The sequence below is a fragment of the Haemaphysalis longicornis genome, unplaced genomic scaffold (genome assembly GCF_048455015.1).
Source record: "Haemaphysalis longicornis isolate Haplotype H1 unplaced genomic scaffold, Haemaphysalis longicornis Haplotype H1 scaffold_1, whole genome shotgun sequence".
Lineage (NCBI taxonomy): Eukaryota > Metazoa > Arthropoda > Arachnida > Ixodida > Ixodidae > Haemaphysalis > Haemaphysalis longicornis.
In genome coordinates this window covers 423,877,224-424,021,402 of record NW_027526203.1, presented here as the reverse complement: position 1 = coordinate 424,021,402, position 144,179 = coordinate 423,877,224, and the positions used below count along the sequence as shown (strand labels likewise).

General features: G+C 47.9%; 1 protein-coding gene and 1 long non-coding RNA gene across 2 annotated transcripts in view; both read left to right on the top strand.

The window, feature by feature from the left end:
• Positions 1-3,012, top strand: part of LOC144155683 (uncharacterized) — a 115,307-nt gene extending 112,295 nt beyond the window's left edge. Inside the window, exon 4 of the long non-coding RNA XR_013319607.1 lies at positions 2,917-3,012. This is a non-coding gene — a long non-coding RNA (uncharacterized LOC144155683). The remainder of the gene's footprint in view (positions 1-2,916) is intronic.
• Positions 3,013-71,610: 68,598 nt separating this feature from the next.
• On the top strand, positions 71,611-129,959 carry LOC144155677 (uncharacterized). Its single transcript, XM_077687271.1, has 6 exons — positions 71,611-71,835; positions 72,078-72,139; positions 74,058-74,531; positions 113,835-114,017; positions 125,527-125,559; positions 129,807-129,959. Exons 1-6 carry the CDS (start codon positions 71,709-71,711, stop codon positions 129,942-129,944), a joined length of 1,017 nt encoding a protein of 338 aa, XP_077543397.1. The 5' UTR covers positions 71,611-71,708; the 3' UTR covers positions 129,945-129,959.
• Positions 129,960-144,179: the final 14,220 nt, after the last annotated feature.

Here is a 144,179-nt window from a genome sequence, read left to right as displayed (position 1 = left end):
CTGTACAGTTCTCTTTATTGCGGAGCTTTGTCTTTTTGGCACTATTCCATTGTTTCCTTGACCTGCCTCTTGGTTAGATCGAATCAGCATTCTGTATTTGCTTAACGGTAATTTTACTGAAGCCATGTCTGTTCGATTTAACGGATAGATGTAGAATGAAATTTAAGGAACGTGCAACCAGCTCAACATTCAGCAGCAGTGCAATAACGTGTTCCGCTAAGCGTAAGTTTACTATTCACGTTACTAGCCCAAAAAATAACAAAAAGGCGATTACTTAAGGACGAAGACGCACGTTTGCTAGCTTCACCGCCATAATATACGAATGTGCCGCACGTAGAGTCCATTGCGATTCGAAGGTTATCGCGGGAAAGCTACTCTTTCAAATGAAGCAGACAGAACACCAGCTTTAGCAAATCTTCCATGCCAGTTTCGTTATCGTCGGTGCAGATAAAAGGCAACCAAGTCTTTCTTGATAACAACGAATGTAAAGCTTGAAATCCAAAGGGTGGCAAGTCAGTCGTGCGGGCCATTGTTGTAGCATGGAACAGCGAACAAGGGAGAGAAGAGTGCGAAATTTTGATTTTCATGGTTCCGAAACGAAACCGTAGGACGGTGGCACGCATGGCCGCTCGATGCTGTCGCGATAACCTTCAAATTGTGCTCGACTGTACTTCATAGCTGGTAAGAAAACTTACTAGTCCCTCTCCTACAGGAAAATCTAAAACACGCGAATCTTGATAGTAAACACCCAGTGTTGGCCTCCACTTCCGCCTGATGAACTTCGAAGACCATGCGCGCACTCACGAGCGCACTCATGATCACGGTCACGAGCGCGTGCCCGCATAACCGCCTGCTCTACGGAAGAACGAATCACCCGTGGCCTACCCGTAGACCGGTGAACGAGAATTTAGAACACCATCATCATTATCATCATCATTATCTAAGCTCCTTAAGGTGGGCTTTACTGTTAGCGTTCAGCATACACACATCGCGTGATAAAGTCAGTTATTTCAAGCTTCGTTTGAAAAACAACGCGCAACAAGCGTTGCCTACATATTTCCCCGTCCCATCTGTTGGTCGACCGCGCCCCCCCCCCCCCCCCCCCCGAAAAAAATTCCTGGCTACGCGCCTGCTGTATACAGTGGTCCATCATTATTTTTGTGTTATGCGGGTTCGATTCCCGGTCGCGGCGACCGCCTTTCTGATGGAGGCCAAAAGCGAAAACGCCCGTGTGTTCGAGATTTCGGCGCACGTTAAAGATCCCCAGGTGGCCAAAATTTATCCAGAGCCCTCCACTACAGCGCGCCTTGTTGCCTGTGATGCGTCGCCGCGTTAAACCGCATAATCATTATCACTCATTTTTTTAAGTGCGAATGCACTTTATAAGCGACCCCAAACCATCCACCGCCGGCGGCGGCGGCGGCGTCGGCGGCGTCCGCAGTGCTCCTCTATATTTAAAAAAGAAACAGCATCCGGCGCCAGGTTTCGATCCGAGGACTTTGCGGCCGCAGCGCGACGCGCTACCGACTAAGCCACGGAAGCCACGCTGATATCAGTGTGAGTAACGCGCCTTATATCTTTAACGCATTCAAACTACGTCGTCAGCGGCGTGCGTTGGCGACTCAGCGGCGTTATAGCGGCTTGATAACTGCGTGGTGTACACGTGATACTACAAACCCGATGGAAGAGATGGAAGAGAAGGCGGCGAGGCGGTGGGCTGCGGGGGCCGAGCGCAAGCGCCGCAAGCGGGCCTACAACCGTGCATTCGCACTTTCACATTCTCCCCCTCGGGGAAATGCGGGGGAATTTTTTGCTTGTTGAAACACATATATTTCTTACGAATGTTTGAAAGAAATAAAAAAGAGGTGGAGAAAAACATGCTTCCCAGGTGAAACCACGACTTTCAAAATACCGACCTGATGCCATACCAACTAAGCTACCGGGGGGCTGAGCTCCCCTCCACTCTCTTAGGTATTTATGTGAAAGTAATTGTATGCTACGCTTGAGGGTGGTACCCAGCGCCGCTCCGACTACTCGGTATGAAGGGGACCTTCTTTTCAGCCCCGGGCTGTGACTCAAGCGTCTACAACATCAGAAGGTGGCAACTAGCGGATAGCCCTCTTATTCTACCTATGACACCAAGAGTGCAAGCATCGAGGCTCTCGCTATGCGTCTAGCTAATCAAAATTTGGAATGAGGGGTTCGTCGGATGAACACAGAAGGAAGGCCAGCGGTCAAGAACGGCGAGGAAGGCGTAGGGGAAGTGGTGCACCCTTTTTTCTTGTTGAAACAGATCTATTTCTTGAAGATTAAAAGAAAGGAAAAAGTTACTCCATTTGTATGTACTCGCGTATAACTTGTATTTATATTTTTGCTGCCAACGCATTTGTATATGACCCTCCACCAGTTTCGGCTATTTGCCCAACGCTTTCTTCCCTATTTTTATGTACCATTTTGTCAAATAAAACAAACTCAAACTCGAAGTGAAGAAAAAACATGTTCCCCTAGGATCCGAACCCACGACCTTCAGAATACCTATCTGATTCCATGCCAACTACGCTGCCGGGAAGCCTAGTTGGTATGGCATCCTTCTGGAGGCGGCAAACACCTTCAGACAGTCGACGCTGGTGCGCAATTGCTTAGATGTGGTTGATTTTTATTCTGATATTGCCACTGGAAAAGCAGTGTGGCTGCGGTTCGGGGGCTGTCGATAGCCACTCCTGAGCTTGAAACGCGAAAGAGGCGCGTGGCCCCACTCTTGCGTCTTCTCAGACCTGTGAACAAGGTGACCCGTAATGTTTTGAGGTGCAATGTTCTTGAATAGATTTGGAGTGCTAGCAAGGCAACATGTAGAACTCGAGGAGCACCTTGAGGTAGGCTGTCGTACCGATGTTTATGCCTTTTTTTTTTTTTCAGAAGCGAGAGGCAGACACCCCTGAGCAAACCATGACAATGTCTGGATGGGAGTGGTGGGAAATGGTCCCACCGACCGGAACGATAAGCTGAGGCAAGGCAAGTACGCACAAGTTTTAACATGTAACGGGGATCTCCAGAGGAAAGAGTTTTCGTTCGGGAACAGAGCTGCTAGGTGTCCACATTTCGCGTCCTGCGCTGGCAGAAGAGGATACTCCCTCCTACCTTGTAGGTGCACTTGTTCAGGTCGTGTATAGAACCAATAAATCTTGACGTCGGGCTAGTTGGATACACATGAAACCTTAGTCAACAGCGCGGAAAACGTGAACAAAGAGAAGGCAAACAGAGACGAGCGTTGTCAGCGCTCGTGTCTGTTTGTTTTCTCTTTGTCCAAGTTTTCAGCGCTGTTTTATAGGTGTCATAGAACCAATCTCCGCATGGTTGTCTCTGACACAATTTAGCCTCATGGCTATCTCCCTCGGACTTGTTGGTGGTTGGCAGTCATTTCTTCACCACTGGGCTACAGATACTGAACGTCCCAATGTGCGAACAGTCCTTAATATCTTCATGTGCACGCTGTATTACTTCCCGGACAGTGTTACAAAGCATCTTGGGCGTCTTGGCAATATAAGAAGTATGGCGAGCTCGGCTAGGAGGCCGAACTGCAAGAATTTGAGGACTACAAGGCGCCCTCATAAGGCGGAAAATGCGAAAATCGAGTTTAAAATTTTCGCCGATAACAAAGAAAGACACAAAAAAAGTATTCGAAGAAGTTTTAAGGAGAAGTTGAGACGCGCTTGTGCTGTAAGAGCGCAGAGATTGAAACCCGCTCAGTGGGTGTATATGTATCAACCGCCTTTCGAAACAGAAGTAGGCACTTTAGCTAGGAAACTTTAATTCTAATGCGGCTGAACAATGCGTCACCCGTGACAACTTCTGCAAACAGATTCAAATATATATTTGATAAACTTTTGTTCCTTGGCGGCCCCACAGTCCTTTCAGTTCAGGATATCTATCACCGAGAGCCCATTTTCGACGTTCTCGGTATACTTTAAAAATTTACACTCGGCACCACTTCAAGAATTGTCAATTAAACCCGAATGTTAAGAGGAGGGGGGGGGTAACAATTGAGCAGTTTCCTTTTAAAGGGACCCTGCAACACTTTTTTCAACGTTTTTTTTTTTTTTTTCAAATCTTACATGCTTGCAGAACGTAGTCACCCACACACCGAGTACTTAGATTAGGGGGTCGCAAAGTACCTCAGCCAAAAATTACTCCTCTATGCTCATCAGATAAGTTGTAAACTCTCTCAAAAGATTTTTCGCTCTTTGCCGGTCTTGACGCTCTTCGACGGCTCGAATTACGTCACTAAGGCCATGTAGCACCTGTTGGCCGGTTTAACTCCGGTTTTACTTCAGTTGCAGCAATGATAGCTTTTCGATTGCAACTTAAAAAAAAAAAGTCACAAAAACAAAGCCGAAATGGAAGGCGTATCTGGTGCGACGAGCAAATCACGCAGTGCCGCTCCGTGCTGGTGATAACTATAGCTTTCGCAGAAGTTCCAGATGCGAAGGAAAGAGTGAAATCGCTTATCGAAAGTGTTGCAGGGTCCCTTTAATACGAGCTCACAGCGATGCCTAAGAAATGTGTCCAATAAGAGTGCGAACGTCGCTTCTAATCCTCAAGTAACCGCAAAAAAAGAAAATTTGAAAGGACACTGTGGTCAAAAGGGCTAAAACGGCGGCTACTCTTGTTGCTTTACCCTTCGACCGCATCAGCCAAACCATCTCGAAGCTATTTCGAGGGGCTGCCTATTGCTTGCGGCGTTAGGGCGTCCTCTGTAGCATAGCGTATGCCACTGCTTAACGGAACGCCTCCGTCTGGGCGGAGCTGTTGCACAATTTGGGCGTTACACCTGTCCTGCATGACTGGCTTACCACATTTCGCATTTTGTATTCAGTACGAGCATTTTGCAGTCTAAGCCCGTGCGGAGAGATCCTATCGGGTTACATGGCCTGTCGTCCCGTTCCCGCGCATGCCCTGCGGTACATTTGTGCGCTGATGTTGTTCCCGATTCTAAGCCATCACTCATCTGTTGTAAAAGCTTTGAGCATGGTTTGATACAAGAGGAAACCGTATTGCAGAACTTAGGTTGGAATCCCTCCAGAATAGACGCCTTTTCAGACAAATTCGAACTTACACAAATTTCCCGGCCGATGTTTTTCGGTGTTATTTTTCGATGTATTCGAAAACGCACGAACCTTATTTAGAATGTTGGACTTACACTGTGTTTAGTGGGTTTTGCGTTGAGTGCATACGGATGAGCGATGATTCCGTTTGTGTTTCTGGTCAAGAATAACCCGTGCATGTGACAATGGTGATTACATACATTTTAGGGGCCGTTTCGACGACACTGATGCTGGGCGGGGCGGGGCCTTGGCATTAAAATTTTGCGCGAATTTTTCCGATATTCACCAGAAGAGCATAAAGAAAACGCGTGTGCAGATTTGAGAAGTACCACTCTAGTGTCAATGGCCTAAGAATCTCTATTTAGACGGACTAAGGAAGAGATGACGACGCGCATACTCGATGGCAGCGGTGCTTCATCGTGTCCCAGAATAACCTTCGAACCCAAATTACCTCCATGGTTTTAAGATAAGATAAGAAGTTTATTCGTCCAAATAAAAACATACAAGTGCATATCCAGCCAGCATAAGCCCTGAGGCTTGTGTGCGAGGCTGGGCTGTCTCGGTTGAAAGCAGTTAAAAAAAAACAGATAATCAACATACAAGAAATACAACCTAGAACATAAGCATACAAGTCCAAAACCAGAGAACCAATAGTCAAAAAATACAACCTGGAACATAAGCATACAAAACAAGGAAAATGTTCTTTCTTTCAGAGAACACAACAAAAAATAGTAACTACAATCTGATCTTATACAGGAGATGACAAATTACAAAAATGAGTTTCTTTTTTTATATAACCGAATCGATTGAAACGACATTGAAGTGCCGGTGTTTATTTTCTTGCGTGGTGATGGAAAAGAGAAACCCTATCAGGGGTCCTTCATTTATCGGGTAAAACCAGATTTCGCCCGATATTTCATCACCAAACAATATTTCTAACAATCAGGTTAAACCCAAATTCTCCACGAGCATATTCTGTCCCAAAATACATCTATGCTCACAAAAATGGGGCTGTTGTTTGAAATACATATCTTCTGACAAGAGAAAATTTTATTTATTGATTAATTGATTGATTCTAGGGTTTAACGCGCCGTCGCAACGCCGGCGATGAGGCGCGCCGTATTGGAGGGCTCCGGATTAATTTTGACAGCCTGGGGATCTTTAACGTGCGCCGGAATCTCGAACACGCGGGCGTTTTTGCTTTTCGCCTCCATCAGAAAAGCGACCGCCGCGGTCGGGAATCGAACCCGCGTCCTCGTGCTCAGCAGCACAACAGCACAGCAGAGAAAATTTCACAATGGGTAAAGCTGATGAGTGCTAATTACGGCCAATCATGTTACCGCAGAATTCGTTGCAATAACTTGCCTCAAGAAGGTTAGTTTCGACTGCACGTGTTTAATAGTACTGCCAAGACACAAGCACAGGCTTCAGAGGAAGTTAACAGATGGTCTTGCCTCCGCCCGCCCACGAAGGGCCTAACGTACACTTATTTGCAAATTAGATCAGCTCTCAGTGCGGAAATAACACGGCTTGTCTGAAAGGTATGCAGAATTGGGTCAGTCCGACATCGTTGTTCGTGGGCTGTTTATCGGTGTTTTATGTACATCGCTAATTGCGGTGGTGGTGAGCAAATTGTTCTGGGTTATGAAAAGAAAACCGTAATTTTAAAAGGCGGCAATTAAAACACGATTTATTCCTAATTACTTTTAAAACAGCCTATTCCCCATATTTAAGACAACGATAACACTCTGAAACAAAGGAACAGATATGTAACGAACACTTTAGCCTGCACAAGTCAGCGTGGCCGGTGCTGAGTAACGAAAATCGGCTACTTAATTGACAACATACACAAGAGTGGTTGAGCAGTCAAGCCAGTAATGTGATCCTTTGGAGCAGAGTTTACGAGCATTCTCTGCTCGTTTGACTATTTTTCAGCCACAGCATCTCTCCGCAACTGCACGGCACTGCACTGCATTTACGTCATGGTTGACGGCGTCATCTCACAACTAGTGCGGGATTAAGGTGTGGCTTTTGGGGTCTGCAGCCCCAGGTCCCCATGTTTCAGGAGCCTGGTCGACCATTAAAAAAAGTCGCTGAGCCTGCTTGCTGCCCACGTTGCCCTAGAAAACCAAGTGCTGGGGCTGACTCCCGTGATCACTGCTTCGTTTTCCTCAGTCAGGAGGACAATCTCCTGACTGAGGAAAACGAAGCAGTGATTTTTTCGGCTCTGTGCTGGAAAAGCGTTTTTCAGGTTCCCAGGCTACGAGATCACCAACCAGCACTACGATCCATCGCCGGAACATCTCAAGCATCGTCGGTGAGCGCGCCAGTGTTCTTTTGAGGCCATGCAGTTGTCTCGCGGGACTCCGATGTGCGGTTAGGCTTAGTACACGTCCTGGCTCAGTGTACTTCGCCTAGCACGTCGTTTTCCCCTACAAATCTGGACTCTGGACAAGACCTCTTGTCGACTATAATATGGCTTCCGGGCACTCTCCTACGCTTCGCTCTACATCTCGAGGTTCGCTTGTAGCCGGCGACAGCGCTCTGCTTTCTCGCGAACAAGAATCTTTACCTGCAGTAGACAATCCCCTCGATACTCATCATCAGCTGGAGGGGGACAATTCTCCGCGGGGACATGCCTCAGCTGGTACCAGTGGCGGTGGAAGTCCTCCGGTAATTTCAACACACCTTCTGGAGGGATTATCCACAGAAAAATAGGAAGATACCTGTCTTCTATGTGACAAAGGGAAGCTACTAATTAATATTCTCAGCGACAGCAAGCACAAAGTGCCTTGTCCCTCGCGTGAAAGAATCATGGAAGTGTTTTTTGACATTCAGGCAATGTTCATGGCGCTTCGCACCAAGCTTTCTCGTGCCGAAGAAACAATTGACGAACTTCGTTCGCAACTAGCTGAGTGCCGAGGGTGTGAAGCCGCCCAACAACCTTCTACGTCGCGGTGGTCCTATGAGCACGCTGTTAGAGACCACCAGAGTGTCTTGCGTGGCTCTCAGGGTCCCGCATCATCGCTTGCTCCTCCTCAGCCCACGAAACAACGCCCACATAACCGCGTGAGCTTCGCCTCGGATCCGAATCATGTACTGCACATTACTCCATTGCTTCCTTCTGTTCATCCCGGCCCCGAAACTATCACATTGTTAAAAGTGACTTTCGGAAATGATCCATCAGGAATTCACGTCAAACAGGTGAAACTTATCCCCATCCGTTCAGGGCTCACAGTGATTTCTGCAGACCGCGCATCCATTGATAATTTGTAAAAAGCCATTGAAGGAAATGTACAATTGGAAGCTGCACTCAATGTCACCCGCCCTCCACGCCGCCTTCCCCAGTTTAAGATCAGTGGAGTTGACCCAAGCGTTGTTCCCGGCCTACTCCGCACAAACATCAATGCTCGAAATGGATTAGAGATCCCAGAGGAAGACTTCAAACACAGGAATTATTTCAAAGACCGCACGGGCAACAACGTACATATCGTGGAAGTTTCGCCTTCTGTGTGCAACACCTTGAAAAAGAAGGACCGGCTATTGGTTGGATGGACGTCATGTCCCATAAAGGAAAATTTTTACGTGGCAGCGTGCAGCCGCTGCTGTACTTACGGTCACGTAGCGGTACGATGCAATTCCGAAAGTGTATGCTGCACATACTGCGCCGAAGAGCATGCCGCTGCAGACTGTACTTTGGCTGACAAGGAAAGGGTTGTTTGCAGGCAGTGTCGCGCAGCGGGGCGTCGTTCAGATCACGTCTTCAATGCGCCTTGCTGCTACACTGTAGAATGAAGAGTCTCACGCATGCGTCAAAAAGGGCCCATCTCCCCGTGAGGGGGACTCGAGTAAATGCGTCGCATAGGGGGTGGGTGTATTGCGTTAACGTTTAGTGTTTGGGGAGTTGGTGGTAGTGAATGCGTTGTATCAGCAGCTTCTTGACGCAGTTTGAATGAGTCAAGGATATAAGGCGCGTTCATAGCCTTTTATTCTGTGTCGGTTTTGTGGCGCAGTGGGAAGAGCACCATGTACCTCGCGTTCCGCCCACAGGTAGTGAATGCGTTGTATCAGCAGCTTCTTGACGTAGTTTGAATGAGTCAAGGATATAAGGCGCGTTCGTAGCCTTTCATTCTGTGTCGGTTTTGTGGCGCAGTGTGAAGAGCACCATGTACCTCGCGTTCCGCCCAAAGGTAGTGAATGCGTTGTATCAGCAGCTTCTTGACGTAGTTTGAATGAGTCAAGGATATAAGGCGCGTTCGTAGCCTTCCATTCTGTGTCGGCTTTGTGGCGCAGTGGGTAGAGCACCATGTACCTTGCGTTCCGCCCGCAGGGTCGTGGGATCGAAATCAGGCGCCGGTAAGTATTATTTTTTATATAGTGTAGGGGGAGGGGTGCGAACCTGTTGTTGAGAGCGAAGAGGGTAGCGTGATGCGGGAGAGGAGGAGTGGGGGAGAGGGCGCACCTGGAACGGCTGTTGCGGACGCCGAGGCACGCCGACAACGCCGGGTGACATCGTGAGTTAAAGAAATGCTCTGCATTTAAAAAACCATTTATGAATGCACCCAGGCACCTTGCTCTTCCTCCGTTGTCTCTGCATAAAATAACTTTTCGTTTCCGGCTCACTGTCACAAGAATATATCAAATGACTTTCTTAAAATTTATTCAGGCAAATTTGGATCACACCCGTGCAGCTACTTCTCACCTTGTTGATTTCATCGAAGCGGAGCACATTGATGTGGCTATTGTGTCTGACCCTTACGCTCGTGGATCAACAGTGCCCGGAGTGCCGCCCAATTGGCTCTGTTTCCTTTAACTCAGCCACCCCGCGTTGTATGGTTCTCATACCTAAGCGCAGATTTGACGTATTCCCGTTGGCAGTGTCTCCATACATCGTGGCTCTCCGACTTCAGCACCAGGAGTTCACCTTGCTCCTAATAGCCGTTTACGCGGCTCCATCTGTACCTCTTGACTTTACGTTGTCCGGTATTGAAGACGTTCTTCAGCGCCACCGAGTACCGAACTTGCTGCTGGCGGGTGATTTTAATTCCAGGAATCCTCTTTGGGGTGGCACCATTCTCAACTCTCGTGGCATTCAACTTGCTCATTTCGTTCATGGGGCGCAACTCCGAATATTAAACGACCCCATGTCCATAGCCACATTTCAGAATGCATACTCAGAGTCTTGGATTGATCTTACCCTCGTTTCCAGAACAATCTGGGATGGCAACCCCTTGTGGGAAGTTCGAGACACACCAACTCTATCTGATCATAAATATGTAGTATTTGGTCCCAGAATGGTGCAATTACCGCAGAAAAAACGCTTAAGCAAGGCCGCATTCCAACATCTGGTTGAAGAATTAGCAAGTGATGACTGGATTGAAGGTTTCACTCATCAAGATATTGCTACACCAAGCTCCCCCAACTCGTCATTGGACAGATTTTACGCTAAGCTGGACTGTCTCAACAGAAAGTTTGAGCGGCTTCCGAAGCAGCACAAGGGAAACATGTGGTGGAGTGACGCCATTGCGAGAGAGGGAGATCAACCGTGCGAGTGTTGCGCCGCTGGTACCAGCAATGCCGTGAACCCTTTTTACGAGCGGATTATAAATTCCTTTACTATCGGCAACTTGCTGCGTACAGGGAAAATATTCAGCTTGCAAAAGACAAGGCTGTGCGACAGGCGTGTTCTAGAGCGTCCGGCAAGAACCTTTTTGCACCACCTTTTAATGTGGCGTTTCACCAGCTTAGAGCACCCTCTGTTTCACCTTCACTACATGTGACGGACCACACTTCGACAGCATCCACAATACAGTCGGCGGATCTGCTTATGCAGACTCACTTTCCTGTTGATGAACGTGATGATACCCTGGCCCACATGGCAATGACAACCATAGTGGCTTCAACTCCATACCCCGCGGAAGAACAAGATGATGCATTCACGCTAGAAGAACTGCAATTGGCCTCTCGAAATTTAAAAGCTAATGCAGCCTCAGGTCTCGACGGTGTCACAACTCCCATGGTTCGTCTTTTCGTTCATCATATTCCTAATTTTTTACTGTGTCTTTTCAACTCTTGTCTCGTGATTGGCCACTTCCCCCCCCCCCACTGCAAACAAGAAGCACGTGTCACCTTTCTGTCAAAACCAGGACGCTCACCCACTGGCTGCACCTTCTTCGTACCGGACAATATGCATGACATCTATGATTGGCAAGCTTTTGGAAAGAATGTTAAATGGCCGCTTATATTATTTTCTACAACGATCTCGCCTCCTTCACCCACCGCAATATGGTTTCACTACCGGTCAAAGCACAACGGCTGCCTTATTTGCTTTACGCAATCGATTGCAGCAGCATAAATACAGTGGGGGACTTTCACTCGTAATCTCACTAGACTTTACAGGCGCATTTGATAGCATCTGGCATCTCCGATTATTATATTTTTTTCCGATCTCATCATTGTCCCCGCAACATCTACCAGCTCCTGGAATCGTTTCTAAAGGGTCGCACCGTCTGCTTGGACACATTTTAAGGAAGCACTACCCATGCCACTTCAAAAGGCTCTCCTCAGGGCTCTCCTATCAGCTCACTTTTGTGGAACGCATATGTGTATGATATGCTTTGCCTGCCCATGCCTCAAGATGCATACATCCAAGCGTATGCGGATGACACCGTGATCATTATTCATGGTCGTACGCGTCTACAATTGTAGGCGACTGCTGACGTAGCCCTCTCTATGATAACTGCTTGGGCTGGAGCCGCAAAATTAAAGTTGAACCCCACTAAATGCTCCTGCCTCCTTGTCTCCAAGGGTGACCGCGGGGCTATTAGGAAACCAACCATCAAGCTCAACGGCGCAGTTATCAAGCATGTGACGGAAATGAAACTCCACTGAGTGATTTTCGACAGTCACCTCACATTCTTGGCGCACACAAACCACTTGAAATTCATAGTTGACAATATGGCAGTTTCGCTCACAAGATTTGCCCGCATGCATGCCATAGTTAGTCGATCTCATCTCCGTCAGTTACATCACCTTGTGGTCCTTCCCGCAGTCTCATACGCAGCGCCTGCATGGTGGCACATCAACCAACACCATCTACCGAAAGCCCGGGTACACTCGCTGCTATGATCTTCATTATTCGCCGTCACCGGGGCGTATACTACCACACTGACCGCCGCCCTCAAAGTCCTTGCCGATGCGCTTACGCTTCACATCCACCTAGACATCACAGTGCGCATGTTTCTATTGTTTCATCACCAGCAGCCAGTGACCTTCAACACGGCATCGTTTGATCCTTCTGATGTGGACCTGCCCATCAAGGTCGACACACACCCTGCGCGACGACGTCGTGTCTGTTACGACCGTCTAGCCAGAACGGAAGCAAACCGCAGGCTGCACTTCTCCACTGTGCATGCCTTCACAGACGGATCACACACGTCGACTGTATCAGGAGCAGCCTTTGTTATTTTGAAAGGGACAGACCATGTGTATGAGGTGAGGCGGTTCCGTCTGGTGTGTCCAACCACGTCGTTTGATGCCGAGGTGATTGCCATGCAACAACTCGTACTGTTTCTCTTGGACGACAGACCTTCCTGCCCCGTCAGTATCTATTCAGACAGTCTTTCGCTTTTATTGGCTCTCAATAACCCATTTAATCAGTCCGCTACCATTCATCGACTTAAAGAGAATATTTCCCTACTCTCAAGTGTACTGCCTGTATCTATGTACCACTTGCCAGTTCACTCTGGTGTGTGGGGGAGTGAGCCTGCGGATACTGTCGCCCGCAGTGCTGCCACAAGAGGAAAGGAGGTTCATGGAAGGTGGTCGAAGACCAGGGTGCGCTCTTTGCTGATGAAGGTCGGTCGCTTGGTATGGCAGGAGACGTGGAGTACAAACAACTGCGACACTGAATTATATCGATGGACCCCCAGTGTATTGGACCTTCCTTCCTATTTCCTGCCTTCCAAGAAGCTAGCTCACCTGATAACCGGACACGGTCGATTTCCTCATTACTTTCACCGTCTACAACTCACGCCAAACTGTCAGTGCTTCTGCGGTGCGCCTGCCACTTCGGTTGGGCACTATTTAACAGAATGCCCGAAAACGGCCAGCTACATTCAGAGACTTCGTCGGCTGTCGAGTTCACCGTTACAGCCGCCACAGCTTCGTCACCTTTTGGACAGTTCAACAGCCGTGAAGATTTTCATGAACCTCGCCGATTTTATTTCCCGATCTATGCCCGAGGTGTGACGCCTACGTGTGTTCAGTGACTTTTTTTTCGGTGTTTCTTTTATACCTTCACCACCACTTGCCGCCTATTTAGTTGAATGGGATAACACCTAGATACGTGCCACCTATGGACTGCACCTCCGCGATATTGTGTGCCCAAGGTCCTTGTGCTACTGCGTGTGACCTGGTGTAGTGTCTGTGATATGTGGATAATGCCGCCTCAGCTCTGACTCGGGCTTTCTTTGAAGTTGCTGCACACACTTGAGAGTGGAACTGCTGTGTTGTGTGATCTTTTGTGCCGAACTGACTTGAGAACGTTCTTCCTTATGCTTCGTTTTATGTTCCTTCGCGCTTAGTTATCCTTTTAAACTTTGCTTGGACGTCTTGCTGTTACGTACGTCGGGGAATTTTTTTTTAATCATCAAATTGGCTTTTTCTTAAAAATGTTTGGTTGGCTTTTCGCCCTATTTGTTTATTTTATATTGGCTTTAAACCTGCCATAGCCTAGCTGGAGCAGGTCTCGTTCCCCACATTTTCTTTTTCTTTTTTCTTCTGACGGGGAAGGGGGGGAACATGGAATTGGAATTGGAATTGGGGCTGACTCCCGTGATGGATAGGGACTACACCTTACAGCCCCACACCTTAAGGTTGGCAGCCTTTGCGTTCATTTTCACTCAATTTATTTTCTCCAGAGGTTTCTGAGAAAGCTTCCTCTACTAAAAGTTGTTGTGCATAACCTGAAGGGGCCCAGGAAGCCACTATAAGTGAACGGCCCGAGCTCGGCTCTGGTCTTTTCGGCATAAGGTGTATTGGTAGTCTTTTCGGTATATAGAAATGTTCAGTCGCATGAATAGTCGACTAATTTCTGAAGAACATTGTGAGCTGTTTATACCAAAGGGGTGTTCAATGTAATTATTTACAACTTAAGCACAGCCTTACGGCTCGGAAATTTGCGTGCCAGAAGTTCATTGCGGTGACGACCTGGTCAACCAAGTTATTGAATTAGTGGAAGCGCAGGAGATCAATATATATAGTGCACTTTTCCGTATGAAGTGGTACAGTTTTTAACAACGGAACTGTTTAAACCGACACAAATCTGTCCAGCTTAGACAGAAAACCCCGAGCTCACGTGAGCGCGTGCCTCGCGGCGACCGCCTGGCTTCTTCCAGGCTTGCGCGTGGGCTTACGCCACATGAGGAGCTCCCGCCATCGTCGTCGTCGTCACGTAGCGACCCGCCCGCTACAGGTCCGCCGCGCCGAATACGATGTCGACGAATCTGTCAAGCCATCCGTCCCTTCACAATCCACTCATGGAGGCGGCCACAGGACCAGCTGACGAAGAAGTAGAGGTCTACCGAGGCGAGGACATGCTACAAGAGGATATATGCCGTCGGAAGACGACGACGAAAGGGATGACGACTATTTTTACTGAATAAAACACTGTACATACTTTAATGACATTAGCTTCACAGTGCCGTCCAAAACGGCATTGCTCTGCTGAGTTCCGACTGCTCCCTCTCTCCTGGGATCCGCTGTCAGTGTGGGGAGAAGCTAGGTTGACCCCCAGCTCTGCTGTTTCTCCTGGCTTTCACCACTGGGTAAGCTGCGCCAATTCTTTCTTTTTTAGATGCGAAGCAACTCATGGTCGGGGCTGTGCCCCTCCCTCCCTCGTTGTCGTTGTCCGCCGTCCGCACTCTACTGCGCATGCGCGTCTCTTCAGCCCCGTCAGCGTTTGGGCTGACGTCAGCGCAGTCCACTATAAAAAGAAATAGGCGGCGCCCGGTTTCGATCCCACGACTCTCTGGCCGCAACGGGAGGTACGTGGTGCTCTTCCCACTGCGCTACAAACCGAGACGGCAGCATGTGCTACGAACGCGCCTTATGTCCTTCACTCATTCAAACTACGTCAAGAAGCTACCGATACAACGAAGGCACGCGAAGCTGAACGTCAACGGAAACGACGAACTGAAAACTAATGGGAACTTCAGTCGACCCCATAGCTGCTTCGCATACTACTCAGGGTTCCCCTCCGGGAAGATGGTGTAATTTTTTTTTGCTCTACCTGGAGTGTTGCAGTTTCCAAAAAAAGCAGTGCGAGCGGTCTGCTTAAATTTTTAGTGCAAATGACATTGTATGCGTTTTTCCGAACGTTTCAATTGCGATCAGAGTATGCCTAACTATTCATGAAACAAACTGCGAGGCTGAACAATCCTTTGGCCTCACACACATTGCTCTACATCGGCATTGACTGCAGACAATCGCCATCTTCTGTGGACTTGCCGTGGTCAGCACCTGAACCTTCAAGGCTTAACCCTTAAAAATGCTTTTTTACATTCTGTAGACGTTCTGTTGACATCCTACCAACTTTATTGCTATCCTACATACTCTTACATTCTATTGACAGTCGTCTGTAAAAAGTCTACTAAATGTATGTTGACACCCGTCTGTTGACTGTTGTATGTAGAAAGTCTACTTAATTCCCGTTGACATTTGTCTGTTGACGGTTGTATATAGAAAGTCTACCTCATTTTTGTTGACATTTGTCTGTTGACGAGCTTCTGTAGGATGACCACTAAAAGTGTTTTGACACGCTGTGTCTCAAGTTGAATTTAACGCAAACATCTTTTTCCTTCGTCCTGGAGTTCGATTTCAATTAATTCATATTGGTTTTTGCTAAATACCAGCACAGGTTCACAATATTTGGGGAAAAACTGTTTACTTGACTTTAACCAAATTACGTTACTTTGTTTGAATCAGGTTTTAAACACACACACACACACACACACACACACACAAACACACCCGCGCCCGAGCGCCTGCACGCACGCACGTACGCACACAGACACACATACTCTCTCTCTCTCACACACACACACACACACACACACACACACACACACACACACACACACACACACACACACACACACGTATCTTTCTCTCTCCCTCTCTCTCTGCATGTATCTTCACACTTGTGCAGCCCGAGAAAAAAAAAGTAGCAAAAGGGAGCAACTTTCACTGTTCGTACCTCGAGCCGCGAAGTTTCTCCCTCGGAACAACCAGTTCGTCCCTCAGCCGCACGGGTTGGTACTTCACGACCCGCTCGCTTTCACTCTTCACGGTGATCAACATGACTATTCAGCGGTTCCGAACAAGCGCCAGCCAGCGGCATCAACCACGCGCAACCGCTCGTCACTGTGTTTTGATTTGCGCAAGCTAAGTGCCATGCATGGTTGAAAGGAACGAATTATGCCAGTAAATATTTCGCGACAGACTACTGGACGTGTCTCCAACAACGGCGATAATCTAAAATCGCCTGCTATGCCCACCTAATACGGCCGGCGCAGATGTTTTGGTCGCTCTCGGCCAACCGCCAGCGGCGCCCCTCCCTCTTTGCGTACCTCCGGGAGAAACGCGTCAATCACCGGAGGCAGCCGAAACGCGGCGCGCAACCCATTCCAGATTTCCGTTTTGTTTAGTTACAGCTTGCAACAATAAAGTAAACATGAAGATATGTGCAATTGCTTACGTTCCAGTGTTTCGCGGTATTATATTTTGGAAATAATAACGCGTAGTTTTGTAAACATGCAATGAGAGGCGCGCCTCACCGCGGCATCGGCATCCCGCGGCTGGCGGGTATATATACATGAAGTGCACAGGTAACATTTGTGCGGTGTCGGTGTCCTGCTTGGAAGCGCTTGTGGTTTTTCGGATGTAGTACGTTTGTGAGCTGGGGTTGTATTGTTTGTTGTGTTTCAGAAAGTGCGCGTGTGGATGTGTGGCTCCGCAAAATGTGAACCCTCGCAGACGAGGTTCCCGAGGCCTAATCTGTTTCTGCTTTCTTTTTTTTTCATTTTTGCTCCCACTAAACGATCTTTTAAAGGGCAATAATGACGACGTTCTATTAAGCTGTATTGACACCACGGTCTAGGAATGGCCGGCTTTTCTCACTGCATCACGTTTCGAATATCCTGTCAGAAACGCTTCGGTTAGCAACAGCGATTGAGTATAAAGTCTACAAAAAACTTTCTGTAGAAAGTCTACAGAAACGTTTCAGTTCAAACACGGTGGCCAATGGTTGACAAAAAGTTGGTAGGCTGTTGCTAGGAAGTCTATAGACAGTAAGTAGACAGTCTACTCAATGTTGGTAGCTTTTGTCGACTTTTGTCAACAAACATTGAACTCAATGTTGGTAAAAATTTTTATGTTGCAGTTTCCAAAAAAAGCAGTGCGAGCGGTCTGCTTAAATTTTTAGTGCAAATGACATTGTATGCGTTTTTCCGAACGTTTCAATTGCGATCAGAGTATGCCTAACTATTCATGAAACAAACTGCGAGGCTGAACAATCCTTTGGCCTCACACACATTGCTCTACATCGGCATTGACTGCAGACAATCGCCATCTTCTGTGGACTTGCCGTGGTCAGCACCTGAACCTTCAAGGCTTAATATATATTTTTTTAAGAAAATGATCTTCTGTTCTTTAGCCTGTGCTGCGTGACGATGCAGCATTCCAAGAGAGAGAGAGAGAGAGAGAGAAAAAAAATTTTATTTGTCGAGCAGAATTTGTCATGGAATGCTGATTAAACACTACTAAGGAATTCATCGTACTAGCGAACATTAAGACAGGGACACAGCTAAAGAGAAGACGAAACACACGCTAGAACTTCAACTCAGTTTATGCCACATCAGGAAAACACCAATAAGTACATGAAAAAGGAATGGGTTATCGTAAAAACACGTAATGAAACACTATCACTATTTTGGAGAGGGAAGGGTGGTTGAGCGTGGGCGAAGGATGAAGGCTGTTTGCACGTGTCTCTTAAATTTTTGCAGTGTGATATGAACCGGCGCTGTAATGTGGCCTGTGATATGAGTGATAGTGTTTCATTACGTGCTTTTACGATAACCCATTCATTTTTCATGTATTTATTGGTGTTTTCCTGTTTATGTGGCACAAACTGAGTTGAAGTTCTAGCGTGTGTTTCGTCTTCTCTTTAGCTGTGTCCCTGTCTTAATGTTCGCTAGTACGATGAATTCCTTAGTATACAGTAACCAACTCGCCCAACTTAGCGTTTTAGTAAAGATTAAACACACCAACGTGTACGCCAGATAATAACCATTAAGTAATACTACAAATCAAGCCAGGAAATTAGTTTCCGGAACCCATAAAAATGATGTTAAAGATATCACTGAGTCTAACACGTGGGATTCGGAAATTTTAGCGCCTTAAACCAGGCTCCTTTATCATCATCGTCGCCATCATTAGGGCCCCAAGGACACAGGTAGCCCCGGGACCCGAGTTACCCAATCCGGCACTGCTCACAACCGGACGTTAAATTACCTGCTGTTACTATATAAATGACTACGCCATTTCTGGTTGCGATGTAACTGTGGGACTTTAAAGAGCCGCCACTTGCATCCAACGCACACGTTGGACTCAACGGCATTGCAGCGCCTGTGCGGTGACGTTGGAGTGAAGGGTCCCGTTCTCTATACAAACACATGGGTGACGTGACGGACAGGGCCATTTTTATCATGAACGAGTAGACACAGACACGTAGATTACATCATTTACATTACCGGCTTAATGTTAGCCTTCGCTCCATGTTCACTCTTGATATGTTCGGTCAGCCCCCTGAGGGGGTACGCTACCGGAACGGCTCTGTTCCTATCCCGTTTCTGTCATTCTTGAGCGCAACCATTGCAACGCGACAGAAACGAAGACTCATAAAGAACACACCCACGTTGCAACACTTCTGCCGGTTATGTTAGGCGTATTTATGTGCATGTAAGTGTACTCTGCGCTCAGAGGTGGTAGCCAGCGCCCGTTCAACGGTTAGGGGGGTAAGGTATTGTCTTTTTAGCCCCTATAGTTAGTAGGGCGTATACAACCTGTCAAGGGCAGACGACTGGTGGGGAACCCCCCTATGCGACCTGTAACAACCAAGAATGCCAAAATTGAGTCCTTCTCTGTGCGTGTATATATTGTCATAACTGGCAATGAAAGATTTGTTGAATTAAGGCTGAAAGGAAAGACAGCAGGCTGGAAAGCCATAGATGGCGTATGGGAGGTACTTTGAGCCTTTTTAATATAAGGTAGAAATTTTGAAATATTGGGAAAGAAAGAAATGGGAGCGCCCCTGGTGAAACTCGAGCTTACAACCTTCGGATTGCGCGTACGATGCTCGATTGACCTCCCGGGGCGACTGCGTCTACCTCCACTTTATGGTGTATTTATGTGCACTTAAGTGTAATCTATGGTTAGTAGCGATCCGGACTACCACCACTGCGCGTACACGATGCGCTTGCATCCACACTAACACGTGAATTACTGAAAGCTATCCTCTCGCCTGGCGTCACCTGGACTATAACTGTTTTTTAACTGTAGACATTACTGTTTTCTACCCGGGCTTTCGAGTGAAACCTAGCTATTTGAGTTTACCATTGCCCTTTGAACTGCATGTCATTGAACCCCACGTTTGAAACCACTGCCGTGATTTTGTATTATTTCGATGGCTTTCGATCGCGTGCCTCACCAAGACTAATATGCCTTCGTTGCGATCCGCAAGCATTTTAATGGAATTTCTTTTCTAGCCAACCGCTGCCAATTCACAATTATTTCTGGACGCCACTCATACTTTACTAAAAAGTATGTCCGGCGTTTTGCACGGTTAAGTTCGAGGCCCACTACAATTTTTATTATTTGTCACTGACCTGCCTCCTGACATTTCACCAGTAATTGCGTTACGCATCATCGCATACGCAACAACCAGGGCCAAGTTTCCTTACAAAGCAATTTTAACATAACATAAAACTACAGTTCACACTAAACTTTTTTACACCCTTTTAGCCAAAAAGGGTGTAGCATAAGTGGAAAAAGGGTGTTGGGAGGCCTTTACACCCTTTTTCTTGAGTCTCAACACCCTTTTCCTAGCTCTACAACCTTTTTGTGCGAAAAAAAGGGTGTTGATCAACTTCAACACCCTTGGTTATTTTAGGGTTTTGAAAGGGTGTGGAAAAGGTGTTCAGCTGTTCATTTAATAAGGCCATGCTTGGATGCATAATAGCACTGTGAAGAACAAGACATCCCCTCATATACTCTTTTACTCGCAGGAAATTTTCAAACGCAAAAAAAAAAAATAATTGCTCGCATGCTATTATCGCTCGTTTCCATATGCGGTGCACCTCATTCCCCAAGTTTAGCTTTGGCACGTGAAACACCAATTTGAACCTTCAAAATTAAAAAAAAGTCTGTATTCGTGTGGCGAAAAGGCTGTTTACCGAATGCAACACGCTTGGCTTAATGTAGGTTCTTGAAACGGTGTGAAATAGGTGTTCAGTTGCAAAAAAAGAACAGCGGATCGGGGGGTAGACCTAGTTTCTTCCGGTGTTGCTAAGTTTTGTTATGTTTGCTAAGCTTTGCAATATTCTTGATAAGCTAGCATTACCGCTGAGGGGTGAGGCCAAGTTTAACCGGATTTTACAAGTCTGTTCCAGTGTGTCCCCCCCCCACACACACACACTGCCAGGGGATCCAAGAAGGAAACAAGCTAGGTCGGCCCCCAGCTATGCTGTTTCTCCAGCCTTGCATCACTACTGCAAGCTGCGCCAGTTTTTTTGCCTTTTAGAATCCAAAAAGGACTAGTACCTTTGAAATGGTATAGTAAGAGGTGCGCATACGCATACGCTCCTCGAACAAGCTCGAAAGCCGACTTCACTGTTATAATACCCTATCTGCGGTGGTGCACCATTTACAGATGCCGCAGTTCTTTTTCTTTGTATTTTTTGGTAACGCCACTGAAAATAGCTCAAGCTTAAAGAGCTCCACTTGTAATAGATTATGCAAATTCATATTGCTTTAAACATCCTGGGGTACAAAACACCCACCGCTCGTATAAAACGTTCAGTCCACCCGTGTAAACAGGTACGAAAGGCCTCCGAAGTTGGAGGTCTCTTCACCTTTTTTCTTAGTTGGCGGTCTTTTCTTACACCCTTTTTTTACACCCTTTTTCTTAGTTTCGAACACCCTAATTTGTAGCTTTACGCCCTTCTGGGAAAAATGGTGTTGAAATAACGAACACCCTTTTTGAAGGATGTTGAGGTGGCGAGGAAGATTTGTTTGGTATTTAATAAAATTCTATAAGTTATTTACCACAAAAACTACGTCGTAATTAAAAAGTTCTTGCAAATCCACGTGTTGATTTGTGTATTCTCATAGTAAAATCTATACTTCCAAAATTAGCGCTAAAATATCTGTTTTTTGCGACAAGCCCACCGACTCGATTGGTGGGCTTTCCTTTGCTGGATATAAAAGCAGGAACAGCACGTGCATTACGAAGTAAGTATGGTCTCCCTGTACCACTTGCATCCCGCTGGTTTTCTTGCTCAATTCATTTGTGTTCCAACTGTAACTTGTCCGTATTGACTGTTTGTGTTGAATGCTGCGCGCTTCGCCGATTCACATTGCCACTGCGCATGCCGGATGCTCAACACCCTTTTTTATGGGTGTTAAGCATCCTCAACACCCTTTGAGATCAACACCCTTTTTTCATCCCTTCACCCTTTTTTTGCCAAAACACCTTTTAAGGGTGTTAGCCATGGGACAAAATTTTTACACCCTTTGCGGCCGAAAAGGGTGTAAAAAAGTTTAGTGTGTTCGCAATGGCTAATTGACCCAGTTTATCAAACTGATTCATGCATGCGCCTCGCGTAAACGTTGAAATCTCACCTTTACATCCTTGCTGATGTCAATTACTCTTTCTCAAGTGTAATCATACCGTTATCTTGGAGTTCCATTGGGCACTCACCTACCCTAGGCCAAGCACCTACTAAAACTTGTTGCGGAAACATCAAAAGCCATTGGCTACATAGGAAGAAACCTTTCCTTATCTCCCTCTACCATCCGCAAAATGCACCCGAGAACTTCGTTCGAACTAAACCTGAATACGCATCTGCTATTTGGAACCCTCATCATTCTTACCTAATCGACCCCATCGAAGAATTTCAAAACGGCGCCGCCCGCTTCATCAATTGTATACACGATTGGCATCACAGTGTCACCAACATCTCCCCTTCCTGGCATCGAGACACGAAACTGGTCACGTGTGCCTTTTTAACATATTGTATTGTCCCTTCTATCTCTTCCGCACTTCTCTCCTGCACACACCGCCACGTTATTCACGCCATATATTCAATTCCATGAGCATCCAACAATTGCATAACTCTACTAGCACGTCTAACAAATTATTCCTACCACGTTCCATTAAAGAATGTAACGAGATGCCAGATTATGTTGTCCGTGAGCACAACCCTGTTAAATCTATAAAAAATATTGGTAACTCACACCCCTAATGACACCTACACCTTTCCACCTGCATCCATTCCTGTTTTTTGCTTATTTGATTATTGCATCATCATAATCATCATCATCATTATCACTGTTGGACCTCTGGGTCCTCTAGCTGCGGCGCGATGCTCAGAAAGCAGAGCGACACGTCTTGAACTGGTGCGGGTTTAATGGAAACTGCTAGATAAAGCGGGCGCAAGCCGGCGCGAGCCGGCGCAGCCACGAGTGCATGCGACAGCTCGTGAGGAGCATAATAAAAACGATGATGATGAGCCTCGTCTGCTGAAAGTGGGGAAAGGAGGAAGTCACAACAATAACCATCTTCGCCCTTTCCAAAGTCCTTAAGTTTTTTTTTTGTTGTTGTTAATTTGAACTATTACATCGGTTACCCGAGGTTGTTCTCTGATCCAGGACGCTCGTTTACTGCCCAAGCGTTACTTTTAACAACATTCGTTTCAAGACTCGTTGAGCTGACCTCACTTTTATTTCCAGTTTGTTCAATGGTCCAGGACCTACTGTATTGATTGAATAAAGACACGCATACACATACACTCCTTAAATTTTATTTCTCACATAATTTTTTTAGGGATAGTTGTGATAAAACAAGAATTACAACTGTTCGCTGTAACGATACTTCTTCTGTAAGCGGGCATCTGTTGACACCAGACGGGATTTTTTTTAAACATTTATAACTTCACTACGCACCAGTTATGAAATTATGACGAGTAAATGAAACTCGGTGTAACAATAGAGTCGTCTTAGCGAACAATTTTGGTATAATTGTTTATAGATGCCTACATTAGACTGAGAGCTACAGAAAATTTTACACTGGCTCTGGAAAGAGGGCCTGGCTCTTCAACGAAGGCGTAAGATTCTTTGACGATTCGACCCGACAGACGGACGCAAGTTTGGCCAGAACCAAGCGCGAGACAGCTTCGATGTAAACAATCGCCACTGGAGTGGGGCGAGGAGTAGGCACCGCGGCACACAGCGGCGCATTCTGCCAGGGAATACCGGAAGCAGCGCCTCAGAAGCTCGGAGGAGGGGCAAATAAAGCTCTGCTTAAAAAAAATGTTGCCCCCGTTGTATTTTCCATCAGGTGACTCTGCAAGCCACGCTGAAAGAATATTGTCACCTGTTACGCCAACCAACCACACGGGGGCCCGAAACCGGAGCGACAGTTTTCTCTCTAGTTGAAACTGCCTCCGCGTTAGCTCCGTCGAACCCACGCAGTTCCCCGGGGGTCCCGTGCGGCGACGCGTCCCACAAGTTGGCAAGCACCTCCGCCTGCTTTGAGGGGGCGGTATTAGCGTATGGGTTCGCAGCTTGTCCGTAATCTTCTGGATGACTTCGCGACAGGGGAGCCCGTGGGACTGCGTGTCATCGCTGGCGTAATTACTCTCAATTCTGTATGCAGATTTTACTTTTACTCACAAACTTTACTGGCAGATCAAATAGTCGGCTTGTTCTTTACAGAAACTGCGCTCAAGCAAAGGTGAAGCGAAGGTTTCGCCGCAGTGTTAATTTCTCAAGACTGGTGCGAACAGTGAGGGGGCTATAGCAGTACTTTCCAAGCACCTCTTTTCGTTTGTTCGCAATTATATTGACTTGTTTCTATAGCGTAAGCAGCACTCGAGGCTTCAGGCCAAAATTTTTACACAAACGGAATGGTCTGCTAGTGTTGTGAAGCTTTCACCTCGTCTGCTTTCCGGTAACGAGGCACTGTAAGCTTGGTGGTCGTACATTACTTATTTTGAAAATGTATAATAAACAAGCAGCTCCTGGAGGTTGCATAAGCGGTTACAAATTTTTCAGCGTGTACAGAAATGTCTGATGTCCAGAACTTATTTTTTAACCGACAGTTCTTCTGCATGGGTCTGTCAAAGCAAGTTTTGTTACGGAAATTATAACAAAAAGTTTCTGCGTCTTCGCAGCCGCCCCTTTGCATAGGGGCGATTTTCCTGCGCAAGCCGGGTGAACTTCCCAAGCGTTGTAGTCCCACACAAGGACCGAGCGCCAGGCCGAGGAGTCGCTTGTACCGATTTTACCGGTAGGTGCCCGGCGCCACCAAGGCACACGAATGCACATGGTGTTTTCCACAGCCACGGGGGACACTAAATTCGCAACCACCTGTGGCAGGACATGCCGTCATACTCTTTCACCCCGGCAATGCGGCAACGGGGCATGATGGCCGGGGGCCCCGCCAGATGGACAAGGTTCAGGGGCCCTTCGCAAGGGTAAAGGCAGCCTTTTAGGCTTGGATTCCCCTTTCAAGGGTCCGCCCTCGACCAGGGACGCCTGTACCATTAAAGAAACCTGTGGGTGCCCGGTGGTACGCGGATTGGAACCCGGTACCTCCTGCATACGAGGCGTGTGTTGTACCTCTGAGCCATCGCTGCGGTCAAAAGTTACGACCCAATCCAATGGGGTATTTCCTGACGAAGTCGGGCAACTTCCCAAGCACTGGATCCCCTGTTCAGGGGGTACCAACTTCTATACTGGTTGGTGCCCAGCAGTTCCGAAGTACCTACCACTTTCTTGTAACCAATGATACGGTCCGGTGTGGTATTACGATTTTCAGGAACCCCCGCATGGTAGGCGCCTGTTCCCATTTTTCAATCTGGTGGGTGGCGAGCGGCTGAAGTCGCGGAGAAGCAGCCTCCCACGTATGCCGCAGTGGTAGGGCGGGTCTAAGCCATGTATCCCCTGCTGATACAATTATCTTTTTTGATTACCTTTTTACATTTTATTTATTTTAAATCCATACATCCATTTTTAATGTATTTAATTTACCCGTTATACCTCAGTGGAACGGGAAGGGTTTAAGTTCTTGAGCCCGTTTTAATAAAGTACAGGGGGCGCTTGTGCCCTTTGGACTGGTGGGTGCCCAGCGTTTCCTGACCCCGCGCGAAGGGGTTCGAGGGACCTCCCACGTCGCTTCCCACGGCTGCTTGTGGTCAAGCTCCAAGCGTTTATACCCACGACCCAGGCGTCCAGATGTTCCAGGGTCGCTTGTACCCTTTAAAGAAACCGGTGGGTATCCGGCGGCCCAGGATTCGAACCTGGTCGAGTACGGAACCTTGAAAGGGGAATTCACGTCTGGAAAGCTGCCTTTACCTTTGCGAGGGGCCCCTGAACCTTGTCCATCTGGTGGGGCACAGGCCACCATGCCGCGTTGCGCCATTGCCGGGGGTGAAAGAGTATGGCGGCATGTCCTGCAACAGGCAGTTGAGCGTCCACCGCGGTTGTGGAAGGCACCATGTGCATTTGGGTGCCTTGGTGGCGCCGGACACCTACCGGTAAAATAGGTACAAGCGACTCCCCGCGGCCTGGCGCTCGGCTCTTGTGTGGGACTACAACGCTTGGGCAGTTCACCAGGCTTCCACGGGAAATCGCCCCTATGGAAAGGGGCGGCTGCAAAACGCAGGAAACTTTTTTTTGTTCTTATGTGTTCTGTTCTTATGTTCTAATGTGTTCTTAGCGCGCGTTTGTTCCCTGACCCACTCCGCTCTCTTCTTGTCCCTTAATGTTACACCTATCATCTTCCGTTCCATTGCTCGCTGAGTCGTCCTCAATTTAAGATTAAGGAAATGCAAGGGATCAAAGCACCTGGCGAGGATAAGATAACACCAGACCTTTTGAATGATGGCGGGCAAATTGTTCTAGAAGAACTGGCAAACCTGTACACGCAATGCCTAATGACCGCAATGGTACCGGAATCTTGGAAGAACGCAAACATCATCCTAATCCATAAGAAAGGCGACATGAAGCACTTGAAAAACTACAGGCCGATCAGCTTACTGTCAGTCGTCTACAAGGTACTCACCAAGGTAATCGCTAACAAAATTCCTGCCACCTTAGATTTCAGTCAATCTAATGAACAAGCAGGGTTTCGTAAAGGCTATTCAACAATGGCCCATATTCGCATGATCAATCAGGTGATAGAGAAATGCGTGGAGTATAATCAACCCCTATATATAGCCTTGGTACATATGATAGTATAAAATATATGAGAGAATGACTAAAGAATCGCCTCAAAATTAGTTAGAGTGAACACGTACATGCGTTCCGAACCGACATCGGTTTATATGTTGCTTAATTGATGATGATATTTGTTTGTTTTCTGGCGCAAGGGCAACGAAGGCCAAAGAGCACCAACACAATGGTTGTGTCGTTTCTGATGTAAGATTTTAAGTAAAATAGAAATGTGATAGGTTACTGCGGGGTGTATAGAGCCCCTTATTTAAAAACAAACTCTGGAGTGAGCCAGATGATTATGACGTTAGAGTAAAGAATGAATGTTCAATGAAAGGTACACCACTGAGGGGCTTTGTTAACATATGTGGTATCAGGTGCCTTTAAAAATACAATGCCTCCAAGGTAAGCAAAGAGACGTTTACTAGAAATGACGAGTTTATCTCCTAGAAACAATGATGGATGAAGTGGAATCATTTGAGTGTACAGTTCCCGGAAATGCTTCTTTCTCGCACTGTGGAAGTGCGGACATTCAACGAGAGCATGCATGACTGACAGACGATGTCCACAACTGTTGCATCGTGGCGGTGTGGCTCCATTTAAAAGATGAGAATGAGTGACGTATGTATGACCTATAGGGACCGGGCGGCCGTTGTATGGCACCACCGTCGTTTCAGCGAACAGCGCCGCCCGTGGCGAACCGCTCGTCAGTGGAATGCCGGAGGCGGTCAGCGCAGCGTAGTTGTGCATGGCTTTCTGTCGTTTTTCTGCGGTGCGGCTTGCAAAGCGAACGTAACCCCACGTGCATTTTTCAGATCGGTAAATCTTGAGTGTGGATGTGACGTTTACAAGGTATGCCATGTGTGCTATTTACGCCCATACTCAGTATTTACAAATAGCAGACGACGCTCAATGCGCCAAGCTGGTAGTCAAGCTGGAAGTGAAAGTTCGTTGCTTCATGCAATTTTTTCATGCCTGCATGCAGTTTTGCGAATCGAGGAGTATATTTCCGCTAAATGTTTCCACAAAGCCGGTGTGTGCAACCGATCTAGGAATGCTGCGGCGAAGGCCTTTGGCAGTTGATGACGAAACGGCGCCGACGTCGTGCACAAGCGAAAGACAAAGTTGGAGGGTGTCTTCGAAGATTTACCTCAAAACAGAAATTGTGACGCATGGCGCTTCCGTATCTTCATTACCTACGGCTGAAACGTGCTTAATTTCACAGAAATGCTCTTACTACAGTCATCGGGAATCGTTGATTGAATAAATACCGCATGATAGTAGAATGTTATTGCTTGTCGCGGAGAAGCATTGCTTTACAAGAATTGCAATGGTTTCTGGCTAGTTGGTAAATGATTTTTCAAAAACCAATTCCTGCGTGACTGAAGGACGCAAGACAGGAGGGTGCCCGAAACCTGTACTCAGCTTCACAACTGTATGCTGCGGTCGGTTTACAAGCTGCCACCTACGCTTGAAAAATCATGCACACCTCCGTCTAACGACGATGATGGTTTATCGCAAAGCTATATCCTATGGGTTTCCTTGGTTGCCTTCTGGATTTAAACTTTGACTAGTTAAGCGTCGAATTTGACCACCACGCAGTTTGGTCTTTTGATCGTAGCGTCTTTTACTTTGACCATTTCCCATTCGATTTCGCACGAAAAAAGCTTTGTGTTCAACCATCATAATCATTAGATGGAGGGCTAGATGATTTTGCTGTTTAATTTTGAACTTCCATGCCCCTCTCCAAATCTAAACTTTTTCCAGCGGGTCGGAAATGTGCCTGCGGCGGAGGACTCGGGCCCATGCACCCATATTTGAGGCAACTAATCGCGCGTTTTTGGTGTCTTCACCAGGCATTACACGATTTTTTGGGTACTCTGTAAAGAATACTTAAGCATTAAAAAACACCGGCTGACGTTAACACTGCCACATTTTTTAACTATCGGTGCCAGCCTTTATTCTACGCAGGGGGTAAAACGGGAAGGGGAGGAGGGATGGTTTTTAGCTTGGGCTGTTGAGTTGGTGTATAACTTTGGCTCTTGATAAAATGACCACCAGAAACATGGGTTTTCAACTTCGGCTTTCAGGCTCCCATGCTGTCACAGTGTCGCTGACCAAAACCGAAGGTACAAAGCTCACGGTTACAGAAAGTGTAAACTATCGCAACATTTATACGGCTACACGGTAATCCATCTCGTATGCAGGTGCCTTTCTATTTAAAGCACACGTATCGATGTATCCCAGCGCTAAGGCTGGCGTGGAAACCGTAGTCATTGAAATCAGTGAAGATAATTGAAAGTGGTAGAAATGAATTCTAATATTGCTAATAGTTTTATTCCTACTCCGATAGCGCGGAGCCAAGCGCAGAGCGCTGCAAAAAGCGCTCGTGTCAATGTAACCCTTCCCCAACCTTACAAGCATCCAATAAGTTTGCGTAGCCGTTAGTGTATTTAAGAAGAAAATAATACTAATAACAGTAGTTTTATTCGTACTCAGAACGGGTGGAGCCAAGCGCAGATCGCTGCAAAAAGCGCTCATGCCATTGCAGCCGATACCCAACTTTAGACGCGTCCGACAAGTTTACGTACTCATTACTGCATCTAAGAACCCAACACATCTGTTTAGACTTCGTTTAATCTCATATGTCTGCTCACAACGCCACCAAAACATGCAAATCACCGAAGCAAACACGAAAAAAACAACGGGAGGCTGTGTAGTCCAATGCACCGGCTCATTCCACTGACGAGGGGAGCGCCGAGTGGTGGCGCTACCCGTCCAGCTGCCCGGTCCCTATACGTAGTCTGCACATGTACACTTCTGTTTTTCTGTGATGTTTTTCTGTGTAGTAGCTGCCAATTTGGGGTTTTATAGTGTGGAGTTTGTTTTCTGTCTGTGTGTCCCAGTGTTGCTGCCAGCGTTTTCGTAGTGCCTTACGGATGAGCGGTTTTATGTCAAGATAGGACAGCTGAGGGACATCGATTTAACAGAGGAGTGCTGCTGCGGCAGCGCTGTGGTCAGCGAGCTCATTGCCAGGAATTCCAAAGTGTCCAGGCACCCAGCACACTATTATGGTCTGTTTTAAAGCATACGCTGACATTATTTCTTTAATGGCCTTGTTCAATATCGCCTTTCTACTTTTTTTTTGCCTGAGCGTAACGCTGTTACAACACTTCAGGAGTCTGTGAATATAATGGATTGTTGTGTTTTCGTTTGTGCTATGTGTTCCAGAGTTATTAAAATAGCATGTGCATCTGCCGTAAATATATTTGTGTTTCTGTTTAGTGTTCTTGTGTTGGAAAAGTGGGGACCATGTGCCGCACATGCCACTGCAGTGGAAGACTTTGAGGCATCCGTATAAAAAGCAATGTATGGGTACTTGTATTGTAAGTGTAGAAAGTGTTGCAAAATGAGTTCCTTCGGTGCGTGTCTTTTGTCAATTTCCTTAAAAGACACGTCACAGATGACAGGGAGCAGATTCCAAGGTGCAATAAACTTAGTGATGTTTGTTTTGTAGGTGTCGGTCAGGGTGACACCAAGGTCCTCTGCTTCTGCTTTTACTCGCAGAGAAAAAGGTAGAGGGAGTGCCCGACGGCTCAAAAACAACCTTTCAGATGATGTGTTTTGAATAATAGCGTTGAACGGATGATTCCTCATCGACGTCGCTCTCACGCAGTACAAAAGCGCCATGTATGTGCGTTGGTGCTCTAAGCACCACTGGTCAGTTTCAACATACAGGCTTTCTATAGGCTTGTCTGGAAAGCCCCAGACGCAAGGCGGGGCCTTAAATGCAACACTGGGTCGAGCATGTTTAGAGCTGCTTTCGAGGCAGAACCATACACCACTATGTCGTAGTCTATGCGCGATCGCACTAAACTATTCAAAAAACGGAGCAAGCATGTCTTATCTGCACCATATGATTGGTTGGACAGTGTTTTAATAATGTTCATAGTTTTAGTGCACTTAAGTTTGAGTTGTTTAAGGTGGGGGATAAATGTGAGCCTTTTGTGCAGCAGAATACCCAGAAACTTGTGTTCATTTTTGACGGGAATCACTACATTATTAATACGGACTTCAGGGTCAGGCCGGACTCCACGCTTCCGAGAAAACAGTACTCATGTGCTCTTTTCAGGATTAGTCTTAAAACCATTTTCATCGGCCCACTTTTCAAGTTTATTAGCCCTAAGTTGTAACTGCCTCTCACAGATTGAGGGATTACAAGACTTATAGCTGATTTGAATATCATCAACGTACACTGAGTAGAAAATTGCGGGTGGCAGTGCCTTTCGGAGTGAGTTCATTTTGACAATGAAAAGTATACAACTCAGTACTCCACCCTGCGGGACTCCGTTTTCTTGAATGTGTATTCTAGAAACTGATTCTCCGACCCTTACGCGAAAAGTTCGCTCAGACAGGTAGCTTTATATAGTATTGAGCATATTTCCAGATACACCGTAAGCTTTGAGGTTACGCAGGATGCCATAACGCCATGCAGTATCGTACGCCTTCTCCAAGTCGAAGAAAATGGACATACAGTGCTGCCCGTGGACAAAAGCATCTTTAACGTACGATTCCAATGCCCCAAGCTGGTTGGTTGTAGATCTTCCTGAACGGAAACCTGCCTGGCAGCTATCTAGAATACCGTGGCATTCTAAAAAGTACATGAGCGTTCTATTGACTATCTTCTCGAACAGTTTACCTAAACAACTGGTAAGTGCTATTGGCCGATAGCTAGAAGGAGAAGAGGCATCTTTCCCATGTTTAAGCAGTGGCACCACAATTGCCTCTTTCCGAGCCCGTGGAAGATGTCCTGCACTCAATATCTTGTTAAACAAATAAAAGAGTGTTTCGAGGGTGTCTGCGTGAAGGTTTTGAATCATTGTGTTTGTGATTTGGTCTGCACCTCGTGCTGATGTCTTACAAGTCGCCAAGGCAACTTTAAGCTCGCGGATAGAAAATGGACAGTTGTAAGAGTCTTGTGACGATTTCTTGATGTCCCTAATGGATTTGCGCTCACCAGATGTTTTGTACCTCATAAATCTGTCTGTGTAATGTGAAGAGCTTGATATAAGTTCAAAGTGTTTCGCTACTGTGTTTGCATGGTCTTCTATGTGTTACCAGTGGTGCTAACAAGGAACCTTCTTATTCGGTTCCACACCTTGCTTGCGTCGGTTAAAGAGTTAATAGAACCCACAAAAGCTCTCCAGCTGTTGATTTTGGCTTCTCGGCGAATACACCTTCCAACTGTCTTGGCACGCTTGACCGCAATAAGATTCTGTGCCGCTGGGTACCTTCGGAGGTTACCCCAAGCCTTGTTTTGTGCTCTGCGTGCGTTTCGACATTCCTCATTCCACCAGGGCCTTCTGGGACTTTGAGGAGTACCGGAGGTTTGAGGGATTGAACTCTTGGCAGCCTCTATAATGTGGGCGGTAACAATTCTACAAGCTTCATCGATCTGTAAGTGTTTTATAAATGTGTAGGAGAGCTGTGACCTTTGCTTAAAAGCCACCCAGTTTGCACGGGTATCTTTAAACCTTTTATGGTAAATGGAACTGTCAGAGAGTGTATCTAGACACTTAAGAGTGACAGGGAAGTGGTCACTTCCATAAGGGTTGGAGTCCACATTCCACTCGAACGAAGGAAAAAGAAAGGATGAACCTATCGCTAAATCGATGTGTGAGTAGGTGTTATGGGCTGTGATGTACTATGTTGGTTTCTTTTTATTAAATATACAGGCACCAGATGACAGTAAGAATATTTCAATTAAACGGCCCCGGCGATCTTCGCGTTCAGATCCCCACAGTTTACTGTGGGCATTAAAGTCGCCCACCAGTAGGAATGGGTCCGGTAGCTGGTTAATTAGGGATTCAAAGTCTGGACTACAAAGGCGAAAATCAAGAGGAATATATATTGAAGCTATTCTTATTAACCTGTCGGTGATTATTACACGTACAGCAACCACTTCGAGTGTTGTGGTCGAAGGAACAAATTGACAGGGAATAGACTTGTATAACTATAGCTACACCACCAGAGGAGTGAGAACAGTCGTCCCTATCTTTCCTAAACACATAATAGCTCTTCAGAAAGTTTGTTTGGTTTGATTGTAAGTGTGTTTCCTGAAGACATAAGATGTTTGATTGGTTTTTATGAAGAATTTCGTATATGTCATCCAAGTTTTTCATTAAGCCCCTGCAGTTCCATTGTGTAATGCATTGTACTACCATAAGTGTTTAAAGAAAGAGTGCAGCGTGTATCTGTGTGTTGCAGACGGGTGGTGTTATCTATGTTACTGAGCCTGCGTTAGGGCCAGTGATGCGCGGAGCTGGTTTTTTCCCGCGGCCGATGTTGCCACGCTGCTCGTTTCGCTGAACAGCTGACCGAACTGGCGTGGGTGTTACATCCATCTCTTCATCCTACGGCAAAGGAGTAAATGCAGGATCTCCCTCCTTTTGCCGTGGACATCGGGGAGCGCCACTCGTGTTTGCCGTGCGGGCCAATGGCGGCTGTAGCGGTGTTGTGCGCGTAGATGTGGATGCAAAACTCCCCACCTCGCTGCCCACTGTGCCCAAGGGCGACAACGCAGCAGGAACGGAAAGCAAGCCGTCTCCACCTACGGTGTCCGTTGCCACCTCAGCCGCAGTGGAATCCACAGGCTGTGGTACAACACTTTGGGCAGCAGAATCCAGCCCAGTGGGGGGCGGGGTGGGACCAGGTCAGCGTTGCTGCACTGGGTCGCCACCGAAACCTGACGCCGCCCCACCCCCCGGTGAGCAGCGTCAGCGTAACTTCGTGAGGGAAGCATCGAATGTCTTTTCCGAGCTTCTCGGTAAGACAGGTTGTGGGTCACTTTGAGGTTTATGATTTCTTTCACATTTTTGAATTGTTTGCAAGAACGGGAGTACGCGGCGTGGGGTGCTTCATAGTTAACACAGTGAAATTGTGTTGCATTACACTCATCTGTCTGGTGGTCGTGCTTCGAGCATTTTGCACATGTTTTGCCCTCGACAGTTGTTGATACTGTGCCCGTACCTTTGACATTTGAAGCAACGTCGCTGGTTTGGGATGTACGCCCTTATCTGACAGTGGAGAAACCCGGCTTTGACAGATTCGGGGAGCGTACTACGATCAAAAGTCAAGATGATATGTTTGGTTTTGATCTCATTTCCGTCGCGCCTCATTGTGATATGTCCAATATAAGTCACTCCTTGCTCACGCAAGCCATCAAGAATATCTGCCTCAGTTTCATTTATGAGTTCAGTTTCCGAGAGCACACCTTGGCAGCTGTTGAGGGTTCGGTGAGGTCTTACAGTGATCTGTAAGTCACCTATGCTTGTCTGTTTTAGAAGGTTAGCAGATTGTTCCTTAGTTCTGACCTCAATAAGCATGTCACCAGATGCAAGTTTCTTTGCGTCATATGTTCTTTTCAACTATACCTTCAATGAACGTGGCAATCAGGAACACAGATTTCGAAGTTATTGGGGTGGCTTTGTCAGCAGTCTGCATGACTAGGAAGCGAGGAAAGTTGTCAGGGTTGTTGAAAACGAGGTTGGGTAGGGGTTTAAAGATTGCTTCGGTGCGGGCCCTTTTCGGGGCCCGATCATTTGGAAGAAAGGGTTTAGATAATACCATGCGCCATAGTATAAAGCAGGGGATGGGGGTACTTTCTTCTTTGACTTTACCCTGATGGTCAAAGAGGTCCCGCAGCTCCCAGCCTGATAGACAGACAAGGAGCCCATCGGCCGGAGCTTGACCAGGGCTCCGACGGCCACCGTTCACGGCTTCTAACCCTTCATCTTTCAACTTCTCGCCACGGTAGGTAACAGCTTAAGTATGGGGGGCTCGGGGTACGCGGTGTCGCCACTCACCGTCACCAAGATTACTCAAGGCGCCCCGTGCGGGGATGTTGCTTAATTGGCCGCTCGTTCACGCCAATGTAGAGCTTAGTAGTGTTGCGGTGACGCCATGCACGCGCTTACACAGGCAGTTGTAGTATTCCATTCTGTTATTATGATCGTCTTTAAACATTTATAACCGTAACAAAAAAATTACGCCCACCTCCCCTCGCGGGAACCCTGGTGTGATGCTGAAGGGGGTTCCATTGGCGTCGCATCAAGCAATCGTCGGGTACGGCAAGAGAGCAAGCGCAAGCGCAAGCGCGGACGACCGTCGACTGAGAGACCGGCCGGAGCACGGCACTCCGCTTCTATGCGTAGCGCGCCCGAAGGAGAGGAGACCGCGGAGAGAGAGAGTACTGCACATGCGCAGAGTGCGCAGCCTCGCGCAGCGCGACCGCAGATGTTGGGAGACAGTGTTCGCTATCGGGGAGAGGAGAGGAGGCGAGCGGAGGAGAGACGCAGCTCTGCGGACGCGGACGACGGACGCACGCAGCACAGGGCCGACGGCAAGAGATGCTCCTCTCAGCGTCGTATCTAAAGGCAGCCGAAGGGTTCTACGGTACATTTCCCCCTACCTTTCCCTCGCTCCCCCCCTTACTTTCCAAGAAACTCCTACGCGACCGTGTGTTTATCAACTACTAGACAAGTACACCGTAACAGATATTACGAGCAGTCTCGGAAGAGGTAGTTTTGACACCGTGCGTGCCTGCCTCATTGTTCGACTGTGCATATGATTGCACGAATCAATTATTCCACCCTGGCTTTTTCTCCTGATGGCCTGGAGCCCCTTTTCTCCCTATAAAGGCTGTTCGTTCATTTTTTACATGCTCAGTGCTGCCACTTGCGAAATGTGGAGTGGTTGCCGGCCGCGGCTCTATCTCCCCCCCCCCCCCAAGTGTACCTTGTGTCATGTGTAAGTGGATGGAAGGAAAATATGTTTACGCTGTAAAAAGACATACAAATTTTACAAAATACACACAACAGTATTTCGTCCTCTGAAAGTACAACTGCCTTTTTATGCATACAAAGAACGAGTCCAAGACTGAACAAATCGTGCGTATGACCAGAGTCCTTGCATTGACGCTTGATATAGCAGTTCCCCAGTTAAACCAAAAAGTTTTGTTTTGGATTGGCGATTACGGTTCGCAAACCATGCTACTTAGAAGGCAGAAAAAAATAAGAAAAAAGCAACACGCTCCCGGGGATTTGAACGCGCGACTTCGATTGAGCAGGCTGGAGGCTTTGTCCGCTGCGCCGCAAAAGAGCTTTTTTTTTTTTTTCCTTGCGCCACGAAGGAGCTGGAGATTGCGCGGAAATAACCTGTATTAAAGCACTGCACGGGCCCGAGCTTACCCGAAAGCCCGGGCCCGGCGGGCAACCCGAAGCCGATTATCAGCAGGCCTGGGCCGGGCCTGTGCTCAATGCCTAGGGCCCGGCACGGGCTCGGGCTCGACGCCGTCGGCCCGGGCCGGGCTCGGGCTTGAATTCATGGGCCCGGCAGTTAACAGCTTCCGACGTGAAGCATTGTTTTAAAAACGTGTTTTGCTATGTCTGATACTCACTATACTGTAATTTTAATGGCATTTCATGTACTGTATCAAGATTTTATATTTTTAGGTATAACATACCAAATATACTGTTACAAGGAATTCCTTAGCGTGGAAGGGAATAATTCAGACTACCTGGAACTCTGCAGCATTGTCTATGTATATGCCTGTTTTATATGTCGCGCCCATCCAAATGCGGCTGCCATGACCGATAATTAAACCCGCATGCTAGAGAAACATTACAGCCGGGCAACCACTGCAGGTAAAATATTTCAATGCGCGCACGTGCTCCTGGATTCAAACGCGGAGCAAGCAAATTCAGCAATTCCAATTTGTGGGCGAGACAACAACGTGAAGTTGCCAAGAATCTGGTCGTCAAAGATGTTGGTTTCTCGTATGTAAGGATGCGAGCTATGTTTACGCCAATGTCACGTGAACTGCAGACTGTGTAATACTCGTGCTACACGAGCGTTTCGAATATATGAACGGAATGTCATTTGCCACACGACGTTTTTCAGAGGCATCTGCATGGTTGAAATGCCGTTTCAGTCAAAAGATCACGACAACCGACCTATGAGAATCTCAAAGGCCTTTAAAACGCGAATGGTTGTACCCTCGCACGTGGTTTCTGCATGCCGTATTTACAAAATTATATATTTACGAGTAAAACTTGGTTTTGAAAGAGCTCGTTCTTAATCACTTTTCTTTTATTTTTGTCAACTATCATTTGGTCTACGATTACAAAGTAGCTTGGCACTCCCAAAGCCGGCGGTGCAAGAAAGTGCCTACGTTGTGCGTGTCTTGGTCGTGCGTGTAGGTTATAATCAATTTTATCACGAATAATTGTGTCTTTTGGCCCATTTTAACTCTAAAACAAAACTTTCCGTGATTATACGGGAACGGAATTTGGCAGCAGTGTTAACACCAAAACATGGCGGGTGAACGCGAAAACTCAACTGCCTTCGAGAACCATCGTGTAGATCGGCGCAGCTTCTTTGAGTTCGAATGGCATTTGAAATTTACAAGGCCACTTGACTCAAATGTCCGTTCAAACACTCGGGTAGCACAGGTGTAAGTTAAGGTACGTGTACCTCTTAACCCCCTTTTTTTTGCATTTCAGTTCATGACGTGCTTGTACAAACTAGATGCTCCGTCTGGTTGCCGGCTAAGAAGGCACTCTACCAAATACACTCTAAGAAAAAAGATAGTCAGTACTGACTCATTTTACAGAGGCATTGGCTTGCTACAGAATTGACTACCTTTGGACTCTTATGGGGAGGGTCATCAGACTCTCTTTCAAACAGAGCCCTGGGACTCTTAGGGAGGGAGTCGTGACGAAGAGTCAAAAGTGAGTCTGCAGGACTCCTGAAAATTAGTCACAGTGACTTTGAAATAGTAAACAAAAAGAGTCTGCTTGACTACGTTATGGCCCAGCAATGAGAGTCGTCCTGACTCTGTTTGGAAAAGAGTCTTGTGACTCTGTTAGACCGAGTCAAAAAAAGGCTATGCAGGACTCTGTAAGGGAAGTCACCTCGACTCCTAATTTTCAAACGAAAAGAGTCTTCATGACTACTTTGCGACTAGTAAAAGTAGTCACACAGACTCTCCGTTTGGCTAGAGAGAGCCCGCTTGGCTACATTGGCTACTCCATTACCCCAGCCAAGTCGCCCTGACCTGCTGAACGGGAATCCCGCGACCCCTGAGATAGAGCATGCAGGACTCTGCAGCACCGTCACCGACACTGAAAATCTGCAAAGAAAAAGTCCAGTCGATTATTTTCCGACTCGAGCAAACAGAATCGCTTCAGAGTCGATAGGATAAAAAAATACCATACAGATACTATTACGACCCTATAAGGACAGCCATGCATACATGCAAGAAACATCAATGCAAAGTACCAAAACAACCATTTTATTGAAATAAAGCCTACAACCGTTTTAAATTATGCATTGGCTCAATGACTAGATAAAAAATTGATACAAAATAAAAATCACGAGTATTTGTCTTAGACAACATACAATGGACTATAAGAAACGTGAGAAATAGAAGATTCAAAATTATCACCTTAACATTTGTGTCTCACATAACAAAAACTTGTTACATTGAACGGGACAAGCAACACTGAGTTCACATATACAAAACACAACCCTACAACAGTGATCAGCCATCAGCTGGTTGCTCAATAACTTTACAAAATGATAAGTGAATATGAAAACACAAATTTTCTTAAAACCACATTTATAGAAAAAAATGTTACAAGAAATAAAAATCACGAGTTTGTTTTAGACAACATATACATGACTAGAAGAAACGTGAAAAATACAAGATTCAAAATTATTACCTTAGACAACATTCGTGTCTCAAATAACAAATTGTAACATTGAACGGGACAAGCAACACATGAGCTCACATATACAAAACACAACCCTACAACAGTAATCAGCCAACAGCTGCTGGCTCAACTTCACAAAATGTTAAGTGAATATGAAAACACAAATTTTCTTAAAACCACATTATAACAAATATTTGAAAATGTCACTTTAGACAACTGAAGTGAAAAAATTCTAGAACAATACAACTGGCAAATTGAAAACAGGACAATAAAATACACAAAACAGAGTTCGGGAGTGTTATTGCTTAATAAAATTGTAATCTTGAACACATTCATATTTCATGCATACAGCTAGGTTCGGCTTTATGATAAGACCACTTTGACCACTCATACGCAATGCAAATGAACATTAAAAAAAAGGGTGTTAAAGAATTAATAATTGATGATTGTTATAATTTTCCTGAGAATATTTTGTTCATTTTAGAACACAGAAATTTACTCGGAGGCTATACGTTGCAACACCCACCACTTGATCTGCTGGCACTGGACAATGTATTTATTCCCTCGCTGCGCCTGCACGAGCTCTCAAGTTAGTGACTACCTTTGTCGCCGGCATTAAGGTGCTCAAGCATGCGCCCTTTCGCACCACCATCAGTTCCTCCAAAACTGTAAAGGTCTGCTTTGCAGACTTCACGTACTGCAGGTTGTATGCCCAGTACATGGCACATACAAGAGCGATTCCTGACGTGAAGTCAGACGTTAACGGATACATGTTCGCACACCACCTTAATTGAGTCGGACCACAGTGGGCTGCTCCCCGTGTACAGCAGAGTCGTTTGCGAGTATGCAGTATCTGGGTCCTGTAAAAAAAAGACAAATAATGCTGAAATTTAGTTGTTGTAAAAAAAGTTCTTTATGTGGACAGCCATCAATATATATAAATTATTACTCTGACTGTCTTTACTATGCCACGTGGACTGAAACTAAAATACCTGCGATGATAAGTTACAGGGAAAGCTCAGTTATAGTACACCCCCCGGTTATGCGAACACCCGCTTCTTATGATTAATCATTGGGGTCGCAGCAACCTGCCTTTAGAACCTACACATTAAATACGCCGGTTGTATAACGCACAAGTACACGCAGCTAGCTTCATGTGATGCATGACTCGCAACCTGACACCCCTATAGCGGTTCCGAGGTGCAACCCCTACACCAAATATGAATACTCAAGGTCGGGTCTAGTCAGCCGGTTTTACTTTCGCCTGGACGAAACTGTACAAATTTTACGCCGGCTTCGTCTGGACGGAACGCTAAGCTCTCAGTTGTAATCCGTCTGGGAAGGATAACTCATAGCGCCCTGTTCCGTCTGGACGGAACTTTAGCACTTGTATATCGTTCCGTCTCGACGGAACGCTAGCCACAGCCTTTCCTTTAACATTGCGCTATCTCCCGGCTTGTCTCTTTGTGCCACCACTTTTTTTCTACTCGTTTCTTTACTACCCCAGTATGCTCAAGGCATTATTTCAAGTAATCGCGACTGCAGCCGCTCGTGCCTGTTTTTCTGTTAGTTCACAATCGGTGAAGGGTGCTCAGAGCCACAAGGTCAATTTTTATTTTTCTGGATGAGCACAACAAACAAATGCTTCAAATGCCACTCACGCTTGGTGATAACATCAAAATAACCGAAGAGACCGAAAAAACGCTGAGCTACCGCCGACCCTTCCGTCTACATTCGTTGCTTCTTTGTTCACGAATAACAGCAGGCAGTTCCATTTAGCAAATGTGCTGCTTCACCCATTGCATTTGCATTCTCGCACTTTTGCTATGTTCAGCTTTATCCCATGGCACACAGCTAACACAGCAAAACGTTTTTGGAGCGCAGATATTGTGGAAGTAAATTTTTTTTTTTTTTCAGGAATATGTGCTTAGGTCACGCACTCACAAATTACATGAGGAAGTTACACAGTAAATACCATGTTGCGCCGAACCATTTACAAAGCGCTGTTGTCTGTCGATTTTCGACTTCTCATGTCTGTATCTAGTCTGTGCTACTTCAAGATGTTAAAATCACTAGCAACTACCCCACTGTGGATCTTCCCAAATCTTGACTTCGCTGGCTGATATCTTAAACACACTGGTTCCTTCCCAGGGTCTGGAGCTCCCCTTAAGGCTTCTCTTTATGGTAAGTTACAAAATTGAGGTTATCAAGAAACCGAAATTTTGAGGGCACTTCACATTTAGGAAAGCAAAAAAGTACATGGTCAGGGCTATTTCGCTACCGGTGGTCAAAGTAACCATAAACGTTAAGCCTAAACACGTCAGCCAGCCTTTCTAAAGAGCAACAATTTTTTCCCAGTTGCTCTCTCTTGCATATACAGCATTTCATTTAGTTTAAGATTGGGTACACCCTAATATTTTTAATGCCGAGGGCAACTCAAGCCAAGAAGCCTTTGCCAATGTTGCCATCTAATTCGCAAACTAAGCTCACTGTTCTCACCAGTATCGTGAAGATGTCATCCTCTCTTTCCTTCACCAAATGGGGCAACCAAACGGTAGCGCTGACACCTTTTGCATCTGTAAAGAGAACAAACTAAAGTTGTACAGCCGAACCCAACTGATGGAAACCATTTGCATCGATTTATCCAGTATGTCGAACTCCTTCCGGTAACAGTATAGTTGCAGTGGAAAATATAGCAAAAATTACGTCTATATCGAATAAAAATACAAGCGAAACCCGCTATATCGAACGGCAAATGACGCAGGAATGCGCCCCTCCCCCCCAAGTTGGCTTTTCCTCAAGGTGAAAGAGAAATACCGCCGGCACATTTATCTCGGCCGCTCATCATCAGTTGGCGGCTCCTTCCCTCCTTCTCGCTCTCCCTTCCTATCGTAACGCACCTGCGCCGTCTAAGGCGAGTTGTTGCACCCCCATGCAAAAAAATGATCGTGGGCTGTCCACCAGGTTTTTTTCCGTTCTTTGAGTTTGTACTGCTCGCGCTTTTTAGGCTTTTTTTCCGAAGTGTAGCTGTGGTGGCTAGCGCTAGAAACGTTTATTTGACGGCTCAGCTAGCTCGAAGCGGCCGAATTTGCATTTCGCCGTGAAGTTGGCAATTATAAATCAAGTCAAAAGCGGTGTGGAGCTATAGTACTACAAAGGAATTGTCATCTAGTGCAAGATAACGCTGAGTATACTTAGGTATAGCCGGACATGGCGTGCACACAAATTTCCTTGCCTGCTTCCTTGTGCCTGATGTCCACGTACGTGTGCTCGTTAAGGAGTATATTCCCCGCTTTTTGCTCACGAATGTGGCCTTGCAAACGCTCCTGCGCCACCCTAACGCATAATAATAGTTCACTCCAAAGCCCACACAAAGCTAATATACCTTTCGTTAGACCGGCGGCCTATGAACGAAACGCTTACGGTGCGCAAGCTGCAGCAGGATGGTGCGCAATTTCATTTTTATACAAAAAAAAAAAAAAGACATCTACGCGTTGCTGGAGCAGGCGAGACCAGGCTTGCGAGCAAAACATAGAAATGGTCTAGTAACCAGCACAGTCTCTGCGCAAGAATCAGCCACAGAAGTAGCATTAAAAGCGTTCTGCGCACCGCCTATATTCCTCTAGCACCAGCCACTGTAAGCTTACCGACACGGTATTCAGACATCATACCCTGAAAAAGCTGAAAAATAAAAAAAACTCCCCCCACCTCCCCGAAGGGGATCGTGCGGAAATGCGAATGCATTGGGTGCACCGATGAGTGCGCTGCGGCAAGCAGTAACGGAGAGAGGCGTGCGCTCCACTGCATTTATATACATTTTCCGGGCGCAGCGAGCGGAGAGAGGGTACGCGGAGAGGAGAGAGAGACCCGCGCAACACGCCCGCCCCGCGCGCGAGCTCTCGCTCCCGCCGAGCTCCGCAATGCGAGCGCCCTCACACGCCCGAGCGCGCTCCTCCTCTCCCCTTGCCCTCCGCTACTCCCGCCCGAGCTACCACCTGCTCCGGTTGCTAGGCGCGCCACAGCTGTTGCTAGGGGCGAGGAGGAGCGCGGAGAGATAACACCTGCGGGCGCACGCCGACGGAGCACGACAACCCCCGACTAAGAAATGCATTCGCCCGCCGCGCCGAGACGACGACGACGAAGACAGAACTACGAGGCGCGCGCTCACGTGCGCTCGCGCTGGAGGAATGCAGGCGCACGCCGACGGAGCACGACAACCCCCGACTAAGAAATGCATTCGCATTTAAAACCGCATTTCACTGTGCCTCGCCGTACCATTTAACCACAAAGCTACGCCAGCTTCCTCGAGGTCCGTGTGTACGGGATTTCGGCGCACGTTAAGGATCCCCAGGTGGTCAAAATTATTCCGGAACCCTCCACTACAGCGTTCCTCATTGCCTGCGTTGCGTCGGTGCGTTAAACCCTTCAATCAATCGAGCTTCCTCGAGGTACCCGGCGTTTCCTTTGGTTGATGGCCACTGAAATGGAACAGTTGATACACTTTCAACCGTTATCAAAAGGAACTTATTTAACACTAGTTTACCTTCGCAAACATTATAGTGAGAGTGAGGGCTGGGGGAGGGGAGGAGGGCAGGCCCATTAGTGCTAGTAAAATCTGCGGAGCGGGCAGTACTGAGCATGGTTTGGGCGCGAACCAGGTGTCCATCGTTATTTGCTCAAGTTACTGCACCCTACATGCAAAGCTATGTCGGCAATGTGACGCCAGCACACAGGGGGAGCAGGCACTCGTGTGAGCCGAGCACACAGTGGCCGTAGATACCATACTATCTCGCGCCGGATCACTAACAATTGTTGTCAGCGCTCTTGCGGCATGGCGACAAAGCAAACATGCGAGCGAGCAGACAGCAACATATCGCAGTGGGACACGCAGCCTCGCTCCCGATATCTCAACAACGCATGTCCGTGCGTTTTCCTCGGCCGCTGCCAGGTGACGGCACCGGGATCTTCGGCTGTGCGCTCCGCGGTTCGTATTTGAATTGTCCATGACTGTACGCGCAAAATTATATTCTACCAATACATACGCGTCCCGCATTTGTACTAGAGTGAACTAGAATAGGGGAGTGGCCCGAGCGGGCGGAGACGGCGTTGCTTTCGGCGTGCCGCGCGCCGTCGACCACCGCTAGGGTGGCTAGTGGCGCTGGTGCACGATCTCGCAGCCGGTCAGCCGCGCCGGGCGCCCGCGCTGTCGCCGCAGCCCTCGATCAGACCGGACGAAACGTAGAACTTGGAAGGCGGTGGGTGCACGTGCGTTCGGTTGAATTGGTGCGGAGGTTCTGACGTGTTTTTCAAAACAGTGAGAGAGTGTATTTCGTCAAGGACCAGCATGTGAGGAAGACGGCGAAAAGAAGGACTGATGCGCACTGTTTTGCCCAGGCTGTCACGCCGGCTATCAGGGCGCTCTAAAGGCGTCTTTGATTGCCGCCCCAAGAGACGAAAAGGTTCGAAAAAAGTGGAAGCGCAATGCGCCGGCTGGAGAGAGAGAGACAAAACTTTTTTTATCGAGCTCTTAGGTGGGGTGGTTCCTCATTTCAGGTAACCATGTGTCGTCCCGGCTCGACTGGCCATCTCGACCAGAAGAAGTTGATCTTGAGGGAGGGAGCTGGACAGCAGTATCGCCCACTGCTCAGGAGTAGGGGAAGGAAAAGGAGGTGGGAGGTCTGGGTTCTTGGCGCACTCCCATATTATGTGCCATAGAGTGCCTGGTTGAGTACAGAATTTACATTGTCCGTCGAATTGTGTGGGAAATGACAGATGCATCCTGACTGGATGGGGAAACGTATTCGTCACTATTAGGACAAGCCCCTCACAGAATCGTCGGCTGCAGTGTGCGAGCTCCACTTTGTGTACACGCCGTTCTGCACAGGTTTGTGCTAAACATGGAGAACGCGTTCACTGAATGCTTCGGTCTTCTTGATGAGCTTCATTGGGATAGCATCCTTTACATTTTAAGTGCGAATGCACTTTATAAGCGACCCTGAATTCCGTTGACCGCCGTCCGTCCACATAGCAACAGCTGCGGGTGCGCGCGCTCCTCGTCTTCCTTGGCAACGGGGGGAGATGGCACATACCCACGTGGGGGATTGGCCAGGAATCTCCTCGTCTTCCTTGGCAACGGGGGGAGATGGGCGCGCGCTGCCTGGCCGCTGACATGGCACATACCCACGTGGGGGATTGGCCAGGAATCGGGCGTGAGAAGGGCTAATGCACCCGCTTAAAGGAGTACTGACACGAAATTTCAAAGCTGAGATCCGCTCTAGCAATCAAGTACAACGACAACACAAATAGGTGTCTGTGCATGGCACATACCCACGTGGGGGATTGGCCAGGAATCGGGCGTGAGAAGGGCTAATGCACCCGCTTAAAGGAGTACTGACACGAAATTTCAAAGCTGAGATCCGCTCTAGCAATCAAGTACAACGACAACACAAATAGGTGTCTGTGAATAAATGCATCTTTCTTTCATTGTAGTTGTGTGTGTGTGTGTGATCTCTCTTTCGCGAACATTACCGAACCGCGCAAATTCAACTCGTGCATTCGCACTTTCACATTCTTCCCCTCGGGGAAATGCGGGGAAATTTTTGTTGAGTGTGGCGAAGGCTAAGCAGCCGTGTGAACTTGGGTGCAGTGATCATTGTAAGGCTGTTGCGGCAGAGGTGCGTTTTACCTCACGACCCGCATTTACTTCTACTTCAAAATCATCAGCAGAAGCAATGCAAAAAACGGCATCTGCAAAGTATGCTAAACTAGGTAAATGCCCGTAGTACTGGACCAAATTGCGAAAGAAACTGTGACAGCGCACTGAAACGTAATCTGTTCCATCTCGTTCACTGTATGTATATTATAAAAATTACAATCGGGTTTAAAAAAGGTGAAGCTGGGCCATTAGCTGTACACAACTTTGCTTAACATGTAGCATTGCATGTAAGTGTAACATCAGTTAGGTAGTTCTTTTTTTTCTAGTAATTATAACAAGAAACAACTACAAAATAATTTGCCTTTCGCCATGATAGCACCTCTGATCTCTGAAAAATCGTAAAGACACCATACCATGGCATATTGGCAAGCAAGCGGAAGTTAGTTTCGTTTTTGTGCTATGCGGCGCGTCTAAACTTCCTTTTTAGGAGATTGTGGGGGGGGTCAACGTGCTTATTTGCGCACATGCGCCGAATAAATACTACACCAGAGTTGACTGCAACACCTCGGCTAAAAAATTTGTCGCTCTTAAATGCTTCTATACGAGCAATGACGTGTTTTTAGAACCGCGATGCTCTGCCCTGTGCAGGGCCTAACGGTCCATGCTGAACACCTGCCAGTTCGCGAAAAGTAAGTAATTATCGTTCGTCAGGCAGCATTCGGCGTGTTGCGGAGAACACAGGTGGCAGTTCATTGACATTCAGAAGCGCCCGTGCCCGATATAAAGCTCGAGGTGAATCAAAATCGCGGATAGCGGAACTAAGGTGCCTGCAACCAGAACGGACCACCACATCGAGGCCACAGTTCTTGTGCTCGACCTGGAGCAGGAGTAAGTAAAGCAAAAATCAGGTTTGGTCATTTAGAATCTTGCTTAGCTTCTGAATGCCTTTGAAAACCGAAAGAGAACGCGAGAACATAACAGTGCAAGGCCAGACGCGCAGTCTCACTGCGCCAGACCAGCTGCGAAAGGGCGCAGTCGCGCCACCTCGCGGTGTCGACGCCAACCGGAGTGGCTCGGCGCCGCCGCTCGGGACACTCCCTTATTCTAGTTCACTCTATTTGTACGAAGTGACTGCTGCTTGGCGCCGAAATAAGCCGCTGTCGAACACCTACTCGTTTCTTTTCATGTTGACATTTCGCCCCTCTGTCAGCCTGAGCCAAATTCATCAAAGCGCACTCAGCATTCCGTGTTCAGGGTCAAATAAAAGCGCCAGAGGAAGTAAAACAAACTTTCACTGCGCCTTGGCCGTGGAGCGGCCATCGTGTTCAAGGTCGGCGTTTCGTCGGCGGCGAGCCATCGGCGGCTGCTCGCGCCAACGGTCATGCTGCCCTGTTCGCATACTGAGGCCGTCGAAAAACCTGCCACTCACGCAGAAATGAGGTTGGACGTTTCTGCCACGACTGTCCGCATAGTATTCAAGCAGCATATCTTACACAATTGAGCGTTATTCGCAGAGTGCACGAAGTTTTTTCACGAGGGAAAATCTCTCGCCGCGGTGAATACTTCACTTACCTCTATGAGATGCAGTTGCTGTGTTGCCGCAGCTCCGTCCGTATATCTTCCCTTATCATGGACGCTGTCCTCACATGGAGCACGGCAAAAGCACTGTAAAATTGTCGCGACACTGACCAGCGAGACCACGTAGTTACGAAAACCGCCCTAACGGCCACAACACAAAGAACGCCTCTCCGGCGGAGCGCGCAGGCAGTTCAAAAACTTCCACTCCGGCTGCTCGCCTGCTCGCGGGAAACGCCTGACGTCACACCTGCGCCGACCAATAAGAGCGGCATCTCTTTTTTGTTTTGTTTTCTATGCTCATCGACTCAGTTCCCCTCTCCCGCAAAGTTGCGCCCCGTACCGAGTCGAAAAAGAGTCGCCAAAATTATGACTCTGATCGGTGACTCCGTTTTGACTCACCAAGCGTAAAAGGTAGTCGCGGCGCCGGGAACTCTCTTTTGACCACCTTTTTTCTTAGAGTGTATCCTAAACAAATTTTCTTCAGCGTTTAATCCCGGGCCTGGTCACACACATGCGGGCCCTCCCTAGGCTTAAAAATAAATTACTGGGCCGGGCTGAGCCCGGTCCAGGCTCACTTAAAGTACCCCGGGCCCGCCCGGGCCCGGGTAAGGTGTTAAGGGCCCGGGTCCGGCTCAGGCTTCATGAAGCCGGCTCGGGCCGGGCCGAGATCTTAAAATAAGGCCCGTGCAGGGCTCTAACCTGCATACTACACTGAGAGTCCCCACCCTTTGTTTCACATCAATGTTTTCTACCTAATTTTAAGGATTCCTGGCTGGTCCACTGGACATTTCTTGAATAACGGTTGTGCAGTAGGAGGTTCCATAAAGCCTCCGCCATAGCTGAACTCCAGCAACAGCACTGCTTCAGCTGCGGCTTCGATTTCACCCAGCGGGAATAGCGCTCGCCGTGCTTTTGTTTTACGCTTTACGCTAAAAACTTTGGTCGATATTGATTCCTTATTACCCAATAAACCTTCTGTAACTCCTCTTATCCTTTTAACTGAGCTCATATTTTCTAGTCGCACTTAAATGCAGTTTGCAGCTCCGGGAAAAGAACTGTCGCCAAATCGAACGGCCGAAGCCTCGTAAGCCGAAATACGGATCGCATGTCGTATGAACTTCATGGACCTTACTATGTTTATTACACTCAAGGGAAAAAACAGAGCCTTATTCAGTACGGCACGAATGTTGCCGTGGCGCAGTTCTCGGTCGATTTCCGATCCCCGTTCGACCAATCGTCATTGTCGGCGTCTTCGGTCAGCGAGCTAGTCACACCAAGCAGACTTTCGATCGGCCGACGTGTTCGTGTCGCCGTCGTTGTCGTGTGGCAAGGCGATCTGCTGCATCGAAAGTCGGCGTCGGCGCCTTGTCATCGTCGTGTCGGTCCAGCCAACGCGCCTTAACGAGAAGCGCGGTAATAGAGTAAAAAAATATAAATATGGACGAACACGATAGCGTTATGCGTGCTGAAGGGAGATCTAATTAACCAAAGGCGCCACCACGACCCGCCGACGCTGAGCAGACAACGATTCTCTTCGCCGGAAGTAAGAGAAAAATTCACCCAATTGCAAGATTTCTGCTTGGTTACGCACATGTAAGAATCCATGACGTAAATGCGGGAAGATGGCGGAGGGTTGAGAACGCGGCAACGAACTTGGCAACGAAATTGTAAGCTTTCCGTTGAACGTAGAAATGTTACACTTGGCACCGATGACGTTGAACACCCAACCTAACGACTGCGCTAGTTCATTTAGTGTGCTCAGAACGCCTTTCAGGACCCTTTAAAATGATCCTTTAAAAACGCACAAAAAGCACGCCAAAATGGCTCCAAGCAGTTACAGCCGACGCAGTAAAATAACGATTCTTCACTGTCACCGTGATCCGCTCCTAATGAATGGCTGCGAAATTAAATGAAATAAAAATATATTAATAAAGCTGCCATTCATTCCGAAGTAAAAAGCTCGAGTGGAACACTACATAAAGGCGACCCCTCCTGAAATTTTCGCTCTTCAAGAAACGGGTACCGAACAACCTACCTTGCGTGGCTACGAAACATATACGAGTGACTGCAATCGCAGAACGGCGGTGTTGTTAATAGAAACTGCACGGCTCAAGAGCATTTGGTCGCCTCATCTATCACCCGTACCTTCATCGAAATCATCCCGGTGGAGCCTGGCCAGCCGAGCTTATTCATATTATTAACATATACAGCCCACAGAACCAGACCCTTAGAAAGGTCAACCCACCTCTGACTGCGGCTATGAAAAAGACAGGCCTAAACCTCCCAATGTTCCTTCTTCAACGCGCCTCACCACTCCTGGGGCTATTTACAGGCAACCAAGAAAGGAACGGCGATACTGCAAGCAACACAAAATTTCCAGAGTGTGCTTTGCAACGACTTAACCTATCTTACGAGACTGGGAACAAGTGTATCAAAAGGAACCATTCCAGAGCTCATATTTGTACGAAATGTCCCCCAATTCGGTTGGCAGTGGCTACCAGACAGTCTTGGGAGGGTCCACTTTATCGTCACCTTGACACTGGCTCACGGCACCCTACGCCGCGGTCTAGGACAAGCCAAGCTCACAGATTTTCCTGCGTTCCGTCAAGATCGAATTGACTCACCATGCACCTGCAGAAGAAAATCTTGAACTCTGGTCAGCAAAGGTAGAGGAACTGTACAACGACACACCAAGACCATAGCTTCAACTACTGCAACTAATCAAACGGTGGAAAACCTGAAAAAAAAACACCGAAAATTAGAACTAGAAATAGCTTGAATCACTAAAGAGGCACCGGAGTATCCCCTAACACTCAGGCATGCGAAATCAAAATGGGAGAACATTTTGCAGTTAACTTAAAGAACGCGGAACAAAGAACGACATCTATTAGGCTCAAAACCAACCAAAACCATGACGCTACAACAGATCCAACGTTTGGTGCATAACCATCCAAACCGACCGGGCCAATTATTGGAAACTATACAAAAGAAACTATTCAGCAAAGAACACTGGCAACAAAATCGTCCTAACAAGGCGAACCCAACGCAAGTATGGCCGCTCCTTTTACCATCCAAGAGCTACAGGCACTTGCACGTCCGACCCGTAACACAACGCCAGGCAAGGACATAATTACTGATAAACTACTACGAAACCCAAAGGAAGTCCATCCATAAAAAGTCCATCCTGGCACTTTTGAACAAACATTTGCACGCCGGTACCGCCGCAAAGGAAGCACGCCGACATAGCGCTAAAGCTTAAACCTCACAAACGAGTTGGCATTGAATACCTTCGACCAATCTCGCTTACGTCATGCCTTGAAAAGCTGTTTGAACATCTGGTGAACCGAAGAGTGACAGAACATCTTAAAGATAATAACCTCTACCCCCTACTATGTTCGGTTTCCGTTCCCATCTGCCTGCCCAGGGCGTATTGCTACAGCTAAAAGGAGAAGTTACAGACAACCTCAGCAAAACCACCCCTATAGTACCATTCTGGCTCTGGAAATTCAAGGAGCCTTTGACAACGTCACTCACGAAGCGATGGATGCTCCAAGGACTACGAGACACCAACTGCGGAGAAACGACGCACAACTTCGTACGTTCCTGTCAGGCCGTACCGCTAAAATTCGGCTGGGTCTAATACAAACTGACACATTCTCAGCACTCTCAAAAGGCACGCTTTTAGGCTTCGTTATTTACCCCATACTATGTAATATTGCTCTCCTTTAACTGTCTTTCAAGCTCCCAACCTGGAACTACATAACGCATTTTATGCCGACGATCTTACAATCTGGACGAACGCGGGATCAGCAGGGGAGCAGTAGGGCAGGCTTCAACAGGCCATAAACTGCGTGGCGGAGTACATACACTGTAAAAAAATTCCATCAATTGGTGGGAAAATCTGAACGGAACATGCCTCGTTTTGGGGCGTTGAATGGAAATTTATCGTATTTCTTCACAGCGGGAAATGTTCCATAATATTCCGTCACTTCACAGAAAAAAATGTACGGAAGATGTCCTGTTCAGCAGTATTGCAGGGAAATTTCCCATTTTGTCCATAACGGGAAATGTTCCGTGAAATTCCGTCAGTTCATGGGAAAAAAGTGTACGGAATTCGTCCCGTTTGGCAGTGTTGCGGGGAAATTGCTCGTTGCGGGGAAATTGCTCGTACGCAACAGCTTGAAAATGGCGGTTGCTTTTGCCGCGAAATAGGGCAAACATTTCGCCGCCCTTCGGCGCCGCGAAATGTCCGGGAATAGACCTTTCCGGAAAGTTGCGCGCGCCCCCAACCGGCGGCCGCAAAGCAGCCTGGGAACTGTGAGCGCCGCAGCAGCCGCCGCCGCCGCCGGTGGTGCGCGGCTGCAGCTCTACCGTGCCAAATCGTGCCGTGCGTGACAGCGCCTGTGGATGCAGCATTTGGTGACGGTGCAGCTTCGGCGTTTAACATTGTGCGATGCATGCAGAACATCTGCTATCCTGGACAGCTGTTCTGATGACTGGCTTCTTTTTTCAAACTTCAGCATTGTTACCACAGCCCGCATTTCTTCAACAAACTGCTGCATTTTGGGGAATTTCATGCCCATCGATTCATGCTGCACTATGTCTGTATCTGTTTCAAGTACTGTTGCCTAAGAGGTGGCAAGTCTGATAGTACAATCCTGAGCTCTTTTGCTGTTTTAGGCTGTGTAAATATGAAAATAGAAATGTTTATTTCTAATAGAAATAGAAATGTTTATTTCTGGGCGGCTAGTATGGTATCATTACAAGAAAAGACGCGTACACTTTTATTACGCTAGCAAAACTAGCCAATACCGACTAAAAGGTAAAGCTCTTCAGAGGACGCTAATAAAAAAACACGCATAGTTGACATTTTGCTTACTGATTGATTGAGAAGTGGTTCATGTGTGAATTTGTTCAGGTAGCAACTAATTTTCCACATCTGGTTTGGCTTGTCAGCCATCGCATTTGGGGAAACGTACCACAGTATTCTCAAGTTCTTCACTTCTCGAATAATTCGCTCAACGAGTATACTCAGGTTGGCGATCTGCCGCGTGCGTGTTTCCTCCGCTACTGTCAGTTGACGCCGACCGTTTAACATGGGGGGTCTGTTCAATTTAACGCCAAGTTCACGGAGCTCGTCTTCGATCAAGAATCCTGGGTCAGCTGTGACGAGCTGTCTCCTTTGTTTTCGTGCACACAGGAAGTACACCACACCTTAAAAGTGGGAAATAAAAATTCCGCAATGAGCGACCGAAAAGAAATAGTCGAAATGCTGAACTCACAACAGCGAAACCCCATTCCTCCAATGCCGAAGGAAATGGGCTGCAGGCTGTCGCTGTCGTTGGAGAAACCGCATCGTTGCCTGCTGGAGCGAAAGTATTGCTTTATCGCCCTGTTACTCCCTTTGAGCTATAAGTCATTACAAAACGGGCGTTAATTACTCTGAGCTGACAGGAGTATCTCGACAGTGCTGCCTACTACTAGTTCGTCTTGGATGCCTGGAAGCGGGATGGGCGCTTAGGAGGGCGGCGTTTCGGTCACTTCGCGTCAGCTAGGAAACAAAACATATAAAAAGCATAATTGACGTTATAATGCTGGGCTTACTTGTCTTTACCGGAGGACACCTCTCTGAGAAGACCCGGTGTGGAAAAATGGTCGCATACGGTCCATGTAACATTTGCGTCTGCTCGCGTTGAAATGGGCTCCACATATGATGCTCGGACGGCTCCCACAAAGCGAATCGGCCTTCACGACCCTGGCAATTTATCTGGTGAACCCATTTTTAAGTTTCTTGTCCTTCGGAAACTTGTGCAATGAAACATGCCGATCTCGTAGCGTATTGTTGTCCCAACCGAGCACACAGCACTCCCCGCGGGCTGCCGGAAGCAAGAGCTGGTTATTCGTATTTTTCTCGGGGAGCTCAAGTGTCACATTTGTTTTCTATTTCCTCGTGTTGAAGAATTTCTCGTTTCCCGCGGGCAGCCAGAAGCGCGAAGACGCTTTTCAACTGGCAGCAGCTGGTTGCACTCTGCAAGCTAGCAGACGACGTTGCTAGCACACGACAAAATGCTCTCATGCGGTGCAGGCAGTGTTAGAAGGATGCGGAGTTTATTTTTTAGTTTGGGTTCTATGGTTTAAAGATGCTTTAATTGATGCGAAACATAACTTTGCAAGCACAGCATTTCACTCTATTTCAACTTTGTCCTTTGACGGGCTCGCTCCGCGCTCGCGGCGCGCCGCCCCGTCGCCGCTCTCACCGCCCGCGCACGCAGTTCCCATGACGCCTTGCGCGAGCCCGCTAGGGGAAGGAGCGGCGCTGCAGTTTCTGGAAAGGTCTATTCGCAGCAGCTACAGTTTCGCATGACGTGTGGTTTAAAGCATGTTTTTTAAAAAAATAATACTTTCGACTGTTTCGAAGTCGGCGATCACGGAGCATACAAATGACATGCAGTATTTTGCTTTTATATATGGCAATCAAATAAAAATTATTTGTTTTGCGTAACCTCAACTTAAGAGTGCAGTACAAGTCTTTTCATAACAAAGAGAATCCAATGCATAGCATTTGTCCACACTCCTCCTAGTAAGATGCTAGGTCACATGATCGAACTCAAAAGAAAAATAACAAAGAAAAGTGACTATTTTGTTTATTACAGCCGTGATTGAAGTCGGGCTTGACGAATTAGTGAATCGGCGACATCGGTGCGCTCCGCGGTTATCAGGCGTAGCTCTTCGCTGCTCTTAGGTGTCATACAAGCGATGGTCGCGGCCGTCTTTTTCTGTGATCACGCCATAAACTTGTAACATAACAGCAGACGATAGCGTGGCGGCGGTGGCGGCGGGTAAGATGATAACGAAACAAAGCTTGCATTGAAGCAGAGAGCCCAAATATGTTACTAAAAGCGATTGAAAGAAATAAATAGATACGGTAAAAAAATTGTTTGATGTTTTTCAGCTTAAAGGGGCACTGACACAAAATTTTGAAGGCGAGATAATTTCGGAGGTAGATTGGTGTGAACACATATCCATCATCTGCAAAATATCAGCGGCGATTACAGCCTAGAAGATATTTAAAGTCAATTTTAAAGTGTGCGAAACGCAACCGAGCAGCCAGCAGAGGACCACGCGCAATCATCCCACGGATATTTTGTAAATAAACAACATCCAAACACGTCACGAGTTTGTGTTTGCCGCTTCCGCACTGCCGGCGTTTTTCGCAGGCTCGCCCGGCTCGCCGCTGCAATCGGGGGGCCGGAGGTATAGCCGGTGGGCGGAGCTTCTGCTCTCGAGAACGAACATGAGAACGAACGACCGGATCGTTGGCGGCGGAGGCGCTATGATTTCGTCAGCTCATCGGGCAGCTGGCCGCGACCAAAGTTCTACAGTGATTCCAGGCACTCTGTTTCTATTACTTCGTATTTACATTGGACGCGAAAACGCGCCGGAGACACGAAAAGCCCACTCAGCGAGGTCGCTGTGCAGACGGCAGCCACGGCCGCGAAGTGGCCCAGGCCGGCGCAGGTAGCTCGAGTGATAGCTTGTTACCGCTGCACGAAATTGTACCCAAGTGGCAGCTTATGAGAAAGGAGTTAATGATGCGATGGCGGGTTGCATTAAAAATTGTCATCTGCACCGCTTACGAGAGCGGCAATCGAAAAATTGGCCGCGTATCTGCTCCTTTCGTTGCAAATGTCGTCAAAAGACGATAGTCTTTGTAGACATTTTCCAAGGAAATGCCCCCCTTTGCTTTCCCGCTCACCTCTCATCCTGTTCCTGTACCGTCGCGCTCATCCCAAGGTAAACACACTAAAGGTTTGCGCAAGGCGATTGTAATTTACCGCGTTCCACTGCTACAGGCCGGGTTCCTCGATGCCAGCGCTGCAGTACGGCGGAGACGCGCGTGAATGGAGGCGGCCGAATACCAGGTTTATAGAACCGCGTGGCCGTGCTCCACGTGCGTTCCAAGCAGAACGTGGAACCTAGCTAGTGGAACCTTTCGTTGCTGTGGCCGTGTGATTTTTCATATGCCGCCAGGAGGCGGCGGTTTTCTGCAGTAGATATAGAATATCATTTGTTATCGAAAAACCAAGCATCCATCAATTTTTTAATAAAGGAACACTGTAAATATCCCTTGTGTACTAATTTCCTGTCTTATATTTGCGTAATGTCTTGTTCTTGTTCAACAAAGTTGACAGTATGAACATATAAACCGGGCTTAGACGTTTACATTTGGCGGTGAGTATATAAGACTGTTGCGCAATATAAATTTTACTTTGGACGGGTGGCTGAATCTAGTTACAGACATACAGACGGACAGACAGACAGACATACAGACAGACCAAAATTTCTGGGTTTAAGTAGCCCAAGAAAGACTATCGTCTTTAATATCCGCCGCAGTGCTAAGCCGAACACATCTGTAGGCGGACTTGTAGGCAGACCGGCCGGCTGCTCCCAGCGCGCGTCTTGCCACCCACTGTCTCGCGCGTCGTTCTTTAGCCGCGGTAGCATTTGCACTCTCAGCGCCTGCATCACGTCCACTGTCGCTTTTTAATTAAGCGGCTCACGAGATTAGTACGTGGGGGCATTCGCAGAAACTGCCGGTGATGCGGATTGGACAGTGCTACGGCAGCTCTGCTCTGTGATATCCCTCCGACGGTCACGTGGTCAGCTTTGTTCACATAAAATCCATCGGTTCGCGGCACCCGCTGAAACCTAAACTGCGACTGGCCGCATTGAAAATGCCTCTGATTAAACAACCGTCGCACGCTGAAGCAAATGAGGTTTCTACAGGTGATAAGTAGGTAACTAGCGATGATCGCAACAAGAAAAACAAGATGCAAAATTTTTGTGTCAGTGCCCCTGTAACATCCGCCTTTCGGTCGCTTTTGGATCAACGTTACTCGATCGCCTTTGGCTGTTGACGCCAATTTTGACCTGCAGACATGTGTTTCTCTTGCCAGCCTCAGCTACCGTCTTAATTTTTATAGTACGTGCGAAATGTTTTTATATCTTTTATGCGCAATATTTGATACCTTGGTTGTTATCTTTATGAGTGAAGCGTCAAATTACACTGCATGTCGTCATAGCTAATGTGCATCACGTCACTGATTGCTTACGTCGTGCTCACGCAAAAAAAAAAACATGGCGAATTGCCTGGGAATTTGTGCAGTCGAGAACAGGGCCCTAGGGCCCTATAACATTATGAAAACCGCTTTACCTACGTTGTCGGCCCGAGAAAATCTTGGCTTCGTCCCACTTTCGGATACGCCATACTGCTGCAGCAGCAGCAGCGCCGGCTGCTCTTGCAAGAACGAAAATGGCTTGTTTATAAAACTTGTAGCAGTTGAATAGATTTTTTATTTTATTACAAATAAAAAATGTTTATTTCGTACTGCAATACGCAAAATGCTTACAATTATTATTTTTATAAAGTCATTATGACGTCAATATGAAGTCACGGGGGCGGGGGAAGGGGTGCTGTCTTGTACCCCGCGCGGGGCACGAGACGCTGCCAATGTATTATGTATTAGCGAGTGCTTCTCGCCGCCCGTCGCGTTCGCGCACGCGGCACTTTTCTACCACGAATAAAGTGGCCAAGTGCGATTTGAGCTGGTGTTTTTACTGCTCAAGCGGAGTACGCCGGCCTAACCTGGCTGCGATGGAGCAGAATCAAAGAGGACGTCATGAGAGGGCGAGAGCATCGCCTTCCTCCTCCTCCTCCCCCTCCTCCTCCCTCCCACCCACGAACTGCGCATCCTCGCGTTGTTTTCACGACCATAATAACGCCTCCAAGCCAAACATGGGTGGCGTCGCTATGGCGATTACAACTCACTGACGGCTCCCCAGGGTCGCTGGGGAGCATGTGGCCCATTGCTCGGGTACAGCTAAGAACGACAGCAATAATGATGGTGGTGGTGGTGGTGGTGGTGGCGATAAGCCCCACAAGACGGCTTATCGGTGGGCCCGGGCCGGGCCCGGGCTTAATGCAGGGGACCTGCGCCGGGCAAGGGCTTGAATTCATAGGTCTGGATGTTAATATTTCCGACGTGATGTGTACAAAAGAGCAATAAAAGGAATGTTGTGAGTTTATTTCCACACGCCTTTTTGATGTTAGTTATAAGCGTTGTTTTAAAAACGTGCTTTGATAGATGTGATAGTCACTGTGCTGTAATTGTAATGCTATTTCCTGTACAGCATCAACATGTTAAATTTTAATTTAAATTAATTTAAAATTAATTTGGACAGCCTGGAACTCTGCACCCATGTCTATACGACTCGAGCTTCGCGATCGCTGCGCCGCCTGCCACCGCTTCTCCGCGGCGTTGACGGGATCTGCGCTGCGTGGCTGATAGGGGCTCGTGCAGTGTTTTAGTTCTGTTTCGCTTCTTTTCGCCTTTCGGCGCCCTAAAAAATAAACATTTTTTTATTTCATGTACAACCTGTTCACTGCGTCATTTGTAACAATTTTTTTACTTTTTTGCGTGCCATGTAATACAAATTTACAGGCTATTATCATTTTAATATACGTCGGTATGGCGGCATATTTACCTAACTTCCTGCGTTAAAAAGTCTGAAAGAACATCGCTCGCCTACATCATTTCGAAATTGGCGACGTATATATAGCAGGCGGAAACATCGCTTTAGAAAACAAGCTCGTAATGCGAGTTTTCCGTGTGACGAATATTCCGGTGATACGAGAATTCCTCGTACGAAATGGCCTGTGACGAGTTGGCATTCCTGACCAGTTTACCTGTGACGAGTTGGCCTATGACGAGTGGACTTGTGACGAGGGACACTAGGATCCCGTGTTGACAGAAGCAAAATGAGCTCGATGCTCCCGATTGTTTTGCGACATGGTCACCAGCCCATCCCCGGCGAGTCCGATATCTTCTGGCGATCAACTTGGCATTAGGGGAAAAAGCTTTGCAGCGCTAAATACGTTTACAGCGCCGACGAAAGTACCGGGACGGTGACGGCGCTCGGCCACTCGCAGGTTCACCGATCGATGGTACTATATATGAAGTGAAATTTGAAGTGAAACTTTTAGTTTAAACTACTTACTACTCTAGGTGAGAAGGACTTTTCAACAACAGCCGATCAAAAAAGGAGAGTGACGCAATCGGCGATGATGGCGCTTTAAAAGCCAGCGAGTCCGGCGGTCCGCTGGCTCGCCTGCTGCGGTGCGCCGCTCTTTTGCGTACCTGCGCACTCTGCGTGCGCTTTTATTAAATAGTGCTCGTTTGCGTCGCCGTTACGAATACATGGTGCAGCGTTAGCTTGCTGTTTTGTTGCGTCTCTCAGTGACAAAATTCAGCGAGCGTCAGAAGCGTGAAATCTGTTTTGCGATTCCGAAATTAGTGGCCGTAAAACAAAGTGGTCGGGCGAACCGAGAGGCCGCTCGCTTTCCTTGTTTGCGCTCACTTTACTTAATTACGCTCTTGCATCATATATTCCCAGTTCGCACTTAATAGGCTAGAATGAGGGGCGGCAACGTTTTGAAGTATAGGGCCGAGTTGCATGCAGCCGACACGGCAGAGGGCTGGACGGCAAATCGGGTGGGAGGGGGAGGGGGGCTTTGAATGCAAAGCGAAAAAATTCAGCGAATAGCCAATAATATCTGGCAATAATCTGGCGAAGTGTGAAGATGGGGGACAATTCAACTGGAAGCGACCAATTTTCTGTTCTTGTCTCACTGTCTAACTCCATTTGAGGACAAAACTGGCGTGTCGGCGTTCAGATTGTTAGCGACGAAGATAACCAACAGAGTCAGTGATGATCGCATGTAAATATTCGGGGCCGCGCGCCGTGTATGCGGCTGTGTTATGTTATGTTATGCAAATATGGAAGTACACATTTCTGCAGGCAGCGAGCGGGCGATTTGGTGATTGTTTTGCGTTCTTTAATAGCGCTTAATTTGTTTATTTGACGCAATGCCTCACCTACTCGCTAGTATACATGTACCCTGCCGTTCGTAAATTGTGCAGCGTAAAACGCTACGCAAGGATCATTTAGTTTGCGAAAATACAAAAAAAAAATTTCCACTCGTTTTCATGACGGTGCCAGGCCAGCAGTGTCAGCTGAGTCGGCTGCGCAATTCTTGGGTTCACTTGCATGTTCCCGCTGAAGCAACCTTTTGCAGTTACATCAGGCTATAGGATGAGCAGCGTTCCGTATTTATGCTACTTGTGAACTTTCCTTTGTCGACCGCACGCAAGAAGAAAGAACGGTAATCGCCGTCAGGAAGTTAGACCACCCGACCTGGCGATACTGTCCCACGCCGCGACGACCGCGACAGCTCGCTCAAAAGAAAGCCGATAAATCGGCTTGTTTGAACGGGTATTATTTTGTTTAGCCTCTACAACTACTGTAAGGCCTATTTCATACAGTATGCAGTCATTTAAACGCGCCCCAAAGCGATTAAACTAAGTACAACCAAGTTTCACTCTGCCTTGTAATTGAAAACGCATGGAGGGCGGTGAGGGTCGTCTGCTTTTGTACTACCCAGAGGCGTCAGACTAGCACAAAAATTTCGTAGAAGTATTTTGCTTTTAAGTGCGATGCACTTTATAAGCGACCCCAAACCATCCACCGCCGGCGGCGGCGGCGTCCGCAGCCCTGCTCTCCCTAGCAACGGCGCAGAGCGGAGATAAGCGTCAGTAGCAACGGCGCAGTGACGTCACTCACCACGTGACGCCACGCCCTCACCGCTCCCTCGCGGCGCGGCGGTGTGCGCCGCGTGCATCCCTCTCCTCACCCGCGCCGTGACGTCACTCACCACCTTCTCTCCCGGCAGCTGCCGTGCGCCGCTGCGCGCGTCCCCCTCCCCCTTCGCTCGCTCCTCCTTTCTCCTCGCTGGCTGCAGCTGCGCGCGCACCCCTCTCTCTCGCGCGCCCGCCTTCTCTCTCAGCCACCTGGCTCGGCGCGCTCAGCGCGGCGTACCCCTATGGTCCCTAGAAAATGAGCTAGTCTGCCGTCCGCACGCCTTCTCTATGGGGAGGCGTGTCCGCGCCGCTGATGCACGCACAGCGCTGCGCAGATGGCGCTGCCCGCAATCGGAGCGCCCGGGCGGCGAAAAGCAAGAGTCGCCGCCGGCCGGCCTGTGCCGCACGCTACTGCCGCGGAGAGCGGGTGCACATGGTGGTTTTACGGCCAGTGAAATCCAGCGGCTCGGGGTACATCAGCTCACAATTGAAGCTGTGATAGAACTACTATAGGTCCTTTTAATTTCGGCGGCCCGAATTTTTCGCGAATCGGGCTACAAAGCCTAGGCTATTTGCGGACGCTTACCTTCGCGAGTGAGACCGAAGGATGAAACCGCAGCAGCGAGAGTAGCCGTTTCGCTACCACCACTGGTACCATTATTTCGCGCATTGTTGAGACAGTGAGATCCGTTCTAGGAGAGCCCGGCGGCGCCACACGCAGTGTTTATGGTAATAGTGAAAACTACGTGGTTATCCCCGAACGTCATGTATCAGGTGGTCTGCATGTACCCGTCCTGGCTGACTCGAGAAAAAAGAAAAAAAAAGCTGTAGTGAAATGCTTTACCAAAAAACCCGTTCCTAAATACTTCTGGCCGAGCCCTCCTACTTCCCCTAGGGAGGGGGGATGTTAAGGCAAGGCATATGGTCATTGAAATAAATAAGCCTTAAGAGCTAATCTTTTTAATTTCAAACAGCCGCAAGTAAAATGATTGGCCATAACACAGATGTTCTCCCTTGTTGCTTTCCCTGCGTGCGTCTCGCGATTCACTCCGAGTATGCGGGCGATCAAAAAAAGAAAAAAAGAAAGCCCTGCGTAATGAAGAATGTAAGCGCAGTTACTGTTTGGCAGCCTGATTCTATATATAGTGAAAAAGTTTCCCGCACTCTTCAAGTTAGCGAATTTTCCCAATCGTAGAATTCACAAAAATTACAGGTGCGCAAAATAGAAGCTAGTACCACAGTTTCTGTCTGTTGATTGAAAGTGCCAAAAACATCATATGCGGGCGTACATTCCTATTACTTTTATTTGGCATTTACATTTAACAGATATTCCCAACTGAGGAGGCAGCGTTCGACGTGCGATGGGGCCTAATTAATGAACGATGCGAATTGGTCAGATTCCGGTCAAGCTTCAAAGCGTATACAGTAATCCCTCGTTATAACGAAGTCAGCAGGACGGCGGAAAATTTCGTTATAAGCGGTATTTCGATATAAGCAACGGCTCGAGAAGAGCTTAAGCAATTGAGCTTTAATTGCACCACAACTGAAAGGAACCAAAACACAATGTATTAAGAGAAGAAAATCTTTATTCGGGTGTAAAAAGGGAAGTGAGTTTTGGCTGTTTCAAGTTTTTGTCGGGCACGAGCAACCCCATCTCCGATTTTACCAGCAACGCATGAGGCCGTGTTCGTCGCCCATAAAAGTGGCAGTGGCTGTGGCCAATTTATAGGGAGGCGTGCGGGTGCCACGGAATGATACGCGAATTTCGCGCTGAAAACCGCTGCAAATGCCGAGGCTAGAGTCTAGGGTTGTGCTTGTTGCGCTCAAAAAACGATCGATTACCCACTCACTCTGGGTACACAGCGCAATCATGAAAACTGACGGTTTTCGCACTAGAGGCTTAGCATGATCACTGGGCAAATTTTCCTCGAGGTGTGCAGCCGTGAAGTTTGCAAAACAAGGGCTTTTCAGCGTTCTCTCGTCAACGACACTGCTAATTCTACTGTTCGAGTGTCGGTGTTCGCACACCGTCGCGCCCACGCCATTGACCAATGTCTAGGAACAAAATTTAAGCACCGTACCACGCAGTTAAACCGTTTGTCTAAAGTCGGTTGACGCAAATCGAGCATGAACTGACTCCAGAAAATCGCCCGGGGAAAGACCAGTTAGCGTTGACCGGCCATGTTGACCGCCTGACTTGCCGATGGGTCGCCGCCAATGGGCGACGCCTCCGCTCGACACTTCGCTCTAAGCGGGTCAGGCTCTTCGAGCGCTTCGAGTAATGCGGCCTAAAAAGCATGCGTTTGGGTTGGGACCAGAAGAAATTTCGAATAAAGCGATATTTCAAATAAACCGATCTCGTTATAACGAGGGAATACTGTATTTGACTCCCAAGCAGAGGAGTGAGGATGGTTCCAAAGCGCCTCATTACGAGGCGTCCACACGCAACACAAATATTTTCACGCGTTATATATCCACAAGATCGCGGGTTCGATTCCGGGCCGTGGCGGCCGCTTTTCTGATGGAGGCGACAAGCAAAAACGCCCGTGTGTACGTGATTTCGGCGCATATTAAAGATCCCCAGGTGGTAAAAATTAATCCGGAGCCCTCCACTACCGCGCGCCTCATCGCCTGCGTTGCGTCGGCGCGTTAAACCCTACAATCAATCAATTATATATCCACGGCAGTGTACGGCCGGGGTATACACAAAAACGCTTCTTTGTTAGGTAACTTAGTCAAAATACCGCGTGATGTGCCCCAGCTAGCAAAGGTTCTGTGCCGACAGTGTTTCCGATGCCCCCCAGAATGTGTCGAAACCTTTTTCCTGGAAGAGGATATCGAGGATAGAGCGCAGTGACACGATTCCATGTAGGGTGCCTTGATGCTCGCGCGCAAGCGGGGGCGCGCGCATCGAGGCACTCTAATTCCATGGTTTGGCGGCTCGATCGTTCTTAATTTGCAAAAAAACGTACTGGCATCAATTCATGCTTCGGTAACAAACTCTTCGTATTCGTAGGAACCAATTTATTTGGCTAATCTATTTTGTAGAGGACGAAAATACGCCCTTAAAACCGGCTGAAAGCGCCCACACCTACGAATGCAGCACAGCGAAGCGCAGTCCGCTGAACTGCTCCCCAGGCCGACACTGGCCGGCCGCGCTCCGACTGCGTGCAGCGCCGCCGCTGCATGCATCACGGAGGAGCCCCCTTCGCGGCCGGCGAACGGCAGACTAGCACATATTTCTAGGGACCATAGTACCCCCCTTTATATGCAGCGATAAACCGCCAGACCTCCGTGGGTCGGCTCGCGCGCGCTCTCTCGCTACAGTCTCCTGCTCGCTCTGCTCCAGTTTAGACCGTTCGCTGGCTGGGCGCCTCTCAAGGCGATGTCAGAATTACTACGCCGTGTACTCTCGGCGCAAGAAATGCATTCGCACTTCCTCACGATTCCCTTCGGGGAGGTGGGGGCAATTTTTATTTTGATATTATTTTTTAATTTAGTTTGTTTGTATTCTTTTTTGGCGAGGTGATTGTACAGTGGCATTGCTACTAAGGCCGCTGTGCAACGCCACCCCGTTACAAAGGGGAAGCCGCTAATCATCATCATCATCATCACTCTAGCGCAGCAGGCGCCGTGCCGCCGGAGCCGGTGCGCTGGTGTTCCGGCGCATGCCGTTGCAGGTTTCCATTGTGCCCCGGTCGGTCGCTGTTCTGAGCTTGCCATGCCGTGGCGTGCGCAACCAACGTGCCGTATACCGCCTAATTCGCGATAACTATAGTCCAGAGGTGACTTCTTTGTGTTCTTCCCGTAAACTTCGACGCGAAGTCCATTCATTCTAGCGCCCGCCCGCTAATTCGAACTCCGCTTAATTCGAACAATTTTATGGTCCCCTTCAAGTTCGAATTAACGATCTTTTACTGTATCATGAAAAAGTGGAACGCACTCGTGTTCGGAACAATTATTGGTGACATGTGAATGTGCCTTGTGTTTGAATGAGGTTTTGTGTTCTAACAATCTTATATTTATACAGCAACCGGTTTGTCCGATATGCACGTGTCCACAATCAAAAGGAATTTTACCCCCGTTTTACAATTGACGAACGGGGATTTGCGCTGAACAGTACAACTTTTCTTTTTAACTCCGAGGTCAGATTGCGCCCATTTTCTATGTGAAAACATAATTTGCTCATCTTATTGGGGCTAAAAAAAGAACATTTACACGAAACCGACCAGCCACATTTCTGAGCCCATGCGGCAATTTGTGCGTATACGTAATTAGGGCAGAGATTTTCTTTACACACGTCTCACCATGCCGTGTGTCGTCCTGTCGTGGACTTTCCTTCGTGTCTGTCTACCACGCTGCCGTTCAAGATGCTTAGCCTCTGTCCACGTACAGGCGTGTTTTGCATGTCGCAACCATCGAAAATGCGGTTGCCGTGGCCGGGAATCGAACTCGCAAGCTAGGGAAACAGAACCGCTGAGCAACCGCTACAGGAAAAACATTTCAATGCACATACATACTCGTGCATTGAAATGCGACACCGAAAATTTCAGCATACCAACTCGTAACCGAGACAACCACGCCAAGAATCTGGTCGTCGAAGGTGATGGTGTCTCTGGTGAAAGAATACAGTCGAACACGGATATATCGAACACGGATATATCGAATTATTGTCTATATCGAACTCATAAATTATCCCCTTGAAAATTCTGTGTAAAAGTATAGGAATTCGTACGTTTATATCGAACCGTATTTTTCCCGACATTGGGTATATCGAACGCTGCGCGAGCTGGAAGGTGCTCTTCGGCGGTCGCTGCACCCCCGATTGAGGTTGAGGAGGATGTGGAGGAATGCGCGGGCATGGCGAAGACTGGCTCGCGGAACTAATTTCTCCTACCGGAACGAATTTGAGCTTGCCCAGTCGGGCCCCGCTACCGGCGGCCGTAGCGTTAGCGGACGGAGCCCGGTATGCTAAATCTCTCTAGGCACAGAAGCCTGAACGCTCGGAAAATGTGACAGTGCAAGGTAGGGATGCCTCGACTGCGCACGTCCTTTTTTTTTCGGCTGCGTACGTTCCCGGCTTGCCGAAAAAGAGTTTTTTTTTCTCTCTCTCTGGGTCTGTCTTCCCCCCATGTCGTCTCGGGAAAGGGAAGAGGGAACGAATGCGCTGGCGGCCTCCTCCTTCTTTTGCATTTTGCTGCTGTCGCTGCTGTTTGGCGAGTTGTCCGCACCTTTCGGAGATCACTGTTTCTCTCGGAGATGACCATCGCGAGCGCTTTGTTGGAGTCCGTTCAGAGAGCCTTGGAATTGTTACCTTCAATGTTATTGTGGTACGTGCGCGCTGTTCTTTTTTGGCGTGCGTGTTGTGCACGGTGTGCGAAGGCGCAGCGTACTGCTGGAATTTTCTAGTTGTGCAGCCTCGAGAAGATCGAGACGAGCGTCTTTAATTTCATTTCCTGGACGAAGAAGCAGGCCAAGATCAGCGATTTTTTTTCACGGAAATAAAGCGTCCTGTTGCGTCGTGAGTGCGGAATTAGTTGTCATTCTTGAATGCGACGATTGGTAAGTGATCGTCCGCCATAGGTGAGGTCTCAGAGCCCACATTTTTTATATCGAATTTTTCATATATCGAACAAATTCGCGATCCCCTTGGAGTTCGATATATCCGTGTTCGACTGTACAAGCTATTATTGGGCCGATGTGACGTGAACTCAAGACAGTGGAAGCTAAAGTGCATGCATTATTTAGCCTTACATTTTTTGCATTTAAATCCATGAGGTGCTATATACAAGTAGAGACTCATGCTGCGTCTGATTGCCCGCTACGAAGACACAACCAAATGTAATAAATTTCCTTCAGCGCTTAAGCTCGGGCGTGGTCACGCACACGCGGGCCCTCTTGCTTAAAAATAAATTACCGGGCACGGCGACGGGCCCAGGCAGGGCCCGGGCCAAATTCCTTTATGAAAGCGCGGGCCGGTCCGGGCCAGGCCTAGGTGTTTCGGGCCCGGGTCGGGCTCTGGTTTCATAACGCGGGCCCGGGGCGAGCCCGGTCCTTAAATTCAGGACCGTGCAGGGTCCCGCTGGCGCTGTTTCAGGCGGGGGGCGCGCGAGCACTGCGGAGGCGGGAAATTTGAATTGCATTGGGTGGTAGCAGTGAGCGGATAGCGGCGCTACAGCCCATTATGGCGAGTCACTGTTGTGCACTTCCGACAGCTTTCCCGTTCAGTGGAACGGATTTAATTTTTTTGTTAGGGTTGGGTTGCTCATTGCTTACGGCACGTATACTCCTCAAGGGGTTCGGGGCGAGATGACCTTGTGCGAAATCGGCTACGCGAGCCTCCCCACCGCCTTCTTGTGAGAGTTAAACGAAGTTCCGGAAGCCCCGACCCGTTGCCCCCCGGATTCAGCCGTTGGGCAACAGTGCGGATAAGGCGTATAATAACGGCCATGGCCCTTACACCTAGACGGCTCACTACATCTTCGGGCGTGGAAACCCGTACAGCAGTCCTGTCAGGAATGTGGTACCGGGGCCCCGTGCAGTGCTCGACACCTCCTGTGGGAATGTTCGGCACTCAGCGTTTCTGTAGTTAACGCTGCCTAAAGACACTTGGCCCGGTACGACCGGCAGACTACGAACTTTGGGTTAATACACTTGGAGCCCCACCTCACAGGACGCACCTGCTGGACGCTCTGCTTATTTTCATCGTAGAAGCCGGCATTGAGGACTGATCCTAGCTGCCTTTCTTTCCCTGTTCTCCCCACTCCTTACTTCCTATCCCATTTCCGACTCTTGACCGAGGCCTCCGGTCATGTCAAGGGGACTTCTCTCTCCCTCTGCTCAATAAACATGTGTTCATTCATTCATTCATTCATTCAATTAGCCGTTATGTCAGTGAATCTTGGAGGATAACCTGTTCAATCTTCACTAATTGTGGTTGCGTGAACAAAAGTGTAGGCACGAAGTTTCAGGGGATGCTTAAAACTTCTCAAAAATGGGAAGGCGAAAGCGAAAGCCCAGTTGACTTTCGGTTGATCGGCTCCTGAACCTCCTGTTGATACTTCGGGCCGTGCCCAATTACTACTTCAACAGCCCTTTGGGAAGAACCCTCCGAAGATATTTTCTCTCGCTAGGCATCGCGAGGAGCACCCCGTTGGCCCTAGTAGCTAGCTTATTTAGCGGCTCTAGTTCCCCTCTGTCGGTACCTTTGCCTCTCAAGGCGGCTCGTATTGCACTTGTGGCAGCAGCCTACGCTCGTTTGGTGCGGCTGTTCCCTTTCCCGGAGCACGCTGCGTCACTCTTTCTCACAGGATGGCGAGTTGGGCGAGTTGGTGTACTTGCATCTTGGGGCGCTGATTTCAGCTGATCAGCACCTATCAGCACCTATCACCTGATAGGTGCTGATTTCTGGACAGGCAGCGCTAGTCTTGTCCACTTCTTTCTTATTGTGTCCCTGTTAGTTCGCGCTGTTCCCCAAGATACTCTTTCTCACAGCCCTCCTCCAAGCCTCCTCCCGCACTGCGCGCACCCCGGCTCATGCTCGCCGGCTCGGGCAACTTTAATCTTTTTTGGATCCCCCATTATCTGTATCTCACAATGCGCGCTCTCGAAACAGAGATTTAAGGCTTTCGCCCTAAAACCCGGCGTTGTCAGCAGCAAATGCACGTCCCTCCCTCCCTCCCTCCCTTCCCACCCACCCCCGTTGAACGTGCGAGCGTGGAACACGGTCTTTGAGTGAAAGAGTACAAAGAGGAGAAATAAAATACACTCACCCACACATGCAAAAAATAGACAAAAACAAAACCAGCGTGAGCGTCTTGTGGCTGCGCGAGCCGCAGCTCCAAGAGGCTGGTGTTCTGCGCTGCCTAGAGGAGAAATTATTATTATTATTATTATTATTATTATTATTATTATTATTATTATTAATAGTACTTGGGAGTACTATTTGATTCTTCTCTGACTTTCTCTTCCCACGTTACACAAATTACCCGTCGCTCTCTTCGATGTCTGGGTGCTGTTTGCAGGTATTCTAGAGAGTTTAAAGGTCCTCTTCCTTTTTTAAAGTTGTATTCGGCTCTCTGCCTACCTCTTCTCGAATACGGCTCTGTTGTTTGGAATGGAACTTGCAAGTCCAATAGTGACCGTATCGAAAGAGTTCAAAATAAGTTCCTCTTTATCTTTAAGCACCGCTTCCGTCATGTGCTAGAAGACGCTAACGGCAGTGTGCCTTTTCTGAAAAGTCTTCCTTCCCTTCGGTGTCGACGAATGCGAGCTGATATTATCTTTCTTTATAAACTTCTTCATGGGGATATTTTGTGTGACGACTTGGTTACACTTATCAATGTCAACTTGCCGAACAAACTTTTCCGAACATTTCGAACTTTTAGAACAGATGCTTTAAGTAGAAGACGCTCGTCCATCTGCAGAATACAATGTGCATATAATGAATATTCTGATCGTCTTGATATATTTCAGAGCTCTTTTTCTTTGTTCTCAAACGACTTGAAAACTGTTGTAGCTTAAGTGCCTTTAGTCATTGCAAATTTATGTGCTGTATTTATTTTAGGCAAATCATGTTCTTGTTTGTTTGTTTTTCACATTTCCTGGTTTTGCGTTGCTTGAATTTCTGTAGGTTTGAGTGCCAGTGCTTGTAATGCTGAACTTCTTGCAAAGTTGAAACTTCCGAACATTTTGTTATAAAACCTTCGTGTTATGCGTATAACTTATCGCTGTCATGTTCAGTGAGTATTTCCTGTTTTTCACGTGCCTTGAACATTTCGCTGTCCGAGTGTCATGGCTTGCAACGCTAGGTCTCCTGTTTCTTTTCTTTTCTTTTCTTTTTTTCTTTTTTTTTGCTGTTTTGCTTTCTGAGATTACTGTAACTATCTTTACTTTATTGTTTCTTTCATGCATACAGTTTTGTGTGTTGTGTTGTCTTGATTTTAGTTTGTTTTTATGTACGATTTGTATATGGTGTACCAGTACCAAGACCCTAGGGTTGTTCCTGGGCACCGAAAATAAAGGTTGATTGATTGATTGATTGATTGATTATTATTATTATTATTATTATTATTATTATTATTATTATTATTATTATTATTATTATTATTATTATTAACCGAATCTAGGAACCGAGATTTTATGGCGTCCGCGCGTGCGTGGTCAAACGCAATGTGGAAAAGCCAGCTTACAAAGACAGAGCTTATCGCCAAAACAAACGCACATCGCCGAAGGCATTGGCGCCTTCTTTCAGTAAGTATTACCAGAGAGAGTCCTTCAATGCTTCTATCCGGGGAAAAAAAAAAAAAAAAAAACGCTCAACGCTCACTGAGTTTAGCGGAGCATACTCGTACTTCGCAACGCTCAATGTTCTAATTACATCCCTATTCTCGGAATGCTTACCGCTCGGGACCTTTGGTGGTCATTTGAGAACAGAAAATCCGGGACTTTTGTCCCGGATTCTAGATAGCTCTCTCAGCAACCGCTACGTGGGGCATGGGGTCGAACCTCTCCTAAAATTTTAAATGAGCTCAACATTCCGAGTCATAGTGGCGCCCGAATTTTAAGTTTCTAAATGCCCTCTGCTGAGCATGTGCAATTCCCACACAAACGCTGCAAGTCACGTTCAGGTGTAGCGTGGTAGTAGACTATAGTCTGGCTCTTCTCAAGGCGACGCTCTCGTCGCATACAAAGCAAATAACGGCCTTAACCGTCGAAGTGTTGGCTGTATAGTCGTCCACTGCGATGCGATGCGATGATGTTTTTAGGGGGGAAGGGGGGGGGGGGAGAAAAGGGCCCGATACTGTCTGGCGTGGGGTGCCGACACCTTATCAGGCCCGTGGGGGGAGGGGAGGGGGATATAAAGGAGGGGATAGCAGGAAGTACTAGGAGAAAAATTTAATTAAGATAGAAGGTAGAGTGCTCAAATTTGGGAAGGGCGGCAACTGCTGAGCGATTGCGCGCAGAAAGGAGCGCCGAGCGGAAGGGGGGCCGTAAAGGAGAAGGACGTCCTTAGCCGTGTTTGGCCCGGTGTAGCAACGGGCTCCGGCATATCGAGAAAGGTTTTCTTTTCTGTTCTGTATCCACATTTCCAACTACAAAATAAACAAGTACTCGTTCAGCCGCATCTTCTCTGTCGTGCACTGAAATTTATATGCAGGATTAACTGAGTTGGGATTTTTTCCTAGCGTCTCCTCGTACTTTGGTCGCTACTTAGCGCTTGCAAAGGGTGCATTCTAGTGATATATCATAGCGTAAGATTGATTGTAGGGTTTAACGCGCCGACGCAAAGCATGCGATTAGGCGTGCCGTAGCGGAGGGCTCCGGGTTAATTTTGACCACCTGGGGATCTTCGTGCGCCGAAATCATATCATAGCGTCAGCATTCTTTGGCGAGTACCTCGATGCCTCGAATTTGCGCAAAATTGCATAATTGGCGAAGTTAACACATGTAAACCTAATATCTGTAATAGCTGAAATAGAAACAATTTGTCGAAAGAAAAAAAAAACAGAAATAGAGGAGGATGACGAGAAAAAATTATTGATGCAGACTTATAGGTGCTGATTTCCGGGCCTGGTAGAAAAATTAAAAAATATAAATGAATGAACTCCCAAAATCAGAATACGTAAGGCTCAACGCCGCCATTTCAAGACGATCAGAAAAATAAAAAAGCCGCTCGCCAAAATACCACCGAAATACAAATTTAAAAAATTCTAGGACTCCTAAGCACAACTCATTTGTAGTGAAAACGAAACCATTAGTTGTGAGTTGTGGAATGGATATGCCGGTACTGTGTGCACCTAATTTTTCATAGCTGCTATTGATGTAGGTGCAATATTTCACACGATGTACACACAATTCGTCCCGTTCCAACCCCATTTTCGGCAGACAAGTGTAGGCTTGTGTTGTGTCAACATTGGGCTTCTTGAGCATGCGAATCTAGCTCGCACTGGCGCTCTTGTGGATATACGCTAATTGTGGATATACGCTTGTGGAATACGCTTGTGGATATACGCTTGTGGATATACGCTAAGCAGAGGTCGGAGGGATGGTTCCTGCTCCACCCTCCCCTCACTGCTTCTTCTCGACCCTAACGCGCTTGCAGGTCTTCGATCGTTCGATGGTGACCGCGAGGTGCTGGAATACACCCGGACGTTCGTTTTCCTCCCGGAAGCTAGGCGATCCCTTGCGCCGAGGAGCATTTGGCTCGCGCGTGGCGCGCTACGGCGACAGAAAGACGCCAACTTTCGAAAAAATTGGACCGGGAAACCGTTCAAACCGTTGCTCAAGATTTCAAAGAGGACGTACACGACCCGATGCGGCCTGACTGGGGTCCTCCGTGGTCCAGCAGTTTGGGTTGGTGGATTACACAGACAATAAGATGCCTACGACGCGGTATAGGCAAACGGACAGCCACGTGTTTGTCCGCTAGAAGAAAAACTCTAGTACATTGGACTCGCGATAAGTCAGTATCGGAGGGACCACAGTATTTATTTAGCTTTGCATGAACAAGAATGTCCTTAAAACAGCGGGTTCCGCGCATGCAGACGCCTTCAGGCGGTTTTTCAGGCGACTTGAACCACACGCCAGCCTGGCATAAAAATTTAGAGGGGAGGGGGGGCACGTGATAGGCTAGGTGTGCCCCCCTTCCACCGGCTATGCCCCTGAAACTGCACCAACCATATCTCGTGTCTACTCTCAACGCGACGATCAGGGATTTTGCAATTTCCCGCTGGGAAAGGAATGAACGAAACAGTTGAAAGGTCATGTAGAGTACGCCACAGCATTTCGAAGGAAGGTTTTTTTAAAGAAGTGAATCGATTCTTCTCATAGGTTTTATTTATTTTCTTGTTTGTGTTATGTATGTTTTTTGAAACTTTTTTGCTACTTTCATATTCCTCCTGTTCCTTTTTATCTGGCTCATCCCCCCCCCCTCCCCCTCCGAAACGAAATGCTACATACGCCACTCTCACAAGACCCTCAGAATTTATCTAAAAAATTTCTAGCTTGCATCATCATGCAATGCATGACAAACACTACACGTTCTGCCTACGATAGGTTGCTAGCTGAGTAATTATTGAGAATTTATATAAAAATGTATAGGCACGCGCGCGGTGAAACCAAAACAGTCGAAGGAGGAAAGTTTTGATAACGAAACCGAAACCGCGTTTAAACTTGTTTCGCTAGATTTAGCCGAAGTGAGAGACCTAGTTTTTCTCGAGGGCGCCAAAACTTTCTTGGGCTCGTCTGGCAACGCGCGAGCAACGGTACGCGCTGTGGCCAGGCAGGGCCCTCCCAAGGTAAAGAAAGCAGCGAACAGGTGTCAGAACAGGCGCCGTTTCAATTCACAATGACGAACTACGGGGAATTTAGCTTTGAACTAGTGAAACAGTACTTGTTCGACAAAGGGGGGAAGGTGACGAATCCAGAGCTGGTTAAGCACTTTAGGTTCTACTTAAACGACCCCGTTCACAAAGGTAAGACGCTCGGCTGTTTCCATTGTCGGACGTGTCTTGCTACCCGATTTCCGTATTGCATTCAGGTGCTCGTTTGAGACTAGCACGGGGTGCTCTGCACAGCAGTGATCGACGTTATGTTGTCACGAATTGCGACTTTTCGCGCCGACGGAGCCACGAAAAGTGTCGATCGCTTGCATTGCTTTGGCATCGTTGCGGCGGCCTGTTCAACTGTTGGCAAAAGCGATCTCGTTTGGTTCCAGATGACATCCGGCACAAGTTTAAGGATTTCGTCAACAGGCTGGCTTGCGTCAAAGAAGAAAATGTGAGTAAACAAGCGTCCTATTATTTGGGTCCTCTTGAGAACCCAATATCGAGCAGTTTCCTTTTGGTCCTTGACCCCCTAACCGTAATTATGTCGCCTGAAGGAAAGTGGCGGCGTGAGCTGCCCTTGCAGTAGGTTTCTCGAACGTACTCGAACGTTTGATTCAGTATGTTGGAGTCTGAATTCTTGTAGAGATGCGCTGGTGTTAGAGTGATAACGGCGACTTGCACAATGCTGCTGTAGCACTTATTTCCGTTATCGTTGCGTGCCGTCGTGCTTCGTTCTTGTTTCTGCTAGCTGTATCGCTCTTCGCGATAGGCACCCGGCTTACATAATGGAGCTGCAAGAAAGTAAACAGTGCTTGACTTGTCGCGGCAGTGGTTAAAAAAATGCCTCATCAGGGCAGCTGTAACGCGCAGCAGTCCCATGCCGGTTATCGTTGGGCCTCCGGTGAATTGGTCGCAGCACCGAAACGCAACTCCTTGCTGTGCGTTTGCGCTGCCTGAATGCGCTGGGTATGGTGAAGCCACCAAAGAAATTCTACTCGTAGGAAGGAGGTGAGGGAGAGTGTGACATTAAAGGAAGTGTTTTATTAAAGCGACGTGCGACTAGGAGCAGCTAGGTAAATGTTTTGCACTGCGGTGGAAAATGTTTCGCCCGCAGTGGAAACATTGCCTAGATGCGGTGGAGCAGCTAGATAAACAGTTTGCACGACATAAAAGCACGTTGGTGTAGGTTGCGTAGCTAGAAAGGGAGCAGCAGTGGGGAAGGTGTCGGAAATAAGCATGCAGATATTTATTTTAGGTGAAATAAACATTTGCACGCTTATTTAACAAAACGGCAGCCTCGAAGGAGAGGGCTTTCCCTTCCCACTTCTGCAGTATTAAGGCAACCTATTTGTGCAATTCAAGCATGGTGACGGGCGTTGTGCTGCATTTGACTACTTGTTTGAACCTTTTCAATTCTTTAGCCCGTCGTTTTGAACTATAAAGCCTTGTAGTGGCCTAACTGCCGTTGGGAATTTTTTCGGAGGCCACTGCATTTCCCTGCAGTGTCGTTTTGCAAATTCCCTCGACCATGGGTGGACTGTGGAATCTTTTAGAGGAACGTTACAAGTCCCCGGTGTGCCAGTGATGTGCTGAAACGTTGTCAAGCGGTTTTGCTGTTTTTGAAGGCATGTGTTTAGCGAGCAAAAACAATCACCCCTTTATATATGACCATCACCGTAAACATAAAAATGGCATAGTGATGAACTGTGGTGGGAAATTTCCCTTTTGTTGCCAAATTTTCCAAAATTTGCCAAATTGCCAGATTTTCCACTCTCTTCTAGTTAGTAAAATTGTGGACCATTTTCAGTGTCATAAGATTACGAAAGGTTCATGAGCCACTCATATGTTGTCAATATGCTGCTTTGCATGCAAACTTGCATCTCTGATGCTGAACTAAGGCAACGTGCTAAAAATGTACCTTTTGTGCTTCCAATGTTCATACCCTAGACACTTATAAAAAAAAATTCGTAAACACTGGTGAGGGACAATCAGTCAGAAATGTTCTCCTAATGAATCACAAGCTTCTGCACCATATTCATGAATATTGTCGCTCTGAGAATAGCTGCGTGCTTTTGTGAATGTATAGGCTTTTCAGCTTTAAAAATTAATCCAGAGCCCTTCGCTATGATGTGGCTCAGTGTAGGTGTAGGTTTGGCATGTAAAGCACCATAATTTTTTGTTCCAGTTTGGAGTACTCCGTCTGTAGAAGAAGGTTTCTTTTTTCTTTTTGAGTGTTTTGTAGAAATAGCAGGTTTAAGAGAGCATTGAAACAAGCTGGGCTTGCTTGTAATTTGCCCAGATGTTCACATTGTGGCTGCTTTTACATTTTGTCTTTGTACCTGAAGTCCTTCTGTTCTGTTTTCTTCCAGGGCACGAAGTACTTAATCCTGAGAAGTGAATACTTGGACGAGCTTCATGGCAGCAGAAGTGATGTTTTACCCCCATTGTACAGAGGCACAGACGAACCTGACAGCAGTGCTGGCTTTGTGCGTCCAGATCGGTGCCCAGAGTACTTTTCACCTGCAGTGGGTCAAACGCCTCAACAGCCACCGCCACCGCTGTGGAGGCATTACTCCTCCGATTACCCGATGGTGGCCAGCGAGTGTCCCCCTCTCACTCCCGTCGGCGTCAGCCGGATTCACTCCAGCCCATGCCTGCTCGAGGACAGTGACTGCTATGAGGATGTCCCGCCTCCGCTGCCTCAGAAGAAGCACACCTTTAGCGGAAGTCCCAAGAGGCCTGACATGCCCCTGCCTCCTCCCAGGGGCCGGAAAAACCACGGGCGCCGGGGGTCGCAGGTGGAGGAACGGGTGCGGCAATTCAGCGTCGAGAAAGAGCTTGAGGTGAGCTGACCTCCGGGCCATTTGAATTCGGGCTGGCGTGCTCGGCTAGCCGGCATTTGGACAGCAACTGTGGTGGGAGGAATGACATGACTCTAAAATCCCGAGGGGTGCCCCACACAACTGAAAGATAGTCCACCCTGTAATGTGGCGTGATATTTATTTGTTCACATGCCGTATTTTCCGGTGTATAAGTCGCGTTTTTTTCCTGAAATTTTTGTTTGTGCGTCTTATCCACCGGTGCGACTTCTGTATGGAATAAATCCGGTTCGTGGCGGCCGCGCGTTGCCAGCGCACGCTGAGACACAGCTCTATGGTGTAAATCAATCCCAAGCCCACTGGTACGGCATTTCTCATAGCCCATATGTCGCTTCGGGACGTTACACCAAAGAATTTGCAGCTTTTTCTAGTCAAAAACAATGATAATGGCCTGCGAAAACTGCGCGCCACTTTACGCCATGCGCAGTAACTACAGTTCAGAATAAATTCAAAGTAACATCAAACTGGGTTGCAAAAACAAAATGCAGCTTATGAATTATTACAGAGTTACTCTGAAGGAGGTAAACGTGCTGCTAATTTTTAAAATGACAGCTTGCGGATAAGTTTCGATTTTCGGGCCGCTTCCGGTCGCGTCACTTCCGTCTGCCCATGACACCTTTATTGCGCTGATTTACGACAGCACGCAAGAGGCGCGCGACGTTTGGAGAGGTGGCCAAATGGGTCTCTGACTCTTGGGACTCCATTTCTACAAAAACAGTTGTTGCCGGGTTGATAAAGGCTGGAGTAATCTGATCCGCGAGTGGTAACGATGTTGGCAAAGAAGTCATCAGAGAGTCAGAGTATGACAGTGATGCGCCGGTGGAACTCCCACTGAAGATACTGAATTATTTGTTAGCGAGTCTGAGGAAAAAGACTTCGATGGTTTTGCCTAAACGCCGTCCGTAAGTACATGCCATCTGTGTGAATCAATAAACAATTTTTGAGAAGTTAGTTCTGTCTAGACTTTGGATGTTATATGCCTGCGTCTAGCCCTCCTTACAGGGGGATGCGTTAATAGGCGGCGGCCGCCGCAACCATGTACTTTCGCTGCAATTTCTAACGACCTGATTCACTATGAGTTTACCTAATTAACAAGTGCGTCTTATATACCGGTGCGTCTTATACACTGGTGCGACTTATATACGTTTTTTTTCTGAAAAACTATAATTTTGAGGGGGGTGCGACTTATAGACCGGAAAATACGGTACACGTTTCAACATTTCCTGATTTCTTACCCAAGGGTAGGCCATCTCCCTATTTCCCTAGATTTGTTGCTGTTTTTGGGTGGGCTGTCTGTTGGTGCTCTATTATAGGTACTGACACGCTAGCGTGTCACAGCTGCGCCAAAAGATATGCCCGGGGAATATGTGCGTTAACACACAGTGCCACCTTGCTGATGCAGGGTGTAACCAAGAGCTAAATTAATGTGTTGATATGGGCTTGTTGCTATGCCATCATATGAATTAGGCTCAAGCGCCAAGTGTGGTTTCAGGAAAAAGATATTGAGAGGATCAATATTTTTTTCTTGAAGTCGTGCTAGGTGCTTAAACAAAATTCATATGGTAACCGAGAAGGATTATGCCTTGTGCCGCTAAGTGGGCATTTCACTTCATGGCTGCGACTAAGCAAGTTTATCGCCTTTTAGAACAGTATTGAAGTTTCAGCGGATTTTCTTATAGATTTAGTGTATTTTGAACTTGTTTAGTGGGAATGGTGGGTGCCTTGTAGATGGCTGGGTATTTTGAAAGACGATCTAAAATGGGTGAAGGAGCAAAGAGGATAGTTTGGAGAATTGGTTTGTGTTGGGTGACGCAACAGTGCGAAAGACAACTGATGAAACACCTAGGTCCCCTCATCGGTTCTACTCGGGCCATTGCCATGTTTGTTTCGGATTTTTATTAACTACAAATAATGTGTTTGTCTTCCATGCTTGATTTATGAATGCAAAGCCACCACAAAACTGCGGGAAACATTCTGCTAAAATGTTTTTGTTATGAAACTGGAAGTGGAGTACAGAACAAGAAAGCTTAGAATTGATAGAAGATAGCTGTAGCTATGAGCTCACCCATTTCTCTCAGCATGGGTTCACACTACTGCGGCACAATAGTAACCTGAAGAAAACTTGTGAGCCAGCAATCTCCAAAAATTTGCAGCGAGAAAGGAGGTTTATTTATTTAAGTGTTGCCTTTTAATGTGTATCATTCTTTGCCAAGTAGCATGTTGCCGCACAGCCGTTTAATGCCCTGCATTTTCACAGAAATGTAAAATTGGCAGAGTTAACAAATTTAATCATTATAATGGTGTAAATGGGGATTATCGGTCAAACAAAGTTGAAAAAACCCTGAAAAGAAAAAGAAAATCACAAAAAAATATGAAAGTGAAATGAAATAAAAAATATGCATCTTATACATCTCCTCCACAAAACGAAGGTGAAAATAAAAAACGCCCAGAAAGAATGCCAGAAACACAACCAAAAATATTGTGAAAACGGACCAACCGGGCACTATTCCTTGCAAGTATGGAAAAATTCTGTCAATGTACATCATTGGCAAAAATAAATGATGGGGAACTTTAAAACAAGAAAACAACGTATTTGGTCTTGCCATAAAGCACTCTAATTGAAGACGAGTGCCATAACAATGCTGCGGATTAGTAAACAGCTCTGAATTTTTGCAAATCTTGTTTGGAGGGGGAGGGGGGGAAATCAGAATTTTTTGAGCTGTAAAAATTGTCAGTGGTCAGAAATCTTCAATGATGCCACTTTGCTTTAATTGAGCTGCAGATGGATCTATCTATCACTTTTGTTTGCAATAAATATAAAAATATTTTAAGTGTTTGGCATTGCTCCTGCACAGTCATGCAGGCCAGCTAACCCAATAAAGCATTGAAATTAGCCAAAGCTTCCTTCAAACAATAAATCTTCGATCACAATGTACCAGTACAATGCTTGCACATTTTCTATACTTTACTTGGCCTAAATAACGTTGTCACTGTAAAGGAGACTACGTTAATAAGCGTTTGCTTAGTTTAGCCTCCAGAGACACTGAATGGTCCCTTCAGCAGTGCTTCACTTCGGGGCCTCTTTCTGTACTACTCCAATGTACTTGTGCACTACCACGAAATTGATAAACTATTTGATTTGAAAAAAAAAAAAAGCAAATTCTACCAATATATACATATGCAGTGCACAGCCATACTAACTTTTAGTGCCTTGCTAGTCCCATGTATCGGCCTGATGTTTGTATAGCCAAGTGGTTTCACGCGTTGTTCACTAATTCGTCATGTGTGGAAGTTAATTTCCTGTGTGAGTGTGTGCATGTGAGAGAGAGTTGCTTTTATTTTTATTTTTGTATGTGTGCCTAAGGTGTCACTTTTTTTTTTCTGGAATGCATGCTGGCCTCGCAGTGGCTGCTTCGAGGAGGATTCTGCCAGGGGATCTGAGTATAGTAAGAAAGCTGGGGCAGGCTGCATGGCTTTAATACCTGACCAAGGGTGTTGCATGAGTACAAGGGGCCATGGAATTTTCAGGGAGCATTACAAGCAGTGGACAATTTCAGCCCATAAAACTCGTGGCAGTATTTCTTGTTCGTTTGTTCAAGTTGTCCAATAAAAAACCTAGTACAACAATATTGAGGCAAAATCGCTCAGGAGGGTGCCTCAGCTAAGCACCGAGAAGGCTACGAATGTCAAGGCATGTACAGAGGGCAACACGCTTGTCTATAACACAGGCTTCGTACTTATAGCCTTATCTTGCCTCGGCCAAAAAGCATTTGAAGAAAACTATTGTGTCATTCTGAAATCTTAACCATGTATTTTGACCTCAACGTTTTTTGTGAAAAGTTTGAGTCTGCAGTTTTGAGAGATAACGAGTTGAAGTTGAACTCAGTGTTATAGACAAGGGTGTTGCACTCTGTACTAGGGTGCATACACACAAAGATGGCATCTTTGCTGGCTTTGTAGCTCTGGGTCTGCTGGATGCAACCACCGTAGTCAAGTACAACCAGTGGGAGCAGGAAAAACACATGCTCTGTGAGAAAGTCATTTGGGAGTACTTGCTTTTAGATCATGTGGAACAAGCACTGAAATAGGTAGACAAGAAAAGAAAAAAATCAGGGAAGGAAAAAATTTAGACTTTCCACAGTCGTGCAGAGAAAGGGGATAGCGACACCTGGACCACGGTGCGAAGCAGGTGCAACACTTGGGTTGCCGTCATGTTTGTGACCATTTGGTCGCAGACTTGGTGGTGGTGGTGATGTCAAAGAGTAGTTGTATTTCTGCTTACGGCCAGCAGCTCCTTTGTAACCTTGGAGTAAATTTTCACCTTGCTGTGGCTGGGTGGCCAGGTTCTCTCATTCGGATAATTTGCCGCTGTGTCTCGTAGTTGCCTTGAATTTTGACCATCTGGGGATCTTTAACGTGCGCCGAAATCTCGTACGCACGGGCGTTTACGAGATTTCGGCGCACCTTAAAGATCCCCAGGTAATAAAAATTAATCCGGAGCCCTCCACTACGGTGCGCCTCATCGCCTGCGTTGCGTCGTTAAACCATACAATCAATCAATCAACAACACGATGGAATCGCCTTGATAGCAACTATGCACACTTTATGCACAGCAATACATAACGCACAACTGAATCAAATGCAAGGCCCATGACGGGGTGTTCAAGGGTTGTGTGTATACAGCAGCCAGGCAATGGATGATCAGAAAGAAGATAAAGATGCACCAAGTTAGCTCTCTGCTTATTGGCCGGAACTGGCAGCACCGTCTTCCTTTTACCTCCCACTGCATATTCGTGCTGCAGTGGTTGTCATGTGAGGCAGATTAGTTCTATCTGCTCAACAGGTTGCAAGCCTGAGCTGTAGCTGAGAATGAGCACAAAGCAGTGGCCAGCAGCTCAGTGTGCCACTGATAGGTTAGCCCTGGGATGTAGGGGGGCTCCCTCAGCCCCGCTGTTGCGGGAAGAGAAAACGTCGAGGGTGGCACCCCTTGTCATCTTTCCACACAAAGAAAAGAAAACAGCAATGAGAAACGAAAAGGATCGGTAATACGCGAATGCTTATATTTCCCATTCAAGATTTAATAATTCCACTGGTTTAAATAAATCAGAACAAAACAGAAGGTTTCCTCAGCATGACTTGTAAGTCCAGGAAACAAAAATGTGCACGTTTACCAAACAGCAAAAGAATCAGCCGCTGACAACTACGCCGACACATACACAAAAAAGGATGATGCAACGTAAAGTAATTCGATGCAAACCATTTTTAGTTTACAAAGTGGCTAATTTCAGGCAGGGCATTTTGCTTTTTTGTGATTGTTTTTTTTTTTTTGTTGTTGTTGTTGTTGTTGGGGCAATTGTATTTCGTACTCTTGCAGCAAGTTTGGGACTGAGCGAGGGAGGAAACGAGCAGATAGAAGATTTCTGAGACCTAGGAGCCAGAGCATCAGAGCTTCAATTTCCTTGATCACTGAATTGCCCAGAATGGCTTCCTTTTGGTCATTTGTTGTCAGGTATTCATAAGTGAGAATTACTCCAAGCGAAAACCATGTCCTACAACTTTGTCACACACAAATTTGGTGAGGACTTTTTTTTTTCCTTTTCACACAGCCTTGAACTCATGGTACAGCTAAGTGTGTTGCCTTGATTCAATTATGCAACTGTGACTTTTTGTATGTAATCACAGTGCAACAGACAAGGCAGATAGGAGAATAATCACAGGGCTAGTGCTAAGTGCTGATTATTTTCCTGTCTGTCTTGTCTGTTGTGCTGTGATTAGATATGAACACCTACCAACTCACCTAACTTGCAACTGTCCTGCAGCTTTTTGGTCTGCTACATCCTACCAAACTCAAGCCGCTCTTTCACCTACTGAATTCGGTACAGGGGTAATGTAAAGACCTCCTCTGCATCGTTTTGGTTGAATCTCATCTTGCGTGCAAGTTGGCCTGACAAGGACACCCTATCCTGAGTACTGTATGCTGGTTGGCAAACCCCTTGCAAAATTTTGCCGCTTTGTTCTTCAGCCAGGGGCAGATATGGTGCAGTTTCTTTACTGGTCGCTCAGGCAGTATCTCTAGGTGGTCGAAACTCGTAGAAGACACCTCACTACCTCCCTTCTATGCATCAGCTTGCTTTCACTATCCTACAGAAGTGGAGTCCGTACACTGCTAGTGTTGATAATTATACAGTGCACTGTGTCCTCTACTGGCAGTATGCACTGCCACTGTTGCAAGCAAAGTCTTCAAAAGCTACAACGGCATTGGCTTTTTCTACACCTCACACACTGGCACTTCTGCCAGCTTGAGTTTGGCTCCAAAAAATCCTGGGCAGCTTTAACCATTTCAGTTGTGTCTCTGCTTTGTGTCCCTGCGAGCAAACAACTTCTGCCCACTCTTGTCTGTCGTTGCATTCTCCTCCACACATGCACACACATGTGCACATGCACACACATGCATGTACACATACTGCTAATTCATGCGGGGGGCCAATCCCATGCTCTACACACTTTCCACCTGCTAAGCTGTGAAGGAGCTTAGCTAACTAGCTAGCAGGCGAGCCAGCATTCCTAACATGGGGCGTGTAGCTTCTGTTCATTCTTGGCTAAACTGCTACCTGAGTATGTGCCATTTGTGGGTACTTGGTTATGCGCCTGGGGTAGTTTTCTTTGCGTGACACCACATGACCCTCCAGATCTACTATTAATATGAAAGCATTAGCTAACAGTGGGTTTAAAATCTGGTTTTCCTGGCACACACACAGTACATGTCCGACGGATGACACAAAATGGCCGCTGGCGCAAGGAATAAAGAACAGGATTAACAATGTTTAGCTCAGCCAGATTGACGCCGAATTTTTAAAGAAAGCCCATTTTGACAAAGTTGAATAATTTAGTTGAAAATAAAATTTGGTAAATTTGCGCCCGGATGCCTCCAGAATGCAAGATTAACACGCATTGCCAGCACGACGACAGCTCGGTGACTCTAGTTGATTAAAGGTGACCTAAGTGAATGTGTTGCGGCCTTCGAGTTAGACACCTGTGTAGAGACATGTACTGAGGCCTACATGAGTAATTTCACTGTGCTAATTGCAGATGTAACAATGAAGGAAGTATCAAAGTACGTTCCCACCAAATTTCCTGTTTGTTTGGCTATGTGAATGCGGGTGTGCACCGAGTCATAGTAACAGAAAGGAAAAGGATGGGGGTAGGGGTGAGATGACATATTCAGGAATTAGGGCAGAAAGTTCGGCAAGTTGGTGCTGGGTTAACTGGGACATGTTTGGGAACTTAGAGAAGAATACGGACGGGACAAACGCTAGATATCAACTGAAAGTAGCAAACATTAAACTATGAACCCCCCCCCCCCCCGAAAAAAAAAAACCCGTGCTTCTGCACACATTACATCACTAGGCGTATTTCTTGTCTAGATAACTCAGTTCCTTCTTTGATAATGCCAGTAACGGGGTGCTTATGCATCTCGCCGCCTCGTTGTTAATTTTGTATGCCTCAAATATTTCTCTGTCAGTTTGCGCACGAAATATTCGAGGCATACAAAATCAGCAACGAGGCAGAGAGATGCATAAGCACCCCGTTACTGGCATCATCAAAGAAGGAACTGAGTTATCTCAACAAGAAATGCGCCTAGTGATGTAATGTGTGCAGAAGCGCGGGTTTTTTTGGGGGGAGTGGGGGGGGGGCGTTTTCATAGTTTAATGTTCGCTACTTTCAGTTGATATGTCGCGTTTGTGCTGTCCGTATTCTTCTCTAAGTTCCCATCTTTTAGAAAACATGTTCCAGTTATACATATTTAGGAATTGGAGATAATTTTTTTTGCATTCATATCTAATATGTCCTTGTATTCTTTTATTATTATTTTTTTTGCAAAGGACTTGCTCTGTTCTTTTATTTATTATTGTTAATATTTTGTTGCTGTTGCTGCATCCAGTTCTGGTACAATGTGCAAAGCATGATAAATTATTGTTCCATCTTCAAGACTCGACAACAGCTCATAAAAAGTTCAATGAATTTATGTTGGATGGTTTTTCATGGACAGTCACATAGGCCACTTTTGCACCTTTGAAGTTTTTCCTGAACTCAGCAGTGGTCTAAAACCTGAAAGAAACACGGTTACGACATGTCTTTCCTGGGCAAGAAGTGAAACATTTGCTGTGACGTATCGATTGGAAGCTTTTCTTTTTGTTTTTTCTGATGCAAGATGGAAAAAAAAAGTAAAACACACTGCTACAAATGTCTTCTAGTTTTGGTTTCCATCTATGAACCACAAACTGGCCCACTACACCAGCCATCCTCATTTTCTTCTCGTTAATTTCACTGCTAATCTTACTGACTGATTTTAGTATTTACCTTTGCACTAGTTTTATTCAACCATATTTTGGCGCTCTTTGCCCTTAGTTGGCCTTGCACCATTAATCTCAATCATCATCATCATCATCATTTACATGTGTGCGCACAGCGAAATGGTGCATCCGCTACCCTAAAGCCATGCATTTTCACGTAATGTCTGCATTAGTATTAGCAGGTGCCATTCGAAGTTTGCAAAATACCTTGGGCACTGCAATGTCATGGGGGAACATGTTCCGGCCAAGCTGCTGCAGTTTGTCGCACGGAAGGCAGGTGGTGACATTTTATAAATTAGTTCTGAACTAAATTTTACAGTGTTGTCTACGTGACGAGTAGTTTTAAATTAAATAGTGCGACACATCATTTACACGACACAACCTCCAAGCTTACACTTCTTTTTTTCCTCCTTTTTGCCTCGGCTATAAAGCTCTGAGGTGAGTTTGTACACTTCAGAGTAATTAGCAGACGCAGGTATGGAGGTTCAATACTTCGTGGTTGTGTTTGACGTCTGAAACACTGGCTGCAACCGTAGTCTCGTCCTGTTCACCACTATGGGGGGCCCCGTGAGCCCTTCAGCCAAGTCGGCGCACGTTAAAGGCGCACGTTAAAGATCCCCAGGTGGTCAAAATTAATCCGCAGCCCTCCACTACAGTGCGCCTCATCGCCCGCGTTGCGTCGGCGCGTTAAACCCTACAATCAATCAATCAATCAACGATACTTATCAAACCCTTCTTTACTGCTCCAATTTATTTGTGTTTCTTTCTTCCTTTTTTTTTTTCGCCTTTTGGTGCAAAATTACTTTGACAGGCTCGGTTATTGCTACGTCATACAGTAGCCAACCGATTTTTCGAACCTGGAGGGGAACGAAAAAGAGTCCAAATAAAAGAGCAGTCCAAAAAATCCGTAAGTCATTACTCCTTTGGGACTTCTGGCCGTTCCTTGGAAAAGTCCAAAATATCCAGCAAGTCCAAATTTTTGGAGTCTGAAAAAACGGTCGGCTGCTGTATTTGCATTTCTTTCTTTGCTTTCATTTTCTGGCCTGAATGAATGCAACAGGCATACTGGTGACACTTCGCACCCCAGTTTAATTCCTCAGAATCTGCCTTGAATGCGGGTCCCCAGAGTAGTAGCCCAGTGCATTACTACTGCACTACTTGCATGCTGGCAGCGGTGGAACAATAGCTGGAATAGTCCGTGCCGTGTGACACGTGAACATGATGGCAATGGGATTAGAACGGGTGCACCCAGATGTGCAGAAATCTAGTTCTGGGGAAGCTATGGTGTGGGTTACCAGTTTGCTTGTGCAAGTAATTCGCCCCAAAATATGAAGAAACCAAAGTGAAGAAAGAAGGGCAAACGCGATGTAACAGTGAGGAACCTGTCGAAGTAATACGTGCCAGAAGGTGACAAAATGGAAGCGAAGAGAGGTGAAACTATAATGTAGCAATAAACAATTCTTTCGTAAGTAGAGCCAGGCTTTTGCCTTCAAAGAATGTAAGCAGACCTAAGGGCTTCAAGGAACTTTTATATATTACCTCGTTTTATATTACCAATATAAAACGAGGTACGTTTTATAAAACGAGGTACAATACGTTTATATATTACCAATCTCGTTTACACACCACCGCCACCACCACCAACAACAACACTACTGGTTCCCTTGCAAGAGTGCCCCTTATGAGGCCCCATTGTAGAAGGGGTTTTTTAATGGCCTGCCGCTTGAACCAGGAACAGTTTGGCCCAGGTTGTCAGTTGCAATCGTCCATGCTAGCACAAAGTATGCTTAGCTTCAGTCGTCGTGCACTGTCTTTCATCCACATCAGGTTTGCCGATCCTGCTTAATGGGACCGTTAAGGCAGAGTGCAAGTTTGGTTCATTCAAAGGACTGCTTTGTCCCAATAACACTGGCACCAATTTTAGTGCGAACGCCAAACAACCCAGATATTAAGGAAATCGATCGGAGGAAGCAGTGGCGGCTCACCAGCCACTTTCTCGCCCAGCCTTATGACGTCACAGGGACTGGTTCGTGCGATTCAAAGCCGATGACCAGAGCCACGACCAAGAGACATGACTGTGCAAGTGTAGTGGTGTCTTTAGTTCAGTTTGATTGCACTCTTTGAGTGCTAATTTAGTTAACACACTGACAAGTCTGTTTTTAGTATTTCCCCTAATATAAGGCCCTGCTGACGTCGTGCAAAATTTGAAAGTGTTTTTTAGTATCTCTTATCTTTTCGCAATTAAAAAAAAGTTCTGGGGCCGAGATGGAGTCGAGGGATTTACAGAGGGCTAGTATACAAGGCATTGTCATTTTTAGGGGCCACAATAGTCATTTGCTTCTATTTCAAGCTATCATGTTTGCATCACACTGGTTTGCTTCTTTCTGCCAACATGCTAAATTTGGAGGTTCTGGAGGTTCTGTCTCAGGTTGCTTCAGCTAAGCTACACATGCTTTTTTTTTTTTAATTCGAGAAGTGCATTCAAAAGTGTCGGTTCCTTCTTACCATCTTTCTTGCTGATTTGGGACATTAGCAGTGACAAGTGCACTTCCAAGCCCATGGGATGGAATTTAATGGATTACGAGCATGGTTATCATACATAAGCTGAACGCGAATAAGCACAAAGTCGAGAGCAACCAGGAAATGGATGAAAATTCAAAACCTTCAGGCTGGTGTAGCACCAAGTTGCAATGCAAGCAGTGGAGCCACCACAGTAGTTCATGAGAAAGCACCAACAGATGCCTGGCACTTACTCTCCTTCTGAGCTTTATAGTTAAATAGGCATCTGCTAAATAGTTAAATGAAATACTCCAATAGCTGAAAGAAATTCTTAATGCTGTCGCAAATAAGTTTAGGTGAATTTACATCAGTCTCCCTTTAATAAGCAAGGCATCTGTTGTCGAGTGCCTGTTGTCAGGTGCCAGGTTCACATGCTGCTTGTGTTCGGGATATTATAAATAAAAAAAATAAATTCCGCGCGAGAAAAATGACATTGACACACATGGTTTAAAGTAAGGGGACAGCTGTTTGTAGGAAACACTGAAGGATGGGTCATGGGCCATTTTTTGTGTGATATTCCCTTATTTCTTCCTGTCAACAGCTGCCGCTGTACTTTGCACAGTGCGCGTCCTTGGCGTTTTCCTAGAATTTTATTTTTCAAGTTGCGTATTTTCCAAGTAATTTTTTTGTATAAAACCCTGCAGAGTTTGGGGAAATGTAGAAGTTCAGGTTACGGAATCGTGGTGCAGGGATACGATCTGCTCGATTGCTTGGAGTGCAGTCCTTGTGAATTTTATTTCTTGTCCAGCAGGCTGTTTCAGTGCACAGAATGATGGGTGAAATCGTGATGGTGCTTTAAAAAATTTTTCTAGCAATTGGCATTGTGCACGTCTGATTAAATTCAAAGCAACAGGCTCCAAATACAACAAGCATTGTGTGGAATTTCCTTTGTGGCCATGTGGCTCCATTTGGGCATGGAGTAAGAATAAGATAGGAGGGGAAATGGCGCTTCTTAGGGTGGCTAGATAACGTCACAAATGCTTGGATAAGGTTGAGCTAGCGGCACCTGTCGCGGGAGAAGAAACTGCGTGCCTGGTGCAATTTGAATTTCACTGCGCAGCCACGGAATGAATTGTGCCTGTTATCATTTCATCTATCATATGCCGCTACCCTCTCTTTTGCCGTTGCAGCTATGAAACTTTGTAGTCTGGGTTCGTTTTCATTGTGACATTATCTGGTCACTCATCCGCAATTGCCTCAATGGGGTGTTTCGTTTCCTTCATACATTCTTGCTCCATGCATTTGGGTTGATGTTTTTCTCTGAATAAAGAAAACGTGCTCCATCTAATGGCAATTTCCTTGCAAGGATGAACTGAAAAATAATTGGAATTTTTTGTTTTACAATTCATATTGTTCCCAGAACATTTCCCCAATTTATTCACACTCAAAATACTCTCCTTGGGGTGAATTACAATTGTTCTATAGACTTTTCTATTGGTCAAAACAGCTCTGGAACTTCTTCAAAGTGGCAGCTCTCAGTACATATGTCATTTTTTCTGCTCTTCCTCTGCATCTTCAAAAGAAATAGAAGAAAAAGCAAGGACATCAGAAAGTAGGGAGTGCAAGAAACTGTTCCATTTCGAAGGGGATTTGAAATTTCGAAGGCCATTTGACTCAAATGTCCTTTGAAATAATGCTCATGTAGCACGGGTATTAAATGCAACAATTTCCTTTGAGTCAGTTGAGTGGTTACCAAGTTGAGAAGTGCTAACATTGAAATTTTCTTACCGAACTGAACACAAATATTTGGTAGAAAATGGCTAGATCGTTCCAGTATTTTCAGATCCTAAAAAAATGAAAAAGGTTATAAAATCAGAAAACTAAGAGGTAAAATTAAATACTATGTTTAGTTTGCCCAGTTCATAACATCATTCTATCACAGGTAGTGCGATCAAATGCGTGAGCAACAATTAACAGTGGCCAGCATGTGCCTAAGGATTGGTTCCACCACTTTTCACTGCTTTTCTTCTGACCTAGCTTGCAGCTGCAGTCTAGTATGATGGGGTCCAGAGCACTTTTATTGCTAAGACATATAAAGAATGCCATTTGCAGTGATCATGCAGCAGTGTTTTCCTTCCTACCATGTTCTAAGAACACAGAGCAATGTTTTGTGTGCAGCCATTGAGAGGGGTGGTTGCCTACATTACTGCTCTGTGGACTTGTTTGCACAATCCTTAGCTGTTGTGCCATGGTTAGTGGAAATAAAATGACAGTAGCTCCAACGTTGATAACAGTGGTCCCCCCGGCATGTGTCTGTCACGTGTACAAGTTTCCCCGCCTTTCACCTGCAATCTTCAGCAGTTCGCGGGGTCTTCTCCCGAAAGGAAAGGAGGATTAGGCGTCATTGTTTTGTTTTTTGTGTCTCACTTCCGAAAAATAACTGCTTTGACCTTTGGCAGCTCATGCTTTGGTCCGACCCGCCACGGTGGCTCAGTGGCTAAGGCGTTGCGCTGCTGAGCACGAGGTCGCGGGTTCGATTCCCGGCCGCGGCGGCCGCTTTTCTGATGGAGGCGAAAAGCAATAACGCCCGTGTGTACGAGATTATGGTGCACGTTAAAGGTCCCCAGGTGGTCAAAATTAATCCAGAGCCCTCCACTACGGCGTGCCTCATCGCCTGCGTTGCGTCGGCGCGTTAAACCCTACAATCAATCGTGTTTTGGTCTGATTGATTGATTTGATTTGATTAACGCGCCATAGTGGAGGGCTCCGGATTAATTTTGACCACCTGAGGATCTGTAACGTGCGCCGAAATCTCGTGAACACGGGCGTTATTGTTTTTCGCCTCCATCAGAACAACGGCCACTGTGGTCGGGAATCGAACCCGTGACCTCTTGCTCAGGAGCGCAACGTGCTTTGGTTTGGTCATGTTCATTCTCTTTTACTGATTTTTCCTTTTTGTTTTTCTTGGTCTCTGGGTAATGGCTTGCTTCTGCCTTTGTTGCTTCGCCTTTTGTGTTCATGAATTCATTGTCCTGCCTTCTTTGTTATTTTGGACATGTTGCGCAACACCTGCCACTGCTAGCAGGTATCATGCGATCTAGTGTGCTTATGTGACTCTTGGAAACTAATGATATCGACATGAATTGATGTAGTGCACCCAATGCCAATCTAGCTTGAAAAACAGCCTGCTTGTCCTTAAATGAGAAAGGGCCCTTTCCTGCACTCAGGGTAAAGGCACTGGTGACGCAGTATGTGTCGTATATTTCGGCAACTATGATTCAAGCTAATGTTGTATAGCACACTTCCTCTATATCCACAACTCAAAATCATTCCTCCGAGACAAACTTCACATAGTACTGGGTAGAAACAAAATTCCTTGACTGCACTCAATGCATGCTCCCAACTGAACTTTCTTCTGGATTCATTCACGCTGGTACAGTGTTCTGGAAGCTGTAGCACGCTTGCACCTCTTATCACAGTCATGTGCCTTTCGAACTGTTTTGTTTCAGGATTCTTAGCAGCTTAACTGACCATTTATTGATTAATATTCGTGCAGTAAGGTGTATTGGAACTTGCCTGGTTAGCTAATTAGCAGCAAGCACATTATTTGCAGCAGGCGGTACATTCCAACCGGCCAAGCTCTGCCACATTTTCTAAGCGTGTAAACCCAGCATTTTTTTATTTTCTGGAACAGGCATTTTAAATAAAATGCATCACGTTTCGTGATTGATTCAGTAAACTTGAATTTAGAGCAACTTGTGTTGGGGCACCCGCCCAATAAGCAGCCCCCTAGTCAAGGTAGCCCAGGGTGGGTTTCACTAGCTGTTCCCATTCCTTGCCACCAGCTGGCCTGCCCTCTGTTCGTAAGCATGGTTGGGGTTAAGTATAGGGTGTGTGGCACTCCTATACCATGTGGTGTAGAGTGCAGGGCTGGGGGTAGAATTTGCAGATGGAGGGGTGGGAAGTGCGGCACATGGTGTATAGTTGGGTGAAATTAGGGTAGGAATTAGTTTGGATGGAGCTGGTGAAAGGTTATTGTTGTCTCGGCCCGGGCAAGTTTTCCTTTGTGCCGCTAGTGGCCTGGATATCGGGGCAGCAGGGGTCAAGGTGTGGGGTGTGAGTGCTTGATCCGAAAAGTCACACTGCAGGAGAAGCTCCCAATGTGTATGAATGTGGCCTGAGCTGCGTTGTTCGTCTCCAGGGGAGCGCGTCCAGGGGCCAAGGCGATGTGAATTTCAGGGGGGAGGGCTGGTGATGGTTTGAAGGATGCACAGGGTGGGTAGTGAAGTGCGTTCTAGGAGGAAGTTGCGGCATGTGGGGATTGTGATATATGCTGTCCCAGTGGAGGCTGCTGGGGTGATGGCCTGCTATACAGCCAACTTGATGGAGGTGGTAGTGACAGTAGCCAAAGGTGGTAGTGACAGTAGCCAAAGTTAGTTTGTTGCCTTGTGTGTCGAAGACGCGGATGGCACGGGCAAGATTCATGGTTTGGGGGGTGCATCAGTGTAGCAGGTGGAGGAAAGGATGTCGTACTGGGCTTGCAGCGCTAGGGTTTTTCTGCGGTCAGTGTTGTTGATGGGGTGCATGTTTCGGGGTATGGGTGTTATCTTGCTTTTTTTATTCAAAGGTAAGCGCTACATACACATTTTGACATGAGTTTTCTTTCATAGCCCACTTAAAACATTGCACCTAAAATCTGAATGTTTATGCTTAAGGCAATGTGTGGCTTGCATGTAATTCGTTACTTCCTGTAGTATTCACCACTGTCCAGAACATTTAGACGTGGCAGAATATTTCAAAACTATCGGATAGGCATTTTCCAAATCGAGTACACTTCAAACAAGAAGAATATTCTATTATACGTACTCTAAATTTCGAACTTTCACTCACACCTCTAGTGAAAACTAGTTAAAGGAAGTTTGCAAGAAATGTCACCTTCACTTAGCGATTGCTTTTGTCCACATCATAATGTTAATTTTTTAAGCATTCTACAGCAGTAATGTTGATTGTGTTTGTATTCGCTAATGAAGTATTGTCAAGAATGTTTGTGAACCATGCAAGCTTTTTGTGGTGTTGCTGGTTCTATGTTTTAATGCAGGGAGTTTTTGATAACAGGTATACAGATTTCATAGCTGGTAGAAAAATATTTATATGCATCGTAGTTTGGTGTTTGACAGGTTGGTGTGGTTCAGGATGAAAAAGTGCAATAAAGGGGACCAAACACAACAAGCTACTGACAAGGGTATGAAATGTTGTTGTCAAGTCCTTCGTCTGTTGGTCCCAATTTACCCAGGCCCCCTTTCTTGCGTTTTTTCATGCTATTGATATTCAGTCTCCTTACTTTTTACTTCGCATCCCAATAACAAACTTATAGGAAGGGGATCTGTTTAAACCTCTACAAAACACCAGCACTGCACATTGGAATGATTTTCTGCGAGACTGCTGCGATATGACATCACCATTTGGTTGTCTGCTGCAGGTCAAAAGCATACACATGCTAGCTGTCTATCGCATATGCATGCTAGCTGTCTGTCATTGGTTTGCTTTCATTCTGCTTGCAACTTATGAATGCTACACTGCCTAAAATAGTGCTGCTGCATGCCTTGCCACCATTCACAGCTAGCCAGGCAAATGATTTACAAGGGGAAAATTGGCACTGTACCGCATTTGCAGATGAGGCACAGTTTGCCAGACTGACTCCATATCAGAGCATTGACATCCTTAAAGTAATACTGCATGTGATACTGAACATTTTGGCAGCTGTACGTTTCAGAATTCTATAGAACAAAATTACTTAGGTACAATGGTGCAGTGTTGTACTGCTCTGTTTTTTTGTCGATGACAGATCACAACGTGTGCTTTCTAAGTGTACTAAGGTGGTATTGACGTTAACAAGACCTCTATAAGGGCTGTCATTAGTTTGCACTCAACAAATGCAACACTTTACAATCACCCCCCCCCCCCCCGCCCCCCAAAGAAAAACGAATACCGTACTTACCCGATTCTAACGCGCACTTTTTTTTCGGAAAAATAGGTCAAAAAATCGCATGCGCGTTAGAATCGGATACGAAACCAAAACTGCCTAAACAGCGGAAATTTCGTCCCACCCATCGCCATCACCATCTCAAGATGGCGTCAAAGCTTTTAGCATTTTTCGGACGCAGGAAGCATTAGCGCCTAGGCTTTTCTATCGGCGTTCACATAAATCGTCAAATCGTTCCACTTGCGCGCTTGATAACAGCAACGACAGCAGCGGCTCTCACGTGTTCAAAACAAGCGGTCGGCTGAAGCGTGGGCCTCTGGAGAAGCTCGCGGGATGGGCGTGCGAGGCGTGGGCCACGATCCCAGCGACCATGGTTGAACGTTCGTTCAGAAGTGTGGCGTCGCGAACGCGCTTACGGCACCGAGGACAAGATGTTGTGGTCAGCGGAGAGCGACGAGGAGTGAGATGAGTGGGATTACTTCGGGAAATAAATCGCCCGTTTCTCTCGCATTCGTTTTTCTTGCTCACAAAGTTCCGTGCGCGTTACAATCAGAGGTGCGAGTTTTTTCGTTCCTTTTGCCAGGAAAATCGGGTGCGCGTTAGAATCGGGGGCGCGTTAGAATCGGGTAATTACGGTAAATCATGAACTGCACTCACCCTTTATAGTGATAGTAGATCAGCCCGATGCATCCATCAGCAATATACTTCACTGTATCAAGCCAGCGATGCAGCAGCAGGTGCTAAGAATCTCTGGGTCCGGACAGGCCACCTGTGGAACTCCAACCTAGCAACGTTCAACGCGTGAACTCTCAGTGAAACAAGCTTAGCTGCACATTAGTGGAGCTCTCGGGCATTAACTGGGATGTCATAGGACTAAACAAGGTTTGAAGAGTAGGATAAGGCTTCACGGAGTTGAGTGACGGTCATATTTTGTGCAACTGAGGACCTCAGGAAAAGGAGGAGTGCAAGGGGGGGAAGGGGGGGGGGTTTGATCCACAGAGAAATAGGTGGGAGTGTGGAGGAATTCTTCAGCATTAATGAAGGAGTAGCAGTTGTGATCAAGGTAAACAAGCGGTACAGGTTAAAGATAGTACAAGCCTATGCGACAACAGCTACCTACCATGATGAGGCCGTAGGTAGTTCCTACGAGGACTTCGAATCAGCAATGAAGAAGGTAACATCACAGTTCACAATTGTGTTGGGAGACTTTAACGCAAAAGTAGGTGAAGAAGCAATTGAAAGATAAGTCAGTGGGAGACTTTGGAATCGGCAGTCGCAACAGTCGAGAAGATACACTGGTTGGATTTGCGGAGAGAAATAACCTGAGGGTAATGAACACAGCCTTCTGCAAGCCAAGGAATAGGAAATGGGCACGGCAAAGTCCAAACCGTAGAGCAGAAAACGAAATTGACTTCATTGTGACAACCCAGGTATTGTGCAGGACGTGGAGGTGCTGGCAAGATTTGGAGCAGCCAGCATAGGACGGTTAGGTGCAAAATAAGGCTGGATCTCAAAAAAAGAAAGAAGGAAACTTCCAAAAAGTAAGGAACCCAGCATGGCGTTAGTTAGAGCAAGGACGAAGCAGTTTCAAATAACCCTTCAAAGCAAATTCGCTCTTTTATCCATGGGGAGAACGAGGACAGTAAACATGAAAAGTGACAACCTAAAAATGGCAATCACAGAGTCAGCAGCAGCAGTGGGAGAAGCAGCGTGTCAGGAGCTGCCTGGCAAACTATCTCAGAAAACAAAGGAACTTATTGCAAAATGTAAGAGCATGAAACTGCCGAGCACGGCGTATCAAATTGAATTGGTGGAGTTGTTGAAATTGATTAACAGACGTAAAACGAACGACATCCATGCGTACAACATGGTAGTGATCGAGGGAACTCTGGAGAACGGAGGAAGACTGAAAGAAACTAATATAGCTGTTGGTAAAGGCAATGTACGCTCTCAAGGGACGAACATGGTAAAATTACGCACAACATTGACGAGGTAATAAAAGTAGCGGAACAATTCTACACCCGACTTTACACCAGAACATTAGACCAGAGGGAACCACTGCGCCTAGAAGCTTATCTAGCGATGTCCCACTCCTAAAGAGGAAGTAGAAAAGGCCCGCAAGGGCATGAAAAAAGGAAAAGCTGCAGGTGATGACGTGATGATAACAGGAAAGCTGCAGGTGATAATAACCGTGGATCTTTTAAAGGAGGGAAAATATATTGTTCTACAAAAGCTTGCTGTCCTATTTTCCAAATGCATTAGGACTTTAAAGGTGCCCAGAGCCTGGAAAAACGCCAGCACAATTCTGATTCACGTACAGGAAGGGAGATTCCAAAGACCTTAAGAATTACAGACCCGTCAGCCTCAGACTAAGTTGTAAACGAACTGTTTACCAAGGTAATAGTTAACCGTACAAGCGACAGCTTATATTTCCGACAACCTTGGGGGCAGGCTGGGTTCAGACAAGGATACTCTACAATAGATCACATCAATGTTTTTCTTATGGAGGCAAAAAGCAAAACCGCGAGTGTGTTCGAGATTTCGGCGCACGTCAAAGATGCCCAGGTGGTCAAAATTAATTCGGAGCCCTACACTACGGCGCGCCTCATCGCCTCTGTAGCGTCGGCGCGTTAAACCTCATAATCAATCATCACATCCATGCTATCAATCAAGTAATAGAAAATTCGCGGAATATAATAAGCCCCTTTACATGGCATTTATAAACTATGAAAAAGCATTCGAATTCGTTCCAGTCAGCACCGCAGCAGTGCTTGAAACATTGAAAGACCCGGGAATAGAGGAGACCTACATAAGACTCCTAGATGACATATATAAGGGACGTACGTGCAGGATAACCCTTCACAAGACAAGCGAAAAGTTACCCATCAGAAAAGGAGTGCGACAGGGAGATACCTTTTTGTCAAAACTGTTCACAGCGTGCGCGTCTGGAGGGGATAGTTAGGAAGCTTGACTGGGAGAACTTATGATTACGGATTAACGGGAAATACCTGAGCTATTTGAAGTCTGACTGATGGTTGATTGATTATGAGGTTTAACACGCCAACGCTGCACAGGCGATGAGATGTGCCGTAGTGGAGGGCTACAAATTGATTTTGACCACCGGGAAATCGCGAACACACGGGCGTTTTCACTTTTCGCCTCCATCATAAAAGCGGCTGCTGCAGCCGAGAATCGAACCCGCGTTCGATTGGGGTCAGCACACAATCCACTGAGCCACCGCGGCGGGTCCATTGGAAGTTTGCAGATGACATTGTCTTTGTCAGTGAGTTAGTAGAGGACCTAAAAAAAAGGTGTTTGAGGATCTACAATAGCTTGGCCGTGGGGTTACAAATAAATATGAATAAATCTAAAGTAAGGATAAAAAAGTATGCTAAAAGCGCCCTCGTCAGATTAGGTAACGCAATGTTAGAACAAGTAGAAGAATATAGCTACTTTGGACAACTTGTCAGTGCTGATCCAAACCACGAGAAAGAAATCCGGCGTAGAATAGGTATGGGCTGGTGTGCACTGGGCAAGCACTCCCAAATAATGAAAAGTAAACTACCTCTGTTCCTGAAAAGAATAGATTACAACCAGTGGGTGCTGGGGATGATGACGTATGGAGCGGCAACTTCCTGACCAAGTGGAAAGCAAACTTAGGTGGCCCAACGAGCAATGGAACGAAGGATGATAGGGGTAACCCTCAGAGCCTCCTGGACCAGGGAGCAAACTCGAGTAAAAGATACCATAGTCCAAATTAAGGAAAAGAAATGGACTTGGGTTGGCCATGTAGTGAGGAAAAGTGACAACCGCTGGAACACCAGGATGACAGAGTGGATACCGAGAGATGAGTATAGAAGGGGAAGGCCATGAACTAGATGGATGGACGAAATAAGAAAATTCGGAGCCAAGGAATGGACTCAGGAAGCGCAGGGCAGGAACAAGTGAATATCAATGGGAGAGGCCTTCGTCCTGCACTGCATTGAGGAATAAAAAAAAGTCAGGAGATGACATGACGTCATGCAACCAGCCTTCGCAAGCTCGCCTCCGTTGACGCCGCTCTCCAACGCTCCCTCTCTGTTTCCATTTCCCCAGCCGCCGGAGTCGGCCCAGCACGTGACCCAGCGGCTGTTTGGTTGGAGGAAGTTTTTAGCAGCCTCCCTGTATTCGGAGGACAATAAATCCTACCGCACGCTGTCACATGGCGGGTTCACGTGATATAGTGACGCCTGGGCCGACGCTGATTTTACTTTTTATGACTAGGATTCACGCTTCTCAAGTGGCGCCACCTGCTAACCTTTTCCTCCGTGCTGCAGTGGACCCAAATAGGATGCTGCTGATGATGATGAATGCTTATGATATAGCGCACTAAGCCGAACTCTATGATCGAACTATTTGACTATCTCCGTAGCATCATAGAATCGAAACCACCCCTGCCAGGGAGGAAGCACATCCATTGCTAAAAATAATTCTGTCTTTAGGAATTGTTATTTAGGGATGGTTGGCACAAGGAGCATCACAGTCAGGGTGATCGTTAGGTGTTAAGTAAATTAAGAAAATTATTTCACTCTGCACAAACTGCATATCGCGATGAACAGAACACCCCTGCATATTATATACCCATGGAGATACTTACCGTCACGCGCTGCTGAAGTGATATTCTATCGGCGTTCGAATCAGCCCTCCGCAGTGCTTTTTGCAACACTCCTCGGCTGTGTGGCGAAGCCTCCACTACGTGCGCCTTTCGAGCAGGCCTCCCTGTCGGGGACTCACGCTTGCAGCTGACAGATTCAGACGCGTCGCTGCATGCCTGGATCGTTGGCGCCTCGCTATCGGCGTGGTTCAAACTTCGGTGGCGCCAACGCAACACGCAGAGACTTGCCCGAAGGACGCGGAAGCTGTTGCGGAGACCCCCTCTCCCCTCTCTCGGACTCAGCGTGCGCCGCTACTACCGACCGTTCACGAACTCTGGACAGAGCGTTGTGCGTGTCTACCGTTCGTGTCGTGTGCACAATCTAGAGGGAACGCTTGTTTAGCCGTTGGCGCTTTGGGTATAAATAAGATTCCCCAAGCGCTGTAGTTCATTCCTGTTTGAGCAGTGAATCAATGCTGTCACTCTGCTCGAGTCCTGTACTGTAACCTCGCCCGTCGGGGCATTGCTCTTGTCTGGCTTCGGCCATCTCTCGCCATGAAGTAAACAAGTTAAGTTTGCCTACGGCTTCTGGTCTTCTTCGAGGCAGCAACATTGGCTGGCCGCTCGCTTCACCGCGCTACCACGCGCATGTCGGAGGCGACGGAGCTCGGCTCGGGTACGCCTTCCCGTATGCAGCAACGGGTTGTCAGCGGTGGGATGACAACGTCGCAACAGCGTCTATTCGATGTTAAATTAAATGTTACTCTTTTATCCTGGATATAGTGTCGCCTAAGGTGAAATGCAATTGCCGTCTTATTATTGCGCTGCGGGAGCCTGGATTTGGCTTCCCGGCGTAAAATATTCCTGATTCTAAAAACATTGTGCACTCTTCGTGCTTTCACGACCCCAGTTTTCCGTCTGCGCAATTCGTTGCCTGAATGGTCTGCATACCGGTATCCCGCTGGTAATATATTCTGTCCGCAGAATTATTTTTACAATCTTTAAATTTACTGTATGTTGTACAGCTCTGTCAAACTTATTAGCAGTGAAACGAACAAACGCACAGCGGGCATGAAATCCTTTGTACACTGCTCAGTGTAGACAAAACGCAATTGACAAACCAACCTCGTTTATCACGTCTATGGTATTTATTCAAAAGAAACACTTCGTGCGGGAGTGGAGACTACGGCCGCACTGTCGGGGCTTTCCTGGGTAGCTTTGTATTGCGCTAATTGTTTAATCGCCGCAGGGGTGCGTGTAAAAGAGTCGCGCAACGGTCGCTCTCCTAGGTGTATGTCGAATAGCTCTCGACGCAGCCCTAGTCACGCAGAAGGCGAGGTAAACTCCGCTGCTCGCATGCTGTGACTCCAAATACGCTGTCCTTGACATTGGGAATCGCAACTAGTCGCGGGCGTCGTCCTTCCCACAAACATAGAGCGCTCCTGCTGCCGGACTGTTTGGGTCTGGCGCATTATTTCGTTCTTTTTGGGTGGAGGGGGGGGGGGGGTAAAAAAATGCGACAGCCGCCGAAAGATTTGATTGACTCTGATTCTATTCTGGCTTTACATGACGGGTTCTGTGCGTTTCTCATGTGCGCGAGCAACCTTGCGGCAAAGCCAAATTTATCGCGAATTCTCAGCGGAAAACGGCTGGGACTCTTGCTACTTGTCACACAATCGTTTTTGCGAAATTTCGCAAAAACGATTGTGTGACAAGTAGCCTCCAAGACGACTCTATCATTTCACCGAGTTTCATTTACTTGTTGAATTTAATAAGTTCACTTACGTCGTAAACGGTACTGAATTCCCGTGTGTTGTCAGTATATGACTTTCTACGGAAGGGGTATGGTTAAGGAAAAAGGGCTGTAACCCTTGTTTTATCAGAACTTTCCCAACAAAAATTAGATGACAACTATCCGCTAAGACAACTCTATCCATCTACTTGCCTTATTAGTTACTTCACAGCTAATGGGTTCCAAATTCTGCGTCACCTTTGTGTCGTGTGCTATGCGCTGGTCATCTACCTTTACGGAATGGAATGGCTCGTGATTTTTTTAGAAACAGTCGTTAATTATTTGTTTTTACATTTCTGATTTCACTGTTTTGACTTCAGCCCCTTAATAGAAATAAATAGTGGTTAGTTCTGCTGTACTTGTTCTCAGGTAAGAGGAACAGCTGCGCATCATGTGGTTGGCTTCTCGTACGCACAAGGTGGCAAAAAAAAATCTTCATAGCACTGGTAATTTCGCGTGTGCACATCGGTTCAAACAAGTTTTTGTGGTGCCTTGGCAAACCTGCGGGCGACCGAAGAGTGGTAAAGGTAATTCCGGGTACCTCCAGTGGTAACAACTGGTGGGATTAGGGGTATGAGTCATCAGGGTCCCGCCACGGTGACTCAGTGGCTAAGGCGTTGTGCAGCTGTGTCGAAGGACGCGCTTTCGACCCCGGCCGCGGCGGCCGTTTTTCAAATGGAGTTGAAATGCGGAAGCGCCTGCGTGTCGACATTTCAGCGCGCGTAAAGGTGCACATGGTCGAAATCAATCCGTATACATACCCCTCTACAAAGGCGCACTTCAAAGCCCTGTTGTAGCTTCGACGCGTTGAACCACTGATTTGACTCTTTTAGGGCTGCAGTGATTAATGATAAAATGGCTAAATACTTCGAGCACACATTTAACCGATTTTAATCGGCAATGATTAGACAAAGAAATGAAACTGCTGATTGCTGGGAAAGCCTGTAGAAAAAGACGTTTCTAGGCGAATGCAATGCAACGCAGCAGAGGAAAAAAAAAGCAAATGCGGTGAGTGACAGCAATGCATAGTATAATGTATTTGACTCAAATATGTGAAGTGCGCTGTTGCACTGTGCACAGTGCAGAAAGTTATTATTGGATTGCGTGGTGCCACGGCGCAGACCGCGTTCGTGGCGCAGACTTGTTCCTTCGACTAAAATCCATTGTTTGCTGCATGGAATGGTCGACAGGTGAACCATACGAGTGTCTTGGGTAAATGGCGCAATGTTATTAAAAATGAACTTTCTAGCTATTTTAGATGCTGAAAAGGAGGGTCCGAAACTTCGCCTTAGGGATCGAGAACGCTCAACCAATGATAAAGTCGGATGCCAAGCATGCTGTTGCACGGAACCGTAACTGCTTTGAACCCCAATCTTGGTCCAAACACATCGCAAGACGAATAGGCGTCACTGCTGTTTTTGTGGCGGCCGCAAATGCCGCATGGTATTTTTTCTTCTTTCACAGTTCATAAATTAAATACTGCTTTATCGACCGTATAAACGATGAAAAATGTGCTTATTTGAGCCGTCTATGCATTGCAAATGAAAAGAGAAGTTTGACAAATTCACTTCAGTGTCCCCTTAAAAGTTTGGACTATTCCGTGGGGCGGATGCCCAACGCTGCTGTGACCCGATCCGTCGTTGTTCAATTTTCGTTTCTAATTTTTTTTTAGAAAAAGAAATCATTTTTCTACAAAGTAACTTCAGTGTATTTTTCGGGGGGGGGGGGGGGGGAATGAACAATATAGAATTTTTTGTGTAAGTTAAAAATGTCGGTCGGACATGCCTGTCACATCTCTCGTGTAAGCACTCAGTAGCGGACAGTCGTCTCATGCTCACTTTCCTGGCGGAAACTTTCCGCGTTGAAAAGTGCGAACAAAGGTAACTGATCACCATAAGGCGGGTTGCAGTAAAAAATACGGCAGTTGTCACGCTTATGGAGATGGAAGGCGAGCATCATGGATTAGGGGACAAAAAAAAAAAAAAAAGGGCACGCGAAGTATACTTGAACTCCTGCTAGAAAGAAAAGGCGTAGATAATTGGTGCATACGATAATATTGCATGTGATCGTATAAAAAACGAGGTTTGACCACACGAGTAGCATTAAAATCCCGGGGAGGCTATAGAGAAATCGAGGGGGGCCGATAAGTACGTGCAGGGGGCAGACTCAATAAAAAAATCCGTGGAAAATGAAGGGATTCGACTGACACGGGATAGTACAGTGGCCTTCGTCCTGCAATGTGAAGCCAACGTCTGATGTTGTGATGGCGACGACGACAGTGATGTGACTCTGTACTTGCCCGTGGGTGCCTTAGGCCATCTCGAACAAGTAGTCCACTCGCTGGCGCTACGTGCATTTATTCGTTTCAGTAACAGCCACTACAACACCTGACTGCTACCCACGAGGCCACTATACGGCCGCGTGCAAAACAAACCCGGCTTCGCGGCAAAGTAGGAAGAGGGGAGCTGTGGTTGTGTGCCAGCTGGAGGGGAACCGCGGCTGCCAATTAATGTTCGAATAAATTGTAGCTTTCTCTCCTAGAACACCGACTACTAAATGGTCCCAAAATTGCACGGTAACACGACGTTAGGGGGTCTAAATCCATAGACATTAGGGTAAGTCCGTATTCCTATGCGGCGCGCTTCTTGCAGCCGGGGTAATGTCTTGGCGCGTTGAACTCCAAATTTACCAGAAAGCATTTTTGATTCGTCGTAATTATCATTATCATCAGCCTGTGTCCAGTGCAGGACAAACGCCTCTCCCGTGTGCCTGCAGCCATTCCGGTCTCTTGCGATGCGACAGTGCATTTTCCGCCTCCAAATTTTCTGATTTCATCCGTCCATCGAGTTAACGGTCTTCCTTCACCGTTACTCCCGTGTCTCGGTAGCCACTCTGTTATCTTGGTGGTCCACCGGTTGTCGTTTCTGCGGCTTACCCGCTCGGCCCCATTGTTCCTTCTAATTTGAGCTATGATGCTTTCGACTCGAGTTTGTCCTCTGGCATGGGAGGCTCGTTTCCTCCTGTCCCTAAATTTTAACCCTATCGTCCTTTCCACGGCTGATTGGGCTGACCCAAAATTTCCTTCAAAGCGCTTCGTGAGGCGCGAAGTCTGGTTCTGGCCCTAAAGTTACCATTGGCAGCACACATTGGATGTGTATGCCTTCCTTTTCAGTGACAGAGGGAGCCTACTGTTCATTCTTTGCGCGGAATCGCCGAATGCCCCCCCCCCCCCCCCTTCTCCCCCATTTACGCAGGATTTCTTTTTCGCGGTTGGAATTAGCTCTGGCAACTTGTCCAGGGTATTAATCTACCTCCAAGTATTTTCCTTACCTACGCTAAAAGGGGTTTATTTCTACGTGTCGGTTTAACATTACTTTCAATTACGGGGTTTTAGGTGTACCGAAAATTATGCTCCAATGAGCTCGCATCTCCCTCTGAGTTCGCTTGATTGGGTGGAACGTCTGAGCCCTGCGAAAATTCCGGGCCCAGTGGAAGCTTTCGCACTGGCGGCTTTATGAATCCGTTGTTTTCGCCGTTCCGTGTGGAGTTGCTTAATAGGTATGTGGTCATCAAGCGGTTCTTCAATGGCAGGTGCCGTTCTTTTCTGGTCGGGCAGCGCCAGAGGGAGGGAGGCTCGTGCAGGCGGCTCGTGCGCGTCGGTGCCCTTCGGCCCGTTCCCGGCCAGTTGTGTAAACCCGACGGATACCGCTACCTGCGTCGGCCGCGCATTGCTTTAAACACCTGCCCCGGATCGAGCTTCGCTGGCGCGCAGTCGGCACTGCGATGCGCGTCGCTACGCAGGATGTGCGTCGGCTGCGCTGGTTCGTGGGCCCTTAGCTTGCCGCGGCCACGCTTAGTGTGCTGGCCCCGCCGCTGCTGCAAGCCCCGCGGCGTGCGTACTGCGTCTACTGGCCTCGTCGTCGGCCCGCTCCCGCCGCACCTCCGTCATTTTGCACCTCCTACCAGGGCCGTAAGCGATTTCCTCTTGGGAGCCTTCGCTTTCGGCCGTAATTTCTCGCAGTGGGCGACTAAGGCGCTGACGAAAAAGCAGCGACGGACAGACGTTGTTTGTTGCCGGTTTCGAATAGCTCGCAAGTCCGTCTGGTACCTCCTGAGTGAGATTCGAGCGCAACTCGCTCAGCTTTATCGCTTGTGTCGTCGTTTATCACAAATAAGTCAACTATACTCATTACAACTGGAGAGTATGAACGTGTTTTTAGGTCGTGGCCACGGCAAGTTTCATTTCCCTGGGCCGTTCAAGATTTCACTTGCGAAATTTGCGGATATTTGCTATGACAGTCTTCCTTTCTGTTTTTTTTTTTTTTTTGATGCCACAGAAATTAGAAAATTTAGGAAAACTGTAAGGGCAGCGTGAGTTTGTCACTTTGAACGAACTATATATTTTTAACAGCTTTAGCGAACATGGAAACTGTTACGTTCGAGGCACTTAATACCCGCAGTTTTAAAGACCCTCGCGCCAATGGCGCTTTTGCTGTTGAGTACGAGGATTCGGGTTCGATACCCGGCCGTGGTGGCCGTTTTTCTGGTAGGCGAGAAGCCGAAAGCACCCCTGCGTGCTATATTTTGACGCATGTTAAAGAATCGCAGTTGCTCCAAATTCGTAGCCCTCTGTTACGGCGCGCCTGTTATCAAAGGTGTATATTCATGCCGTAGACCTCGGGATTGGGACTTTTTTTTTTTCGATAACTTGCTAACCGAGGGCGTTTTTCTAAAGAAGTTCCTGTCGGATAATGGTTAAACAGTTTTAAATATTTCCTATCAATGCCTCTTTTTGTCAAACGTAATACCACAACAAAAGCGGACTTTTGGTCTTGTTGGTACCCGATTATGTGTGAACGAATGTGTGAAAATCAATAATAAAATTGATTGTATTATTCGGCAGTTCGCGTATTACGGGGTACCGTGCTTGAAAAGCGCGACCATGAGTTGTAGCTGCATCACGGAGATCCTATACATTTCTAGTGTTCATTTGTTCACAAATTTATTGCACAAAATTGTGAACACCGAAGCGGCGTGCTGCATGAAGCGAACACATTCTGCACCGGCTTCGTCTAGAACGTAAGGCCGGCTTTCCCTCAAGACGTAGGAGGTTTCGGGCAAGACATGCTACCAGGAGTACAAGTTTGAAGCTTGTCACGCAGTTTGGCGAGTGTTGTAAAATGGAGCGTCTCTTTATTTTGTCGCATTTAGTCGGATGCCTAAGGCAATGTAGCGGGCTGCTGGTGTATGACAGCCTGAAGCTCAACAATGAACTCGTCTTCACGAATGGCGCGCTCAGCCCGCACCGCTCTGCCGCCGCCACCTCGTCTGCAAGGAACCGCAGCGAGCTGGATGGGTTTCTCTTGTCTTTATTTTTATAACTAAAAACGTTACCGTGTTGTTTCCAGTAGTGTGTAAGTTTTTGTAAGTTTTGGAGGAATGTTGGGGGGGGGGGGGGGGGTTATACGTTGGACTCAACATGCCTTAAGAATCACTGCCAGGTGAAGATGAATGGCAGATAATATATAGCAAAGGGCGGGAAAGAGAGAAGGTCGGTGCTGTTCACTTGTATTAATTCCATTGCCTATTTTTCGAATTTCAACTACGTGGACCATCTGTACTCTGACAAATCAGAGCAGAATAATTCGTGCGTTTTGTGGAGGACGTTATTGTCTTGACCTGTAGCTGTTATATAAACTGCACGTCGTTCTCTGGGGCGTGTATTGATGGGTTGGTAGAGCGGGGAATTATTAATTTTTCCCATTATCTAAGCGGCGGCCGTTTGACCTGATACGGAATCTGCAAAGTGGGCGCGATAGGAGCCGCTCCACCACAGCGGCCATGTGTTGGAGCGAGTGCGGCCGCTCCTGCATCTCGATCATTGAACCGGTCATTTCCGCTGGAACTGTCGATTGTGTGCGGGGCAGTCGATTGTGAAGGAGTCTGCTCGAACTACGCGCTGCATTGTCGATTGCCCTCTGTGGTGAGCACACAGGTTACACGCTTGGTTCGCCAGGTTGCGACCATCATCCGGTATACTGCAGCAGCCGGCTTGTGTGTGTGTGCGCGTTCTGTGGAGCTGGCTGCATTCGAGACGCCCTCCGGGCCAAGAAGCTTGTACAGCGCATCCCGGCCAGTAGTAAGCTGCCTTCACAGGTGTTGCCTTCGTGTTCTGCCCGTGTCCGACGAAGCTGCGTTTCATCACGTTTGAATGTTGTTGAACACGACACGATAGCTACGGTTGCAATCGATTGCGTTGAACCTGCATCCTGGAACATCAGCTTGAAATGGGAGGGTGATGTAGACCAGACAGGCTGCGTCGTGGCCGGTGAACCGGAAGTGTGCCTGAAGCTGGCCACTGGGCGTACTGCGTGCGACCCTGGTGTGTGTAGGCGTAACTTCTTCGTCGCCGGGAATCCCTATTGCTATAAACATTCGATTTAGTGCAGCGCATTCGTGTATGGTTTTGGGGATTCATGAAATAAGTCAAGTCAGATATTTTTGACAGCCGAGTGAGTATTAACCCTTTTTGATGCGTTTTTTTTTTGGGCCCTGTTCCTTTTTTTTTTGCGTGTGTGCGTGTTATTGTTTCTAACACGCTCACAAACAGCTAAAGGGCACTTGCGGTTGCGTTTGGTGTTTGTTATGTCCGCCTAAGAGTTATTACTGCGTGGAGACGCTTAGTTCCGCAAAGCGGGCTCTTCTTCTCAAGCCGAAAACAAATGGCGCCCGCGGTTTTTTTATCTGCGTATACGACATGAGTAAATTAATTTGGATTGAGTCTACTCTTTAGTTTCTAGGCCACAAAGGAAAGAACTAAAGAGTCAACTAAAAAAGAGGACTCCTGCGCCGGCACCCATATCTTTTGTTTACTATGTCCTCGCCATTGAAGAGCGCTTTTCTATCTACCTTGTGGCAGTGCGCCGCGAGGTATCGGTACATTCCATAGAAGCTGCCAATTGCGGTGAGGCGTATTGATAGCTACATTATATAATGACTTCAATTTCAATTCAATTCAACTCAATTCAACTTTATTTACCAAGAAGGGAATACATTTTGATTTGCAACACATGATCTGGGCCCATAGCAACCTTGCTAGTGGCGGGCCCATGCAATATCATATTGTAGCAACTCAGCCTTTAAAGTAATTCAATACGGACAACAAAAGAAAGCGGTCGGCAGAACAGTAACACACCCGTACACATCAATGTACTTAAACATAGCACATATACAGTCTTCTAGGACGGTCGGACGGTCGGAGTGGAGGCCCTTACCTTACATTGGCTAAATAAAACCTTATTGATTTCGGTCTTAAAAAGTAAGCTTGTTCGGCCATCGCTCAGTGACGGAATTCACGCATAAGGCAGTAGTGAATCGAAGCATCCGAATAGATGCCGAAAATGAACCATCTACACTTGTTTACGGCACGCTGTAGCAGCGTTCGCGTTTTCGGACAGTGCACTTCGCGTGTTTATGAGCGTCAGGAAGTGCTGTCTTTATTCTAGCAACATCTCGGTTTTCGCTGCTAACGCTTGCGGGAACTGAGCAGTGACGCAGAGCGCCCTTATCACACGCGTGGGGTTGAAAAAGCATAAAACAGAGGGGAAAAAAATGGTAGGGGGTCAATTTTTCGGGAACGCGGTTCCCGGTCTTATGACGGCGTCTACACCAAGTGTCAGCGAAAAGCCATATCACAGCGGCTCCACTGATAGGGGTGGTCAAATCTCAAGAACGTCAGCACACGGTGACCGAAGCGGCGTATTAGTTGACGCAGACATGCCGCATAACCACGTAAACTGCGTGCTCGGGGAAGGATGTTTTCCCCTGCTGCTGGCCCTGGGCCTGTGATGCTGGTTCAGCTCCCATTTCTAGCGGGCTTTCTCTTGGCCTAAAATACGTTTTCCCAACCTCCAAACGCATTTACAATTTTCTTTCGTGGTTATCGATCCTCTTTTTGCCTCATTTTCCGAAGGTTGCATGGTCGCTTTCTTGACGGACACATCATGTGACGGGCATATTTCCGGGAGAACGAGGCGGCTTTGCGGCATCGTGTAACGGATAAGTTGAAGTTTACTATTCAGGCGGGGATCGCGGACAGAAATTGCATCTCCTGTTTCAGGCTCGCAGTGCAGACTTGTTAAATATGCTTGCACTTTTGACTGATGTGGCTCTTTTATTTCCAAGTGGCTGACCTCTAGCATTGGATATCGTTCACGTAACTAGTACAAAAAGTGCCACACTAACGGGCAATTGGTGTTGCGGATGTCGGTGTTTCGAAGGAGACCTAATGCCATAGCTGTTTGTTCAGGAAGTCTCAATGCGTGCGTGCGCGCGTGCGTGTGTGTCTGTGTGTGTGTACACAGACACGCACGCACACACACATACATACACATGAGTACATACACAGAGGAATGTAACAGTCAAGAACGCCGGGGAAGGCATTGTAGCAGATCATCCATTTTTTTGTGTTAAAGTACGTTTATTTTTTAAAACGAAACGAAGAGGTAAAAAACATTTCCCCTGGGTGAGACCTGAACCCGCGACCTTCGGCACACGCCTATGATGTCACTCCAACTAGGCTACCGTATAGGGTGTAGGCTATATACATATACATTATATTATACACCCCATGTTTGAAGTGTGTGTGTGTCCGAGGTATGGAGTGAGGAGACCTTTCCTATTTATGATTTATGCAGCTACGCGGGGATCATGTACAATTATGTTACTGCCGCTAAGCTACTTTTAAAAGTTAAATAAGTAACCTATAAATTCGTGGTTTAGTGCACATGTTTACATTAAGAAATTGGAGCCATGTACTAAGAAAATGATAGCGCCTCACCTCGTCTGTTCCTGTGCATTCTCCCCCTGTCCGTCGCGCGTTCGTTTTCGTGTCAGGCAGCGCACCTGTGCACATTGGGGGGTTCAAACACCACCAAATAGCCCACGTCCAAGCCTTGCTGAAATGATAGCCCGCTTGATAGAAATCTCGAGTTTGCATGGTGGCTTGTGGTCGTGTCCCACCCTGGTATTCTGAATCCCTCCTCCACCGCGAGCCTCCAGTCGAGGAGATCCTTGAAAGCGATTTTCGCATGCAAAAGCATTGCAGTATCCTCCACTCAGCCAGGTGGAGGAAAAACATGGAGAGGAGGGCACTGAGAATGCGGCTACTTGAGTTGTCCCCCTCGCACATTGTCATTCTAGCTTGTGGCGCGCATTTGTGGGCCATCAGCGTATACTAATGCGAGCTAGAGCGCTACCGTGCACGCTCATATCATCATCATCATCATCATCACCATCATCATCCTATCTACGCGCCGACTGGAGGGCAAAGGCCTCTCCCATTAATCTCATATATATATATATATATATATATATATATATATATATATATATATATATATATATATATATATATATATATATATATATATATATATTATGAGGGAAGTTTGGGGTACCCTTGTCTCCGACTACAAGCGAGATTGGAGATTTTTATCAAGTGGGCTGGCGTTAGACATTTCCTTGCTCCAGTTGCTAACCCGCCCGAATAAATGGCAATTCTAACTGATATTAACTGTGCACTAAAACAAGTCATTTAAAATTTGAGTGATGATGATCTGCATATAATGTCCACCTGGCTGTAAAAATCGCCGACATAGGTGCCAAAACGAATGTCAGACATAGTAAAAACGTAGTGTGTAAAATTTTGAGGAGCAACCTCCCTGCACTGTAAAATGATTTACACCCTTTTTGTCTATAACTAACACCCTAACACCCAATCAAGAGGCAAACACTCCTTGAAATGGTTAATTAACGATAAAACACCCTTTGAGAAGGTTTATTCTTCGGTTTTTCCTAGGGTGTAAGGCTGTTATACACGACAAGGCACCCTTAAGGGTGTTTTCATGGCTTTCCTTTTTTGCTAGGGTGTAAAGGTTTATAAGCAGTTATTCATATCCGTAAGGGTGTCAATCATTTTACAGTGTGTAGTTGTGGGAATTTCGGCTCCAGCTGAAGGGCTGGTTGAAATCACTGGTTGGATAAAATTGATCGAGGGTGTTTTCACGAGAGATCAGACAAACGTGTCCGTTCGACATCTTTGATTTTGACAATTTTATATATAGCTCCCTGTGAACCGGGGAAAACATATCTGAAGTTAATTTGTGGAAAAAATATTTCCCCTTCCTCAAAAAAATTCCGAAAGTCGGCTCGGGTCACTGGCGCGTTGAGCGGCTCGCAGAAAATTTGAAACTTGTACCACTGTAAAACAAAAACTACTGCAGCTATTGCCCTAGTTAATTTTATCTAAAGACTTTGCATACTCTCAAATGATTTTTTACCACATTCGTATTTGGCGTGCAGAGGGAATTGTTTTCAATAAAAATCCTCAAATTGAAAAAAAAAAAAAGAAAATTGCCCAAATGTGGGGCCGTTTTTCTTTGCAACTAAACAAGTTAGGTAGTTCAAACTTTTTAGTGTTATTCTTCTATTCTTTTTCAATCTTCGTGCCAATTTTAGTTTGTGTGGTCAAGACGGCTATATTTCAAAAAAGCACTCTTCTGCAGCTAGGTAACGCATTTTAGTATATTTTGAAAGCCAGTCTGAAATAAAAAAGCCATCTTCAATTTCTTTCAAACTGTCAAAAATTAAAGCCAAGGTTGCTCTCTATCATCCGCATCAAAAACATACTGCACTTTTTTTGTTGTTTTGCAGCTACAAAGCGCCAAATATGGCCTTGTTAGCAGTATTGCGGTGACATGCCCAAGCGGTTTGTAATAAGCTTATGACCGCAATGTAGGGCGAGAAATGGTTGTTACAAAGAGAAAATTATTAAAGAAACCTTGCTGTGAGCATGCTTTGTTGAAATTAGGTGTGAGCAAAGTACGGAGCGTTTTAACAAGCTGTAGGAAAGCACCCAAAGTGGATCGTTCAAGCTAGCGCACTCGCTCTTCTGGATGCATCATTTCATGCCCTGCTCACGGTTTTTGTGTGCACGCTGTGCAGGCCCACTCGCTTAGGGAGGCTCCCGTTTGAACCCATTCCCATTTCATCCTTCCCGCTTGTTCCCTCCCGTTTCAACCCGGCTCAAAACGACCTTCCCTTTTCGCCCTTTCCCATTTCTCCTGTTCCCATTTGAGCCCGTTCCCATTTGAACTTTCTCGTTTGTTCCCTGCCGCTTCAACCCGGTACAAAACGCCCGTCCCGTTTCGTATTTTCCCATTTAGCCCCTACCTGCTGAGTGTGAGGTCGCGGGTTCGATTCCCGGCCGCGGCGGCCGCTTTTCTGACGGAGGCGAAAAGCAAAAACGCCCGTGGGTACGAGATTTCGGCGCATGTTAAAGATCACCAGGTGGTCAAAATTAATCCGGAGCCCTCCACTACGGCGCACCTTATCGCCTGCGTTGCGTCGGCGCGTTAAACCCTGCAATCAATCAATCATTAGGCCCTTCCCGGAATAACGAACCCAGTTTCGACTTGGGTGACTCGGACCGAGGCGTGCGATTTTTGAAATTAAAGTGGCGTCCGACTGTATTTTAACCTCGTGTTTGGAGTTACGGCCGACGCAACCGAAAGTAAAAAAAATGACTTGCGTCCGCCGTAACTTGAAAATTAAATTGAAGTCACGTCAAACGATTTCACCCTAAAAAGACGTTACGGCTGGCGGAGCAAAATTATGCAAACGCCTTACTCACTTGCAACCTTTTTGCAATGGTCCATTTTACGATACGCGGCGCCAATTAAAAAACAACACGTAGGTTGCTGCATTACGTCCGACCCGGTACAGCGTTGGGGAATTACAGCTGAAACCACACCCTTCCGTCTGCTTCTGCGTTGGTCGAGCGGTCTGAGACGTGTTGCTCGCATGCGTACTCCGCGGCAGCGGTGATGGTGCCAGTCCCTACATATACGAATGCACATGCACTTATATGCAGCACACACACACAAAAAAGAAAGGTCGAGAATTAACAAAACAGAACCTTTCCGCTATACTTTCCGCGGTCGCAGTGGCAGTTTGTAGCGCCCGTAGCTCGTGCCGAGAATGAAGTTGGGTGTTTTAACAAATGAAACTAATAATTTATTAGGGGTAGGTAGTACAGGGCTATTGTTTTATTTGGAGACAGAAAAAAGATCTCGCAAACTATAATTACCCAATCTAGCTAACTACAGAAAAAACGTATTTTATGAAAGCGGTAACTATTATGGGTCAAGTCAGTGGTACGATCCATTTTAATGTGTGGCTAACGGTCACTTTATATGCAAATGTCTGTAAAAGAATGGCCATTGAAGCCTGAAGCTGAAATTTTTGCTAGGAGGAAATAGTACGCACACATTAATCCAGGCGTTACGAACACCCCAAGCTGTATTCTCTTGCGTGTACTTTTTACGGATAATGCATAGGCGGGCAGGCAGTACGTGGAAAACCAAAAAGCAAACATTTGGGTAGTTATCCGTCTATGATAGAGTTTTAGCATATCGTTACCGTCTTTGCGTAACCGTTTACCGTGTTACCGGGAGCCGGAGTTCCGTTTGCCGCTGAAAACGGTAAGAAAAGTTTTAGCACGCCTTTTGCGGTTTGCGTATTCCGGCCGCTGCGGCGCAAGTAGCGACATCTGATAAATTAGTCTCAAAGCAAATCACGCATCATTTTGTTGCTCATATGTACTTGCTTTCGGTTAGAGTAGCTTGAATATTTCACTTTTCGGGTGAAGTGTTCACAATAACTGTAGTTGTTTTGAGAATACCGTAGTTATCACCTGAACAGCTTTAAAAAGAAAACGTGTCGGTGGCGCCATCTACCGAGTAGAGTTAGAGCCAAGCGAAAATAGAATTTGCCCCCACGCTAAATATTGGAGGCCTAATTTCGGAGGCCTAAAAGCGCACTGCGAGCTCAGAAACTTCTCTGAACTATCTGAGGCGGGCGTTTTGGGAGCGGGTTGAAACGGGAAGGGTGTTTTGGGAACGGGCGTGCACGGGACGGGCCAAACGGAAAGGGCGTTTCGGGAGTGGGTTCAAGCGGGACGGGTTCAAACGGAAATGGGTTGTTTCGGGCTACACCCCTACAGAGTTGGTAAGATGAGATCCCGACCTTGCGGGAGCGACCGCGGAGCATAGGCTGTGCCCGAGCTGAGGCTAACTTGCAGCGCCGGGGGAAGCTTTCCGACAGAAATAAATGAGTACTGGCGCACGGCGGCTGAACTTCCTGGATACTTTTAGTAAGATATGATCTCATGCTTCCGATTGAAACGAAAAGTATCAAACAAAACATATAACCATGACCTTAGCCGCCGTGAGCGATAACAGGAGGCGGCTTGAAAAAACCGCCCCAGCTAGGAACAGTTTATGAGGGATCACAGCTTTCTGCGGTTCACGCGCATCGACGAGCCCCAGGAGGCTCATTGGCCCAAGAGTACTGAGGAGCGCGCTTTGTTTTGATTATTGGAGATGGCATAAGAAAAAAATTGTCTCAAGAAGGAACTTTGGTAGCATCAAAGATCTTCATATTGGAAAAAAAAAAAAAAGGATCCCGTTCAGCCGACTAACCTGCATATACATCCTTGCCTGTATTTAAGTTCACTAGACGGCTGCCACCCTGGTACTGTTAGCATCTAAAATGCTTTGGTTGCCGCTAACCCGCAATCGGCCACTTGGATCAGTCCCACTGCCCTCATGCTTCATGCTCAAATGAACGACAATAAAGACGCACGGCCTCGTCGGTGCTAAGTGATATGCAGTAGCATATGGTACCACTGAGATCCCCGGGAGACAGTTCATGTGAACTAAGTTTCCAGTTAACAGTTAATTAATTGCACAAGGATGCTATTCCCGAAGTTTGAAGAGAGCGCGGTACCAGATCAGACAACCGAAATGCACATGTTTGAGCAAAACGTAATTTGCAGTCTTGGTTCATTGGAGACATTTTTGTATCACTACATGGCTCCGTTGTATGTCATCAAAATATTACGGCAGTCATTTGAAGCCCGGCTGTCCTAAAAAGGCCAGGTCTCGAATTGCGCGGTTCAGACGCTACCAGTCGATGATTAAATACACGAGCAAACATGGGCTCGGAAGCCGCAGCTCCAACGTGAGGTTTAGGTGCAATGTACTCTATGCGCGTCCAATTTCAACAAAGCGTACTCACCGCAATGTTTCTTTAATGATTTGCTCTTTGTAACAGCTATTTCTCTCTCTACATTGCGGTCATAAGAGTCTTACAAACCACCTGAGTATGTCTCCGCAATAATGCTAACAAGGCCGTATTTGGCGCTTTGTAGCTGCAAAACAACGAAAACAGTGCAGCGTTTTTGATGTGGGTGATAAAGAGCAACCTTGGCTTTAATTTGTGAAAGTTTGACAGAAATTGAAAATGACCTTTTATTTAATGGCTTTCAAAAATACCAAAATGCGTTACCTAGCTTCTGTAAGTGCTTTTTTGAAATATAGCCGTCTTGACGGCAAACTAAAATTGGCACGAAGATTGAAAAGTAATAGAAGAATAACACTAAAAAATTTGAATTACCTAGCTTGTTTAGCTGCAGAGGAAAACTGCCCCAGATTTGGGCAATTTTCAAATTTTTTTGTTTACTTTGGGAATTATTATTGGAAGAAATTCGCTGTGTACGTCAAACTCGAATACGGTAAATCATTTGAGAGTATGCAAAGGGTTTACAAAAAAAAAAAGAATTAGGGCGATAGCTACAATAGTTTTACAGTCGTAGAAGTTTCTCGAACAGGCAGTTCACTCGTTGGTGCTATACTTGCATTCATTCGTTTCAGTAACAGGCACTACAGCACCTGCCTGCTACCCACGAGGTCGCTATACGGCCGTGCAAAACAAATTTCAAATTTTCCGTGAGCCGCTCAACGCGTCAGTGACCCGAGCCGACTTTGGGATTTTTTTTTTTTTGAGAAAGGGAATTCTTTTTTACACAAAATAACTTCACAAATGTTTTCCCCTGTGTACAAGTGGCTATATATAACATTGTCGTCAAAATCAAAGATGTCGACCGGACACGCTTGTCTGATCTCTCGGGAAACCACCCTCGGGCGATGAATAATTGAGCTTGAAATTTATTAACGGCGCCCGTGCGGTCGTCCCTGAAAATTTTGGTTAATCTAGATTGTGTATTTGTATGGTGAATTAATTTGAATTTCTGACTAATTGAAATTAAGAAGCCGTTCTTGAACAAAAGGTTGTCGCTTACAGTGCCCAAGAGTGCAGACGTATTGGTCAAAAAGCTCTGCGTGAATAATCGGTGGGCTCAGGGGGTAGACTGCGTTCTCGGCTATATGTTCTCCCTTCTGCTTCCAAGGTTACGTAGTCTCCACCTCCGATCCCAAGTTCTTTGTCGGGTGCCCACAGAGTCTTCGATCGAACCGCAACTATGGCTTATATTTAGCTTCACGTTGAATCCTGCTTCAGTAAAGATGGCGACGAGAGGGATAATGAGGGGTTATGCCCCCGTGCAATGTGAAGGCCCGACAATTCTTTTCGCAGCCGACGCTATAAAATACCTCTCCTTCCGTCCCTCTGCATGTGTATGCGTTTGCTTTAGTTACACGAAAACGGCTGCTTAACCAATATCAGGCGCTCGTTTTCCTGATGAATCCTGACCACTTTGTTACAGGGCACCTCTTAGAATATGAAATTTTGTAAAATGAAAAATAGAGTGGAGAAGTTTGTAATCGGATGTCATATACGTATAAGACATAGCGCTTGCCAGTCCCTTTCATTGGGTACGTATCATGGTGTCGCAAGGCAACGACGAGGGGTTTAGTATTCGACACACTTCGCGCTCGTTGCTTAGCGGGTGGCATATAGATGGACGAAATGGCTCAGTGCCCACAGCAACGTAAAGAGCGGTAGTAGACGGGGAAAGCTCCAGTCGTTGCAGGAGGGTGAGGGTGTGCTGTTCTTAGCTTGTGGAGGCGACGTTGCTGAGCGTTGCGCCAGTGTTTGGGGCGTTCTGCGGCGCGGGTCACATCGTTTGCGCTTTCTGCACACGCAGGGCATCATCCTCAAGGAGAAGAGCATCCAGGACGTCACAGTGAGCCCCGGAACCGTGAAGGAGAAGACGCAGATTATCAACCGCATGGCCGAAAACAGCGGCGTGCCTGCCAAACCCGCTTTGCCGTCTGGCAACTTCGGCAACGCAGTCTCCAAGCGCAGGGACGGGCCCGGAGCACGAGCCGTGAGTACTCATTTTCTTCCTGCCGAGGGGCGCGGCGTTTTAAAGCGCACCCGTAAAATGGCCATTTGAGCGAAAAACTCGGTGTCAGCGTCTGTAACCGCAAAACGGCTCCTTCGGAAGCGTTCCGTAGTACGTGGCGTTCCACGCCGCGAATGCAAACGAGGTATAGTAGCGAGAGGTGGCCGCAGTACACCGCAGATATGAAGGGAGCGGAAGAACAGACAAGCAACGAAATTCAACATCGTCGTCAACTCTCCCATACACGGCGGCACAATCCAGCCGCGGCGCAACGCGTCGGAGACAGACCGAAGCCATTCGAAAACGTTGAGGCGTATCGTAAAGGAAAGCGTCTCAAGCGGCAGTGTTACAAATCCATTCGACAACGCGAGGCGGAAATGAGATATCTCAGGCGTTCAACTGAATATTCATGCTTTTGTATTCACAATACACTATCAGTGCTTAGGTGTGTACTCTTACTTTTTTTGCTCGCTTCCCCGTGAGCTGTATTCTTAGAGTGCAGCAAGGTAAAGCTTTTGGCTAGTTGCGGCACGTTGCGTTGATGTTTTACTCGCAAGCAGGGGCGCTGTTTTCGATATCTGGTGGTTCGGGGCGTCATTTCTATTGTGAAAGATGCCACGCCTATCACGGCCTCTCTTGGTACCATTCAATATACGTAAGTGTCGGCGCCCTGGCCGAGATACCAGCAGCCGGGATCATCATGAGTCAAGCATGGGCGCCCCCCTCAAAGGAGGCATCTAGGGTGACGTCATGAAAACAAAGGCCTAGACGAACGAACAGCCTAAGTGGCGCAGATGAAAAGACGTTAGTCGTTAATAGAGAGTTTTGGTACAGCGTTTGTTGCCTTTGCGTACGCTAAACGCTAAATTTTTGCGTCCCGCTACGTAAACACCGCGAGCGGAGTTTTAGTTGAGCGTCTCATCAGTTTTGCGTAGCGGCACGCTAATGCACACGGCGCCATCTGTCCTAATGTTTTGCGAAATGACTCGCCGGCTGATCTGCGAGCGGAGTGCCGGTGTGCTTGGAGATTTTACGACTATCCAAACAATTGTAAACAAACGCTTTCCCGTTAGTATTGAATGCAACACGGCCACAGCATGGCATGAATATTCTCTTACCTGAGTAAGTTCCATAAAGACACCGTTGAAGTCCTGCGGAACTTCTTTCGTGGAATCGCACAGAACGCCCTGAACCGAATGCCCGGGTTTGACGCATACATTTTATTCAACTTTAAAACAATCCAGAGAGGCGTTTCGAACGAACACAACGTCACGACATGCGTTGCAAGTCTGAACTGCAATCGACCGGGGATCGGTTGCCTCCTCCTGCCCGTCGTAAATCCGGCACTCACCTCGCGTGCGGTTTGCGAGGTGGAACAGCAAGTCACTCTGGCGCCCAAGCCGAGAGGGCTTTGAGCCACGCACACTGTGCATATACCCGATGCGAGGTTGAGTCGTACGTCGCTCGAGAAAGATAATCCAGAGCAGAGTCCTTCAATGCTTATCTGGTCATGAAACTCCCGGCCAAGTTTCGTACGGGGACAAAGGCTACCGCGAGTGGCGCCATCGCAGATCGGAGGGCATCGGGCGGCCGCCTCTGCTCTGTAGCCAGACCGCAGTCAGGAACGCAGTAGCAACATGCCCGTTCGCACCAAATTTTTTCGCCACTCACAAAATGATAAGTCCATTTGAGTGGCCCACGACACGTGAAGCGAAAGCGCACTGCTGATGAGGCGGCAAGCGTCTGTTTTATCTTACTCCGTTGTCCGTTCCCTGCCAAACGCACTCTGACCGCGCCCCCGGCTGCCCTCCGATCGACACCAGCGCCGCGGCGCGGCAGCGAACGAAGCTCTCCCATAGCGTGACGGCGAAGTTTCATGACCAGAAAGGCATTGAAGGACTCTGTCCAGAGCATGGGAAGCACTGTCCACCCGCAGAAACACAACGTCGCATTTCATCGCAAACGCGCCCACAACACACACACAAAAACACCGCTTCGGTCGCTGGCCTGGCTACAAAGCTTCGTACGGGCAGTCAGCAATGTCACGACGATACGGAGCTGCTGCGCGAGGGGCGATGTGCTAAGCTCTCGACGTATTTAAAAACACAGGGGCAAAGAACTTGGTTCATCGGGAGCAAATTACTGTCGACAGAAAAGCGGAATCGTGGATGCTTGCCGGGCTACTTGCCGCCATGTTGGAAACGCAAGCGGCCTCACATACGCACGCTATTTCGCTGAAATAGCGTCCGTCCGGTAAACGCAGAAGCGGCTTAACGTACGGCGCATGCGCAGTGAGAACGACGCAAAGAAATAGCGTTCGCTAACTGTTTGCGTATGGTTGCGTACGTTATTCTAAAACTCTCTAATATTGTAGCCGACCAATCAAATCGTAGATAATAAAAATGCAGTGACGAACCGTGCATTCATCACGGCCGTCTTTGTTACGCCGTGTCGCAGAGTCAGCCCCTTAGACCGTTGGCACGGCTTGCTGCAGAAAGTGGGCGATAACTAGTCGAGCAATCTTTACTCCTTTATCGATGCCCAAGCGTGCGCTGCAGGCAGCATTATTGGGAAAAGTGCTGTGCTCACAGCGGCCTCTTTCCAGTGCAGGGTGCCTATAACAAGTTAGTGTAAAGCAGCATTAGCGGGACGAATGATTTTCGGTCACGCAGGCCGCGTGAAACCCACCTTATAAGGGTGGGTTTTGAACATCATGGATTTGGCTGCGCTATTGTTAGATTGCGCGCCCCTGAATATATTGGCCAATCTTTGCACGTCTGCGCACAACGGGGAACTCGCAGATATACGTGAGACGTTGTCGGGCCTTTCTTTTGCCTTTACAAGCAGAGTAAGGATTCAGTCTTGGAGGTGAAAATAATAAAAAAAGGTTTAAAGGGGCTATAAGACTAAATACAAGCGCATTCAATTTGAAACGACTAAATCCTTTGATAGATCACTCAGCGCCATTCCAGCCACGAAAGACGTCTTTTTTTTTCTTCTACCTGAAAAAAAAAAAAGAGAAAGAAACGCTAGCGATATTTAAAAAAAAATGGCAGCATCTCCACTCCGTGGATGATGGCGAGGATGCGGAGTACGGGGGACTCGAAATGACATCAAAGTTGCGCCCCGAGTGACATCCGATTTGCGCCCCGACCTTCATTCGATTTGAGCCGTGAGTTGCACCTTGATTATTCCCTAAACCAAACTGAAACTCACGACTCAAATTGAATTTCGCTTGATTTTCGCTTGATGGTGGTGTGCGCACGGATAGACGCGGACGGACATTGGGAGGCCGTAAGGTACTCCGCACCGTTACGGGCGAGGGAGTAAGCCGTTTGACTCTCGGGTACTAATTCACGGTCGTAGCCCATGAGTAAGACGACTGACACTAAGTCTGCCTGGTCTACTAGACACAGGCTCGAATCCTTCCAGTGCCTGGGCCTGTGTGATTTTTTGCGATTGTAAAGCTGCGCGCACGGACGCGGACGGACATTGTGCGGTCCTAAGGTACTCCGCACCTAAAATAATCTTTCAAGTTTCGGGCTACGCTATGTAAGCAGTGACGCAATAGAGGGGAGCACTAAAACATGTTGATCGGTGTTGACTCCACGTTATCATTGAAAGGATGCGATCAAACGGAGCTGGAGGCCCCACTACAATCGCCTAGTCATGTTTCTGGCCAGTGGCTTTGGTCAGCGGCCGCCAATCGCCCACACGAGGTCCTGTGACGTGAGGCCTCGCCAGAACGTGGCTGAGAAGGAGTCGCCACTGTCTCGTCTGTTTTCCGCAATATAAGCTTGTTTGTTTCAAGTTTGCGATAAAATTGTTATCATTGTATTTTGTCTCCGTGGCCCCTTTAATGGCGGGGTTACAGCTTGATTAGGTAACATTACAGAATTGGAGAGAGCGACACAGCTCCGTGAACGTTCGTTTAGTTCTGCGCTATAACTTGGGGCGACTCAACCTGGCACTAAGATCACGCGCCTCACAAGCGAGTCTGAAATCCGAAGCACATCTGAGGACGCGGGTTCGATTCCCGGCTGCGGCGGCCGCTTTTCTGGTGGAGGTGAAAAGCGGAAACCCCCGTGTGTACGCGATTTCGGCGCACGTTAAAGGGGCACTGACACAAAATTTTGAAGGCGAGATAACTTCGGAGATAGATTGGTGGGAACACATATACATCATCTGCAAAATATCAGCGGCGAATACAGCCTAGAACATATTTAAAATCAATTTTAAAGTGTGCGAAACGCAACCGAGCAGCCAGCAGAGGACCACGCGCAATCGACATCCCGAGGATATCGTGTAAATAAACAACATCCAAACACGTCACGAGTTTGTGTTTGCTGCTTCCGCACTGCCGGCGTTTTTCGCCGGCTCGCCCGGCTCGCCGCTCCAATCGGAGGGCCGGAGGGCGGAGCTTCTGCTCTCGAGAACGAACGACCCGATCGTTGGCGGCGGAGGCGCCGTGATTTCATGGGGCAGCTGGCCGCTACCAAAGTTCTACAGCGATTTCAGGCACTCTGTTTCTATTACTGTTTATTACCATTGGATGCGAAAACGCGCCGGAGGCACGAAAAGCCCACTGAGCTAGCCGCACGGTCGCTGTGCAGGCGGCGGCCACGGCCGCGAAGTGGCCCAGGCCGGCGCAGGTAGCTCGAGTGATAGCTTGTTACCGCTGCACGAAATTGTCCCCAAGTCCCGACCATGGTGGCTTACATGAGGAAGGAGTTAATGATGCGATGGCGGGTTGCATTAAAAATTGTCATCTGCACCGCTTACGAGAGCGGCACTCGAATATCCGCCGCAGTGCTAAGCCGAACACATCTGTAGGCGGACCTGTAGGCAGACCGGCCGGCTGCTCCCAGCGCACGTCTCGCCACCCACCGTCTCGAGCGTCGCGCGTCGTTCTTTAGCCGCGGTAGCATTTTCACTCGCAGCGCCTGCGTCACATCCACGGTCGCTTTTTAATTAAGCGCCTCACGAGATCAGTACGTGGGGGCATTCGCAGAAACTGCCGTCTATGCGGATTCGACAGTGCTACGGCGGCTCTGCTCTGTGATATCCCTCCGACGGTCACGTGGTCAGCTTTGTTCACACAAAATCCATCGTTTCGCGGCACTCGCTGAAACCGAAACTGCGACTGGCCGCATTTAAAATGCCTCTAACTAAACAACCGTCGCACGCTGAAGCAAATGAGGTTTCTACAGGTTATAAGTAGGCCACTAGCTACTTATCGCAACAAAAAAAAAAAAAAAACAAGAAGCAAAATTTTTGTGTCAGTGCCCCTTTAAAGATCCCCAGGTGGTCGAAATTATTCCGGAGCCCTCCACTACGGCGCGCCTCATCGCCTGCGTTGCGTCGTTGCGTTGAACCCTACTATCAATTAATCTGAAGCACACACTTGTGTGGCGGTGCCAACATCGTGCCGCATCGGGGCTTCGGAACGGCTCATGATTTCTAGGGACGGTGGTTTAGCGATGTTTTACGTTTCACTAGTCGTACGCTTGCTGAAGATCGTTTTCTCCGCTGGTTGCCGATGTGTGCTTTTGCCTTCTTGCTGGTCGGCCCTAACGAATTCTTCGTAGCCCCGGCAATACATAGCTTGCACTAGTGTCACTAGATAAGGAATAAGAGCCAGGCACGCAAGTCAGCAACGGCGGCCATTTTGGTGTATATCAGTGTTTCGAGATTGCCGCAACTACGTCCTCGCCGCTAACTTCTACCGGGTCGTTTGTTAACAACTATGCCGAAGATACAGCAACACGGCATCTTCTTACGCACTTCTTCTGCTGAAATGCTGCTACACGCGTTATCTTTGATTCGTGTTGGGAACGTCAGTCGCGCGCAGCCGTAGAGCAGGGAGGACAAGCTAAGTCTACCCCAGTTTAGCGACTGAAAATGCACAAGCAAAAAAATGGCAGCGCCCATGAACCATCGCAGTGTAAACAAGTGTCACGGGATGCGAACTGACCAATGGTTATGGCGGCGGCGTGGAACAGTAGGAGAAAAGTACCGATACTGTGTAACCTTATCTAGTGACACTAGCTTGCACTGACGTCACTGCAGCGGCAATGTTGGAGCACTGGTTGCATTGTGGAAGGCTGTGAACTTATCTGCCGCTTTTATCTCGAGCACTGCTGGTAAAGCTGAGAGCAGTACTCCGGAAAGGGCTGTGGTGACGTCAAATGCAAGCGATGTATATGAAACCACCGCGTCAATGTTTGGACTCTACGCAGGCGATGAGGCGCGCCGTAGTGGAGGTCTCCGGATTAATTTTGACCTCCTGGGGATCTTTAATGTGCGCCGTAATGTCGAACACACGGACGTTTTTTTGCTTTTCGCCGCTATCAGAAAAGCGACCGCCGCGGCCGCGAATTGAACCCGCGCCCTCGTGCTTCCCTTTGGCATAACCGTTACTAAAATAAAAGCTGTCGTGGCTAAATCGTATTGATTTTCGATTTAAGGAGTAAAATGTTAGTGATGATGCCAGTGAAGAAACGGCGCAGTGAAGAGCTTTCCGTCCGCACTTTCCGTGTACGGATCACCTTTGTCGGCGAGGCTTTTTAATTCCAGTTTCCCGACGTTTCTGCTTGCGATTAGCATGCGTCAAGTTTCCGCGTGCGGATGGGAATAGATCTGCGTGATGCCCTCCTCTAAGCGGTACTCAAGCAACACGATGAGTACAATTCCCTGTGTTGCTCGAAAGCCCAGCGCGAAGGCCTGAGTTAGATGAGCGCCACTGGTGGTGCGTCGGAAGCAGGGGCTGTCGGAAGCCCGGAGGAAAATAAAGGGGCAGGGGATCATTCTCTGAGAGAGTCTTGGGAGTACGCGAAATGCGAAAATGAGCACTCCGAGTGAGCAAGAAATGAAGCGGCTAAGAGCCACTAATCACTCATAAAACCGTCAATAAGCGAGCGTACGCTCGCTTGGGGCTTGAGTTGCGGAAGAAGCAGGCAGCGAGCATATCGAGCGCACGTGGCGGCGCCTCATGAGGTCAGCCGGCGGCTAGGACAACGTTGACGCTGCTGCAGGCCATGCTAGTCTCTGCAGCCGGCGTTCCAAGCACGTGACACGCAGATGTTGTCAAATGATGGTGATAACTTTTTTTTTTATGAGGAAGGGGAGTACCGAAGGTCGCTGGTGCGGGAAGAGGGGGAGTAGGGAAGGAGGTGTCTAGACGCCCACTAAATCGCGTTCACCAGATGTTGAGGATGTTCAAGGATGACCGTGTACAATGCTTCTATATCTGAATGTTGAAGAACACTGTGGTTCAGAATACGAAGATCAAAAGCGGAGCAGTGCCGAACGAGATGTTCTCTATGTCTGACACACGGTGTGACAAAAGGTACATGTGCAGAGGACAGTGGGGTCAATGCTTCAGCAGTGGTGTCAATGCCGGTCAGCAGGTGTCTGCCATTTATGGATATGAAATTTAAAAAGCATCACCCCTCCCCATATTAGATGCAACGCATCTCTTTAACTCGCCTTGTCCCGCGTCGTTGTCGTGGCGTAGTCCGCATCCCTCCCCCATTTCCTCGCCGCGGCAGCTGCGCGCTCCGCCGCTCTCACCGTAGCGCCATCTGTGCGTCAGCGCGGTCAGCGCGCAGCTTGCGCTCGGCTGCGCTCGCTCCCGTCGCCGTGCCAGCTGTGCGTTGCCGCGCAGCTTGCGCTCGGTTAAAAATTTACACCATCTTCCCGCGAGGGGAACCATGGGGTAGATGCGACGCATCGGGGGTGAGCATGCTGCGTAAATAGGATACACAACAACAGCAATCCACACGCTGACATCGCTAACATAACGGAAACGCAACGGCAACCCCCGATGCGTTGCATCTACCCCATGGTTCCCCTCGCGGGAAGATGGTGTAAATTTTCGTTTTTTAAGGTCTTACCCCTCAGCCGATCTCAAGAAATATTAACAAAGTACTTTCCAACATGGCCACTACACCTCATATCACCCCTAAATGTTGTCATATAAAGCGGGAAGTGAACGAATTTGCCTGTATACTAGTATTGGCCCTGGGAAATATTTCCTTGACACCAAGTTGAATCCTTCAGGTCTGTCTAGCAATGCCATAGTCTTCCATCCATTCTGGTCAATGGAAAAGCCCAGCGTTCGGGGCCAAAGTGTACAAAAGTTATATATTTGCGTCCCGCATCCCTGGTGTGCTGTAAAATTCCGTGGTTGTACCTCCAAAATCAGGAGCATCGTGGCGCGATGCATGGTTAAGAAGCCCGCGTACGGAACAGCTGGACGTGATTTTACAACTCATGAATTTATCTCCAGCATCAGTGCTGGAAATGTCCATGGACTAACGCACTCAAAAAAAAATAGTGCCCTTCCACTCTGTGAAGAAGGAATTCTGTAAAGCTGGACGCAGTCCGCGGAGTGCGCGAAACAAACCCCGTTTGTCGTAATTTTCAATGGAACGTATTTCCTAGCTGAATGAATCTCTGACGGATCCAAGCTTTGTTCTTTCCGATAAACATGGAACTGCCTGTGTCCCTCCCGCGTCGTAAGCATCTCACTGTGTAAGGCCGGGTGCAGGCTGTTGCCGCAACTGTCGTAATAACTTTAAAGAATGACGTCCTTTAACGTCTCAGTCAACCGAATTAAGTGACATGGCATTTTTTTACGTCCATAAAACACGATGCGGGTTTTGCGTCGGTAATCTGAACATAGCCTAACATACAAACCCAATCCGCTTTACCACTAAGTATTCTGGACATGTACCATTGGGCCGTTTGTCCGAGTTTAAATCTCGCAACAGCCCAGCGGACATGCCATCCACCAGTACGGGCATGAAGCGCGTGTACGCCTTCCCTCCTTCCTCCCACTATTCTCCACTACAAACCTGCGCACCCATAAAGCGGCAACCGGTCATGTGCGCGTGCGTAGAAGTGACATACGCCGTCGAAAATATCCCCTGAAAGCTGTCTGAATAAGTGATATGGGCTCACTCCAGCTTTCCAAGCGGGCAATTTGCTGTTCATCCGGGAGGGATTCGCCGCTACTCCACGAGCTGAACTTGAGGCGGTAACGGTGGTGCCAGCAGCTTTCTGTTGTTTTCGCACCCATTCGCGCTTTTGTTCGGGCCAACGCTTGCATCCGTCCCGTAATAATTTAAAGCCAGGAAGCCCGTGAGCTCTATTCTCGCGTACAAACATGTGGCTGTCCGTTTTCCTTCCCCCTCGTATGCACCTTACTGTGTGTGTAAGGTATCTGTGTAACACATCAACCCACACCCGAACGACTCGATTGAGGAGGACAACCGACTAACCGCATTGAGCCATGTAATTTCGACATCTAAATACCAGCAGAACCGGCATTTCATCGGTAGCGGCATGAATCCCAGCTGTGCGTTCACGCCCCCCATTTTCTACCCGCAAACCGTGCACGCATAAACCGGCAACCGGTGATGGCGCATACTTAGGCGTGAAAGACACCGGCGAAAATGTCGCTCGGAAGGCCTTCCAAGCTGAAAAATAAATATGGGCTCAAGCCGGCGTTCCAACTGGTCAAGTTTCGGCGACGGCAGGTTTCGGTCGTTGGCAGTCGTTACCTGGGATTCACGGGAGCGGCCTCTGTTTATGTCCGCGTAACCGAGTGAGCGAACGCAGCAGCGACGAAAGAAAGAAAACGGAGAGGGGCGTCTAGCAAAGGGTGAAGTGGAGTACGACACGTGCGGCTACGGCGTCATCTCTCTCTCACTGCCTTTCCCTCACACATGTTTCATGTGTCGCCCCCAAGGAACACCCTTCACAGACAGCCTGCCGAAACTACCAGATTGGCCGCATTCCATTATCAGCCCTACTCATCCTCCAACAAAACTGCTCGACAACGCCTGATATCTGCATCGTCTGGGCTCCTGGACACGCCGCCATCCCCGGCAATGAAGCGGCTCATGCCGCGGCTCGCGATTTGATACACCGAGCCATTGCCGACGGTGGCCAATGTCTACCCCCTCAGGATAAACCCCACCCACTGAGCGGCTACACAGAGATTCTCTCCCATTACAAGCAAACTCGCCGCAGCCTCCCATCACCACACTGGCGCCTCTCCAGAGAGGAAGCTACAACTTGGCTTCGTCTCCAAACGAATGCCTACCCACATCCCACCCGCCTCCACCTCATCTTCCCCACCCAAAAAACCTTCCCTCTGTGCTTACTGTGCCCATCCTGGCACCCTCTACCACATCATATGGGAGTGCCAACGAACTGCAGACTTGCCCCCCTTTCCGACCCCACCTTCGAGCAGTGGAGGGCTTCCCTGGCCAGCCCGGACCCGGATATCCATCTTAAGTTAGTGACCCGAGCACGGACGGCCAGCCGAAGTCAAGGCATCCCGGTCTAGGGCCGCCTTCCACGGGGCGAGGCCCACACATCAGCCTCTGCTGGAGAAATAAAAATATTTTATTCTCTCTCTCTCTCTCTCCCCTGACACTTCCCCCAGACGCTGTTCCATTCTCCGCTAATCCAAACCACGTGAAGTTTGCGCGGGAGGTTCAAACACGATCTGCAACAGCATGCTTGCTGTTTCCTTGTGCGGTGCTGATCCGAACCACGTTACATTTGCGCGGGAGGTTCAAACACTATTTGCAACATGCTGGCCGGCGGCAGCGGCGCACTGCGAGGTAGCAGCGGAGTAGCGCACGCCGCCGTACGTTCGCTGATCACGCGAACACTTCCTGAGACGCAGCAGAAATGCGCCGTGACCGAGAAGGCTGCAGCTCGCGCTGCCCACAAATTTCATATTAGGGAGTGTAGTAATAGTCAGTGCATTTTTTTACGCCCATCCGTGCTTCTGTTTATTTTTCGCAACCATCTGATAACCGCACTGCCTACGTTAGCTGCCGACTGCGTAACTTACCAAAGGGGTCATAGGTGGAGGCGAGGGGGAAAATAGTTGTGAAAATGGTGGTGAGGAGGAGCCCTGGAGCGGCGCCGAGTAAATCGATGACACCGGAATGAAAACTGGGGGGGGGGGGGGGGGTTAGACATATACTGCCTTGCAGTAAAAAAACTTGAAGATTGGGCCGCTCTAAGGGAATTTCGTGCCTGCAACACGAAGCTTAGCACCGTGGCATATCGAGACTGAGTGAAGCTCCTCCACCGTCGTCTTCCAGGCGTTGGGGCAAGCGGGGGGAGCCTTTCGCCGCAGTAATAGGGCCACGTTCTAATTGCCGTCTAGTAGGCGGCTAAGCAGACGGCTGCGTGGGACAGCAGCCATCTTGCCCCATTCCAATTTTCGCGAAGACCGAGCATTAGGTAGACACCGACCGAAGTGCGCAAAACGTGAAAGCCACGCTAGCGCTGTCTTTATGCGCATACATACTAATTTGCATAAAAAGCCAATTTGATGGGTGCACGCGTACGCACAACGTGTCCAGATCACATAGTTGTTAAAAAAAAAGCCTTCAAAATGCTAGTTGCTCTATGTAGGACAATGTTGTGCGATCTTTATAGTTTGTGTAATTTATACTTTCAGGCTGCGGACGATGACACGAACTCCGTGAATACGGTAAGTGCTTGGCATTTTCTTTTGTCACACTACCTTGCTCACAAGCCAGCTATAATGTAAACTTGGCCTGGCCAATTTAAGGCCATCTTTGACCGCAGGGCAGTGTGGTGCGTGTTCGTGGTACAAATATTGGTACTGACCTTTACAGGGAACGCATAGAATGCGTTTAGTTTTGAGAAAGGTCGCTGCGAATTTGTTGCGCATAGTACGCTCGATACATTTATATAAGCGTTTATCATCGTTGCAGAGGGCACTGTACTTATGGCGGCTATAGCTTCGTTTGAGGCCCTGGGGATATCGCGCAGGGAGCGAGCGTGTGTCGCGCCTTCGAACATTTTAGCGTTGTACGCGGCTAGGCTGGATACGCGGCTTTAGCTTGATCACGCCTAGGCTTTCGAAGCCCGCGCCCCTCGTGATCATAGGGGCCCAGGTTCTAAAAAAATCGAACCGACAAGCATTGGCCTTTTTTCCCGCTTCCTTTCCGGCCTGTTGGAACCAGTGACGTGCATAGGTACAACTCGAGATAAATCATTGGGATTTCCGTTATAAGCGACGAATTTATTGCAGTAGTCTCCTAAACGCGCATGCGCAAAGGCTTCGCTCCCTGCCAGTGCCTCACTCACTGCGGGCTCGGAGGCGTATCTGCTGCAACGAGCAAATCACGCAGTGCCGCTCCGTGCTGGCGATAAATATACGCTTTCGCAGTGCTTCCAGACGCGAAGGAAAGAGTGAAAGCGTTTATCGAAAGTGTTGCAGAGTCCCTTTAACAGCTTATCTTGAACATGCCAGATTGTTGTTCTCCCGCTCATCACCCCTCCCCACCCCCTTGATTGTTAGTCGAGCGGGATCGACGTGGGGCGGGAAAGTGTGGCGACACCTGATTGAGGCGAAAAATTGTTCCGCTTCACTCACTGCAGAATGATATATATGGAATGCGTGTGTTCTTCCGTACTAAGGACCTCACGTCATGTGTCCTAACTAATTCCTTACGAAGAAAGTCTAACCCAGTAATTTCTCCAGCCCCTTCCCCTTTGCATCTCATCGCAGTGTAGTCAGTCATTTCAAGGTTAGCTGCGTATTCTGCGCGTGTTTTACGTCCCTGTGTAACAAGCACCTAAGACCGAACCAAGTCGCTCGTTTATAACTCAGTCTGCTGTAAATAAATTGTGATCCTCGCGCCGGAACGTCTGCGTACACCAGTTGTGGAGGCTCGGTGGCTACCACGTTCTGCCGTTAGTCAAGGAGTCGCTGGGCTGGTTTCAAGGCTTTTTATTTTTTTCAGTAGGTGCGTGCGCAACAGCTGCACTACAATTAACGTACAGGGGGAGGTCTAAAGAAATGCGAACAACGGAGCGCACAGCCTCCGACGCATACTGCACCATCTGGCTGCAAAGTCAGTAAACTGCGCACATGCGCACTTCTTGGAGAGCCTTTGAGAGTGTGGCCTACATTTATATGAAATGCTTGATCAAGAAGCGACGCTGGTCATTTATTTCGAGGAGCCTTTTTACGCTGCGTCGCCACTGAGCTGGATGATCGTTGAATGGCATCATTCTAGCTGCAGTCAGCCTGCCGCGCGCTTGGCTCCTGAATTTAGTAGATAACAGGATGCTCAATGGCGACAGAGCGTAAAGTAAAAAAGGGCCCATCTCCCCGCGAGGGGGACTCGAGTAAATGCGTCGCATAGGGGGTGGGTGTATTGCGTTAACGTTTAGTGTTTGGGGAGTTGGTGGTAGTGAATGCGTTGTATCAGCAGCTTCTTGACGTAGTTTGAATGAGTCAAGGATATAAGGCGCGTTCGTAGCCTTTCATTCTGTGTCGGTTTTGTGGCGCAGTGGGAAGAGCACCATGTACCTCGCGTTCCGCCCACAGGTAGTGAATGCGTTGTATCAGCAGCTTCTTGACGTAGTTTGAATGAGTCAAGGATATAAGGCGAGTTCGTAGCCTTCCATTCTGTGTCGGCTTTGTGGCGCAGTGGGTAGAGCACCATGTACCTTGCGTTCCGCCCGCAGGGTCGTGGGATCGAAACCAGGCGCCGGTAAGTATTATTTTTTTATATAGTGTAGGGGGAGGGGTGCGGACCTGTTGTTGAGAGCGAGGACGGTAGCGTGATGCGGGAGAGGAGGAGTGGGGGAGAGGGCGCACCTGGAACGGCTGTTGCGGACGCCGAGGCACGCCGACAACGCCGGGTGACATCGTGAGTTAAAGAAATGCTCTGCATTTAAAAGACGCCTCAAAGGAAATGACCAGCGTCGCTTCTTTATCAAGCATTTCCCATAATAGTAGGCCATGCTCTCAAACGCTCTGACAGAACTGCGCATGCGCGCAGTTTACTGAAAGTGCAGCCAGGCGGTGCGGCATGCGTCGGAGGCTGTGCGCTCCGTTGTTCGCGTTTCTTTTAATCCCCCCTGTACAGTTAACGTTTCATTGGATTGTAATTAAAGTGCAGTCTGCCATCGCCGAAAATTCGCTTGCGTACGCGATTAGGTATTTATAGTCGCCGAGCAACGCTCCCTTCGACTCGACATAGTGCACGTGCACTGCACGACGCGCACAGCTCACCGATTCGTAGCGCCTGTTGGTACCAGGGGGTCGGAACGATTTTTTTTTTTCGTTCTGGTTTCTGTTTCGCTCCTTGAATAAAAGTTTCGTTTCGGTTCAGCTACTGAACGAAAAAAATATGGTTCGTAACGGTCCATAACGGTTCGTGTGTGCACGCAAGAAAAGTTCAGACTTATGATATTATGCTAAGGAATATTGGGAATCGTAAGATTATGTTGAAATATTAAGTGATAGATAATAATTAAAAAAAAAAGGTCGTTAAATAGCTCAACTGTACACACACACACACACACAAAAAAAATTGGAGAACACCTGAGCACTCCTTGTCGCATACCCCTTGATGGCGCAGCTGAAAATGACGCTCCACGTTTCCACCCTCGTCCCCAGAAACGATTTGCCGGCAATCTGAAGTATACAACGGTTAAGAGGCAACACTCCAAGCCTTCAGAAAAACCAGCGTGCTGCGGACGTACACTCAACTCTAGAGTATGCTTTCTTGATTTGGGACTGAATAAATTTGAGTCAGTTCAAATTCCTGCTGTGCGCTTTGTTACTATAAACTCGTACGGTTGTTTCAAGTTTCAAGTTCAAATCGTTTCAAGTTTAAAGCGCAATGTCTCATGGGACACTGTAGAGTACCGGCGCACCTTTTCTCTGTGTTATTCTTATAGATATTGTATGAGAGCACGTAGCAACGGAACAACATCATTACCTTCAGCCCTCTACCTACACGTCCACAAGAAGGGGCAACAGCAAGAAAATTGAATATTTGTAGAGCACAGCCGCATTCAAAGCGTTTTATTCTAAAAAAAAAAAAAACAAACAAACATTAAAGATAAGAATGCCCTGCCCAACAATGTTCATTCCGCACCTGATGAAATGGCAGCGCTTGCGCACAAGCGCCACATGACTTGTAGCTATTTTCCATTGAGTGTGCCGCAGTGATCTGCTGTTTTCGCTGCTGTAATCACGCGGCTGTACGCGGCTGTAATCACGCCAGACGTTGTTTTCTTTTCATTCTTTATTATTATGTCCTGTTTCAGAATATCGAGCTCATTCATGTGCAGCACCCCTTCCAACAGTGCCGTAGGGCGAGTGTAGGTATGTTAATTAATTGGTAATTAATTAACAATTAATTAACAGCACTGACCATAGAGACAGACGAAGAGAGTATGGGAGCATGCAGGCAGCAAGCCTTCCGGAGAAACTTCCAGCGAGAGGAAATACGATTTTGTGCCAGCTAATCGACGGCAATCTCCCACCCCACCGCACGGAAGTTGAAATAGATGCTGAAATATTTGGACTTCCACTCGAACCGAAAACCGAAACGAAATTTTCTTCGGTTTCATTCGTGAACGAAATTATAAATAACGTTCCGTTGTCGTTTTGGTTCCGTTCCGACGCCCTGGTTGGTACTCGCGTCTGCGCTGTGCTGCTTGTGTGAGGCGGTATCGTGTGGCGCTTGCACATTTTCGTCGAACGATGCGAGGCGACACCGGCCAAGACTCGCTCGGCTTGCTGGCGCCGTTGTGCGTGCTGTCGAGGCAGCGTGTGCTGATCGGGTTAGCCAAAGTCCAGGTCTTACAGCTGCGCGTACAGATGCGCAGCCGAGGGCGATTCGGTTGTATCCCGCTATGCCGGCTATATCGCTGGGTTTCAAACGGAAACCCGATAACGTCTTTCAGCTGGACCCCCGTCGTCGCGAGTGGCTTCTCAGCGCCGCCAGTTGCGACTACCACACGCTGGTGCGTCTGCTGCGTGAAGACCCCGATCTCTACCGTTTTGAGGTAAGAAGCCACTCTGTCGTTACTGGTCCTCAATAATTTTTGTCTCTGGCCGCTGATTGTCCGCGGCTGCTGCTGAGCCCGAGGACGCGGGTTCGATTCCCGGCCGCGGTGGCCGCTTTTCTTATGGAGGCGAAAAGCGAAGACGCTCGTGTGTTAGACACTTCGGCGCACGTTAAAGACAACCAGGTGGTCAAAATGAATCAGGAGCCCTCCACTACGGCGCGCCTGATCGCCTGTGTAGCGTCGGCGCGTTAAACCTCATAATCAATGATTGACCGCGGCGCTGATGTGCCCCATTTTAGCCGTCGCGCCATCCTCAACGTACTGAGTGATGTTTTCCGTGGGGATAGTTGCCAGATTGGATTGTTTTCTCTTTTGAGCAACGCGATCAGAGGCGAGTTGGGATGTCCGTTTGTCGGCCGAAATCGTGTCGTGGAGCGTGGGGTTACATTGGTTCATAGTGTAATTCGCATGGCCTTTACAAGTTCTGGCATCTGCCTCCGGAGAGAAGAACTTGTGTATGGAGAGAAGAAATAAAATGGTGTTCGATTTGACGGAAAATTTGGTGGTCTTGCTGACATATGTGTCACCGCATCAATCTTACCTCGATCGCTGCGAAATTACGCGCGCCATTAGCTTAGTCTCAAAATTCATGCTTCGGTTTCCAGCCTTCTGCTCGACTATCGGATTTAGTCTTTGCTCACAACGATGTGCCATCGCTCTCAGAGTGGCTCTGAAATGAGGCTTTGTTTAAAGGGGATTGATCTCAAAGCCTTCCCTTGCTCCAGGAAACACCGTGTAAGCTATAGCTGCCGTCAGAACAAGCGGTTCTCTGCGATTGCCTCCCGCCTGGCAGATGCGCCATGTGCAATTCTTTATTTGCTTTATTTTCATCGTACTATTCCCCATATCGGTTAGCAGATATTCTTATTGCTGAAATTGAGTGCAGCCGCCAAATAGAAGCGATAAGTTCTAGTTAATAACGTCTGCGCAGCTCGCGCGCCAGGCAGCGGTGGTCGATCTTGGTGACGTCATGCTGGGCCTCGCGCCGTGCCGCACCGCAGTGCCTTGGCGCATGCGCACGTTATACGAAACTGATTTTTTGTGATGCAAACGAAACCGCATGCAACTGCAATCTGCACTAGGCCCACTCGCGCCGACGTCGCCAGCATGAATGCTGCTTGCCGTATTTCGTGCTTGCTGCGGCCTGGGGCGGTATTCTCGTGTTTTGTCCGTGTTTCCGTTTCAAAAGTGTCCGTTTTGAGGAAGCCGTGATTGGCTAAAAGCGAACACCCGGATGTGACGCCATGCAAGCACGGCGGAGCTATGAGCGGCGGCTTCTCGGAGCAGACGATTAGGAGCAAACGATTTTTCGACGCCTTGTTGGTTCGCAGGAGGAACAATAAACACATAAAAGATAGTTTAAAATAGGTGTAGTTTAAAATGTGTTTACAAGAACAGTTGCGCGAAAGTCAATCCAAAGCCCACTTACAACTGGAAGTACGCCACAATAAAACGGACGCAAAACGAACGTTTTCAAAACGGACAAACACGAGAATGCCGCCCCTGTGGTGTCGCCGGAAGGTCAACCTCCATGCAGCGAACGGTCGACGGCGAAGTTTTTGCGGCAGCCGCTGAGAGTGACGCGTCGCCGCAGTTTCGTCGACATCGATTTCCGTGCTACGAAAAAGGTGTGCACGCCGCCGCGGCGAAGAGGCGAGCACTGGTTGGTCACTGCCTCTGCATCGCTGCATCGTACGGCCTCTGCACTGCATCGTACGGCCTCTGGCCGTACGATGCTGCACCGCTGAAATATCTAGCTCGGGCGGAAATATCTCGCTCTGACACGCCGAAAGATTGCAAGAGAGCATGGTTTAGCGCCTGATCGAGCATTTTGATTTGGCTCACGGCCGCGTTTGGCGACCGTTCACGGTGCCGTTGTCTAACTTTTCCGGTACGTGTACGGAAACGGCTCAGCGACTAAACTAGACAACAGCGTGAACTGGCGCCAAACGCGGTCGTGAGCCAAATCAATGTGCTCACACGGCGAACGATGCCCTTTCCCAGCGGTTGGACTCAACTCCAGTACCTGAATCCTACTGTGCATACGCGACCCGTCGACAGGATACGCAGCACGTATTGGAAGCCATGCACTCCGTTGGGCGCATTTGAATGTGTCGTAGTAGGTATACAGTACAAGATTTGGGGATTACCTCGCGGGTTGGCTGCTGCCGGAGTGTACTGCCAGCGGTATCTCCTGGCAGCCGCCGGCAAAATTAGCAGATTGCTTAGCACAATTTATTCGTTTAAGCCGCAATCTAAGTCGTGTAAGTCTGCTTAGCGCGAATTGGTAAGCAGACTTAAACGTTTGTAGTCTGTGCGTTGCTGCATGCGATTTTTTTTTTTTTTTTTGGGGGGGGGGGGGGCGCATACGCGCCGAAGCTACGCTTCGGCTGCGAGGGATGCGCTTCGGCTGACACGAACTCCGTGAATACGGTAAGTGCTTGGCATTTTCTTTTGTCACACTACCTTGCTCACAAGCCAGCTATAATGTAAACTTGGCCTGGCCAATTTAAGGCCATCTTTGACCGCAGGGCAGTGTGGTGCGTGTTCGTGGTACAAATATTGGTACTGACCTTTACAGGGAACGCATAGAATGCGTTTAGTTTTGAGAAAGGTCGCTGCGAATTTGTTGCGCATAGTACGCTCGATACATTTATATAAGCGTTTATCATCGTTGCAGAGGGCACTGTACTTATGGCGGCTATAGCTTCGTTTGAGGCCCTGGGGATATCGCGCAGGGAGCGAGCGTGTGTCGCGCCTTCGAACATTTTAGCGTTGTACGCGGCTAGGCTGGATACGCGGCTTTAGCTTGATCACGCCTAGGCTTTCGAAGCCCGCGCCCCTCGTGATCATAGGGGCCCAGGTTCTAAAAAAATCGAACCGACAAGCATTGGCCTTTTTTCCCGCTTCCTTTCCGGCCTGTTGGAACCAGTGACGTGCATAGGTACAACTCGAGATAAATCATTGGGATTTCCGTTATAAGCGACGAATTTATTGCAGTAGTCTCCTAAACGCGCATGCGCAAAGGCTTCGCTCCCTGCCAGTGCCTCACTCACTGCGGGCTCGGAGGCGTATCTGCTGCAACGAGCAAATCACGCAGTGCCGCTCCGTGCTGGCGATAAATATACGCTTTCGCAGTGCTTCCAGACGCGAAGGAAAGAGTGAAAGCGTTTATCGAAAGTGTTGCAGAGTCCCTTTAACAGCTTATCTTGAACATGCCAGATTGTTGTTCTCCCGCTCATCACCCCTCCCCACCCCCTTGATTGTTAGTCGAGCGGGATCGACGTGGGGCGGGAAAGTGTGGCGACACCTGATTGAGGCGAAAAATTGTTCCGCTTCACTCACTGCAGAATGATATATATGGAATGCGTGTGTTCTTCCGTACTAAGGACCTCACGTCATGTGTCCTAACTAATTCCTTACGAAGAAAGTCTAACCCAGTAATTTCTCCAGCCCCTTCCCCTTTGCATCTCATCGCAGTGTAGTCAGTCATTTCAAGGTTAGCTGCGTATTCTGCGCGTGTTTTACGTCCCTGTGTAACAAGCACCTAAGACCGAACCAAGTCGCTCGTTTATAACTCAGTCTGCTGTAAATAAATTGTGATCCTCGCGCCGGAACGTCTGCGTACACCAGTTGTGGAGGCTCGGTGGCTACCACGTTCTGCCGTTAGTCAAGGAGTCGCTGGGCTGGTTTCAAGGCTTTTTATTTTTTTCAGTAGGTGCGTGCGCAACAGCTGCACTACAATTAACGTACAGGGGGAGGTCTAAAGAAATGCGAACAACGGAGCGCACAGCCTCCGACGCATACTGCACCATCTGGCTGCAAAGTCAGTAAACTGCGCACATGCGCACTTCTTGGAGAGCCTTTGAGAGTGTGGCCTACATTTATATGAAATGCTTGATCAAGAAGCGACGCTGGTCATTTATTTCGAGGAGCCTTTTTACGCTGCGTCGCCACTGAGCTGGATGATCGTTGAATGGCATCATTCTAGCTGCAGTCAGCCTGCCGCGCGCTTGGCTCCTGAATTTAGTAGATAACAGGATGCTCAATGGCGACAGAGCGTAAAGTAAAAAAGGGCCCATCTCCCCGCGAGGGGGACTCGAGTAAATGCGTCGCATAGGGGGTGGGTGTATTGCGTTAACGTTTAGTGTTTGGGGAGTTGGTGGTAGTGAATGCGTTGTATCAGCAGCTTCTTGACGTAGTTTGAATGAGTCAAGGATATAAGGCGCGTTCGTAGCCTTTCATTCTGTGTCGGTTTTGTGGCGCAGTGGGAAGAGCACCATGTACCTCGCGTTCCGCCCACAGGTAGTGAATGCGTTGTATCAGCAGCTTCTTGACGTAGTTTGAATGAGTCAAGGATATAAGGCGAGTTCGTAGCCTTCCATTCTGTGTCGGCTTTGTGGCGCAGTGGGTAGAGCACCATGTACCTTGCGTTCCGCCCGCAGGGTCGTGGGATCGAAACCAGGCGCCGGTAAGTATTATTTTTTTATATAGTGTAGGGGGAGGGGTGCGGACCTGTTGTTGAGAGCGAGGACGGTAGCGTGATGCGGGAGAGGAGGAGTGGGGGAGAGGGCGCACCTGGAACGGCTGTTGCGGACGCCGAGGCACGCCGACAACGCCGGGTGACATCGTGAGTTAAAGAAATGCTCTGCATTTAAAAGACGCCTCAAAGGAAATGACCAGCGTCGCTTCTTTATCAAGCATTTCCCATAATAGTAGGCCATGCTCTCAAACGCTCTGACAGAACTGCGCATGCGCGCAGTTTACTGAAAGTGCAGCCAGGCGGTGCGGCATGCGTCGGAGGCTGTGCGCTCCGTTGTTCGCGTTTCTTTTAATCCCCCCTGTACAGTTAACGTTTCATTGGATTGTAATTAAAGTGCAGTCTGCCATCGCCGAAAATTCGCTTGCGTACGCGATTAGGTATTTATAGTCGCCGAGCAACGCTCCCTTCGACTCGACATAGTGCACGTGCACTGCACGACGCGCACAGCTCACCGATTCGTAGCGCCTGTTGGTACCAGGGGGTCGGAACGATTTTTTTTTTTCGTTCTGGTTTCTGTTTCGCTCCTTGAATAAAAGTTTCGTTTCGGTTCAGCTACTGAACGAAAAAAATATGGTTCGTAACGGTCCATAACGGTTCGTGTGTGCACGCAAGAAAAGTTCAGACTTATGATATTATGCTAAGGAATATTGGGAATCGTAAGATTATGTTGAAATATTAAGTGATAGATAATAATTAAAAAAAAAAGGTCGTTAAATAGCTCAACTGTACACACACACACACACACACAAAAAAATTGGAGAACACCTGAGCACTCCTTGTCGCATACCCCTTGATGGCGCAGCTGAAAATGACGCTCCACGTTTCCACCCTCGTCCCCAGAAACGATTTGCCGGCAATCTGAAGTATACAACGGTTAAGAGGCAACACTCCAAGCCTTCAGAAAAACCAGCGTGCTGCGGACGTACACTCAACTCTAGAGTATGCTTTCTTGATTTGGGACTGAATAAATTTGAGTCAGTTCAAATTCCTGCTGTGCGCTTTGTTACTATAAACTCGTACGGTTGTTTCAAGTTTCAAGTTCAAATCGTTTCAAGTTTAAAGCGCAATGTCTCATGGGACACTGTAGAGTACCGGCGCACCTTTTCTCTGTGTTATTCTTATAGATATTGTATGAGAGCACGTAGCAACGGAACAACATCATTACCTTCAGCCCTCTACCTACACGTCCACAAGAAGGGGCAACAGCAAGAAAATTGAATATTTGTAGAGCACAGCCGCATTCAAAGCGTTTTATTCTAAAAAAAAAAAAAACAAACAAACATTAAAGATAAGAATGCCCTGCCCAACAATGTTCATTCCGCACCTGATGAAATGGCAGCGCTTGCGCACAAGCGCCACATGACTTGTAGCTATTTTCCATTGAGTGTGCCGCAGTGATCTGCTGTTTTCGCTGCTGTAATCACGCGGCTGTACGCGGCTGTAATCACGCCAGACGTTGTTTTCTTTTCATTCTTTATTATTATGTCCTGTTTCAGAATATCGAGCTCATTCATGTGCAGCACCCCTTCCAACAGTGCCGTAGGGCGAGTGTAGGTATGTTAATTAATTGGTAATTAATTAACAATTAATTAACAGCACTGACCATAGAGACAGACGAAGAGAGTATGGGAGCATGCAGGCAGCAAGCCTTCCGGAGAAACTTCCAGCGAGAGGAAATACGATTTTGTGCCAGCTAATCGACGGCAATCTCCCACCCCACCGCACGGAAGTTGAAATAGATGCTGAAATATTTGGACTTCCACTCGAACCGAAAACCGAAACGAAATTTTCTTCGGTTTCATTCGTGAACGAAATTATAAATAACGTTCCGTTGTCGTTTTGGTTCCGTTCCGACGCCCTGGTTGGTACTCGCGTCTGCGCTGTGCTGCTTGTGTGAGGCGGTATCGTGTGGCGCTTGCACATTTTCGTCGAACGATGCGAGGCGACACCGGCCAAGACTCGCTCGGCTTGCTGGCGCCGTTGTGCGTGCTGTCGAGGCAGCGTGTGCTGATCGGGTTAGCCAAAGTCCAGGTCTTACAGCTGCGCGTACAGATGCGCAGCCGAGGGCGATTCGGTTGTATCCCGCTATGCCGGCTATATCGCTGGGTTTCAAACGGAAACCCGATAACGTCTTTCAGCTGGACCCCCGTCGTCGCGAGTGGCTTCTCAGCGCCGCCAGTTGCGACTACCACACGCTGGTGCGTCTGCTGCGTGAAGACCCCGATCTCTACCGTTTTGAGGTAAGAAGCCACTCTGTCGTTACTGGTCCTCAATAATTTTTGTCTCTGGCCGCTGATTGTCCGCGGCTGCTGCTGAGCCCGAGGACGCGGGTTCGATTCCCGGCCGCGGTGGCCGCTTTTCTTATGGAGGCGAAAAGCGAAGACGCTCGTGTGTTAGACACTTCGGCGCACGTTAAAGACAACCAGGTGGTCAAAATGAATCAGGAGCCCTCCACTACGGCGCGCCTGATCGCCTGTGTAGCGTCGGCGCGTTAAACCTCATAATCAATGATTGACCGCGGCGCTGATGTGCCCCATTTTAGCCGTCGCGCCATCCTCAACGTACTGAGTGATGTTTTCCGTGGGGATAGTTGCCAGATTGGATTGTTTTCTCTTTTGAGCAACGCGATCAGAGGCGAGTTGGGATGTCCGTTTGTCGGCCGAAATCGTGTCGTGGAGCGTGGGGTTACATTGGTTCATAGTGTAATTCGCATGGCCTTTACAAGTTCTGGCATCTGCCTCCGGAGAGAAGAACTTGTGTATGGAGAGAAGAAATAAAATGGTGTTCGATTTGACGGAAAATTTGGTGGTCTTGCTGACATATGTGTCACCGCATCAATCTTACCTCGATCGCTGCGAAATTACGCGCGCCATTAGCTTAGTCTCAAAATTCATGCTTCGGTTTCCAGCCTTCTGCTCGACTATCGGATTTAGTCTTTGCTCACAACGATGTGCCATCGCTCTCAGAGTGGCTCTGAAATGAGGCTTTGTTTAAAGGGGATTGATCTCAAAGCCTTCCCTTGCTCCAGGAAACACCGTGTAAGCTATAGCTGCCGTCAGAACAAGCGGTTCTCTGCGATTGCCTCCCGCCTGGCAGATGCGCCATGTGCAATTCTTTATTTGCTTTATTTTCATCGTACTATTCCCCATATCGGTTAGCAGATATTCTTATTGCTGAAATTGAGTGCAGCCGCCAAATAGAAGCGATAAGTTCTAGTTAATAACGTCTGCGCAGCTCGCGCGCCAGGCAGCGGTGGTCGATCTTGGTGACGTCATGCTGGGCCTCGCGCCGTGCCGCACCGCAGTGCCTTGGCGCATGCGCACGTTATACGAAACTGATTTTTTGTGATGCAAACGAAACCGCATGCAACTGCAATCTGCACTAGGCCCACTCGCGCCGACGTCGCCAGCATGAATGCTGCTTGCCGTATTTCGTGCTTGCTGCGGCCTGGGGCGGTATTCTCGTGTTTTGTCCGTGTTTCCGTTTCAAAAGTGTCCGTTTTGAGGAAGCCGTGATTGGCTAAAAGCGAACACCCGGATGTGACGCCATGCAAGCACGGCGGAGCTATGAGCGGCGGCTTCTCGGAGCAGACGATTAGGAGCAAACGATTTTTCGACGCCTTGTTGGTTCGCAGGAGGAACAATAAACACATAAAAGATAGTTTAAAATAGGTGTAGTTTAAAATGTGTTTACAAGAACAGTTGCGCGAAAGTCAATCCAAAGCCCACTTACAACTGGAAGTACGCCACAATAAAACGGACGCAAAACGAACGTTTTCAAAACGGACAAACACGAGAATGCCGCCCCTGTGGTGTCGCCGGAAGGTCAACCTCCATGCAGCGAACGGTCGACGGCGAAGTTTTTGCGGCAGCCGCTGAGAGTGACGCGTCGCCGCAGTTTCGTCGACATCGATTTCCGTGCTACGAAAAAGGTGTGCACGCCGCCGCGGCGAAGAGGCGAGCACTGGTTGGTCACTGCCTCTGCATCGCTGCATCGTACGGCCTCTGCACTGCATCGTACGGCCTCTGGCCGTACGATGCTGCACCGCTGAAATATCTAGCTCGGGCGGAAATATCTCGCTCTGACACGCCGAAAGATTGCAAGAGAGCATGGTTTAGCGCCTGATCGAGCATTTTGATTTGGCTCACGGCCGCGTTTGGCGACCGTTCACGGTGCCGTTGTCTAACTTTTCCGGTACGTGTACGGAAACGGCTCAGCGACTAAACTAGACAACAGCGTGAACTGGCGCCAAACGCGGTCGTGAGCCAAATCAATGTGCTCACACGGCGAACGATGCCCTTTCCCAGCGGTTGGACTCAACTCCAGTACCTGAATCCTACTGTGCATACGCGACCCGTCGACAGGATACGCAGCACGTATTGGAAGCCATGCACTCCGTTGGGCGCATTTGAATGTGTCGTAGTAGGTATACAGTACAAGATTTGGGGATTACCTCGCGGGTTGGCTGCTGCCGGAGTGTACTGCCAGCGGTATCTCCTGGCAGCCGCCGGCAAAATTAGCAGATTGCTTAGCACAATTTATTCGTTTAAGCCGCAATCTAAGTCGTGTAAGTCTGCTTAGCGCGAATTGGTAAGCAGACTTAAACGTTTGTAGTCTGTGCGTTGCTGCATGCGATTTTTTTTTTTTTTTTTGGGGGGGGGGGGGCGCATACGCGCCGAAGCTACGCTTCGGCTGCGAGGGAGGGCTCCGGATTCATTTTAACTACCATGTATTCTTTAACGTGTCGCGAAATCTCGAAACACGGGCGTTTTGCTTTTCGCCTCCAGCTGAACTGAAAAGTGGTCGCCGCGGCCGGGAATCGAGCCCGCGTCTTTGGGCTTAGAATCTAAGAACAACGCCTTATCCGCTGAGCCACCGCGGCGGGTGCTGCATGTTTCCATATTTCGAGGTGTTTGGTGGCGGAGCGCAGCTAATACTTGAGCAGGTTTACGAGCCGAGAGCTTGTAAATTTGCAGTGAATGTTGCAAGTGTCGCAGCTTGTCGTTTCGCGCTTGGGTTCGCACGTATTGCGCCCGCTAAAGAACGTGCTGCACGTCCCAGTCGCAATTTCTTAGTAATAATGCTTGATTGAAACGTTAAGTGCAAGTGTCGTCTCTACTCGGTTCCAGATTCTGCAGCTTCGCCTCACAACCGTTCAGAAACACTGCAGAGAACGGTTGGATTCATTCCGCAGAATGTACAGCGCTCGTCGATTGAAACGCGGTACTCGGAGCTGGCAGCGCGCGCGTTAAGTAGTATTTGAATGCGCATTTATCGCGATGTGTTATCGTGGCGCACCGCTTTGGAGCATTCTTTGTAACATGCGCGCTGCAAACTCCCACAGCTTCGCGCGGCGCTCCACGGCACGTAAGATCAGAGTTTTGAAGCCACGGCATGCAGCGCCCCTATGGCGCCGCCAAGAACGACACTGAAGGGCTGTCTACCGGGTGCTGTCACCATGCGTCGCAAACGCTCTCACCCTCACCGTATACCACAATGCTCGCTTTCGCAAGCACTCACTCACCTGTGGCCCAACAAGAGCCGGCATCCACGCGTTCCGAGTATCGCGTTTCAATCGCCGAGCACTGTACAGTCATGGGCAAATGAAACGCTAACACAAAAAATATGAATGAGAACACACAAATAGCGGAATTTCTTTCCATGTAAGTCAAACTGACGTGTAGTAAAGTTACAAAAACAAAGTTACAATTATATACTGATAGCGCGCCAATAATGGATCTCAACAAAGAGTACTTTTCGGTTTTGCGTGTTCTGGTTCGTATTTTCGTGTTCGCCATAGAGTTTCTTACAATAATAACTAGAGAAGAATCTGGCGCTCGTGTCAACGCGAACTCCGAGGAGATTAGTAGTGGAACCGGATTGCGTAGTCTCGAAACGAGCGTACGACAGCGCAGATTGTTTTTATCAGAAAAAAAAAAAACACTTATTGCGCGGTTAGCTGTACGAAATAAATCGGTGCTGTACGAAATAAAACGGCGCGTTGAGATACTAAGCAGACGCGACGTGACGAGGTTTGCGGAGTACGTTTGCCATTTGCCGCCAACTTCAGCAGGACGCGGACCTCTTTAACTATTTGTAAAAGTTTCGGCAATTTTTAATAACGAATGTTTTATGCTCATAAAAAAATGAACCTATTACCTTTGGAAAAGTCCGAATCGGTGACATCATCAAGCTGCTGCGTTCCCATCGGCCTCTGGTGTCCGGCTGGTCTGCGCCGTAGGAGCCGGCGTTCGCACCAAGTGTGCCTGTTTCAAGCAGTTCGCAACCGTTACCAGCTTCGAAAATAAATTGCTCTGCCGAATGAGCGGCGCCGCAACTCTTAATTCTCAGCAAAGTCGCTGCATACAGCGCCGTAATTTGTGTTTTCACGCCCGCTGTGCCGGCAGTGAATTGGTAACCCACCCGATTCGCAACTTCGGTTATAGAACATTTCCATTCAGCGCGGCGTCAGCGTTCGTGCGACACTCAGTTCAAGGAGAAACGTATTTTTGAACGCTTCTTCCCGACACCCTGCATCGGCATTGGCGGTCATGCGAGACCCCGACGAAAACGAAACTGGCTGCACGATCTGATCCATAGTACTTTCCTCAAAGTCATCGAGTGCCAATCCGAATCCGCTTCTACTTATCACGTCCATCGCGGCAGACGATCGCAGGGCCAGATTCCTCTCTTTTATTATTGTATGACACTCTGTGGTGGTCGCATTTCTTTTGTCCATGACTGTACAGATCCGCGCAGAAATAAACGGGATACGGGAGCGGTGACCGAATTGTATCGCGGCGCCGCCTCGGAGGCCGCTGGGAAATAACGCATTGTGGGAATGCGTGCACGCTAACCCCGCCGCCTTATCTCATACGTTTAACCGTCGCTATGCCGGCGTGTCTGACTGGGCGTGACAGTTTTCAAAGGGCAGCGCTGGTGTAACACCATGCTTTCACCGGTAGTGTCCTAGAGCCTTTATATTTTAATATGACTGCTTATATTTCCCCTGTAGAAATGCCTTCCAAACAATACATTTGTGTTTCGAAGTGAAGCCGACTTTTAAGCAATCGGTGTAAGCTTGGTCAGCTTACAAGAGCTCAGCTTACAACCTCACATCGATAGGGACGTAAGGCCTTCATATCTTGATACAACATGGCTTATGTCGCCCCTGGAAGGATGTCGTTCCAGCAGTGCATTTTGTATTTGGAAGTGAAGGTGACTTTGGAAGGCGACTTTGGAAGAAGGTCGTTGTGAGATCGGCCTTTGTAAGCTGGCTTTCACGCATTGTAAGTCGCACAGTGAAGCCGACTCATAAAGAAAAAAAAAATGCGATGCGAACGAGCCCGTTAACAGCGAGGCGAGTGTAATCATCGACGGCGTGCCGATACTAGAGAGTTTTGGCACTCCGTATGCTCCGTCCTTTCCGTTCGTACCGTGTTGACCGGGATCCGACCTGGCACTTGCGAGTTCGTTTCGGTAGGGTTCCGCGGGCCGGCCCTCGCCATGCCCGCGCATTCCTTGCCGTGGGGGGTTTCCTCCTCGCCGTGCCCGCGCGCGCAGGCGCAGTCGGTGCCCGGTCAACACGGTACGAACGGAACAGACGGAGCATACAGAGTTCTGAAGCTCTCAAGCGTCCGATTCCCGGAAGACGGCACGTAAGCGACGAGTAACCGACGATGCATACCGTGAATTAACGAATGCCGCCAAGTCTTTCGGCGCCAAGGTGCCAACTTGGAATAGTTCAAAGGCTCGTACGCCAGGTTCCAAACAGACTTTCTCGGTCGTAATTTCGGCTCGAGCTGAAACTTCTGCGACAGGCTGTGGTTCGATAATGACTCAACGGCGGTCTCTAAAGTCCGACACACACTCGCCGGAAAAGCACCGCGTTGATACCCCAACGCACGCAGCTTCGCTGGACAACCACCTTTACAGATGGGTGTATTTTTTTTTCTCTAAGTGAGCTAGCACAGTAGCGCCGCCATTATTCTAAGCAGCGAAGACGCTGTGGAGCTAAGCGTTTTTCCCGTAAACTTTGTCGGTGGCGGCACTCCTCAATGGAACGACTGATTATACCAAAGCAGATAATCGCCGTAAACACAGCCAAGAGTCGATGTGGGACGCGCCTGCGTAGTATTTTGTTCGTTTACTTAAGCTCCACATTTTTTTAAAAGCTTTTGACAGGGCATGCCCTGCGCTGAGCTCCGTTACCCTGAATCGCACTGAAACCAAGTTATAACACAGAATTAACGAGCAGTATTTCAGCATGAGACGTAGTTGCCCTGGACTACGTGCTATAGTTCTTTTTAACGTAGACTACGCGTTGTGATCAAACCTACTCTTGGGTGAGACTGTAAATCCAACACGCACTCCAACGATGACCAGAAGATAACGAAGGCTGTATCGCGGAGCCGTCTGCGCTCGCGTTTTCCTTTTTGTTTCTGAGCTGTGCCGCAGTTCACATCAGTACTCGGGTTCCGCAGTACCACGAGCAGTGTAACTTTCGCTCGCTTTGATTAGCATCGCTAGTCTGGTTCGGTATCTGGACGGCGCGCGTCGGGCGGCCCTCGAGAGTCCTTCTTCGGCGGCGGGGGCGTCTTCTGTGGCCACGCGCGCACTACCTCGGGGCCTTCCGCGGTGGAAAGGGGGGCCCCCCGCGGTTAAAACAAACAGCGGGGCGGCGGGGGTTCCGCGCCCCGCTGCGGGATCCGGGATGCCCGGTGATTGCGCTCCTCTGTGCGCGTTCGTGGGACGCTTCTTCCCGGTCGTCGTGGCGGGGTCGAGCCATGGGAATCCTTCTGGTGCGCATAATTATCGAGCCCTTCGGTAATCAGTTTGCCTGCTCGCTGTCAACCGCGTCAGGGCCGGTTGCTTTAGCGCTGGCGTGGCGGCGACCGGTTTCGGCTGCCCGCGGACAAGGTGCCTGCGCGGCCGCCGATGATTTGTACGCCGTGTTGAATCTTGTTCAAGCTGTCCGCTCAAATGGGCTCGCCGAGGGCCGCTACTGTTGCGCCTTGTCGCCGACGCTGCGCCGGCCGTGGTAACCACACTTGACGCCTCCGTCCCGCCACTACTTGCCGCGGTGGACACTGGGCGCGTTGTGTAATGCGCTCTTCCTTTTCCCACGTGATCTGTGGTCGCGCGGCTGGGTGGCCGTACTCGACCTGTTATGATCGAGTGCTCTCTGTGCAAGCCGGTTGCAGCATTTTCAGCTGGTCCGCCACTTTGCTAGACCGGAGGGAGGCTACTCGCAGCTTCGGAGGAAGTTTTCAGGCCCCCTATTTGTATCGATGTTTATCCTCCTCCTCCTCCTCCTCTGTGGGCTCTACTGCTTATCTGAGCAAATTTTCCGCGCGCGTTATTTCTCCTCAGTGCCATTTTTTACTTGGCTAAAAATGTCGGAGCAGGGTGCATTTAAGCCATTGCCGGAGAAGCGTTTTGCTGGGAGTCGGCTGCGACGACGCGGGCAATAGTATTGCGATGCCACGTTGTCCAGAATGATGCAGTGGGACTCCGTTGTCTTTTAGTTCTAGTTCAATGGCCCAGTGCAGGGATATTTCGCGACTGTTATGGGTGGCTCGCCAGTGTGGGACGACCCTTCTTGGCTAAGGCACGCGCTGACCCACTTCGTAAATGCGATTTCGCGGAAGAACTCGCCGCTGCCT

Excerpts from the sequence above, each read along its gene's own strand:
- LOC144155677 (XM_077687271.1), top strand. The coding sequence starts at position 71,709 with ATGACGAACTACGGGGAATTTAGCTTTGAACTAGTGAAACAGTACTTG. Across the intron at positions 71,836-72,077 it reads AAACGACCCCGTTCACAAAG|ATGACATCCGGCACAAGTTT; the intron begins GTAAGACGCTCG and ends GTTTGGTTCCAG. Across the intron at positions 114,018-125,526 it reads ACGGGCCCGGAGCACGAGCC|GCTGCGGACGATGACACGAA; the intron begins GTGAGTACTCAT and ends TTATACTTTCAG.